At 39.4% G+C, this 144,179-nt stretch overlaps 1 protein-coding gene, 1 long non-coding RNA gene, 1 other non-coding gene and 1 pseudogene across 5 annotated transcripts; 2 read left to right on the plus strand and 2 right to left on the minus strand.

Moving 5' to 3' along the window:
* Positions 1-5,694: 5,694 nt before the first annotated feature.
* Positions 5,695-99,626, minus strand: KATNAL1 (katanin catalytic subunit A1 like 1). Of its 2 annotated transcripts, none has more exons than XM_025364164.1 (11): positions 99,038-99,626; positions 74,525-74,700; positions 71,351-71,511; positions 55,141-55,309; positions 41,766-41,893; positions 41,269-41,374; positions 31,755-31,913; positions 30,910-31,036; positions 27,893-28,027; positions 7,982-8,108; positions 5,695-6,426 (listed from the first exon to the last, which is right to left on the minus strand). In XM_025364164.1, the coding sequence occupies exons 2-11, from the start codon at positions 74,684-74,686 to the stop codon at positions 6,228-6,230; spliced, it is 1,473 nt and encodes a 490-aa protein (XP_025219949.1). In that variant the 5' UTR covers positions 74,687-74,700; positions 99,038-99,626; the 3' UTR covers positions 5,695-6,227. The 2 variants fall into 2 exon arrangements, with proteins under 2 accessions (XP_025219949.1, XP_025219950.1); XM_025364165.1 differs by lacking the exon at positions 99,038-99,626 and adding an exon at positions 98,647-98,810.
* LOC112611242 lies at positions 73,011-73,113 on the plus strand. Its single transcript, XR_003116608.1, has one exon. It is a non-coding gene; the product is annotated as a U6 spliceosomal RNA (small nuclear RNA).
* LOC112610721 lies at positions 87,351-88,271 on the plus strand (annotated as a pseudogene). The gene has a single exon (XR_003116471.1). The product of XR_003116471.1 is annotated as a peroxiredoxin-2 pseudogene (transcript).
* An 8,104-nt stretch (positions 99,627-107,730) lies between the features above and the next one.
* Positions 107,731-111,294, minus strand: LOC112611101. Its single transcript, XR_003116547.1, has 2 exons — positions 111,141-111,294; positions 107,731-108,006 (listed from the first exon to the last, which is right to left on the minus strand). It is a non-coding gene; the product is annotated as an uncharacterized LOC112611101 (long non-coding RNA).
* Positions 111,295-144,179: the final 32,885 nt, after the last annotated feature.

Raw genomic sequence — 144,179 nt, forward strand, 5'->3', positions numbered from 1 at the left:
GAAAATTCACCATATGGAACATCCACTTTGCAATGGTGCTACACAAGTAAGACAAGTGTATTGATTATGCCAGTTGGAATTAATTGAAAAAACACACATCTTACCTGCATCGACCTTGAAATTATTGGCATAAGCATAGCCAATACAAAATGTCAGGTTTACAATACATGATTTTATGAGAACAAAAATCTGGGGAAAGCCATTCCTTACTAGTGAGGGGTTTGTTGTTCCCACCGGTGGCAAGAAGTGCGTCCGTGACTATAGATCAAAATGAACCACAAAGAAAGTGACGACAACCAACACTCTATAAGTTTATTACCAAATATAACCTAAGCACAAACACAACTAAGCTAATGAGATTGGCAAAGTAGCAGCACAAAATGTAAGGAAAAACACATTTAATAAATACAACTTGGAAACGTCTTTTTCTTTAAATTAGGTTCAGATACTGGGAGACAAACACTGAAGCAAAAGTCTTAACAATGCACTTACAAGCCATCATAACGTGCAGTGATCCTGCTGGACACTGTCCACTCACAACCATGCTAACGGGGGGCCACTCCCTGCTGCCGTACCATCATATGAATATACATTTGTCAGTGAAAATGTCACAAAAATGTGACATTTGTCCAGGTTTGTGTGTTTTCATAAAGTTACTCAGGTTTTCAGAGAATGAGCATAGGAACATGTAGGATCCACAATTTTTAAGGTCATCACATTAGTTTGTATTTATGAAACTATAAGAAAACAGATGTGTGTCATGTTTGACACTGCTGCTTTGAATGCAATACTTCCAAATAATGAAGCTGACCACAACAAAGAAGGGAAAAGTAATTCAGACGTTTCACAGAGGCCTTATTTGGAATATAAACGCTTTGCTAGGGAAAGAAAGACGAAATATTTTAAACAATTTCAAGATTAAAGAGGAAAGTTAATGGGAGGAGGGCAACAGCAGGAGGGAAGGACGTGCTTAAAAGAAACAAATCTGCATAGATGATGAACTGAATTTAATTCAATTCATTCCTGCCTAAAACTAAGCCTGGTTAACTGAGGTAGACTCTGGGAATTACACGTGCAAAGATCAGGTTTTCCAAAGGGCAATATTTTGTCATTTCAGATATGGTAAAGTAAAAGTGCATTTTATAGTTTCAAATAATCAAATGGGAGTCCTTTTATAGGAGGGAAACTTCTCTATACTAATTCCCTATTTTTTTGTGCCAAATTTTCAAATATACAAAAACCTACACACTGCTGGTAATAAAGCAATATCCAGGGTTTTTTCATTTATTTTCTCAGGAAACGAGAAAAGTAAAATAAATTTTATGACATTACCTAAACATCTTTCCTGTTTTTATTAATAAGTCACTGGGAATTCAGAAATAACATTAAAGCTAAAAAGTTGTCTGCAGCCAAAAAAACCCAATAAAAATTCAAAGATCTATTTGTTAATGAGGTGAATGTTTAAAAATATACCTACTATCCTAAGAATTTGATTATTAAAATACACAATTTCCACATTAAGAAACAAATATTAAAAGCAAATGTCAAAAAAATTAAATAAGTACGAAAAGCCAAGTTTAAAAGTATAAATAAGTAAACTTACAATAATCACAACAGAGTTTTTAGCTTTCTGTAAAAATAGTTAGTGGAGATGAGACTAAAACATTTGAAGCTTAAATATTTTTATCCCCCTAACATGTCCCCCAACTATAATTTCTTTTTTCTATTGTGACATATTCTTAGGTTCACATAAATATTATGTGCATCACAAATTAAGCGGTTTCTTAAAAATATACAATCAAAACAGTTAAAGAAAAAAAAGATACATAGAAGAGAATAGTTAGGACTTTTCCCTCATACGAGTTAAGGTGGCCTTTTCTTGGAAAAGGCCAGCATTCACCCTTAACATTTTATGCCTGTCATACAGAATATACCCTAAAGTGATTTATCATTAATAAGATAAAACTTATCTTAAGAGTGGGAATCCACTATTAGGCAGAGAAAGACTCAATAACCTAGGCAATATTGAAGGAACCAAAGTCCACTCACACAACATGAAATACTTGCCTAGGTCCTTCATTTTATCTCATGTTAGGGTGGGGAGAAAGTGAATCATAGCTACCTCAGCTGGTTACTGTTTTATGATTCTCATCACAGATTTAGTAGTGTATATAAAAACTTATTCCTAAGGAGGAATTCAAATGAACTCAGGCTATCAAAAACTTAGAGTACTAACAATTTTATGTTCAACAGAGTCAGGCTACATAAAGCAAAGTCAAATAATGACAATCATACTGTAAATTTGGGTTGTACACACACATTTTCCCCTGGTGTATGTGTATGACCATAGATTCACCAGGTATTGGTTTGCTTACTTTCTGAGCAATTCGTGCTCTAAGCCTACGTTTTGAGAGTGAAATATGACTTCCCAAAAACTGTGATCTCAGAAGCTGAAATTAAGCCCCAAGCTATAGAGCTAGACCACCACGTTTTCCCCTTCCAAAATGGCTCGGTATTGTGGGAGGTAGTGGTCAGATCCGAAAGTGTGTAGATACAGTCTGTGATGCCACCATCTATTGTCTACTTGGATCACTAGAAGGTTGCAGCTTCCATTAAAGAGGTGTTTGATATATTTCACTAATATTAATTTCCTTTAAAAAAAGAAATTATGGGGCAAAAGGTTTAAACATGTTATGCTTATAATAGGCAGCTTGGGAAATGGTAAAAATTGTTCATTAAAATAGATCCATAATAGTTACACACTATTCAAACAAATGGATATCAGTTCTAATTTCAAAACAGATTTGAAGTGCTAAAAGGAGGGGGAAAAAACTTTTATATATTATTTTTCCAAAGTGCAAACAGATTACTATGCCTCTCCATCAGTGATCTTGTTTCAGTAGCAGAAGCCAGAAGCTATATAGAGCCGTTAGAGAAACTGCCAAGTTGGAACTGTACTCTCTAGTCCAGCTTTGTCTTGGTCCACAGAGCTTCCACCCACTGTGTCTTGGACCAACCAATACACATCTACAGAATGTAGGGACTATCTGATCAGATATCTGCAAAGCAGACTTAGCTTAGTCCTACAGTCATTGTGCTGCAGAACTCAAAATACTCATGTTTTCAGAGGAATTAAAGGAGCCAAATATTTTTCCTTTGATAATGCATCTGCTACCGCAACACAGAATAACAAAACAAAACAAAGCAAAACAATTCAATCTCATTCTGGGTAAGGCAACACACTGTCTTCTGCAATAAAGACAGTCTGTGTGTGTGTGTGTGTGTGTGTGTGATGTACATTAAAAGGGCTGGGCAGAGTGGCTCACACCTGTAATCCAAGCACTCATTCTGGGTAAGGCAATGCACTGTCTTCTGCAATAAAGACTCTGTGTGTGTGTGTGTGAGTGTGTGTGTGTGTGTGTGTCTCATGCCTATAAGGCAACACACTGTCTTCTGCAATAAAGACTCTGTATGTGTGTGTGTGTATGTATGTCTGTCTCACGCCCGTAATCCTAAAACTCATTCTGGGTAAGGCAACACACTGTCTTCTGAAATAAAGACTGTGTGTGTGTGTGTGTGTGTGTGTGTGTGTGTGTGTTGTACATTAAAAGTTGGGGCCAGGAGCAGTGGCTCACGCCTGTAATCCCAGCACTTTGGGAGGCCGATGTGGGTGGATCACCTGAGGTCAGGAGTGCGAGACTAGCCTGGCCAACATGGTGAAACTCTGTCTCTACTAAAAGTACAAAAAAATTAGCCAGGCGTGGTGGCACCTGTAATCCCAGCTACTCAGGAGGCCGAGGCAGGAGAATGGATTGAACCTGGGAGGCAGAGGTTGCAGTGAGCCAAGATCACGTCACTGCACTCCAGCCTGGGGGACAGAGCAAGACTCCGTCTCAAAATAAAATAAAATAAAAATAAAATAAAAAAATAAAATAGAATAAAATAATTAAAATAAAATAAAATAAAAGTTAAATAGAACACCTGAGGGATGTCTTTAAGATCCTTTAAGGGATTTGAGGCATACAAAGCATTTACCATCCACTGATAGGGCAAAATGAGAAACAAGGGAAACACAAAGCACAGCTGACTCACTTAACATGGTAAAGATAAGCTCCTAGGAAGTCTGAGTTGCCAAATACTGAATAACTGGTATTAAAAGAAACACAATTACTATGTCATTATCCATGAATTCAGAAAAATAATTAAATGCACACCAAGATAATTAATACGAAACCCAGAAAAGGTCTCACTAATCAACTATTGTTAGGCTGGTGCAAAAGTAATTGCGGTTTTTGCCATTGAAAGTAATGGAAAAACCACAATTACTTTTGCACCAGCCCAATACAAACAAGTTTTAATAATCACAAGACTAATGTTTTAGTGATGGCTCCTACAACTTCAGGGGAAAAAAAGTACATTTCTGAATGGCAATCATTTGCAAAATAATCTCAATGAAACTACTTATTTCTTTATTTTAAAAGTTAATAAAAGGAAACTTCTCTCAGTTTTTAGGAAGAATTCAATTACAATAAAATCATGATGTCTTATGATCTGGCATCTTATAATCTGTGTCTCAGAAAGAAGGGCAATTTACAGCATCAGATGAATACTGGAGTTTAGAGTCAGACTTAAGATATCTGAAAAGAACATAAGGCATTTATAGTTTTTAGCAGGGAAAAATAATCAATCTCTTTTTTTAAAAAAAAAACCTTCTTAGTATCTTGATTAAGTGTCCAAAAAGCTGTATTATTTTTAGTTTTAAACCAGTAGGTGCTATTCAAAACTGATAATTCAGGATGTTATCAAATACAAAGTTTTAAAAGCTTGACCATTAAAGCATAAATTGCCTAATAAGACACATGTAATCATAAAAACTAATGCCAGGATCATTTACTTGTGATTGGATATATGCCATTCACTTTTTCTGGCTTCTTTCTAAGGTGTAATTCCTGCTGTATTGAGTGAGCATGTCAGATTTCTATCCTTATCTTACTGTGTGTAAAAGTTCTCAACCTAGACAAGGACAAATTTTAGAATTTTCAAATGAACATCATTCATTATGTACAATGCTGTTTTGTTAAACTAGCTGTCTGGAATACTATAAAGATTTCATTTGTTTTGTGTTAGCTACAGAGAATGGACTTGTTTAGAACGCGAAAGTATTTATCTCAAATACTAAAATCAAATTCAACAAAAATCAAACAATGTTGGAGCTGAGAAAAATAATGGCTATACATCTGTTTGAACGTATTGAAAGAAAAGTGAAAACACAGCCAGGCATGCTGGTGCGCACCTATAATCCCAGCAACTTGGGAGGCTGAGACAGGAGAATTGCTTGAATCTAGGAGGCGGAGGTTGCAGTGAGCCAAGATCATGCCACTGCACTACACAGCCCGGGTGACAGAGTGAGACTCCTTCACACACACAAGAAAAGTGAAAACAAACTTGGAAGTCTAGAATGAAGAATTACATCTAATGCAATATTCTTCCCACCTTTCCATATTAAGTATAAGAAGCACCAGCAAAAAAATACTAAAGACAGAGAAATGACCTGGCAAAATGATTCAAATACTATAGAGCGTGAGAATATTCCTCAATAAAGCTCAAGACGTTATTAAGTAGCTAGTAGAATAAATGGCAGCGGGAGGGGAAGTAAAAATTCTAACCATATGACAGACTCCTAACAGTAAGTCATAAATTCTAAAGGTTTAATCAGTAAATTATTTCCTCCAAAATATACTGTCATTCTTCTCTTAACAATAAATACAGAGTGTGACACAAATCCAATTTTGATGTTAAAAGTCAACCTGTATAGATAGGTCCCTCATGTTGACAGAGCAAAGAAGTGGAAAAAAACAAAAACACAAACAAAGAAAAACAACTGCAAATGAGAAATAGGGGTATTTCTAAATCTTCTGTAAACAAGTTTCTAAAATAGCACACTGCTCCCTCTCTTCAGCCTCCCTGATAGACTGGTTTGGGTGTGCAATATTAATGCAGGAATACGTGGAATACCAGTACAAAGCCAGGGAAGGGAGACTAGCAAACTCTCGCCCTGAATTATTTCTCAACTACATTTAGTATTCTTCACAGTTTTAGATGTTTTTTTTTCCTTTAAGCGAAAATCACTCCACTGAAAAAAATTCCAAATCTGTTTTTTAAAAATTGCAGGAATTTCTTCATATTTTATAAACAAAAATACCAGAAATTAAAGAGTTGACAGAAATTCAAGCAGATCCAAATTCAACCATCCATTTTTCATACTTCTCCAAGTCTGCAGCAGAGACAGACTTAGCAATTTTCTTTAGGGCCAATTCAAAGTCTCCTTTGGTAACAGGCATCTGAAGTTCCTCTTTAGAAAGTGCACGGATCTCTTCTGGACCTAAGCCATTGATACGCCGTCTCATTGCCATTAAAGAGGCATCCCTAAAAATACACCACAATCAGTCAACAGTAATTTTTGCACATGTTTTAAACACTTTCAATTGTAACAAAGTTATGAAAAAACAATCAAAAGATTATATGTTTTCTATGAGGCTTCTTAGAATTTTCCACTTAAGAAACATCCTGGGGGTTCGGCAGAAGTTAAAACAGGATGCAAATAACCAGAAACATGAAATGTACAGTTAATGAACCCTAAAAGTCTAAGTTGAGCTCAAACAGTACTGAATTATATTTTCCCACTTGCTCCTCAAAGACAGCCAAGAAGTTTAAGAAACCAAAGTCGAATTTTGAAATACTGAATTGTACACTTGGAAATGTTAAGATAATTCAAATCACAGACCAGTTTGTCTACAGCCTAAATAGAGGAATAAAGCCACAAATCACTCTCTCTGAAACATGAATATCCACATACAGTGGACATGGAATTCCCTACATGGAGTATTTGCAGGCAACTAAAGGCATAAACTCTGGCTTCTCTTGATCCCATGTGCAGCTCTTTTTGACCAACTATAAATAAATATGAAGGTATGGAAGAAAAGGATAATTCATAAACACAAAAAAGCTATTAGGAAGGCCAAGCCAACAAAAATGTCAAGTTCTTAAATATTTCACTATAGTAGCAGTAGAAACTATTGTGACCTTATTGTATGCCACTAAACTTGGATGCACATGGGAAAAATGCGAGCAGAAAAGGTGAGAAAAACAGATGCTACGGCTTTAAAGAAAGGCTACTAAAGTCAATTTAAGTACAGTTAGAAAAATAAGGAAAAAAATAACTGCACAGAGTGACAGGAGGTGTCTAAAAATTATGATGTCGCTAAACTGAAAAAATTTTAAATGTGTATCTTCCCCAGCTTACACTGATCATTTTTGCTTATCGGCATGTGTTTAAATAATGCCAACCAAAACTAAATAATATTACTTTATGTTGATGTAGAAAGGCTCCAACACAAAGCTAAACTAATCTTAGGTTGTCAAAGTCGTTATCATCAAGTTAGACACAACAGTTTTTGTTTTTTTTTTGCGACGGAGTCTCGCTGTCTCCCAGGCTGGAGTGCAGTGGCACCATCGCAGCTCACTACAAGCTCCGCCTCCCGGGTTCACGCCATTCTCCTGCCTCAGCCTCCCGAGTAGCTGGGACTACAGGCGCCCGCCACCACGCCCAGCTAATATCTTGTATTTTTAGTAGAGACGGGATTTCACTGTGTTAGCCAGGATAGTCTCGACCTCCTGACCTCGTGATCTGCCTGCCTCAGTCTCCCAAAGTTCTGGGCTTACAGGCGCGAGCCACCAACACAACAATTTCTTAAAAATCCAAAGATCAAAAACATCAGTGACCAATGCTATATAATTTTCAACTCACAATGAAGAATAAAGTTATATGGAAAAAAAAAAAGGACAAATGGGAAACTATTTCAAAGAAACGGGTAGCTGCTTTCATGTCTAACTACACTGGGTTAACTACACTGACTTTAAGACTAGTCCTCCTGCCAAGTCTATAACTAATGTCTAACATCACAGATCATTAAAAAAATACCTGCAAACATTAGTGATGTCAGCACCAGAATAGCCCTCAATCTTCTCGGCTATATCTTCCAGTTGAATATCAGGATCTAATTCGACCTCACGAAGGTTGATCTTCAGAAGCTCGGCTCTTCCTTTTGCTGTTACAAGATTTTGGTGGTGTTGTTAGATGTTTTACTTTACAAATAATTTTGCTGAGAAATGACATATTAACATTCAGGGGGAAAAATGAGGCCAATGCAAAGAAGAGTCAATAACTGTGTGTCCATTAGTATTATTACCAATTCACTGTATGACTCATGGAATCATTTAAATTCCTATGTGCCTCTGTAGCAGTAACTAAAAATTGAAAAAAACAAAAAACAAAAATCAAAAACAAAAACAAAAACCACCTGGGTTTTCTTTATAGACTGTGAAGATATCTACTATGAGAACAAAGAATCTGAGATCCTTCATGAAAAATATAAATATCAGTTTTCAGGCACCGGAAACGCTTCTCAAAAAAAAAAAAAAAAACTTAGCCTGGTGTTAGAAAATTAGACTGCATCAAGTGTAACTCCTATGAATTACTTCGTTCACCTGTTAGTATGACATGGATCTCCAGAACTCTTATCAGTAGTTTAAAGAACATTTCCTAAAAATCAGTAATTGGCACAAAAAGCTCATTAATGTATTTTTTACTTGGAGAGCCAGCCCACAGACATGTGCTGTTCCAGTATGATTTAAATGTGAACTGAATAAGTTCAAACATACTCAGAATTTTTAAAATAACCAATCACGCTTGCCATTTCAGTAGTGCTTTTAGTGGCAAATCTGCTTAGCACAGCACACTAAGATAATGCATTACTAGTTTATCTGGCACTCTACTATTTCCTGAGATACAAAATGAAATTTAATTCTCTTCTACTTTTATTTTGAAAAATGCTAAATCTACAGAAAAAGAAAATCAATGAATACCCATTTGCCTTTCACTGAGATTCACCAATTGCTAACATTTTGCCATTATCACTCTAGCTGCCTCCTCAACTCTCCTCCCTCAACTTCTTGAATTGAGCGCTAGCTGTAGGCATCACAACACTTCACCTTAAATTCCCCAACATGTATCTCCTAAGAAAAAAGGTAGACATAACATTTCTCACCCTTATCAGGAGATTTAATACTGGAACATTAGTGTCTAATACACAATTCAAAGCAAAGTCTCCCCATTTGTCCCAAGCCTTTATAACTTTTACAAACCATAACACATTGCATTCAGTTACCATGTCTCATTCATCTTCTTTCATCTAAAACAGTTTCCCAGTGTTTACTTTTTGGTTCATTTTGTTTTGTCTTTCATGAAATTGACAATTCTCCCCCAAATGATCTTATACAGCCAACACATTCCAATAAAGATCCTCCTAAAAGGTCTCTCTGTAGAAACTAATGGGCAGATACCAACATGTCCACAGAAATGGAAAGAACCAAGAACAGCCAAGATGCTCTGGAAGAGCAACAGCAAAGTGGAAAGAATTGCTCTATCAGATTTCAAGACTTACTACAAAGGTATAGGACTCAAAGCAGAGTGACGCTCTTGTGGAAAGAGACAGATAGATCAACAGTACAGAACGGGGTGCCCAGCAGCAGACCGAAGCAGAACTATAGACACTTAATTTATGACAAAGCGGTTCAGGCCGCGAGGGGAAGGAGTGTCTTTTCAATTAATGATGCAAGAACAGCTGACTATCCACAGCGGAAAAAAATGAAATCGGGTCCTATATCACACTGTACCCAAAAATCAGTGCCAGATATATTACATCTAAACGCAAAGTTGTAAGTATTTTATAAGATAACATAGAAGAATATCTGAATGACCTCAGGGAAGCATTCTCAAGACATATTTCAAAAAATCAACTAGGAAAAGACTGATAAACTGACCACATTAAAATGAGGAACTTCTATTCATCAAAAAGATCCTGTCAACACAGTGAAAACAGATGTTACAGAGTTTGAGAAGATATCTGTAACATACATAAGCAACCAAAGACTTGTATCAAGAATATCTCAGGAATTCCTAAAAATCAGCAAGAAAAAGACTACCCAAGAGCCAGAGTGCCTGGCTACGCACAGTGGGCAGACCCCAGTGCTTGCGTGTTCACGTACCCCTCACCGCTCTGTGCCTGGCTTGCCCCTGGCCGGCGTGGGATCAGGGCCGGTAGCTCTAGCCAAGCACAGCCTGCCAGGGCAAGTGGGCGGAACGCTGGGCTCAAGCAAAACTCCAGCAAAGGCGCCACCAAGGATCCTGCAACACAAGCACTTTGGAAGACACACCGAATTCATCTAATACTGCAGCCGTGCAGCACTACATGGCAATTCACTCCTAGGACGGAATGCTCCATTCTGGCATGCTTACCACCATACATGTATGAAAATGTTCACAACAGTACTGCTCATAATAGCCTAAAGCAAGAAATAACTAAAATGTCCACCAAATAATATGATGGATACATTTTGATATAATCATATAATAGATGGTATGGGTCAAACCATGTCCCTCAAAATTTTTAGGCAACTCCTAACCCCCAGTACTTCAGAATGTGACTGTATTTAGAGACAGGAGAGGTAATTAAGGTAAAATGAGGTCATATGGGTGGGCTCTAACCCAACATGACTGGTGTCCTTACAAGAAGAAGCTATTAGGATACAAACACCCCTAAGAGGAAGACCACATGAAGACTACGGGACAAGACGGCCACCTACAGACCAAGGAGAGAGACCCCAGAGTGCAACCACCCTGCCTACAGCTTCGTCTTATGCTTCTAGCTTCCAGTACTGTGAGAAAATTAACTTCTGTTGTTTAAGCCACCCAATCTTTGGCATTTGTTACGGCAGCCCTAGCAAACGAATATGATAGAATACCAATCACACAGCAACAAAAATGAATGAGGTGGCATCTATATGTGGTAACATGAATGAATCTTAAAATACATTGAACAAAAGAGGCAAGATACAAATGAACACAATCAGTGTGATTTCATTTATGTAAAGTTTAAAAGGAGGTAAAACTTTGTTTGGGGATATACTGTTAGGTGATAAAATTATACGGAAAAGCAAGACATTCTCTCCATAAAAGGAAATCACTGTAAGGGAAAGGTGGTGACCTCCAGCAGAGGGCAGGAAGGAGCCATGCTGGGACGGAGCATGCTGGGAGCTCCTGAGTTCCAGCGAGGCTCCACTTCTGGAGTGGGTAACAGGGCTGTCTGCTTTACCAGCTACCTGATACACTAAACATTTTAGGAACTGTTTCTGTATTATGTTTCACACACCACAAACACACAGTAAGACCAAGCAAAGCAGTGCCAAAAGCAGCAAGCAGGTGTGATTTGGGATTACCAGAAAACAGAAAGGGCGGGACTGGAAAACCTCTACCTCCACAATTCCCTAATCCCAGGAGCCCCTGTCCTTGATCCCAGCCAACAGGCTCACAGGGAGTACACCTGCTCAACATGTGGTTCAGAGCCAAAGAAGTCCTCCAGTCAGGCTGGTGGCAAGAGGGGTAGGGACAGAAAGGGGTGAGGGGAGGAAGCTCCTGTGTCTACTACTACAGAAGGCTGATGTGCGCCTGATGTCCAGGTAAGAACTGATGTTAACATGTGAGCATCTTTACACAATGTTCCACATAGAGCCAGCGAATGCCAATGAACAAATACCCCTTTTCATTCTTACAGGCCCAATATTCGAATACCACTGCATATATAAATCAAACATTTCACTGTGCCTGTCCTAAGATCCTTAACACCAAGTTTAATATATTCTCCCACTGAAACAAAGTTCCAGACAGCCAACTTAAAATGAACATACATAAACCTGTTCATAAATGAGGACCTGGTGGTATTGAAGCTTAGCAGGAAGCATGCTCCATTTCTCTAGTAACTACGATTGGCGGGGGGGACAAGTAACTGAAAACTGGTTATGTCAGTAATATTTTAGAATATTCTTAAGATTTACCGGCTCTATAAAACTGAATTGATATTCAATAAGCTTATGAAAAGATTTAACAAGGGATTAATGTGTTGTTAATCATACTGTAACGAACTGCCGATCCTGTATCACAAAGTTAATACACATTCTAAATCTAAATAAATGTTGTTAGAAGTATCATACACTCCTTATACAACTTTTCTTGAATACACCAGGCAGTCCAGTGTAGGAGATAACAACTACATTCTGGGCCTGCCTGTCTGGGCTCTGGACTCACATGCCCGCTCTCACTTAGCCTCTGGGTCCTCAGTTTCCTAAGTAAATAAGAACAGAATCTACCTTACAAAGCTGTCATGAGGGTTAGGTGAGTTGATACATGCAAAGCCTGGCCGGTAAGTACTCAATAAATGTTCACAGCCCCCACCACCAGTCAATCAACAAATAGGACTCTGGGGAGACAGAAGTGTCCTTTTCCTGAGGGACATCTGGGAAATCACCAACCCAGATGAAACACCTGGGGACACGAGACAGGCCAGGGCGAGCAGACTGCATGATGTCCACATGCTGTAACGTCAGCTTTGAAAAATCAGTAAAATTTAAAGAGAAGGGAAGAGAGAACCTGGGAAATGGGAGTACCACAGATAACGACGCAGAAGTAGGAAGAAGGATGCGTGCAGCAGAATGGCGGAAACATAGAAAAATACAATACAATACTGAAAGATGCAAACAGACACAGATAGGATACATAAGATGTGACCTTGCAGTAAAAGGAACATATTAAAAAAAAAAAAAAAAAAAAAAAAGGACTCTGACCCTGATGTAATAGGAAGTCAGAGTCACTCCTAGTTGAAAGGACTATTAATGCCTTGGTGTTCAGGTCAGCCTAAAAGCAAAAAGAACTAAATGAAGGAAAGTTGAGAAAGGAGTACGTTGGGCTTACCAGGTAGTTGCTGCCATAATTTAGATGCTTAAAATGAAAAGAGCCTTAAGGTAAGGACATTAGAACTCACTTGTGTCTATTATTTTGCCTTCCGTTGACTACAGCAGATCGTATTTACCAAGACAGCAGTAACAGTTCTCTCTCATCCCACACCCATTTCTACGATGGGACCCTGCCACTCCCCAAACCAGAGGCAGTCTAATTTCCCTCCCCTCGAATCGGTGTGGGCCTGAGAATGCCACTCCCCAAACCAGAGGCAGTCTAATTTCCCTCCCCTCGAATCGGTGTGGGCCTGAGAATGTCACAAGTATGAGCAGAAGGGACATTACATAACCTCCAAGGCTAATTCATAAAATTCGATGACATTTCCACCTGATCCAGTGGAACAATCACCTCTAGAGCCCTGAGCTACCATCTGTGAGATCCAAGTATCTCAAGGCCACAGGGAACATGGAGGTGCTCCAGAAAAACAGTCCCAGCAGAGATCGAGGCATGTGAATGAAGACATTCCAGAGGATCCCAGGTCCCAGCTGTGGAGTCGCCCCCAACCATGACCAAGCATCATGAACAGACACCAACCATCCCAACTGTGCCCCATCCGATGTGAGAATAATACGATTATTTTGTCTCTTTAAATTCTGAAGTGGTTTGTTAAACCACAAGAATAAGTGATATATTGGCTTTTCTTGCCACCAATTTCTAATTCTTAAAGAAATATGGATATTTCTTTATGGAAATTATATAAAGAGGCATTACATCTAATTACATCAGATGGTTTTGATTTCATCTATCCTGATTCTTATAATCCTTGCCTTTTTCAAATAAAAATTCTTATTCACAGTTGGTTTTATTCATAAATTGTCCAATTTTTAAAATTTTAATACATTTTACTTTTATTTTCACTAATTTTACCCTGAATTTCCAAAATCATTCTTTTCAGATCTCTCCTCTTCTTAAATTTTATTTATTGTTCAATCTCTTCCAGGCCTTTTTATCCTATCAGGTGGCTCCAGCCAACACCTATCTATCTATTCATTTTCAAGCACCCATGGCTTCAATTCTACTTTTCTCTATGAAAATTCAGTTAAAATGCAACTTCCTCCATGAAGTCTCCCCTAAGTACACCAGTCAGAATTTAGGATTCCTCCATCTCCGTTCCAAAAGTACTGTGCAGAGCTCTCGGCTCATGCATTCCACTGTTTTACTGCAGTTAGGGTAAGTACATGTCTGGTTTCCAAGGCAGTTCTCTAACAACAAGGAATGCACATTATTTATATACCCACATTTCCTAACAAATGTCTTTCAGATAGCAAAGAGCTAAATGAACACTTGTTGATGAATTAATACAGATGAGAGAAAGAGTGGAGTTCTAATTATTGGTTTAGGAGCCCCTTGGGGAAAACGCATTCCCAGGTTTCATGATCATAAGGTACGCACTTTCAGAGCCACAATAAACAAAGAGAAGCACCCCAAAGTCATTAACTGTCACAAACTTCATACAGAAAAACAAGGTTAGAAGGAAGCCTCTCAGCCGTATTTATTTTCTTCTTGTATAATTCCAAAGGAAACTGAGTTCCTGCCTTTATACCAATACAAAGTACGTCTCTCCCCTAATACCTAAGCTTTCCTTAGCAGTTCAGAAACTTGCTGTCATCAACTATTTTCTAATTATATTTTTTCTCCCTATATTATAGTAAAGAATTAAAGTTCAAAAAACAAAAGTTTAAATAATGTGACAGTTCAAGCAGCAAAAATTTTATTCCCTCCACTGGTATCAATTTTTATTTATAATCACTGTAATATGGTAGTAAAACTAAACTTTCAAATACATTAGATATCATACACGTATTTTGTTTAGAAAACAAAACATGGGCTGGGCACAGTGGCTCATGCTTGTAATCCCAACACTCTGGGAGGTGGAGGCAGGTGGATCACTTGAGGTCAGGAGTTGGAGACCAGCCTGGCCAACACTGTGAAATCCTGTCTCTACTAAAAATACCAAAGTTAGCCGGGCGTGGCGGCGTGCACCTGTAATCCTGGGAGGCTGAGGCAGGAGAATTGCTTGAATGTGGGAGGTGGAGACTGCAGTGAGCCAAAATTAGGTCACCGCACCCCAACCTGGGCAACAGAGTGAGACTCCATCTCAAATAAACAAACGAAAACATGGATGAAGAGAAAAAGAATGGGAAGAAATTTTTAAAATCACAAATAAACAAAACACTCGAATTTCAACTTGTATATGACTGATGTATTAGAAAGCCAGGTATTAAGGAGTTAATTCTCAGAGGTGCAATATTCCAGCATGGCTTATAGGTTCTAAATCTAATCGCTTCTGCTGTTGCCTTAAATAAGCTTATTATTTTACGAGCTTAATCAGTAAATTAAGTTTTTTTGATTTTGTTTTGTTTTGTTTTGTTTTGAGATGGAGTCTCGCTCTGTCACCTAGGCTGGAGTGCTGTGGCACGATCTCAGCTCACTGCAACCTCCACCTCCAGGGTTCAAGTGACTCTCCTGCCTCAGCCTCCTGAGTAGCTGGAATTACAGGCACTTGCTACCACATCTGGCTAACTTTTTGATGTTTAGTAGAGACAGGGTTTTATCATATCGGTCAGGCTGGTCTTGAACTCCTGACCTCAGGTGATCCGCCCACCTTGGCCTCCCAGAGTGCAGAGATTACAGGCGTGAGTGACTACATCCAGCCAAATTAAGTACTATTTTAAGAAAAAGAAAAGTTTTCTCTTTAAGTAATGACATTATTAAATTATTAGAATACAGAGTAACAGCCAGAAAAGATAATATAAGATGGAATCTGTGAGCTAAAAATCTATCAAGTAATTACATTGTATAGCCTTGGGGTCTAGTCAAAAAAGTGACCAAGGAATATGTTACAAAAATTTTCAAAATTCATAGGTGAGGTTTCCACTTTTAGCCATGATGAAATAACTGTTACCAAACTTGCCCTTCTATGGTAAACAACTATAAAATGAGACAGAATATAAAGAAAACTGTTTGCATGTATTGGCCAACAGGCAGTAAAGAACTGAATACTGATTTTTCTTAGTTCTGCCAGTAATCTGAATGCCTGCCAGAACACCATTTAAAGGAAAATACATAATCTGTAATCCCTACAATGTAGCACATACAATAAAATTATTGGATATGTGAAAAAGCAGAAAAATATGGCCCACACTCAAGAGAATTAAAAAGTAGCTAATAGAAACAAATGAATCAAACGCTAAAATTAGCTGACAAAAACTATAAAGTGGTAGATTATCCCATTTCTGAATAAAAAATTTTACTAAAACTTAGAGACTTTACATAACTATTATCCTCAAAGTTTCTGTGTGTCAAGAATTTAAGAGTGGTGTAGCTAGAAAGTTCTAGCTTGGGGTCTGTGATGCTTAAATTTATATGTCAACTTGGCTGGGCAATGGTGCCCAAAGAGTGGATGAAAAATTATTCTGGGACTGGCACAGTGGCTCATGTTTGTAATCCCAGCACTTTGAGAGGTGGAGGTGGGTGGATCACTTGAGGTCAGCAGTTCAAGACCAGCCTGACCAACATGGTGAAACCTTGTCTCTATTAAAAGTACAAAATTAGCCAGGTGTGGTGGAACACACCTGTAATCCCAGCTACTTGGGAGCCTGAGGCAGGAGAATCCCTTGAACCCAGGAGGCAGAGGTTGCAGTGAGGTGAGATTGCACCATTGCTCTCCAGTCCAGGCAACTGGAGTGAAACTCCATCTCAGAAGAAAAAAGAAAAAGAAAAATTATTCTGAATGTGTCTGTGAACATGTTTTTCAATGAGATTAACATTTAAATTAGTGGACTTGGAGTAAAGCAGACTGCCCTTCCTAACGTGGGTGGGCCTCATCTAACCAACAGAAGGTCTGAATAAAACACAACGCTGAACGGCGACCCGCCCCCACCCCGGAAGAGGAAATTCAGCAAATGGCCTTCAGATTTCAACTCCAACACTGCTCTCCCTGGGTCTCCAGCCTGATAGCCTTTGGACCTGAACTGCAGTATCAGCTCTTCCTGGGTCTCTAAGCTGCCAGCTTGGGGCACACATTTTGGACTTACCAGCCCCCATAATCGTGTGAGTCAACTGCCTAAAATAAACCTCTCTATATATGCACGTCCTGTTGGTTCTGTCTCTCTGTAGGACCCTGACTAACACAAGGTCTCTCAGGAAGTCACAGTCAATACATGGACCAGAACTATAGTCATCCAAAGGTAGCTCTCACATGGCTGGCACGATGGTGCTGATTGCTGGTGGAAAACTTCAGTTCTTCCCCATTTGGGCTTCTCCACATGGTTCCAGGCATGACAGGTGGCCTCCTCAAGAGCAAATGATCCCATGTGATCCAAGTGAGGGAGAGTCAGGCAGAAACTATCCTTTTCATGATCTAGCCTCAGAAATCATTTAGCATCACTTCTGCCATATCCTATTTCTTAGATGAAAATCACTAAGTCTAATCCACATTCAGATGGAGGGGAACTAAGCTCCACTTTTTGAAGGGAAGAATGCCAAAGAATTTTTAAAAAGAGACAAAAATAAGCAAATGAGGAATCCCAGCAAAGTAATAAAAACTATAAAAAGTAACCAAATGGAGGCCAGGTGAGGTGGCTCATGCCTGTAATCCCAGCACTTTGGGAGGCCAAGGCAGGCGGATCACCTGAGGTCAGGAGTTCAAGACCAGCCTGACAAACATGGAGAAACCCTGTCCCTACTAAAAATACAAAAAATAGCTGAGCATGGTGGCACATGCCGGTAATCCCAGCTACTCAGGAGGCTGAGGCAGAAGAATCGCTTGAACCCGGGAGGCTGAGGTTGCAGTGAGCCAAGATGGCGCCACTGCACTCCAGCCTGACTGACAAGAGCAAAACTCCATCTCACACACACACACAAAAAAAGTAAACAAATGGAAATGCTAGATTTGGAAAATACAGTATCTAAATTAAAAAATTCACTAGACAGGTTTAAAAGCGGACTAGGGATGACAAAAGCAGGTCAGTAAACATGAAGATCGATTTAGAAATTATCCAACCTTAAAAATATAAAGAAAACATTTTGGGAAAAAGCATTTAACAGAGTTTTAATGACCTGTGAGACAGTATCAAGAAGTCCAACATACATGCAAGACAAAAGGAACACATCACAGTCAACCCGCTGAAACACAAAGATAAATAGAATATCTTTAAAAAAAAAAAAAAAACCACAGAAGACAATCACTCAAGAAATTGCCAACTTATTTTCTACAGTAGACATATACCATACCACATACCCCCGTCATTTCACGTATGGGTATTTATCGAAGACAAAAAGTCTATGTCTACATAGACTTGAACATGAATATTCATAGCAACTTTATTCACAATAGCCCCAAATTAGAAACAATGCAAATATTCATCAATAAGAGAATGGATAAACAATCTGTGGTATGTCCATGTAAATGGAACAAACACTACTCACCAATAAAAACAACAAACATGGATGAAATTCAAAATCACCATGCTGAGTGAAAGAAGCTAGTCACAAAATGATACCTACTGTAGGATTCTATTAATACGAACTTCAAAATACTTTATATGGACAAAAATTAGACCAGTGGTTTCCTGAGGGGGAGGTGTAGAAGGAAGAGGGAAGGATGGATTACAAGAGGCACAAGGAATCTTTTGAGGATAAAAGATTGATTGTGGTATGGTTTCACAGCTGTTTAACTGTCAAACTCATTAAATTTTAAATGAATAAAATTTATTGTATATAAATTATTCCTCAATAAAGTTGATTTAAAAAAAAAAAAGTGGCCAGAGGGAGAAAGACACAACACACACAAGGGAACAATGATATGAATAGCAGCTGACTTGTATTAAAAAAACAATGGAGGCCAAAAGTGACATCAGCAAGGTAGTAGAATAGGATGCCTCAGACTTCCTATAGCAGCTCCCCCATAGAAATGATAACTTAACAATATAGTTCAAAAAGCCTTTATAAGAACTTCAGACACCAGTTAGGAATTCACAGCCCCACAGGCAAGCTCAAAGCCTAGGACTGCACTGAAATGAGTAAGAAAAGCCATTTCTTTTCTTTCTTTCTTTTTTGCTTTCTTTGAGATGGAGTTTCACTCTTGGTGCCCAGGCTGGAGTACAATGGTGCCATCTCGGCTCACTGCAACCTCCACCTCCTGGGTTCAAGTGATTCTCCTGCCTCAGCCTCCCGAGTAGCTGGGATTACGGGCATGTGCCACCACACCCGGCTAATTTTGTATTTTTAGTAGAGACGGGGTTTCTCCATGTTGCTCAGGCTGGTCTCAAACTCCCAACCTCAGGTGATCCGCCTGCCTCGGCCTCCTAAAGTGCTAGGATTACAGGCGTGAGCCACCGCGCCCGGCCAAGAAAAGCCATTTCATGTTAACTGAGTCAACTCCTTCCTCAAGCTAGCACAGCTCTATGCAATCAAGAGGAAATGTTTACCTCACAACTTCTCCCTCAGGAGAAAAAGAGAAAAGTGGAATGTACATCCAGCATTCCAGCTTTTCAGTGGACTGCCCAAGGGACTGGTTTCTGCCTTGCCACACTTGCAGCAGGCACAAAGAGAGAACTCAGCAAGTTGTTGCTGCGCTAGCAACTTATAATACAGTAGACAAAAGCCAACACAGCTCCATATGGTTGGGAGAAAGCAACCAGCTTGTAGCTCCTTACTTGGGAGGGAAAGAGAAGAGTGGAATGTATGTCTAATGTTTCAGTTTTTCAGAGGACTTCCCAAGGGACTGATTTCTATTTCACCTGACTTGAAGGACTGATGGAACTGGGAGACCTTGGAGACCCAGGGGCCACAAAGAACAAAAGAGAGTTAAGAGATTTGTTGCGTTCCAGAGAAGCTACAATACCAAAGATAGATAACAGAAGAAGCAAGAGAGACTACAAGCTCCTGAAAAAGAAATCAGAAAACCTCTCTAATTGGGAAATTACATGCACAAGCCCAGAGAGGCAATAGCCCCACAAAAGGTTTGAGAGATCCTCGGAATCTCCAGCCAGGATGATTGGTGAAGGTCTTCCTCTGTACAAAGTGAGTTCATAAAGATTGAAAGGGCTGGCTGTTCTTTCAAATGCACAAATCACAACAAAAAAAACCAAGGCACATGTTACAGAGAAACATGTACCAATAAAGGGAAAAAATTAATTTCTAGGAATCAATCCTAAAAAAAAAAGATTTAAGAATTATCTGACAAAAAATTCAATATAATCATCTTAAAGAACCTCAGCACTATACACGATAACCCAGAAAAACAACTATATGTAATCAACAGAACAATGCATGAGCAAAATAAGAATTTAACAGACAGAAGCTATATAAAGAACCAAAACAATATTAAGGAGCTAAAATATACAGTAACTGAACTGAAACATTCACTAAAGAGGATCAACAGCAGTCTAGATCAAGCAGATTACTTAGTGAACCCAAAGACAGGTCATTTGAAATAATCAAGTCAGAAACAAAAAAAGAAAAAGAATGAAGAAAAGTGAAGAAAGCCTATGGGACTTAGATACCATAAAATAGATCAATATACATACTATGGAAGCTCCAGAAGGAGTTGAGTGAGAAACAAAGAGCTTATTTGAAGAAATAATAGCCACAAACTTCCTAAATGCGAAGACATTGCAGGTTTGGTTGCAGACCACCACAATAAAGTGAGTCACACGAATTTCTTGGTTTCCCAACGCATAGAAAAGCTATATTTACACTATACTGTAGTCTATTAAGTGTACAATAGCATTACATCTACAAAGTGGATATCTTAATGTAAAAATACTTTATTGCTAAAAAAAAAAAATGCTAACAACCATCTCCGCCTTCAGCAAGTTGTAATATTTTGGCCCGTGGATGGTCTTGCCTCAATGTCGATGTATGTTGATGAATCAGGGTGGTGGCTGCTGAAGGTTGGGGTGGCAGTATCCACTTCTTAAATAAGAAAACAGTCAACTCTGCTGTATCAGTTGTCTCTTCCCTGCATGGAAGATTTCTCTGTAGCATGCAATGCTGCCTGACAGCATTTTACCCGTAACAGCACTTATTTTGAAATTGGAGTTGATTCTCTTCAAATCTGCTGCTGTTTTATCAACTAAGTTTATAAAATATTCTAAATTATTTGTTGTTATTTCAACAATGTTCACAGCATCTTCACAGGAGATTCTACCTCAAGAAATATTTTCTTTGCTCATCTGTAAGAAGCAACCCCTTGTCTGTTCAAGTTTTATCATGAGATTGCAGCAATCCAGTCCCAACTACAAGTACCACTTCTAGTGCTAGTTATCTTGCTTTTCCATTACATCTGTGATGACGTCCTCCACCCAAAGTCTTGAACCCCTCAAGGTCATTCATGAGGGTTGGAATTAACTTCTTCCAAACTCCTGTTAAGACTGATGTTCTGACATCCTCGCATGAATCAAAAATGTTCTTAATGGCATCTAGAATGATGATTCTTTTCTAGAAGGTTTTCAATTTACTTTGCCCAGATTTATCAGACAAATCACCATCTATGGCAACCATAACTTTACAAAATGTATTCCTTAAAAGTAGGACTTGAAAGTCAAAATGACTCCTTGATCCATGGGCTGCAGAATGAATGTTGTGTAAGCAGGCATGAAAACAACATGAATTTCCTTATATATCTCCATCAAAGAGATATATCCCAGGTGCATTGTCAGTAAGCAGTAGCATTTCAAAAGGAATCTTAGCTAGTTCTTCTGGATAACTTGCTACAGCTTCTGTGTCAGTACTTGCTGCTTTACCTTGAACTTTTATGTTATGGAGATGGCTTCTTTCTTTAAACCTCATGAAACAACCTCTGAGATTCCAACTTTTTTTTTTTTCTTGCAGCTTCCTCACCTCTCTCAACCTTTATAGAATTGGAGTTGGGGCTTGCTCTGGATTAGGCTGTGGCTTAAGGAAATGTTGTGGCTGGTTTGATCTTCTATTCAGATCACTCTATCCGTATCAGCAATAAGGCTGTTTCACTTTCTTATCATTCATGTGTTTACTGGAGTAACACTTTTAATTTCCTTCAAGAACTCTTCCTTTTCATTCATAACTTGGCTGTTTGGCATAAGAGGTCTAGCTTTGGTGTATCTCAGCTTTCATCATGCTTTCCTCACTAAGCTTATTCGTGTCTAGCTTCTGATTTCATATAATGTCTTCCTTTACATGGAAAGGAAGACGTAATTCTTCCTTGAGTTGCATCTTCCTTTTCACTTGAACACTTAGAGACCACTGTAGAGTTCTTAACTGGCTTAATTCCAGTATTGTTGTGTCTGAGGGTATGGGGAGGCCTGAGGAAAGGTAGAGTCATAAAACACACATTTATCAATTAAGTTTGCCATCTTATGTGGGCATAGTTTGTGGTACCCCAAAACAATTACAACACTAACATCAAAGATCACTGATCACAGATCACTGTAACAGATAAATAATAATGAAAAGTCTGAAATATTGTGAGAATTTTCAAAATGTGACAGAGACACAAAGTGAGCACATGCTGTTGAAAAAATGGCCCTCACAGACCTGCTTAATTCACGGTTGTCACAAACCTTCCATTTGTGAAAAACACAGTATCTGCAAAGTGCAATAAAGAGGAGCATAATAAAACAAGGTATGCCCGTATAAGAAAAGAAATGAACAAATTCATGAGGCTTAAAAGGACTCCAAGTAGGATGACCTAAGGAAGACCATAGAAACACATAATCAAATTGTCAAAATTCAAAGACAGAATCATGAAAGCAACAAAAGAAAAGTTATTTGTCATTTATAAGGGAGCACTCATAAAATATCAACATATTTCTTAGCAGAAACATCACAAGTCAGAAAGGAGTGACATTATATATTCAAAGTACTAAAAGAAAAAGTCTGCCAACCAGGAATACTATTTTGGCAAAACTGCTCTTCAAAAATGAAGGTGAAATAAATGAAGGAGACCTTTCTAGATCAACAAAAACTTAGGGAGTTTATCACGAATAGACCTGCCTTGCAAAAATTGCTGAATGGAGTCCTTCAAATTGAAACAAAAGGATACTAGACTGCAACACAAAAGCAAATGAAAATATAAAGTTCTCTAATAAAGGTAAATATAAGATAGGTACAGAATCCTGTAGTACTATAACGGTGGTGGTATATAAATCACTTTTGATTTAGGCATACAATTTAAAAGATAAAAGCACACACAACTATATAAAATTATGCATACTGTAATTGCTAGAGCAACTACTAAAATAAATATAGTCAGGTACAGCTAAAAATCCACTAATGGCATTAAAATGATTAGTAAAAACAGTCAATTAGCCCAAAAGAAATTAGCAAGGGGAGTACAGAGAAACAAACAGTACAACAGCAAGAGGGCAGACTTAAACACAGTTATATCACTAATTACATTAAATTCAAATGGAATAAATACTTCTATTAAAAAGCAGAGACAGCCAGGCGCAGTGGCTCACACCCATAATCTCAGCACTTTGGGAGGCCAAGGTGGGCAAATCACCTGACCTCAGGAATTCAAGACCAGCCTGGACAACATGGCAAAACCCTGTCTCTACTACAAATACAAAAAAATTAGCTAGGTATGGTGGCACATGCCTGTAGTCCCAGCTACTTGGGAGGCTGAGGCAGGAGAATCGCTTGAACCTGGGAGGCAGAGGTTGCAGTGAGCTGAGATCGCACCACTGCACTCCCGCCTGGGCAACGGAGTGAGGCTCCAACTCAAACAAACAAACAAAGAGAGACAGACTGGACAAACAGCAAGGCTCAACTATATGCTGTCTACAAAACTTCACTGTAAATATAAAGACAGGTTTGGGTAAAAATTAAAGATGAAAAGCATATTAGCACACCAACAATAGGAAAAGAAAGACAGTCAGGCTAAATTAATAGCAGTCAACGCAGATACCAAGTCAAAGTGTATTCTCAGAGATAGAGAGGCATTTCATAGTGGTAATAGGACCAAGAAGATATAACAATGATAATTTATTTACTTAACAACAGAACATCAAAACACATGAAGCAAAACATAACACAGAAACTGAAAGAACTAAAAGAACTAAAGGGAGAAATGAACAAGTTCCCAGTCACAGATGAAGATTTCCATAAGCCACTCTCAGTAATTGATAGAAAACTAGATTAAAAAGTCAGCAAGGATCTTATTATTGGAATAACACTATCACACCAACTTCATCTAGCTGACATTTATAGAATGTTATAACAAGCTCAGAATAAACAATCTATTCAATTGCATCTGGAGCATTCACCAAGATAGACTACAGGCTGAAGGGCAAATCTCAAGCAGCTCAAAAATTGACATCATTCAGAGTATGTTCCTGACTGCAATGGAATTAAATTAAAAATCAACAAAAAGATATCTAGAAAATACCCCAGTTATTTGGCTCCCAAACCAATTTAAATGCTAAATAACTCAAGGACCAAAGAAAGGGGGGAAAAAAGGAAAATTGGAAAATAGTTCTAACTTAATAGAAAAAAAAGATAGAGCAAAATTTGTGAGATAAAAGCAAAGCAGTACTTAATGAGAAATTTATAGCTTTAAAATGTACACATTAAAAAAAGAAAAAAAGGCCAGGTGCAGTGGCTCACATGTGCAATCCCAGTGCTATCGGGAGGATTGCTTGAGGCCAGGAGTTTGAGACCAGCCTGGGAAACACAGCAAGCCTCTGTCTCTACAAAAAATAAAAATAAAAAAAATGAGCCAGGCACAGTGGCATGTGTTTGCAGTCCCTACTCAAGAGGCTGAGGTGGGAGGATCTGTTGATCCCAAAAGTTTGAGGCTGCAGTGAGCTACGATCATGCCACTGCACTCCTGGGTAACAGAGCAAGATTCTGTCTCTTAAAAAAAAAAGTGGGAGAGGGCTATCCCTAAAATCAATAATCTTAGTTTCTAACTTCAGAAAGAAAAAATTATACTCAAAGTATAAAGCAAAAAAAATTGTTTTAAAGAGAGAAGAAATCACTGAAATAGAAAACAGAAAATTAACAAAGCAAAAATTTGGTTCTTTGAAAAGATTAACAATATTGATAAATCTCAACCAAAAATTATGAAGAACAATAGAGACAAACTACTAATATTAGGAATGAAAAATGAGCCATCACTACAGATCCTATGGCCAAAAAAAGGAAAATAAGGTGTGTAGATTTGTATTATGCCAACTTAAGTGAAGCTGGAATTTCATTTCCCAGAATTCTCTTTATTGCATAGTTCTGGGTTATTGTGGACCACATGAGTTACGTCTGAGACGTGAAAGGCAAAAATGAATCATCTCAGAAAGCTGGCACATACTGTCACTTATTTCTTGGGTCTCCGTTCTCCTTGTTAGTGTGGGGCAGCACTTGCACCTTCAGCTCTTTGTAGTTTCTGCCACATTTCTTCCTTCAGCTTTTTTTTTTTGAGATGGAGTCTCGCTCTGTCACCCAGGCTGGAGTGCAGTGGCACGATCTCAGCTCACTGCAAGGTCTGCCTCCCGGGTTCATGCCATTCTTCTGCCTCAGCCTCCCGAGTACCTGGGACTACAGGCGCCCACTAACACGCCTGGCTAATTTTTTATATTTTTAGTAGAGATGGGGTTTCACTGTGTTAGCCAAGATGGTCTTGATCTCCTGACCTCGTGATCCGCCCACCTCGGCTTCCCATAGTGCTGGAATTACAGCATGAGCCACCGCATCCGGCCCCTTCAGCTTTCTTGACTCTTGAGCCAGGTATACATTTAGCTAGCTTCTTCTGTCAGAAAGCCCATTCATCAAGGTTAGGAGTCTCAGCAGAAAAAAAAGAGTTCAACACAGATTTCAATGTATCCTCATGGATTCTACCTCCACAGATAGAGTTTGTCCTTACTTCTACCACTTCACATTCATCATCTCTTCCTAAGTGCCCTCCTTATTGACTTCAAGTTCCAGAACCAGACATGAAATCCACCATCTCTCATAACTATTTAATCAGCTTCCACATTCACATTAGGTCAAATCCAAAACAATCTGACAACTTATAAAAAATAGACAAATTCTTTGAAAGACACAAGTTACTAAAGCTTGCTCAAGAAAATAACAAGTAACTTAGGTAACCATGTGTGTGGATTTAAAAAACGATGGAACAGAATAGTATTCAGAAGCAGACCCACACATACACAACAAAATAATTTTCAATGAAGGTGGCGAAGTAATTCAATGAAAAAATAAAACTTTCAGTAAGTGATGCTACAACTGTATATATGAAAAAAATTACTCATCTGCACACACACACACGCACACACACACATTCATTCAAGAGGAATCACAGACATAAATACAGTTTCCAAAAGAAAACAGGAGAAAAACTTTGCAGCTTTGGGATAGGTAAGATTTCTTAAGACACTAAAAGTACTATTCATTTAAAAAAACTGTCAACAGGACTTCATCAAAATGTAAAATGTCTACTTATTAAGAGATACCATAAAGAAAATCAAAAGCAAACCACAAACTGGAAGAAAATATTCACAATGCACAGATCTAATAACATAAAAAGCATTAATAAAGCAACAAATAATCCAATTAAAAACTGGGAAAAAGAAATGACACTACACAAAAAGTATACCATGACCATGAAAAGCACATAAAAAGGTACTCTACGTAAGTCATCAGAGAAATACCAATTAAAATCATGAGATAGCATTTCATACTTACTAGAATGACTGAAATTAAAATACTGACAACACCACATGTCGGCAAGGATACGGAAGTATTTGAATTACCATTTATTGATGATGGAATACAAAATGGTACAACCATTCTGAAAAATAATTTGGGTATTTCCTATAAAAGCTAAACATATGCCTACCCTATGACCCATCCTTTCTTTTCTTATATTATCCAAAAGAATTGAAAACATTCATCCATAAAAAATATATGTACAAGAAAGTTTACAGCTTTATTCATAATAGCCAAAAAACTAGAAATAACTTAAATACCAATCAAAAGGAGAATAAAGAAATTGTGGTATAATCAAACCAGGAATAAACTGCTGATACATGTGATCACATGGATGAACCTCAAGTGAAAGGAGCCAGACACAGTGAGTACATGCTGTTACGATTCCATTTATATGAAGTTTAACAAGAGAAAGAACTAATCTATGGTGATAAAAATCACGTACAGTGAATGCCTATTGGAGGGTTAGCTGGTAGGAGCTCACAGGAACTTTATAGGATGATAGAAATGCCTACATCTTGATTAGGGTATTGATTAAACAGGAGTACTGATTCGTACTCTTTCAAATTATATACTTAAGTACATTTCATTCTATGCACATTTTACCTCAAAATAAAAAGAAAAAATTCATGTACGGAAATTTCAGCATTCATTAACAGGATGAAATTATATTTTCCAGGCCAGGCGTGGCAGTTCACACCTGTAATCCCAGCACTTTGTGAGGCCGAGACAGGAAATCACTTGAGGCCAGGAGTTCGAGACTAGCCTAGAAAACATGGCAAAACCCTGTCTCTACTAAAAACACAAAAATTAGCTGGGTGTGGTGGCACACACCTGTAATCCCAGCTATTCGGAAGGCTAAGGCACAAGAATCACTTGAACTTAGGAGGTGGAGGTTGCAGTGACCTCAGATCACGCCACTGCACTCCAGCTTGGGCAACAGAGTAAGACTCTGTCTCACAAATAAAAAAATAAAAATACACACACACACACACACTCACTCCAAAACAGCATGTTTTGAAAAAGATTTTTAAAAACCTTCAAGTTTAAAAGTGAAAACTTAAAAGTGCTACCATATTTATTAACATGAATATTGTTCCAAATTTAAGAATTTCTCTGAAACGTAAGAAATTTCAATAGAGTACTGTGGCCCGTGTTCACATCTACTACAAATTAGTTTTGTGATGTTATTCTGCTTCTTTAAGCAGAATGGCAATGGAATAAAGATTCAGCTACATGGGAAAGGTAACAGAAAGTAACAGAAAGCTCAAAAGAGAGAAGGCATCATACCTGTTGGGAGAGGTATATAGATCCTTTTTTCTAACCTTCTTCGCAAAGCTTCATCAATGTCCCACGGGAAATTAGTAGCAGCCAATACCATAACCATTTTGGAAGGATCATCATTTTCTAAAGCTCCTCCAACTCCTATACACAGGAAGGGAGGAAAAGATAGTGTTTTTCTTACAACCCTTTACTGTTTCATTCAGTTAACATTTCTGTTAGCCAAAGTGAATCAATGATGAAGAAGACAGTGTAGTCCTAACCTCTGTGTGGTGGCAAAACCAGACTCATCAACAGATAACTACAAAACAAAGAAGTAGAAGAATTCACATAACCTAGTGTGGGATTTTTCTTTTTTTGTTTTTTTCTTGTGTAACCCAGTGCAGGATTTTAATCCAATAAAAATATCCATTTTTCTGTAAGAAAATGAATGTATATTTCCTCTGAAAAGAAAAGGCACGGGAGATTAGGCTCTGTTTTATTCCTCTTATTTCTTTGAAATCATAAAGTTCCGCAAATATTTTACTTTAGTTTTTAGTCTATTTTCTCAAGAAGTGGAAACAGAGGGTTCACATTTACTTAATATTCTAGCATGCAATTATAATTTTGAAAGACAGGTTATATTTCCATGATGTTGTCCTTTAAACTTTTAAGTGACTTGTAAAAAACAAACAAGACATTTAAGAATGAACCCAGTAATCACAGATAAAAATAACCAAACGAACTACATGTACGTACACAGTGTCTCCTTTTTAGAATAAAAAATTTCAGGTCACACAATAGAAACTCTAAAAAATATGTAGTGAAAAATAAAAAATAAAAAACCCGTAAATTTTACTGATAAGACTTTCTAGTCTGGCATAATAAAGTACTAGTGGATTTAAAGCAACCTAGCTCAATATAGTTATTTTTTAAAAAAACAAGGTCTGGTTCCATTGTTCAGGCTGGAGTGCTCTGGCATGATGTTGGCTCACTGAAACTTACAACATTTTCTTATTACTAAACTCCAATCATTATGACAAAGAATCAAGCTGTCCAACTAATAATCAACAATAATCACAAATATCCCTCAATGAAATTCAGCTGACTAAATTTGTATTCAGTAATTTCCTTTTCCAATTTTAAACACCTAATGTTTTCCCCTATTATCCCACCTCAAAAATAAAACATACTCATTCCTTTCTCTCATATTTTAGCAAAAGTTAAAATGGTAAACTCATTGAGGGAAGGGTCTCATAGTACATTGTAAGTATTCAGTAAGTATCCATAGTTGATGAATAACCATGACTGTTTTGAAACAATACAACTTGGATATTACTGGTGTTTTGTTGTTGTTGTTATGAGACAGGTTCTTGCTCTGTTGCCCAGGCTGGAGTGCTATGGCACAATTACAGCTCACTGTGGCCTCCAACTCCTGCGGCTCAAGCTATCCTCCCACCTTAGCCTCCTGAGTAGCTGGGACTACAGGCACGTGCCACCACACCCAGCTACTTTTTAAAGTTGTTGCTTCAAGTCTTGCTATGTTAACCAGGCTGGTTTTGAACTCCTAACCTCAAGTGATCCTCCCACCTCAGCCTCCCAAAGTGCTGGGACTATACGCATGAGCCACTGCACTCAGTCCCTCACCCTGGATATTTTTAAACATATTTTATCTGTTCTAATGTTTTGCTTGAACAGCCTCTTGTCTACCACACAACTAACTACCAGAGTAACTTATCTCTAAACGGCAGCTCTGAGCCCATAACCCTCTTCCTTCTAAGGCTCCTCAGGGCCCTTTTTCTCTGTCTGGATAACTCCTACCAATGCTTCAAAGTTCAACTCGGCTATCTCTTTCCATGACTCCCCCTTAGTCTTGGTAGTGCCTCTCCTGTGTTTCCACTGCACCCAGACTTTACTTCTACCCCAGAATGTACCAAAATGTATTATACTCATCTGATCAGTTGCCTGCTTCTCATCCAGATCAGTGGTTCTCACACTGTTTGATCTCAGGACCCTTTTATACTCTTAAAAATTACTGAGGCTGCATGCAGTGGCTCATGTCTATAATCCTAGCACTTAGAGAGGCTGAGTCCAGAGGATCACCTCAGCTCAAGAGTACAACTACAGCCTGGGAAACACGACGAGACCCTGTCTTTACAAAAAAATAAAACTTAACCAGATGTGGTGGCATGCGCCTGTGGTCCCAGCTACTTAGGAGGCTGAGGCAGGAGGATTGCTTGAGCCCAGGAGGTCAAGGCTGCAGCAAGCTGTGTTCACACCACTGTACTCCAGCCTGGGCAACAGAGCAAGACTCTGAACCTTAAAAAAAAAAAAATTATTAAGAACCCCAAACAGCTTTTCTGTGTGTAGAGTGTATCTATCTATATCTTTAAAACTTAAAATAGATGGTACATGGGTAAATTATAAGAAAAAAAAGAAAAAACCTAAAATTGAAATTTGAAAATATTAGTTCACTTAAAAATGATAAATTCATTACTTATTTACATATTTTAATGAAAAGTATGTTTTCCAAAATATTTTTAAAAAGTAGAGGGGCTTTTTTTTTTTTTTTTACATTTTTGCATATCTCTTTAATGTCTAACTAGAGAAAAGCTGGATTCTCATATCTGCTTCTGCTTTCTACCTTTTATGATACCCTACATCTTACAGCCTCTAGAAAACTCTACTGTACATTGTGAGAGAATGAGAGTGAAAAAGAAAAGGCAAACGATGACTTGATATTCCTATGAAAATAGTTTTGACCTTGCAGATTCTTTAAAGGGTCTCAAGGATCCCTAGGACTCTAGATCACGCCTCTAGAACCTTTGCTCCAAATAGTAAGCTCCTTGAAGGCCATAGTAGCCTTTTTCTTTGTAACCTCAGAACCTGAAATGGTGCAATGCTTTCTGGGTGCATGAACAAATGAACAAATGGGTGAATGAACAAATAATTAAACTTAGGTTGCCTTCTAATCCATCCATTGATTATGAGTTTACACAAAATATTGAAAAATAAGAGTTTCGAAACAATAATGAAATATCAATTACCATCCATCTGAATGAGCAGTTCAGACTTGACCCTGCGACTTGCCTCATGTTCATCAGAGGTTCCTCTTCGACTGCAGATAGAATCTATCTCATCAATGAAGATCGTGGTAGGGGCATAAAATCTAGCCTTTATGAAAATATTTTAAAGAAATCATTCAATAATCTCATAAAACAATCGGAGTACTTAAAAAAATCTTTTAAAGCAATGGCAAAAGAGAGCAGAAACTTCTCACTGTTTTAATGCCATCACCTGGTTATGGCAAAGGCTAAATCAATCATTCCCATAAGAAAAAAGAAATTTCTAAAAATAAAGGTTATATGGCTGGTGAAGTTGGGTGATAGATACATAGGGGTTCATTGTACTATGCTTTCTACATTCATGTCTGAAAATTTCCATAATGAAAAATTTTTCAAAAATAAGTCAGTCTCAATCCTCACATATACATTTTTAAGTTACTGCAAATCCCATATGAAAAAGGAATAAACTTTAATGACAGGTCAGGCTCTGATTTTTTAAATACATATTAAAATATTCTTCTCTTCCATCAGCTCGCTAGAGATGCAGAAATACCAGTCAACCCACACACACAACCAAAGTCTCTTCCTCCACCCTCAGTGGACAGGATGCCAAAAGGCCTTGCTGTACCTTAAAGAAAAAGATACACTGAAGATACACCAACTACCCCACAAAACTCATCATCCCATTTCTCGTCAGTGTGTCAAGAACTATTAAAACAGAACTACACTGCCCTTTTCAAAAAAGATTCCAGGTGGACAGAACTGATTTATGGGAGCATCATAGGCCTACACACACTACTTTAAAATCTGAATTTATCGTCACTCACCATCTCAAACAACAGACGAACTAACTTCTCAGATTCACCTCTATATTTAGATGTCAGCGTAGAAGAGGAAACGTTGAAGAACGTTGTACCACATTCAGTGGCAACAGCTTTAGCTAGCATAGTTTTACCAGTGCCTGGGGGTCCAACCATCAGTACACCCTGACATTTCAAAAGATGAATTAAATGATTTATCAGATTAAAAAAGTTTTATAAATTATCATCAGCTATTAATGTACATTAAGATTTTTCCATCAAAAGATAAACTCAAAATTGTCACAGTAAAATCATGATGCATTTAGCAAGAGTATCATTTTATAGCTAGAAAAAAATGAAGAAATTTCACAAAATGTCTCAAGTCAGAGGTAGTCAGAGATAATCTAACAAAAAGCCTAGACAACAAACAGTTTTCTCATATATTTAGATAGAATCTCAGTATCCTGAACCTGGCATATGATATATACATGTAATACTGAGCACTGCTTAAAAGCAACTGTTCTGTTTACACATATTAAAAATAAGACATTTTCTATCACATGTGGCAGAATTACACATTCCTTACCCTCTATAAGGGACAGAACCTATCTTCCACAGTGCATTTATAATATACAGCTTTCAGTAAAAAATAAAGACCCATTTATGAGTTAATAAGGTAACAGTAAAAAATCCAGTGGTGATTCAAACATAATCAAATTAGCAAGATTTGTATCATTTTAAAGTGTTAGACAGTTTATGTAAAACAGTGATAGTGATGAAAGAGCCAGTAAACGCAGAATAAAAACCAAACTTTAGTTACTTCTTAGTTTTGAAAACAAACATAAAAGTATTCTATAAAAACAAATCAGTGAGGAATAAAAATTATTCAAGGAAACCAATCCTCTAGTCTTAAAAAACTAATGGGTTCTTTAATTATTTTCTTCCAGTACTTTAGAGTTTAAACACATAGCTCACACTAAATTTTTGTGCATAATATTTGGTGATTCCTTAAGAAGAATTCTGATCCAATTGCTACTTTGGTTTGACAAGCTTCTGGGGATTTAAGCTTTGAAAACTATGTGTATGTCAAAGTTCCATAAACTCCAAGTTCAGAAACTGTCCAAATGCTTTTCTAGTTATAGAATTTTGATACACAGATCAACCAGGAATCACTAAGATTTGAAACATTAGTTTTAAAAAAATATTTTGTTTTGTTAGGGAGCCCTCAACTTTGCATGAGGTTGAGATTTTAAAAACCATGAAAACGACCAATTGGTGCTATAGGCATAGCCAGAGCAAAGTTCTTATTTCTGCGATGCCTTTTTCCATTCTCTCTGAGAGGGCCATCCTGTAATGCCATTAATGTGGCCACCTCCTATAGGAGTTCATTTCTAACATTAGCATCTGTTCATAGCTACTGTATGATATTTATAAACTTCACCTTCTCATGACATTACTCCTTTAATTAATTTCTCTCTTTCCTGTATCTCTTTGTCTACTGGCTCTTTCCCCTCGGTATATAAATACACTTTAATCTGTCACGTTACAAAAAGCCCTTAAGGAAAGAACAGTCTCCTCAATAAATGTTGCTGGAAAAACTGGATAACCATATACAGAAGAATGACACTAGATGTCGATCTCTCACCATATACAAAAATCAAAATGGATTAAAGGCCATATACGAAAATCAAATCAAAATAGGTTAAAAACCTGAAACTATGAAACTGCTAGAAGAAAACACTGGGGAAATGCTACAGGACATCAGTCCAGGCAGATTTTTTGTGTAAGACCTCAAAAGCACAGACAACCAAAGCAAAAACAGATAAACAGATTATATAAAACTAAAAAGCTTCTGCACAGCAAAGGAAACAACAAAGAGACACTCCCACAATGGGAGAAAATATTTGCAAAATATCCATCTGACAAGGGATTAGTAACCAGAACACATAAGCAGCTCAAGCAACTCAACAGCAAAAAGACAAATAATCCAATTTTAAAATGGGCAAAAGGTCTGAATAGACATTTCTCAAAAGACATACAAACGTCCAATAGATATAAAATGCTCAACATCACTAATCATTAGAGAAATTCAAGTCAAAACCAAAATGAGATCATCTCACTCCAATTAAAATGGCTTTCATCAAAAAGATAGCTAATAATAGATGATGGTGAGGATATGGAAAAAGGGGAATGCTCCTATACTGTTGGTGGAAGCCACCGTGGAAAACTGTGTGGAAGTTCCTCAAAAAACTAAAAGTAGATCTACCATATGATCCAGCAATTCTACTACTGGGTATATATCCAAAAAAAGAAAAAAAAAAAAAAAAGGGGGAATCAATATATCAAAGAGTTATTTGCACTCCTGTCTTTATCACAGCACTGTTCACAACAGCCAAAACATGAAATCAACCTAAGTGCCCAACAATGGATGAATGGAGAAAGAAAATGTGGTGTATATATAATGGAATACTATACAGCCATAAAAAAGAATAAAATCTTGTCATTTATAGCAACATGGATGGAGGTGGAAGTCACTACGTTAAGTGAAATACACCAAGCACAAAAAGACACATATCACATGTTTTCATTCATTTGTGGGAGCTAAAAAAGGATCTCATAAAGACACAATAGACTGATGGTTACCAGAGGCTGGGAAGGGTAGGGGTCAAGGGAGAATTAAGAGAGGCTGATTAATGAGTACAACTTGATAGATCAGTAGTGTGACCATAGTTTACAATAGTCTATTGTATATTTCAAAATAACTAGAAGAGAATAATTTAATAATTTGAATGTTCTTAGCATGAAGACAAATGTTAAAGGTAGTAGATATCCCATTTACACTGATTGGATCTTTACAAATTATGCAAATATATTATCACATGAACCCCAAAAGTATGTACATTTATTATGTATCAATTCAAAAACACAAATGTTTAAAAAAGATACATAAAATTGACACCAAAAAAAAAAAAAAAATCCTTCACTTGACTCTACAAATCCTCTAGCTACTATCAACCTCTCCTTCCTCTCACAGCCGACCTTCAATGGTTTATGCTATTTCTTCTTCATAAGCTACAACATGACTTTAGTCTTCACCAATTCACTAAAAATACTTCATTTACTAACCTAATGACCACTCTTCAGTCGGGCCTCCCTGACTTCTCTTTGACGCTGCTTTGATTAATACATGGTATTAATCCCCCTCTTCTTGAAACCCTGACACTGCCCTTTTCCTGACACTTCTGCTCTCTGGCTATGTTCACCGCCTCAGATCTCCTCTTTCCTCTGCCCTTTACATTCCCAAAGCAATTCTAAACCTTTCCCTTTAAAAACTCCTGAACAAACTCATCCATACCCATATCATCAACCAACCTTTCTATGTCACAATTTTACTGAATTTTATCTGAAGCTCCCGGCCTCTATTTCGAATTAGCTGCTGAGTATTTACAGAAACACATTTTGTTTCTATTTAAACCTGCTCCTTTCTCTATTTCCAATATCAGTTCCCTGCACCCTGTATAATGAAGAATTTAGCTGGCCTTTGTCCCTGGTCCCTGGAAAATAGCCTCTAAAACCGTGGAAATACCCTACCGACAGGATTATTTTTGTTATCACAATAGGCCCTGAAATTTTATGCTAATCAGGTGACTCATGGTGGGCCCCTATATAGTTAACACCAACAAGACAACTCAGGATGGGGGGTGACCATGCCAGGAAAACCAACCATGTGATTACAGAGCTGGGGCTTTGAGCCATGTGATACCAACTCAACCTCTGGGGAGAGGAAGAGAACAAGAGATTAAGAACCATGGGCAATGATTCAATTGATCACGTGAGCGTCCCTAATTGGCAATACTCTATGTATTTCTCTTAGTCCATTTGTGTTGCTACAAAGAAATACCTGAGGCTGGGTAATTTTAAAGAAAAAAAGGTTTATTTGGCTCACAGTTCTGCAGGCTGTAAAGGAAGCATGGTGCCTGCACCCGTTCAGCTTCTAGTGATGGCCTCATGCTGCTTCCACTTATAGAGAAAGGTGAAAGGGAGCCAGCAGCATGCAGAAGTCACATGGCAAGAGCAGAAGCAAGAGAGAGGGGCAACAGCCGCTTCTCATGAGAATGAACAGAGTGAGGACATACTCATTATCATGAGGTCGGCACCAAGCCATTCATGAGGGATCTGCCCCCATGGCCCAAACTCCTCCCATTAGGCACCACCTCCCAACACTACCACATCAAGAATCAAATTTCAACATGAGATTTGGTGGGACAAATAACCAAACCATATCCAAACTACAGCAGTACTATCACACGTCCATGTGATGCTATAATCTCCATATTGTCACACTTCCAGGAGAGTAAAGCATCCTGACTCCAGGAAGAGAGGGCGAAAGAAGCGTCACCTTGCGCATCCTTCTAGACCTCGCCCTGTAAGTTTCTCCTTTTGGCTGGTTCCAATTTATATCCTTTGGCTATAATAACAATATCATTGTAAGTACAGCTGCTCCCTGAACGACTCAGGGATTGGGGCACAAATCCCCTACACAGTCAAAAATCTGCATATAATTTTTGATTCCCAAAAAAAATAACAATGAATAGCCTATTGTTGACTTGAAGTCTTGCTGATAACAAAAACTGTAAACACATATTTTGTATATGTATTGTATATTGCATTCTTACAATAAACATAGAAAAAAGAAAACATTATTGAGAAAATTATGATAAAAATATATTTATTATTCATTAAATGGAAGTGTGTCACCTTAAAGGTCTTCAGCTTGGATAGGCTAAGGAGGAGGAGGAAAAGGAGGGGTTGGCCTTGTTGTCTCTGGGGCGGCTGAGGCAGAAGAAAAGCCATGTGTAAGGGGATCCGCGATATTCATGCCTATGTTGTCCTGGGCTCGACTGTAAGGCCTCCCTAAGTTCTGTGAGTTGTTCTAGAGAATTATCAAACCTGAGAGGGTAGTGGGAACCCCTGAATTTGTAGCCAGCTGGTTGTAAGAGTGACCCAGGGACCCCCAGGCTTGCAGCTAGTGTCTGAAGTGAGGGCAGTCTTGCGGAAAACTGGGCTCTCAACCTGTGAAGTTTGGCCCAACTCTAGGTAGGTCATGTCAGAAGTCATTCAATTCAAGCCTGGAATCTGGGAGTCAAACAACTTGTCTCTCCCACATCCCTGTAAACAGTCACTTATACCTTCTAAACATCTCTCACAAATCCATTGATTCTTCACTAACCAAAAAGCCCATGCCTTTCTACAGGTATCTGTCCTCATTGTTTGGCTAGATTATTTCACCAGCCTCCTGATGAGATTACTTTTTCATGTCCATCTATGTCCATCCCCAACCTATCCTCCATACTGCTACAGAAAAGATATCTTCCTACACTTGCAAATACCCTTCTACTAAAAACTCTTCAGTGGCTCACTGACATCTTTAGCATGGCATGCAGGGCTCTTTGTGAGAAGTAGGTCACACCAACCACTCCAGCAGTGTCTTTTGTTACTATGTCCCATATAAACATTCTATCCTTCCAGCCACACTGAACTACAGAAGATTCCTCACATACTATGTTCTCTTACACTTTTCATGTGTTTGTACATGATATCCACTCTGCCTTAGAGCCTTTCTTCATCACATCTACCTGTTTAACTTCTATTCATCTTTCAAGTCTCAGCTCAGAGTCACCTGCTCTGGGAGGCCATCCCTGATATTATTCTCCACAGCAGACTAAGTCCCTCTTCCTCTCTCCTGCCATAGCAGTGAGTTCATTACTCTTTCAGACACTAGTCACACTGTCCTCAACAAATACTGCACTTAACACATGGCCTCCGTTAAACACATGCTTATTCACCCAAAGACCATGAGCTTCTTGGGGGCTATTATTATTCACTCATTTTGGTATCCTCCGCACTTAGCCTATCACGTGACACAAGGTAAATACTCAATAAATATGTATTTACCCAGTGTAAATGTATCCAATGCTTACTAAGTACTAGGCCCTGAGGAAAAAAAATTGAGTCTATCAGGAATCACACATAAATCCTCAAGAGACTTTTAATCTATTAGAAAATATAGATAGATAAATTATGACACAGTCTGAGAAGTGCTAAGATAGGCTGGATGATAAATGGATAGATGGCTAGAGTCTCAATGTAAGAGTGATTCAAGCATATGTTTATACTTCAGCCACTGAAAATACAGTAGTCTATTTCTTGGGCATCTCCTTATTTTCTAAGTAAAATTTTAAATGTTGCCTTTATAAAAATCATATAATCTGATCTTAAAACTTATAAAGAAGGACCTCGCTATTACTCTGTTACAGAAAAGTTCATCCCAGAGATACGTATTTTTGAAAAGGCACTTAATATCTCCGTCTTTAACTTCTCTCACAAGCTTCAGCCCTGTATTTCTTTTTTTTTTTTTTGAGACGGAGTCTCGCTCTGTCCCCCAGGCTGGAGTGCAGTGGCGCGATCTCGGCTCACCGCAAGCTCCACCTCCTGGGTTCACACCATTCTCCTGCCTCAGCCTCCCGAGTAGCTGGGACTACAGGCGCCCGCCACCACATCCGGCTAATTTTTTATTTTTAGTAGAGACGGGGTTTCACCGTGTTAGCCAGGATGGTCTCGATCTCCTGACCTCGTGATCCGCCCGCCTCAGCCTCCGAAAGTGCTGGAATTACAGGCGTGAGCCACCGCGCCCGGCCAGCCCTGTATTTCTAACTTGGTGCATTTCCATGTTAATATACCAAAATTTAAAACTCAAAAATAATTCCGTATCTTTTTCCCCAGAAGCACCCCCTGCTCCTACTGAACTTTCAACATCAAGAACAATAAACCAGCGTCTTTCTCCTTCCTGAGCTCCACATTTATGTTATCATCACTATTCTGCCACAGGCAAAACCCAATTATCTTTACCCCTGCCTTCTTCTTGACATATATATTACATCCAAAAGGTTACCAACTTCCTTCAGTAAATATCACTAGCATCTGTCCTTCCATTCCTAATTCATAATCACCATCCTAATTCAGGCTCTTTGAATTTTAAGCCTAAACTACTGCCAATCACTTCTGAACATGCTCTTTGCCTCCCATCTTTCTGTGTTCATTGCAACCAGACTGTTTTTTCCAACTCACCAGTTTAATTATGCTACCAACCTGCTCAAAGATGTCTCCCAAACATCTATAGAAAAAGAATAGAACTCCTGGGAAATACAGTCTGGCCTCAATCTACCTTCCCATTGGAATCTTCCACTAATTTATGTTTTCAACATTTACATAATTCTACGGCCTCATTAACTCATTTTAACCTCACTATATCCTACGAGATAACTATTATTATTCCCATTTCATAGATAAGGAAAGTGAGGCATGGAGAAGTTCCATAACTTGCTCAAGATCACAGAATAAGTGGAAATGGTTAGAATTCGTATGCACCCGGTCTGGATCCAGGATCTGTGCCCCTTACCAATATTCTATGCTGCCTTCCTTACAAAACGTCAACGCATCTATTCCCAAACACACTTACACTTTCTCACTATATTCCACTGCTCACATCATTCATCCCCCTCAAGTTCCTACATCTCCAAAATGTCTCCTCCAACACAGTGAAATCCTCACAACCCTACAAATTGCAGCTTGAATCCCACGTCCTCAAGCATAAAGCCTTCTCTAATCATGTCATGTTTCTGCGTTGCTGAGCTTTCCAAGCACATGTGGACTGTACCACCCATTAGGCTCTGCTAGTGCCTAACACTGAAAGCTATCTGTAACTGCCCAACTCTCTATTTAGGATGTCTCACAGTTCAGGGACTATGTCTTGAGAAACAAGGAACCTTACATATAACAGGGCTAAGGAAATGCCTGAAGGATAAAGGAATGGTATCACACAATGCAGAAGTGTGCTATGGAGGGAAAGGCACATATAAACATAAGAAGCTGAGACACATTGAATTTTAAATTTTCTAAAGGTCTATTATGGTTGTCACAACCTATTTGGACTTCAATTTTCTAGTCTGTCAAATAATGGGGATTTAAGATGATCTCAAAGACTCATTCCAGTTCTGAAATTCTGGAATTTACGTTTTGAGACAAATTTTATAAACCTGAAAAATTTCTGAGGTCTCCTTATTTTCATGTATTCTTTAAAATACATTTATCAGGCTTGAAACAGTGGCTCATGCTTGTAATCTCAGGACTTTGGGAGGTCAAGGTGGGCGGATCACTTGAGGCCAGGAGTTCAAGACCAGCCTGGCCAACATGGCAAAATCCAGCCTCTACCAAAAATACAAAATTCAGCTGGGCGTGGTGGCACGCACCTGTAATTGCAGCCACTCCGGAGGCTGAGGCACAAGAATCACTTGAACTCAGGAGGCAGAGGTTGCAGTGAGCCAAGATCATACCACTGCACACCAGCCTGGGCAACAGAGTAAGACTCAGTCTCAAAAAATAAATAAAATAAATTTATTGTCCCATTTTAGTAAATAATCCATTCTCACAAATCCCTAAAAAATTCAAACATGATTTTTAAAAAATTAATAATAGTTCTAGTCAAGAATTTTATTCTACTGTTGCAGAAAAAAAATTATTTGGTCAGGAAAAAGATTCTTTAGAAATATATCTTATTTTCTTAAGCCAGTTTGCCAATAAATACTACAAAAGCACAGCAAGGACAAAATAAATTCATAAAGTCAGATATTCTGTAATGACATAAGAAGTGGTTTTTTTTGTTTGTTTGTTTGTTTTTTTGAGACGGAGCCTGGCTCTGTTGCCAGGCTGCAGTGCAGTTGCACGATCTTGGCTCACTGCAACCTCTGATTCACGGCTTCAAACAATTCTCCTGCCTTAGCCTCCCAAGTAGCTGGGATTACAGGCACGCACCACCATGCCCAGATAATTTTTGTATTTTCAGTACAGATGAGATTTCACCATGTTGGGCAGGATGGTCTCGATCTCCTGACCTCGTGATCCACCCTCCTCAGCCTCCCAAAGTGCTGGGATTACAGGGGTGAGCCATGGTACCCGGTCAAGAAGTCGTTTTTTAAAACACAGCTAAAGACCTCTCTTTAGAAAAAACATTTGTGAAAACTCAAAATATAGCAAATGTAGTCTATAAAACAGTCAACAATGAGCTTCAAGTCAGTGACAAGTAAAACAAAATAACCATCAATGAGAAATATTCCAACTTTTGAAAAATAACTGTTTGATCATACCTTTCTTCTATAAGACTATGCATTATTTCTGCTTAATCTGCTTAACTTTTTATTTACAGAACCATATATCTAGAAAATTCTTAAAACTAATCTCTAGCTCAGCATCCCTGAGGGAAGTGACCTAAAGACTATATAGTTTCAACACTCCAAGCCCATCTCTCCTACTATGCAGATGTAACACATCACAATACAAATTCAAATCCAGGTGTTTTGGGTGTATATAAACTTCTCCCAACCTTTTCAAAATGGGTTAAATACATCAAAAACTACAGCAATGCTGCCTTTCATTCTGATGCAAGCAGCGTTCTTATACCAAAACCAACTTAATAAATTCTCACCTTCCATGGCCTTCTAATCCCTTTGAAAAAGTCAGGCATCCACATTGGAAGAACAACAGCTTCCCTTAGCAACTTCTTAGCTTCTTCCAGATCTGCTATGTCATCCCTTTGAAAGAAAGCAAAGTTTCATAATGTTTATTCAGGGATCTTTGATTTATGGTCAAACCTAATTCTTCTAATTTTTTTTTACTTATGAAATTGTTCTCATATTAAGAACATTATTCTAATTCTTATTGCATAAAAACATCAGTGAAAACATTAGTTATTAATGAGGACATGTCACTGAATTAACAACTTTTGTCAGTTATATATCAACTTCAAATTAACATGTAAAATGTCCTGGTTACATTCGACAGAACTCTCCCGTCAATTCTATACTTTCACATTACAGAGGTGGTCATAATCAGATTAATGAATAACAAGAGAAAACTCACACCAAGCCAACCTATAACTTGTGTTCTCCTCTACTTTAATTCAATAATTTCAAAGACTCTAACCAATGAATGCTAGGATTCCTGGATACAATGTCTCTTTCAAGGGCTTCCACCAGATCCTTATCATAACCAGCACCATCAAATTTTGGCATTTCACCATCACTTGCACCATCTTGCATATTCTTCCTTCCCTGGGGATAAGTATAAAAAAAAGTACTAGTCAGTAACTGGATAATTCAGTTAACATCATTACGCTTTGAAAACATTATAATGCCATCACTTTCTAAATTTTATTATTTTAAGGTAGTATTTTCTGATTACTCAAATGCCATTCTCCTCTATTTAATTCATCAGAAATACATGAACTGGTAAACTTTATTAAAAACTTCAAATCTACATTCTTGCAGGGACAGTTGCAGGTAAGACTAAACATCCTTGCTAGATCCCAAAAGACTGGGAAAGCCTACCTTTGAACTAGTAGATGCAGAAGATTTCCACCACTACTAGAAAACATTTTGAATATTAATGTAGAAGGATCTTTTTAAATGGTATTAAGACCATTAAAGCAATATGCTTTCCCCAAATTCTTCATTTAATAATATAGTTGTTTTAAAAGGAACTATATGCTATGCTTTCTATGGGGTTCTGCCAAGATTTACACAGCTTTGAAAAGCTTTAAATGAAATGTACTTATTTGCCAGAGACAGTCCAACTATGGAAATACTTCAGCAAGCATAGCCAAGTGCCTCCCCAGAGCTTTAGCCCCAGTTACTGCCTACAGTAAAAATGAAACAAGAAAATGGCCAAAATGAGTCAATCTCCTAAACTTCAACCTCAAAAGAGACAAAAGAACAAGACAAACTTCTCTAATCTCACTTCTGAAACAGTCAAAAAAGGCTCAATCATAAGTGCTGTGAGGAAACTAAATGGCTCCTTTGGATAGATGCTCTGGTTCCTTTAAGCCACTAGGTAAGTGACCAAACGGTATTCTGGTACTTCACCCAAAAAAAACACAAATTATTTCTGGGCAGTATGGCAGTAGTATTACATTTATTAGCAAATTTTCAGGAAGATTCTTGCATTCCAGATGACAGATATCAATATTGACACTATTAAAAGGAGTAAATTTTTGGCACCTACACAACAAATACATCAACATACTTAAGCTTAGGCTAGTCACATTTTATAGTACGGACAGGCCAAGGCTACCAAGTCATATGCAAACAACAAATCACTAGGAACATTCTGTAATCATTTTAAAACTATTCTAGAAATGTATCAACAAAGAATACAACAGAAACTGACATATCTGGAGCTTGAGCCTTCATATGGCATTGTAATTTATATTTACATAGTTAAAATTTCATTTTAATATGAATGTCCAAGTGGCCGGAAAGAACTTAATAAATACTACATCAGGAGAAAGAAAAAGCTGCATGCCTATCTGAAAGTAATAGCAGTATCACAGGATTTTTTGCGCATCTTTTACGTGCAACACATGTTATTGTGCATCAGGTTTTAGAGCAGTGAATGAAAATACATTATCTGCCCCCATCAAGCATCTAGTTCAGAGGGGGAAACAAACAACAAGTAAATAAAGCAAAAACACACATAAACTGTGAAGTGCTGTGAAAAAACCTGAGCAGCCAGGATAGATAAAAGGTATTGCACAGAAGAAAGAGGTTGAAGATATGGGCAGAGGTGAGTTTGGATTTCTTCTGGCTCCTATAGAGGATGGGGTAGAGGAGGAGAATCTAAGAAGTAAAAGCCTCTCACTACGCAGAACGAGAAGTGTGTGTATAGGCCAGTTAAATGACCTGCCCGAGAACCCAAGGTTTCTCAGTGGTACACATGAGACTTGAATACAGATCGAGTACCACAAACAAGATTCTGGAAATGTTTTCAAATCAAAATGGTGAGGTTATAAAAAACAGACTTAGGAAAACTAAGATAAATTTGGTCATACCAGGAAATCAGTAAAATGAGTGATGGTTATTCTTCATAGCAAATACTTAAATTAGAATATAGACATCAAATATAAACAGCTAGATTAAACGCAATACCTAAAGGAAACTATTAAAGGCAATAAAGCTAACCTCTCCCAAGATATTATTAAGTGTACATAAATAATACTAAGTGCAATGTCACTGAAATGATCTTACAATTCTTTCCTTAGATTTTCATATGAGTTGACTAACGTCAACATTAGCAAGAATTTGATTTTTAGCATGAAGGGTGATATACTTTTTTTCTCATGAAAGCAAAATATTTCACTTCTTTTTACTAATATCAAAATTTCCCATATCGAGAAAGCTTTGTTACTCATCTTTTATCAGTGTTGGATAATCTTCTATTTGAGGAAAACTAGGCTCAAAGTGACTAACAATTAATGATATAGTCTGCCCTAAAATGCAAATTTTTTTACATTTTACTATGCAACCTCTCACACTGGCAGATTAAGTGAAACATGATCAGTTACTAGCTCTGGGTCTTGCATTTTAAGAGAAATGCTGATAAATTACACTCAGGGAAGGATAATCAAGATGATAAAGGTTTCAAAACCCATGTCATATGGAGGAAGATGAAGGACACTAGAGACATTTAAGCTGAAGAAGTAAATTCTAATGGGGCAATACAACCAACAGGCCTACTAAGTATTATGCCCCCCCCAAAAAAAAAAAACAAAAAAAAAAACAAAGCAAGGGCCAGTAACAAAAGATATAGATTTCAGATCAGCAAAAGAAAGAATTTTCTAACAATGGATTCTGTCCAACAGACGAATCAACTCATTAGGTAGTAAGCTACTACGCATTGGAAATTACTGGCCAATCAGTAATAAAAATCACTGGGTCATAGTCACAGGGATGTCTAAGCTGAATTATAGCTGATCTTTTTCCTGTAAAGCCACTGCCTCTCACTTGCCTAATTTATTCATCTGTTGCCCGATTTCAATGGCTCAAAGAAAGTACAAAGTTTTTTGGAAATCTCATTATTTTTCTGTCTTTCTTTTTTTTATTATTATTACACTTTAAGTTCTAGGATACATGTGCGGAACATGCAGGTTTGTTACATAGGTATACACGTGCCATGGTGGTTTGCTGCACCCATCAACCCATCATCTATATTAGGTATTTCTCCTCATACTATCCTTCCCCTCATCCCCCAGCCCCCAACAGGTCCCAGTGTGTGATGTTCCCCTCCCTGTGTCCACGTGTTCTCATTGTTCAACTCCCACTTATGAGTGAGAATATGCGGTCTTTGGTTTTTTGTTCCTGTGTTAGTTTGCTGAGAATGATGGTTTCCAGTTTCATCCATGTCCCTGCAAAGGACACGAACTCATCCTTTTTTATGGCTGCACAGTATTCCGTGGTATATGTGACACATTTTCTTTATCCAGTCTACCACTGATGGGCATTTGGGTTGGTTCCAAGTCTTTGCTATTGTGAACAGTGCTGTAATAAACACATGTGTGCATGTGTCTTTATAGAATGATTTATAATCCCTTGAGTATATACCCAGTGATGGGATTGCTGGGTGAAATGGTATTTCTGGTTCTAGATCCTTGAGGAATCGCCACACTGTCTTCCACAATGGTTGAACTAATTTATACTCCCACCAACAGTGTAAAAGCGTTCCTATTTCTCCATATCCTTTCCAGCAAACCCTTCAAAAAACCAATGAATCAAGGAGCTGGTTTTTTGAAAAGACTAACAAAAGAGATTGCTAGCCAGATTAATAAAGAAAAGACAGAAGAATCAAATAGACATAATAAAAAATGATAAAAGGGATATCACCACTGATTCCACAGAAATACAAACTACCATCAGAGAATACTATAAACACCTCTTTGCAAATAAACTAGAAAATCTAGAAGAAATGGATAAATTCCTGGACATATACACCCTCCCAAGACTAAACCAAGAAGAAGTCAAATCCCTGAATGGACCAATAATAAGTTCTGAAATCGAGGCAGTAATTAATAGGCTACCAATCAAAAAAAAAAAAAAAAAAGCCAAGGACCAGATGGATTCACAGCCAAATTCTATCAGAGGTACAAAGAGGGGCTTGGTATAATTCCTTCTGAAACCATTCCAAACAATTTTTAAAAAGGGACTCCTCCCTAGCTCATTTTATGAAGCCAGCATCATCCTGATACCAAAATCTGGCAGAGACACAACAAAAAGAGAAAATTTCAGGCCAATATCCCTGATGAACATCAACGCAAAAATTCTCAATAAAGTACTGGCAAACCGAATCCAGCAGTACATCAAAAAGCTTATCCATGACGATCAAGGTGGCTTCATCCCTGGGATGCAACGCTAGTTCAACATACTCAAATCAATAAATGTAATCCATCACATAAACAGAATCAATGACAAAAACCACATGATGATCTCAATACATGCAGAAGGCCTTCGATAAAATTCAACATCCCTTCATGCTAAAAACTCCCAATAAATCAGGTATCGATGGAACATATCTCAAAACAATAAGAGCTATTCATGACAAACCCACAGCCAATATCACACTGAATGGGCAAAAACTGGAAGCATTCCCTTTGAATACTGGCACAAGACAACACAGTATTGGAAGTATTAGAAGTTCTGGCCAGGGCAATCAGGAAAGAGAAAGAAATAAACGGGATTCAAATAGGAAGAGAGGAAGTCAAATTGTCTCTGTTGGCAAATGACACGATTGTATACTTAGAAAACCCTATTGTCTCAGCCCAAAATCTCCTTCAGCTGATAAGCAACTTCAGCAAAGTCTCAGGATACAAAATCAATGTGCAAAAATCACAAGCATTCCTATACACCAATAATAAGAGAGCCAAATCATGAGTGAACTCCCATTCACAACTGCTACAAAGAGAATAAAATACTTAGGAATACAACTTACAAGGGATGTGAAGGACCTCTTCAAGGAGAACTACAAACCACTGCTCAAGGATATAACAGAGGACACAAACTAATGGAAAAAACATTCCATGCTCATGGATAGAAGAATCAATATCATGAAAATGGCAATACTGCCCAACGTAATTTATAGATTCAATGCTATCCTCATCAAGCTACCATTGACTTTCTTCACAGAATTAGGAAAAAAAAAAAAAAAAAAAAAACTTTAAATTTCATATGGAACCAAAAAGAGCCCATATAGCCAAGACGATCCTAAGCAAAAAGAACAAATCTGGAGGCATGACACTACCTGGCTTCAAACTATACTACAAGGCTACAGTAACCAAAACAGCATGGTACTGGTACCAAAACAGATATATAGACCAATGGAACAGAACAGAGGCCTCAGAAATAATGCCACACATCTACAACCATCTGATCTTTGACAAACCTGACAAAAACAAGAAATGGGGAAAGGATTCCCTATTTAATAAATGGTGTTGGGAAAACTGGCTAGCCATATGCAGAAAACTGAAACTGGACCCCTTCCTTACACCTTATACAAAAATTAAGATGGATTAAAAACTTAAACGTAACACCTAAAACCATAAAAACCCTAGAAGAAAACCTAGGCAATAGTATTCAGGACATAGGCATGGGTAAAGACTTCATGACTAAAACACCAAAAGCAATGGCAACAAAAGCCAAAATTGATAAATGGGATCTAATTAGACTAAACAGCTTCTGCACAGCAAAATAAACTATCATCAGAGTGAACAGGCAACCTACAGAATAGGAAAAAATTTTTGCAATCTACCCATCTGACAAAGGGCTAATAATATCCACAATCCAGAAGGAACTTAAACAAATTTACAAGAAAAAAAAACAAATAACCCCATCAAAAAACGGGCAAAGGATATGAACAGACACTTCTCAAAAGAAGATATTTATGCAGCCAACAAAGAAAAAAGCTATCATCACTGGTCATTAGAGAAATGCAAATGAAAACCATGAGATACCATCTCACACCAATTAGAATGGCAATTATTTCTTTTTTTAAAAAAAAGTGATTTTGTATTCTATTTCGTAGCTGTGTTAGTCCCCCACTTGCATGTTACAATTGATAACTAAAACCCATATATTGCCTACTCAATGTGCCAGGTACTGTTCTAAGCACTGGATATATATTAACTCTCTTATTAATCCTAAAAGTCCTATGAGGTAGGTACTTTCATTATTTCCATCTCATAGATGAGAAAACCAAGGCACAGAGAGCGTAAGTAAATTGCCCAAGGACACGCAGCTAGATCCTAGGGAATACAGCTCCAGAATCAGTGCTTTCAACCACTTTGTACTCTAGCATACTGCTGCACACCCCTGGGCTACTCTTACCCCAGCGTGAGAAGCAACACAGGAAAAGTTAGACAAGACTTTTTTAACTTTTCTAATAAACTCTAAGACTTTATTATTTTACAAAGTAAGATAAGTTAATAAATGCAAACAGTGCTTACTAATTTCAGTATCATGCCCTGCATTTGAGTGTTAATACATTTAAATTGAAATTATGAATCCATAGCATTCTGCACACCTATCAATATACATGTTATTTCAACAATATTTGCCAGTACTATGTGCCAAGCACTATTCTAGGCACTGGGGATATCGCAGTGAACCAAACAGAAACCCCTGCCCTCTTGAGGCATATATTATTCAACTTAGGAGGCACAATATATTAATAAGTAAAATATATAGTAAAACAGAGACAGAATAGCAAGTTCAAATGTGTCACAGTCAGCATATACTTCACAAGTCTGAAGAACAACACAGAAATCAACAGAAAGAAATGAGATGAGGGGAGAAAGAAGATGAGGTCAAAGAAGAAATGGATGCCAGACTCTGCAGAGCCATGGAGGCCATTATGAGGACTTGGCATTGAATCTAAGATAGGAAGCCACTGAAAGTTATGAGCAGAAGAAAGACACAATCTGACCTATTAATTTAAGAGGAACTCTCCGGCTCCTTTGATGCCAACAAGCCAGGGACGGTGTGTTCTCTCATGTTTTATTTTACACTTTCTGTAGTATATAGAATGGTTAAAATGAGTGGTAGAGTCTGAGAGAGGATAAGAAAAAACACATACAGCTACTAAGGTCCCACATTTAATCTTACTGTATAAGAAATACCAAATACCACATTAAGTAAGAGCTCACGCACTCCTATTAAGATAGCCTTGAAAGTGGAAAACTTAAGATAGCTCAGTAAGGATATACAAATTCTAAAATCAAGAAGCTAAAGCATTCTCACTTGGCAAGGCTGAAATACAGTAAGACTGTTCAGTCTAAGAAAAATATGTGTATTAGTCTTCTGAATAAGAGGTTAAAATATTTGAACGCAACTCTTCCTATGACCTAAGACCTCATCCCCGTCAAAGACTAAGCTGACATTTGCACAGGAAAAGAAAATCAACAGTGGGTGAGTAAAAAACCAGAATAGCACAAATTTCCACAAATGGGTTTAGAATTCTAAATCACAAGTTTGGTCAAATAGTTACTTGGATATTAAAACTACTTTACTATAATCTAGCACAACAAGGTAAAAAAATAAATAAAAACAAAACCCAGCACTATAAATTAGCTACCACCAGAGACAAAAATGTGTGGAGCAACTTAATATTCAAAGGACAGAATAAGATATTTCTTAAAAACAAGTCATAATGATACAAATAGCCAATGAACATATGAAAAGGCTTTCAACCTCATAAATTATCAGGTAAATACACAACACATGGTAAATATCCTGGGAAAATCACAATGAGATATGATTATGCCTAAAAAAGATGGACAACATCAAGTGTTGCCAAGGATGTGGAGTAACTGAAACTTCCCCTCTGTAGGTAAGAGGGAAAACTTGTATAACCACTTTGGAAACTGGTGTTATTCACTAGTTTAACTTATGCATATCCTATGATCCAGCAGTTCCACTCCTAGGTATAGGCTCACTAGAAATGCACGCATATATATGTCAAAGGATAAGCAGAAAACCATCCAAAGCAGCATTACTCACAACAGTCTCAAGCTAAAAGCAACCCAAATATCCATTAATAAGAAACAGATTTTAACTGTGATATACTACTATATGACAATGAAAATAAACTACAAATATATACAACACCAGGAAATATTCTCACAAATACATGTTGAACAAAGAAAGCTGGACACAAAAGAATACTCACTGTACATAAAGTTCCAAAATAGGCGTAATTAATTTATGGCATTAGAAATCAGAATAATGGTTACCTTTGGGAAAGAGGTAAGTGGCAAAGATTGGGAGGGATCATGAACATGGCTTCTGGGGTGCCAAATGTTCAATTTCTTGACCCCAGAGCTGATGGTTACATTGAATTACAAGGCTTACATGCAGTGAGATGCTGACGCTGTTTCTTACTAGTTTTTAAGTGTCAGCTACTAAATTTTCAGAAATTTTGTGAGCCAGTTGTGACATACAGCCACTAATAAATATTAAATTACACAAACTTTGAATAAGTTATATTTTTAAAAAAGGAAATAAATACTCAAAATTCCTCACATCCTAATTATTTTACTATTACCTATTCTCTTGAGGTTCCATAGCTTATTGTATCTCTATGGTGGAAACACCATACAATGGTAGGCTGCTACCCAAACTCATCTCAAATATGAGTTCAGTGACATGATGTTGAAATCCATCACACAGGTGGTAATTACATCACAGAATTAGCAAATGCTATAAATCAGGGCTTGATTTATTGTTTTCTTGACCGCCTAGATTTAGAAAAGTAATGGGGAAAATGTTAATAATGCAGACTAAACTTAAAAGCATGTCATTTTTGCTGTTACACTGTAAATAGCACAAAAAATCTGATTATTCTTCCAGTATTTGAAAACTGCTGAAGTCATTGATCAATGAGTGAAGCTCTAGCGTGTTTGTTTCACTATCATCTTATTCTTTAATGTGTATACACACATACACCTTTTTTTCATAAAAGTAGTTATTAATATACACCACTGGCTAGATTATCATTATTCATCAAAAAAGTACCATTAAAATTTGTGCACTTTTCTTCAATAAAAATATTTTTATGAAGTCACTGTTCATTTATATAATCAATCAATAGCTCTCAAAAGAATACGTCAATCTAGTTTCGAACATCTCTCCATATCAGATATCCCTAGACTTACTCATGAGAAGGAAAGCCTTCTCATGATAAATGGCCATTTGTTATGTATAATTCAATGAAATACAGTCCTTTAACAACGTTAAAATGAATTCAGAGAATATAATTTACCGTCCTTTAATCTGAATTCTATTTAAAAGCATATATAGCTTCAATCATGAGATAATGGAAGTACTGCTCATTTCACTGAGTTAATTAACCATAAAACTATAATCTTAAAAATACTTGAGAATCAGAGTTTTATAAATTAAGGTTATAAAACAAAAATATTTCTTCTACTACCTGATATTTTACTTTTAGATTATCCTTCTTAAATAAAAAAATCCTTTCGCTACTTCTATGTATATTTCTATTTGACTCTAAGTTTAAACAGCAAGATAATAAAAAATCTGATTTTCCCAGGTGCTATGGTCTAAATGTTTATGTCCTTCCAAAATTCATGTTGGTATCTAAGCCCAAATGTGATGGTATTAGGAGATGGGGTTTTCGGAAGGTGGTTAGGTCAATGAGGTTTCTGCCCTCATGAACAGAATTAGCACCCTAACAAAAGATTCCCAAGGGAGCCTGTTGGCCCTGGGAGCACCCTGTAAGGACACATAAGAAGGTGCCATCTAGAAGGAACAGACCCTCAGCAGATACCACATCTGCTAGTGGCTTGTTCTTAGACTTCTCAGCCTCCAAAACTGTGAGAAATAAATTTCTGTTCCTTCTCAATTACCCAGTCTAAGCTATTTTGCTATAGCAGGAAGAAGAGACCAGATACATTGAAATAAAACTGAAAAAAATATAGCTTAAAAGTTAATTCATTCAGGCCAGGAGCTACATTTCATTAACATTTGTATTTCTAGCACCTAGAATTATTACTGACACAAAATGTGCACTTAATAAGGATGTGTTCAACAAACAGAGTACTAGTTAGACTTATGGCTGACCCTGCAGACCTCAGGGGGGAAAATGATAAAGCCTCAACAACAGATCACTATGCAAAATGATTGTTACTTACTAAAAAACAGCATTTTAAGCTGGGACCTAACCTGAAGCCTGTCAGTAATTTTAAAAAAGAAAGAGAAAAAAGACATAATCACTTTCAGGAAATAAACTGGTACTCTTATAAGAAGATAGTAAGCACTTTCAAATAAGAGGCTGTGCATAATGATTAAAAAACTCAGGTATTACAATTAGACAAGGTTCAAATCCTAGTTCACCATCTGCAGTTAAGACTTCAGTGTCTCAATTTCTTTACACATAAAACAGGAAAAATAATGCTGAGCTCACAGGATTATGCAGGGATCAAATAAACCAATAAATGTAAAAACCTTCAAAGAGGGCTTTTTTTGTAGAAAGCTTCAAAAAGGATAAGTGTGCTCAAGGAAGACTAACATTTGCTACTACTGCCATTATTAGTTGTTCCATCATACAGTTCCCAACACCAAATTAAAAAGCCAAAAATATACCAGGGACCTTAAGCAAGATACCTCTAACTTCTCTTATCCTCACTTTTCTTACATCTATAAAGTTAAGTACATAGTTAGAGTGCTGCAGCAGCTTTCAAAATTCTGACCCAGACATAAAGTAATAAATGCATTCTGGATCATGAGCTGGTGTACATAAACGTATATGAATAAATTTGTATATATTTTATAAATAAATTTTTATCAAAATAATACTGTACTTATTGGCAATAAACTCTGAATTTTCTGTTCTTTTCTAGTTCAATTTTAAAGCTGGTAGCAACACACAAAACTGATCTTAAGAAAAACAAATACAATAAACACTGAGGACTCCCATACCACTGAGGGTACTTCCAAACAACACTAATTTTCCTTCTTTTTTCTGAGACCGAGTTTCGCTCTGTTGCCCAGGCTGGAGTGCAGTGGCAGGATCTCAGCCCAGTGCAACCTCTGCCTCCCAGGTTCAAGCGATTCTCGTATCTCAGCCTCCCAAGTAGCTGGGATTACAGGTATGCACCACCACGCCCAGCTAATTTTTGTGTTTTTAGTAGAGACAGGGTTACACTATGTTGCCCAGGCTGGTCTTGAACTCCTGGGCTCAAGCGATTCACCTGCCTCAGCCTCCCAAAGTGCTGGGATTACAGGCGTGAGCCACTGCCACTGGCCCCAACACTCATTTTCAAATCAGCTTTTAGCAGAAGTAGATAGCTATTAGTTTCACCTAAGCTGCTTCAAATCCTATCGCAGGCTTCAGTGAGTTTTAGGAACTTCAGTATCCTAATGAATATTTGCGTGGTTACGAAAATTGTAACTGCATCAAATGTAACTTTCAAAGGCTAATGAAGTTTGCATGAGTTTGTTTTGAAAAATTATAGTCCCCTCTGTTTCCACAGTGACTCAGAAAATATCTCTTATCTCCAAACAACTGCAGAGTTCTTTTCTTTTCTTACATAAAAGGGTTACTTTCCAGTGACATTCGGAGTACTTACATGTCAATGAAAGAATAAGATTTAGAAAATCATTTGATAACATTATAAATGAAAGACAATTTATAATTTCCAGAAAAAAAAAAATGTATTTGACATTCAAAAAATGCTGCTTATTTTGTTCTTTGCTTAAGAGTCACATTTAAAAACCAACATTTAATTGTTCTGGATCTCTTTTGTTAAATCCAATCCAACTTTTCATCTAGCTCGGTAAGTGGGGATACTACATAACATGAAAAATCTGAAGGTTAAACAGGAAAAAGAAGCGTGACTTCACAAATTCCATTCTTCTAGTCTTCATCTCTTACTGTGAGATCTTAGCAAGTTTTAGCCCTCTGTACCACACCTTCTTCATCAGTAAAGTGGGGACAGTAAGACACCTACTTCACAGGATTGTTTCATAAATTACTTTTTAATCACTCTGAACAGTGCCTAGCAAAGCAGCATCCAGTAAACCATGACCATGGTTCCTCTCTTCTGTAAATTCAAAACTGGAAGTTCCTTATCCTGTTCTAAAGGTTTATCTAAAAGCTGCTGGCAAACGGGGTTGGATTTCAGCCCCTACTGTATTCTCCATAATGCAAACCAATGCATTTTTATGCAATGCATAAAAATGAAGAAAAGAAACAAAAACAACATTTAAGATACAGCGTTTCAAGTACCCATTTATATGGCTTTTGATAATGGGGAGAACAAATTCAAAGTTAATGTATTTATTACTACCCTTTGCTAATCCCAAAAAGGATCTGAAATAGAATCACTTGCTATTTTCATGGCATAAAAGCTCCCACAAATTACAAACATTAAAAAAATCTAATTCCATTTTCAGTGTCCTATTGAGGCAGGGAGGTAGAATATGTCTTTGAATTATCTCAGAAATACTCAGAAAACACCAATTTTATTCTATCATGGTCTATGTATTATGGATATAAGACCTAGGAAGTTGGTCTAGAGTCCTTATCTACAGATCAAAATTACATGTAATAAAAATATTCAAATACAGTTTTGATGGATAACCACTTTTTATTAGATATGTCTTTATTATACATATCATGGTCTGAATGTGATGACAGATCCTGACTCTCTAACTAGTAAAAAAACTTCTTTGTGGCAATTCAATTACATTATCATTCATTTATGACATCACAGTAGAAATGGGAAATACTATCACTTAAAATTTTTTTCTCTTTTTACTGAAATTAAGGCCTAAGAGACACATCAGATCATCCTGGCTATCTCCTTCCTCTGTAAGATGATCTTCAACCCACTGTCCTAAGTCCTCTGTAAGATTATCTTCAACCCACTGTCCTAAGTCCATTTTAAGGGAAGTACACAATTTCCACCCAGTACCATGTTTATTCACCAATCAATTTCCTAAATAACTAAATGTGCACAATGAACCCTAAGCAAGGGGAATTTTCTCAAGGCAAAAAAAAAAAAAAAAAAAATCTTGTTCTACGATAATCTACAGATACATCAAAGATACTTGTTTTTGGCAGTAGTAAATCATATCCCTCATCTTATTCTGTGAACATATATATCTACTTTCTTGTCTTTCCCCATAACTGGTTTCACTTATTGCTCATTTCTATTCAGAATACTTATTAAAATATTTTTCAAAAAAGTTTTAAAGCTGTATTTTTTCTTACAAGGGATCCATTGCACTAAATATTTTTATACTTGTATGTGTATATATATATTTACTATGCCTCTGAGGTCATTTGCATTGCAGCGTGGCCTTCAAAACACAAAGACTACTTAGGCTTTGAATGAGACTTGTTTCTAACTTTTCCCCGTCAAAACCAGAGGATCCTGAAAAGCCAACACAAATCGTAACATCCACCAAAAGTCCTGGGCTTCAAGCGAGTGAATTACAGAAAGACAGCGTCTTGCCTTGTCATCTCTCCCTCTTGCTCTACAGTCCTTGTCCCTACTTGTAGAAGGCTTTTCACTCTTTGATATAGGATGTGCTCGGCCTACGGGTCCCCGGGCTCCTACTCCTGCCATTTCTTTCCTCAGAGGTCTTACTTCTCGATTAGGACGCCTGATCTGAGGTGGAGCTCTGACAAAAAAAAAAAAAAAATTAAAATTAAAATTAATCAAAGGCAAAAGTATCTCAATACTACCTTAGTCAATAAAATTGTTAAATCAAAAAGTCCGAAATCTAATTTTTTCACCTTTGGCCAATTCACGGCCACAACTATAGGCTGGTTTTCCCAAATTCTTTTTTCTAAAATATACTGGCTGATACAATTATTAAATACACAAATGACACACAGCAGCAATTATTCTGTCAAAAGTTAACTATTAATCACCAATAGAGGGCAACACAGACTATCCCCATCTAACAATCTTAACAACGTAATGGAAAGGCAGTAATTTTATTCATTACTGTCCTAAACCAAGAATAAGTAACTTTTTTTAGAAAAAAGCATTAAAAGCTGTAAGGATAGGAATTCTAAATAAGTCTATTTGTACATTTTAATAATTTCTGTTTGACGACCAAGATGATTTTCTCTGCTTCTATAATGGAAAATGAAACATTTCACTCATCAAATTACAAATGGCAGAGCTAACAATGAAATCTTTAAGTAATTTATGTCTAAAAATATTCATGTTTTGAGAATGTCTAAAAATTACAGAATCATTCAAATTATACAGTCCTCCAAATGTGATTAAAAATTTTAATACATATATGCATTCAAAATAGCATATTTTGTTTCATCACCGTGGAACTTCTCTCCTGCAAACAGTGAAGTTTTGAGGCTTCTCAGCACAGTTTTTGTCTCTTTTTGGTTCTTGGGAAAGGGACTCTATCACTTCGTGTCTCATCTTAGTTCTCTCTTGAAATGTCTCTACCTCTGTATTCCTACCTTTTCTCTCTCTACAGCTATGTATGTATCTATAGCCCTCCAGATCCCATATGTGTATTCCATTTTTAACCACATGCCATATCTATTATTATCCCCTTTCCAGCCTCACACTTACAATTCACCTAACTCATCATGGAGTTCCGTTCCTCTTATCAGAAAAGGTGACACATATGCATAATTCAAAGATAGGAAAATGGATAAAAAGCCATGACGGTTGCAAACGAAAGGCCAAAACGGTAAGAAAAAGAAAAAAAAGAAAAAAAATGTGTTAACATGTTGCAAATCTGACATAGCATATTTAGATGCTGGAATTAGAGTACATCATGAAATTGCTATAAGGCTGGTGAAAACCGTGTCTGTCTATGAGGTTACCATACACTGACATCTTAATCCTTAGGGTTCAGTCCAGTTAAACAAGTATTTACTAAGGCACCCATTAGGAGGTATATGGCCTCTACCACTCTGACCCTAGGAGGAGACAAAGACAAGGAACCTTGTGAAAGAAATCCACAGGAAAGGAACTACAGAATAGTGCATGGTAACGGCTATGAGGCATTTTGAAATTTAAAGTATTATTACATTATTGTCTTTAGGACATTGGCAGTCTTTTAAGCATTCTGCCTATAAAATAAAAATGTGGTGAGTCTGGTAAATAAAAAACTGTAATTGTTAAATTGCTCTATTTCTAGTATTTCGATGTGACCACTGTGTTTTTTTGTTTGTTTTTGATGAAGGGGTAGAAAGTACTAGAGTACAACTTTACTTTTATTTGTATATACTTGTGTACACATAAATGTCTTTCCTGAATCAGATTTATGGGTATGGCCAAAGACAGTAAAATGAGACCAACAATCTTTTCCACACAGGATTTGCATCAAGTCTGCTCTTCTGTGAGCGGCTTCACCTGCTGTTTAAACAGTCTGTTTTCTTTGTGGTCCTGCTTTTCAGACTCAACAGCTAGCCAGAGCCTCCGCTCACCAACAGCAAGCCCGTCCCTCCCAGCTGGATGGCAGCTGCTCGGGCGGCTGGGCCCGCTCTGCAGGACCTCATTGCTCAGGGTGCACCGCAGCAGGCCTCAGACAACACTCCTTCTGCCTCCTCAGCGTGTGCTTTCCCCACCTCAGCTTGCAATTCAACGACCGCCTAGGAGTCCTGCTGTAGTCCATTCTCCACACACATCCTGCTCAGTAAAGCTGTACTGTGGAAGAATTGGTTCAAAACTCTTACACCGGCTGCATTCTGGGTGTTCGCCATTACTGACCTTGTCCTGCCACTCAATATTCTGATGGGCTCCTAAATGGTCTGAGTGAAACTGCTCAAGAAGCCAGATGTGTTGTCTGTGGCAGGGCCCCTGTCCACAGGAAGTGTGCCTCTGCTTTGTAAGTCTTCAGTTCCATCTCACTGCAATGGGATATTACATTTGTAACAGACTCTGTGGACTTCCCAAAGGACATCCTTGATTCTGTTCTGTACTTCTTTGTCCACTAGCGCATCACTGCACAATGTCATGCTTCAATTTAAGGACTCAGTGACAGCTTCCAGGCTGTGTAAACAATAAAGGTCTCAAGGCTTCTTTTACTAGTCTCTCTTTAAAAAGAGACTTTGGTAGGATTACATAGTGTCCTTGACCGCTGCACTAATGGTCAAACAGACTGACACTGTACTAGCTTATAGCACTTCATATTTACAGAATAACAGGTGAAACACAAAAGTATCTATACTGGGCTCAATTCTCCTATTTGAGATTTCCCTATAGGAATAAGAAAGATGCCTTATTCTATCACATGCAAATAAGCCTCATCTCCTTTGAAATCCAGTACTTCCTCCTTCTAAGCTACATTAAGTATCAATATTATATGTACATGTTCTTATTGGTACTGCTTTATATAGTCCAGATACAAGTCCTCTGTCACATACATGCTTTGCAAATATCTTCTCCCAGTGTATGATTTGCTTTTTTCTTTATTTTTGCATTTTATTTTCAACTTTTATTTTAGATTCAGGGACACATGTACAGGTGCAAGTCTGTTACAAAGGCATTTTACTTCTCTTAATGGTATCTTTCTTGATAAAGAGAAGGTCATAATTCTAGGAGTCCAATTTATCAATATTTTATATTTAATGTTTTAGTGGCCAGTTTAATAAATCTTTGCCTACCCCGAGATCATGATGATATCCCTCCCATGTTTCCTTCTAGAAGTTTTACTTTATTACTTTTAATATTTTAGGTATTGATTATTTTATATTAATTTTTGTATGATGTGAGGTGGGGAAGGAAAGTATCTTGATTTTTTTTCACCCAAATGGATAATCAATTACCCCAGAAGCATTTACTGATGCGACCCACCTTTTTCTACTAAATTTCAGTGGTGTCTTCACAAACCAAGTGACTCTTCAGAATTTAATCATTAAGGATAGCTTCTGGTTCTAAAAAGGACTTTAGAAGTTTTAAATTATTTGCTATCAGATTATAAACAAATATTATAAGTAGGAACCTTTAAAATATTATTAATTCTTTCAACAAATAGCTAAATCTTACTGAATGTAAGGTACTATGCTATACAATGTAAAAGGCTGTATTAAGGGTTGGACGCAGTGGCTCACACTTGTAATCCCAGCACTCTGGGAGGCCGAGACAGGCAGATCACTTCAACTCAGGAGTTCCAGACCAGTCAGGCCAACATGGCGAAACCCTTTCTCTACTAAAAATACAAAAATCAGTTGTACATGGTGGTGGGCAACTGTAATCCCAGCTACTCGGGAGGCTAAAGTAGGAGGATCACTTGAACCTGAGAGGCGAAGGTTGCAGTGAGTTGAGATCGTGCCACTGCATTCCAGCCTGGACCACAGAGCAAGGCTCCATCTCAAAGAAAAAAAAAAGTATGCCCTCATTATCTAAGCAAATCAATTACATTCAGAAATATATGGAGCACCACACACAATGGTATGATACAAGTTGATATGAGTTGTTTTTTATCAAGGGTGCTTTTTGTGCAGAGAATACTCTTCAGAGGCTTACTTTGATTTTTAAAATATTCAATTTATTAAATTTAAAAATGCAAAAAGTCAGTTTTTCCTTAAAGCTTTCAGATTCAGCTACAATTTTTTTCTATGTATGAGTCTAGCAGATTTTAGAAGTCACTTTTAAGAGATTTTTTTTTTTTTCCCTAAATCAGTCTCTCGGCCAGGAGTGGTGGCTCACACCTGTAATCCCAGCACTTTGGGAGGCTGAGGCAGGCGGATCACCTGAGGTCAGGAGTTCGAGACCAGCCTGCCCAACATGGTGAAACCCTGTCTCCGCTAAAAATACAAAAAATTAGCCAGGCATGGTGGTAAGCGCCTGTAATCCCAGCTACTTGGGAAGCTGGGGCAGGAAAATCACTTGAATCCAGGAGGTGGAGGTTACCGTGAGCTGAGATCATACCACTGCACTCCAGCCTGGGCAACATGAGCGAAACTCTATCTCAAAAAAAAAAAAGTCTCACTTACTCTGCTGCCCAGGCTGGAGTCCTGTGGCACAATCTCAGCTCACTGCAACCTCTGCCTCCCAGGTTCAAGTGATTCTCCTGCCTCAGCTGGGATTATAGGCATGTGCCACCATGCCCAGTTACTTTTTGTATTTTTGTGGAGACTGGGTTTCACCATGTGGGCCAGGTTGGTCTTGAACTCCTGTCCTCAAGTGATCTGCCCACCTCGGCCTCCCAAAGTGCTGGGATCACAGGGGTGAGCCACTGCACCTGGCCCACTTTTAAGAGAGTTTAAAATAATGCTTGGTCCCATTTACAAACCTCGCTAGTAAAATGCCACCAGAATTTTGTAACCAACATTTATAAATTTAATATATTTTCTTCTTAGTTCTTGTCTTAGTAAAGCATAATTTACATATAATTACCTTTATAAACTTATAATAAATCAAGTTTACAAATAAAATATTAAATTTCTCCTAAGAGTTCCAATAAAGTACTTAACATACATTTTCATGTACGAAAAAAATCACGAGTCTAAATTATTCCATAATACATTTAAAGTGGAATTGCATACATGTCACCCTCATTAGCCTATTTTCTTAAATATTCCAAGTACATAAAAAATAAATATGCAAATATATACATATCCTTAAACAGAAAAACATTATTACCATAGTTTTCATCCTCTTAGACATATCTAGTTTTAATTTTAAATTTTCCTGGAGTTAAAAGCTCTGCTTAACTACTACAGAAAACACTTATCCAACTTAACCAAGGTAATAGTAAACCAGAAATTTCAGATGGTTTAAGATCTGGAGCTACAGACATACTTCTCACACCAAAAATTATACAATCCCATTTAATAGGCTGGGAGTTGGATTCCTAGCATTTTGATGTTACCCACAACAGTTATTCAAGCTGGGATACTGAGTGGATTCTTGTCAGTGTTTCTGATGAGCCATACTAAAATCTTATTTAAAGTTGCTAAGCCATTCATTCAATCATTTCAAGAGTGAGGCAAGGGGTGTGAAAACTACTAAACCTTTCACTAATGATGGAATTCCATCACTCCCAGGCAAGTTAATCACTGCTTGTATTTTGGTTTTCTTTGGCTCTACAGATAAGTCATTGCCTTTACCATTAAATTCTAAAAATCTTTGAACTTGAAAAACCTAAGATATTTAATTTATTTTTTGCCTAATTCTAAAGACTTTAAAACTTGACAAACAATGGTATTTTTTCATATTATCAGGACTATACAACTTCTACTCTACAGATAATAAAATAGTATCAGGTGAAGTTTAAAAAAATTCTCACAGGTCTTTGTCCAGTTTATTGTCAACTTCTGAGATTATTCTACTGATTTATAAAACCAAGTGGATATTAAAAGCATGTGACATACTACCAGCATTCACTAAGCCTATAATTTAGCTGAATGTACATACATATTTTACAATTATACTAGACATCACTTTCTGTTCACATAAACCCTATAACTAAAACCTTGCTGAAGAAGACTTCTCAACTCAAATATAAACAAGTCACAAAAAAAACCCAACAAGCTGTAAGATAAGCCCCTCGAGAACTGATAATAGAACTACAAAAATAATATGTAGTGACGACAAAAATAAATAAGCTGAAAACCTTCCCACAATAAAACATGTAGGAATTCTAGGTAAAATGTAACCAATATCCTTTTATATACATAGCTGACCTTACCATAAGGTAAGTGAAATACCTAATAGCCAAGAAAGAGAGAGAGAGAAACAGAAGCACATGAGCTGAAGACATGGCAGTCCGTCAGTGTTTTGGGCCTCAGATATCTGAGGGCTTGAGATTTATTGACCACAAGTGAGATCTGAGACAGGGTTATAGCCCCACACTAGTCAAAGTTGAACTGAGACTACCACATAAAGCCAGGATCCTCAAAGGACAGCCACTTTGGTAAAAAGGTAGAATTTTAAAGACAGAAGAAATGAGTACATTTTTCTACTTGGGTCTATGTTCTACATTTGTGAAGTGAAACAAAAGTACCCCCTAGATATAGCAGCAAAGGACCCATCCTCATGTGATTTGTGACTCAATTTTACACTACCTTAAGCAGAGAAAGTGGGCCTAAAGGTGGGCCTAGGCAGGTAACATCCCTAAGGCACCAGGCTGAAGCAGACCCAGACGTCTCAGGAGTGACACCTTCTTCCAAACAAGCCACATATTGAAATGACTTGTTAAACCCTTGCTGAAGAAAAGTTCTCAACTTTACCGCACACGAGGCTCACCAGAAGTAACATAAAGCAAGATGACTCTCAACAACTTTGATAAGGGAACTGCCAGCTATAGGCTACAAAATAAGTATGTTTAATATGATTAGAAGCATTTAAAAATTTGAGCAAAAGATGCACAAATCTTAAGTATAAATAAAAATAAATCTACACTTAAATAATTCACAGTGACACTGTTTAATACAAAGACGAAAAAAAAAAAACCTTAAAACCAACGAGAAAAAAAGTTACCTATAAACAAACAACACACAGACTGGTAATACACACCAGGAGACAAAAAACTATTACTAATGTCACCTTCAAAGCACAGAGACTAACTACCAAACTAGTATTTTATATTAAAACATCATGAAAGAGTGATAGGAAAATACAGATATTTTGAGAAAAGAACTATTAGTTTACCACTAATAGAGACCTTGGCTGTAAAAACTACTAAATATTCTTCAGCAAAGATGAAACTGAATCTAGAAATAGTGAAATGCAAGAAATGGTAAACAAAACCATTGGCAAACGCATGAATAAACCTAAATAAGTATTTTATTTACTCATTCTTTCAACAAATATTTATGGAATACTTACACTGTGGCAGGCAACATTCTTGGTGCGGAGGGTAAAGCAGCAAACCAATAAAAGGCCCTGACCTTACAAAGCTTACAATCTAGCAGGGACGGTAACACACACATAATATAATACAATATATAATATAATAATATCAGATGACAATGAGTACTATAAAGAAAAATAAAGCTGAGTAAGGGAACAAGAGTGGTGACAGTGAAGGGTAAATATTTAAAACAGGGTGGTCAGGGTAGGACTCTCTATGTGCCATTTGAACAAATGAGGTGAGGGCATTTGCCATGTGAACATCAAGTGGGGTGGAACTAAGGGATAGGCAATGAAAATGGCAACCACATCTTGAGCTCTTCCTCTGTGTCCGGATGTTCTTCACACTTTACATGCGTTAAATCATTTAATTCTCATAATAACCCTACGAAGTAATTTTCATGTTGATCCCCAACTTACAGAGGAAGAAAATGAGGGACAGGTTGAATGATTTGTCCTCGGAGAAGCCATGTGGTAGGGCTAGGAGAAGAACCTGCTCTTGCACTGCTATAAAGAAATACCTGAGACTGGGTAATTTACAAAGAAAAGAGGTGTAAACTGGTTCGCAGTTCAGTAGGCTGTACAGGAAGCTGGCATCTGCTCACCTTCTGGAGGGGCCTCAGGAAACTTATAATCATGGCAGAAAGTGAAAGGGGAGCAGACACATCACATGGCCAGAGTGGGGGGTGGGGGGAGGTGGAAGGGGCAGTGCTACACACTTTTTAACAACCAGATCTCTTGAGAGCTCTATCATGAGAACAGCACCAAAGGGGCAAATCCGCCCCCATGATGTAACCACCTTCCACCAGGCCCCTTCACCAACATTAGGGATTACAATTCAACATGAGATGTGGGCAGGGACATAGATCCAAACTGTATCTAGCCTGGTGAATGGTCAAGTTCTGTGCAAAGGAAACATGAGCTCCTGGAGGGTAAGGACCTTCTTTCTACTGCTCTTTGGCTCCATAGGGCTCACAAAGCTAAGGACTAGGGAGCAACAAGTGGAAGAGATAAGAGAAAGAGGCTGCAGTCAGAATAAAAGAGGAAAAAAACAGAATTGTGTAATGTCACAGAAGCCTTAGGAGGGAAAAGAGAGTTCCAAAGAAGATGGTCAACATGATATCAAGTATTATGAAAGTAAAACAATGTAAGTCCAGAGAACAGACATTTTCATTATTAAGTGAGGAAGTTATTTGGTATTTTCAAGAATTCAGTCCCAATACTGCAATGACTGAAGAGCAGCAGGATTTCTTATAATTAAGAAAAAAGGGGCTGGGCGTGGTGGCTCAGGTCTTTAATCCCAGCACTTTGGGAGGCCGAGGCAGGCAGATCACGAGGTCAGGAGTTCAAGATCAGCCTGACCAACACGGTGAAACCCTGTCTCTACTAAAACTCCAAAAATTAGCCAGGCATGGTGGCTCAAGTCTCTAATTCCAGCTACTCAGGAGGCTGAGGCAGGAGAATCGCTTGAACCCAGGAGGCGGAGGTTGCAATGAGCTGATATCTCGCCACTGCACTCCAGCCTGAGCGACAGAGCAAGACTTGGTCTCAAAAAAAAGAAAAAGAAAAAGAAAAAAGGGGCACTGAAGGGCAACAGATGTATACTACACATTAAACAGCAGTTTGCAAGGAGGAGGGGAAAATGACAGTCACCAACATGCAGCAAGGCAAAGATCTTTTCAACAAAAATGTAAAAGTAATTGTTATGGCTCCATTCTGACTTACCACTATCTTGCTCCCACTACTTAATCTTTAATGAATTATAATTTCTATCTTTCAGTTGCCTTTTCTGTAACATTAAAAAAAGACAGAAATGCCAAGTTTTTAAGCACTTATTGTATTACATACCTAGAACTGGAGAATGGAAATTTAAGAGTGACCACTGAGTTCTAAAAAATAATACAAATGCTCCCTAGAGAAAACTTACATAAAAGGAACAAAAAAAAATAAAATAACCAAATGGAATGTCCTCCCACCCTTGGAACACATTAGATCAGAATTTAGACCCTGAAAAACACACTCTGTTCTCAATCTCAGATAGTCTTGCTTGCATTTTTCTCCTTGCTGAAATGATTGCACAAGCGCTCACATCTCTATCTGCCCACCTCTCTACAACCACACCCTTACATGCCCCTGCCTCCCTGCTGTGACTCTGAGCCAGCTGCCCATGCACTCCCTGTACATGTGCATTAGATCTCATCTCCTCCTGTCACCTAACGGCACTGCTCCAGTAGTTGTCCATCTAGCCCACGCATCATCAACTTTCTACCGCAGCGTTCCCACCAGCATACAAACCTCCTGTTATTCCTTTCTCTCTAAAACAACAAACCTCAACGACTTGCCTTCCCCAACTGGCACTCACTTTCCTGGCTCCCTTTTTCAGCAAGACTCATTGAGGGAACTGTGCATACTTATCGTCTTCGGCTCCTCGCTCTGCATTCTTTGAACCCATTCCATCATTCTCTACCATTTCACCAAAACTGTGCATCAAGGCCACCAGTGATCTCCTGCTGCTACATCAATGCCAGTTCTCAATCCTTATCCTATCTGACCTACACGCATTTGATAGCGTAACTTAGAATCTTTAAGCCTCAGTGTCTTCTTCTGAAAAACAGGGATGATAATAATAGTACCTATTTTAAGGATGGTTACGAAGATTTAAAAAGTAACCATGTAAAAGCACAATACCTGGTTCACAGTTAAGAACTCACTAAATGTCAGTTATTAGTGTGCTTAATCAGCCCTGCTACCCACGTTCCACTCAGTCTAAAAATAAGAGTCCATCCCATACCTCAGAAACAGAATTTCAGAAGATAATAAGACTCCAGAATTGTAAGAAAATGAGTATAATCTCAATCTGCCAATAGTATTAGGCAAATAACCTATTCCATCATACAAAGTATGACCTTAAAATTTCTTTGTCATTAGTTGCTGATGATTCTGAAATAACTACACGAATCCCAATCTCGCTCAAAGTCTGGTTCTCATTTCTAACTCCTATTCAACAGCTTGATGTAGATATTATCTGCTCCAATTTTTCTCTCATTCTCTGTATCTCATTAATCACCAAATCTAGTCCATTCTAACTCTGTAATGGCTTTCACACCCATCTACAAAATCATAAGCCTGAGAGAGCAGGGAACATGTCTGTTTCGGCATCCCACCATATGTGGGACAGCACCAGGCACAGTACTAGGCATACTAGAGGCCAGCATCCTACAAAGCAATCTCACTTCAATATACGTTTTACAGAAGGGAAAATGAGGTATAGAGAAAGGAACTTGCAGGATCACTCAATTAGTAGTGGAACTGATAGAAAAACTTGCACCCCAACCTTCTAACCCCAGGAAAATAACTGAGCCAGAGCCTGGGTGAAATACCTGTATGCAGGAATGATAGTTTATTCTCTATCAGTACTTGACTTTGACCTTAACTGATCTTTTTCAATGCAAATTGGGATATAAAACACCGTCAGTTACTTAATCTCTCTGAGTACCCAAAGAAACATAAGACAACAACTTTAATACCAAGTCAATAAAAATTTCCTCTTTGCTGATTTTCTACTGAATAGCACTAATTTGATCCAAAAAAAAAAAAATCAATCTTCCTATCTATATGTTTACAGAAACACAGTATACCATTCCCCTTGGTTCTTGAGAAGGCCTATTAAAGTTTTAGTGCGTCTATATAGAAGAAATAAAATGATTAATTTCAGGCTTGTGTATCCTATTCTTACTGCTCTCTCTCCCAAAAGATGCAACTTTGAAAGACCTACCACTTGGAATAAATTGGTACTATATAGCTATTATAAAGAACAGTATGGAGAGTCTTCAAAAAATTAAATAGAACTAACTTATGATCCAGCAATCCCACTTCTGAGCATACAGCCAAAGAAAATGAAATCAGTGTGTCAGATCTCTGCACTCTCATGTTCATTTCAGCATTACTGGTAATAGCTAAGATATGGAAACAAACTAAAAATACATTGACAGATGAATGGATAAAGAAAATGTGTGCATATATGTTGGGGGCAGGGTGTGTGTACACATACACACACACATACGGACACACACACACACACACACAAAGAAAGAAAAATATTATTCGACCTTAAGAGAGGGAAATCCTCCCATTTCCTTGTGGCAGGTGAAATAGGCCAGATGCAGAAAGACAAATACGACATGATCTGACTGTGTTAGTCTGTTTTTTTGTTTTTGTTTTTGTTTTGCATTGTTTTAAAGAAATACTTGAGGATGGGTAATTTATAAATAGAGGTGTACTTGACTCATGGTTCTGCAGGCTGTACAAGCATGACACCAACATCTGCTTGGCTTATGGTGAGGCCTCAGGAAGCTTACAATCATGGCAGAAGGCAAAGGGGGAAGCCAGCATATCACAAGGCGAAAGAGTGAGCAAGAAGGGTTGCAGGGGGCAGTGCTACACTCTTGTAAACAATCAGATCTCATGTGAACTGAGCAAGAACTCACTCATTACCAAGGAAATGGTACTAAGCCGTTCATGAGGAATCTGTCCCCATGATCCTGTACCTCCCACCAGGCCCCATCTCCAACCATGGAGGTCACGTTTCAACAAGGGATTTGAATGGGACAAGCATCCAAACCATATTACTCACTTATATGTGGAATATAAAAAGAGTCAAACTCCTAGAAAGAGTGGTTATTACCAGGGGCTAGGGGAGAAGAAAATGAGGTGATATTGGTCAAAGAGTACAAAGTTTCAGTCATGCACGGTAAGTTCTGGATATCTTATGTACAGCAAGGTGACTACAGTTAACAATACTGTATACTTGAATCTGCTAAGACGGTAGATCTTAAGTGTTCTCACCATAAAATGAAAACGAAAAACAAAATAAATGTGAGGTAACTGATATGCTAATTAGCTTATTGTGATAAGTACTTCAAAACACATATATATATCAAATAATCAACCTGTATACCTTAAATATGTACAATTTTTAATTGTTATTTATACCTCAATAAAGTTGGGGGGAAAAGGACCTACCATACTTATTTTTTAAGCTAAATGAAGAATAGTTTATTGAATATATACCATGTTGAATACTGCTGCAATATAGAAACTACTACTTTCATGGTTTCAGGTATCACTGGAAGAAACCAATTCATTAAAGAAAATGTAGTTAATAAGCCTACATGTAAACTATTATAAAATCATTTCATTAATACAAGAAATATTTTAACTTAGGACACTAAGAATGAGCTAGAGACTTCATCTCTTTGGAGTTTAATTCTAAAATTGCCACTACCTACCATCATGATCCTACTTTTGTAGCTCAGTTTACTCATATTTAAGGCAATGAATCAAAATTTTAAAATATTATTTTGATTTATCCAAGCAACTGTTGGTGATTTAAACCTTAATTATGATTAAATTCAGCAGACTCATGACACAGAAATAGAACTTCAAACAATGTGGCAACACCACTGATGGAAAATCACAATACACAGATTACCTTGGTATGCAGCAACAGGGATGGAGAAGTGTCTGTTAAATGTCAATGAAGTGAAAAGAACAGAACCATAAACAGGGCTACCAAATTAGTGGCTAATGCCAATCACGCCAGAAGCATCTCTGAAATGCTTTGTATAAAACAAGGTAAATTACAAGATGATAGATGGCAAAAAAAAAAAAAAGAAAGAAAAAACAAAACAAGTAAATATCATATTTTCCTATTGACTTAAATTGGAATTTCAGTGTGGTGCTCGCTTGGAAAGTTCTTTTTAGTTACCCTTGAAATATCAAAATTTCATTAAGCATTTTCGGTTTGTTTATTCTTCCACCACTACTAGTAAGAATGTTAACAAGTAGATAATACCAGGATATACAGATGTGTATCAAAATATACTCAGAATATACCCACTGAGTATATATGAAAAGTAATATAGCAGAGTGCATACAAATAAGACTCCTGAAGATGAAGAGACTTGGGTTCAAATCCTGGCTCTGCTACTTCCTTGTTCAGATGACTTTGGAAAAATTACAAACTATAAGCTTCAGTTTCCTCAACTGTAAATGGGGTTCATAATAATAAATTAGTGATGATAATATGGATACACAGTAACAGTACCTAAACTTCATGGGATCACTTGGGTTTTAAATAAAATAATGTATATAACATATACAGTAAGTGACTAATAATTATTAGCTATCATCCTTCCTCTGGAAATAATCACCAACTGCTTAAGACTTGGACATTTAAAAAGTCATACCCTCTCTGTCAGAGTTCTTGAAATGTTTCAGGAAACTAAAGAATTAAGTAGAATCTGCAGGGAGAAAATAAAAGGACTTGTTTTATGAATGAGGCTATCACTTTTAATTGTTATTCTTGCTATTTCTCTGAAAGAATTTGTAGTCCTTTATTTCAGAGATGACCATTAACTTTAATTACTTATTACACGCCAGTTGCTGTCTTAATTTTTATTTCAATTCCATGAAGTAGAGATCTTCATTTTATAGATAGTGAGACTAACGTTTAGGGAGGGTAAATAGCTTGCTCAAAGTCATAAAGCAAGTAGGTTTCAGAAGCAGAATCCACAATCTCATCAACTGAAGTCAAATGTCTTTCCATTAAACCAAGAATATCCAATGACTATCTACCATTCACTATCACTAAGTGAAAATCTTATTATATTTGTTTTACATGACCTGCAGAAGAAACAAAGTTTGTAAAACAAGAAAAATATCATACAACTCTAATCCTCCATAACCTTTAAATCTAAATTTGCAATCTGAATATTTATTTTATCAGCCCTTGCATACATTCTGTGCCACAAACCAGCATAAGATTTAGTTCATTAACGTTCACCTTACATTGTTAATTGATGAAGGACCCACTGTTTTTACTTACATAAAAATTTTATTCATAAAGTTTTAAACTATTAATCCCATGCTATTACTCAATGTCTTATATTTCCTTCTCTAGTAGAACCTTGTGGAGTTGTAAGGTGTTTTCTTATTGTTGTTGATGATATACATGGGAATGAAAATCTATTTTTTCCCCAGACAATATACAATCTGCAATTTGCTTTTATTTAGGGTTTCTGATCCACAGAGGAAAAAAAACAAAAAAACAAAAAACCCACATACAATGGCTATGCACAGAGAAAACTTTTTAAAAAAATTTAGTACAAAGAAAGGAGAATCAGAGAAATACATTCTGGTCCATTCATCTTTCACTTTCATTTAGAAAAAGGATTTAAAAACAAGCACAAAAATAAGTCAGATTTGTGTTACGAACAGTTAAGAAAGGACAAAGAAAAGAAAATAACTGGACTAGTGTCATTCTAGTGATACGTTTTGAGATCAGTATTCATCAACGGGAAACTGTCATTCACAACTTTTTATTCAGTTTGAGCCATCAATATTAGTTATTATCTGCAGACACTGCTGCTTGAAATGAATCATGGTACTCGAGCAATTCAGAGCATATATTCCTATATTTAAAGTTATTGCCAGCTTTTAGCTTTAAACTAGAAGTATATTTCAGAATTAATGACTTTCAGTAAAAAAACAAGGTACTTCATTATACATACATACAGGAAAATTTCAAGTTATAGTAGGTTAAAATGTCATTCGTTCAGTATTTTGGAACTTCCATGGTAACAATGATATGACTCTTAAAACACTGCCTTTCGAGGGATATGGGTTACCTTAGTATAGAACACCTGAAGGTGGTTACATCAGAGGAAAACTACATTGTTGCAAAGCTTAAAAAGAATCTTCATCTACTGCTTTCACAATGAAAATCACAAAATTATCTGTAATTCAGTGGAAAAAATCCAAAGGAATAAATTAACCATTTTTCATAGCTCTTAAAATGTTTTTAGAAAATTTCAACAGATTATTATAGAGACTGGCCAAAGGAAAACATATTTTCTATGGTGCAATACTCTGGCCACAATACCACCTCACAATAAAGCAGACAGAAAGCCAGAAAGACCTCAACTCACATCCTGATCTAGCATGATTAGGGTCTCTCAGGTTTCAGTTTCCTCACTTGTGAAACGAATGGAGTTAACTCATTCAATGTTGGTTGAATGTCTACTACGTGCCAAACCCTGCGTTAGCAATGAAAGTTTATTATTTAATTTTTGTTTTAAATAAAACCATGGTCCTTGTCCTTGCAAATCTTGTGAAGTGACAAATAAATGCAACATGATAACCACTACGAACAAACTGCTATGTCTGGGCAAATCAAAAGAGGCTGCAGAATTGCATGAATATGAGTTGTTTAGAGATGGGGATTATGGGTAATCCTTGCAGAAAGAAGAGACTACACAGACAAGATGAAAAAAAAGGGCAAAAACAGAGAGAGGTTTAATGTAAATGATGCACAGGCTGGGTATTAGAGAAAACTGGTGGGAGACGCCACACTGAGGAATCTGACTTTAAGCACTAAGCCACTTAAACATTATCAGTAAGGTTCCTTCTACACTAAAACTCTGGAAATTGACTGTAGGCCCAACCAGGAACATTCAATTTCTCCACCACTTCATCTGAAGTTGTTAGAATCTTTTCAAGCAAAAAAGCAAAACTACCCAAGTTTTGATGCTGCCATTATGAAACCTAAAAGACCTCTCTTAACTGATACATTTTAGGACTAGCAATAGGCATCTATTGTTATTAGCGAAATAAAGCATTTCTAAAAGCAAGATATGTAACAAGACATTTACTTCTGTACTTTATCAAATACATAACTGTAAACCTATAAATGTGAATATTAAAAACAGATACTGAATTTACATGTCCCCAAAAATGATTTTTCATACTTTGTTCAAAGCATGCTTCACTGTGAACATCAATTAACTAGAAGAACCTAAAGAGAATATAAAGTTCTATTTACCTGTGTTCTGCAGGAACAGGGGGTGGCCAAACAGCAGGATCTCTAAATGGTTCATCTTGACAAGACACAGGGAAATCTGGAGGCCTGTCGATTTTAAAACTTTCTAAAGTGCTGACAATACTTTTCACTTGTTCATATTCTTCCAATAATTCCTGCCGAACCTTAAAAAAAAAAGGCTTTATGCTAGAAGCTGTTTAAAGACTTCATAAATTTTAAATAATAAATTGCTATAGAGTGCATGTTTTCTTAATGTCAAAGTATGAAAAATGAATCATTAAAACATTCATAAACACAAAGAACTATTTCAAGTAATACTGAGAAAAGGGCAGAAATTAGTTTGAAAAAACCATAATTCTATACCTTTTAATAAGTAGTTATCTCTCTTTCATAATGGAATTCCATTTCTACCAAAGAACGTGAAGATCATTAATACAATTTAAAACAATCAACTAAGTAGGTAACAAGTTAAACATTCCAAGAAATGTAAAATATTGTGCTAAATACTTTTAATATATTTGTAAATAGATTCCAAAAAACGGTAAGCCAAAATTTTCAACACAATTCCTATTCCCAATATCACTAAATATAAAACGCCTGTCATGAGTGTCTGAAAGCTAGAAGTGGTATTATACTATGAATTACAAACTTCTAGTTTTTATTTAAATTCTCCTTCAACTGAAATCTGAATTATTTTTGCCTTATTTAAATTATTTTGAGTTCTAAGTTTATTTTTATTTCAAAGACAAGGTTTTTCCTGTATTTAAAAAATTTAACTGAACACATACTATGAGGAAATTCTTGTGTTTTCAAACTTTGAGCACAAACTCATTTTCAAAAGTAAACAGATAAAGATTAAAAATTACATTCAAGACCAGCCTAGGGAAACAAAAAAATTAGCCCAGGCATGACAGCGCGAGTCTACGGTCCTAGCTACCAGGAGGCTGAGGCAGAAGGATCATTTGAGCCCAAGAGTCTGAGGCTGCAATCACACTACTGCACTCCAGTCTGGGCAACAGAGCAAGACTCCATGTCAAAAAAAAAAAAAAAAAAGAAAAGAAAATTACAATTATAAATCATTTTAACAATTGTTTTTTCTTTAACCAGAAGGCAAGTCATACTGTAAAGCAGAGTATAAAAAATTTTCCCTCATCTTTATATTGAATAATATATTAAAAGGAACATATGAAGGAGTTACAGATCCAAAGAAAAAGCTAGGTAAAATTCAACTGCTAATACATGCAATTACACAATATGCTACACTGGAAGAAATGTAATTTCAGAACCCAGTGGAAAGAAACATAGTAGAAATGGTCACTATTTAACATACACAATTCAGAACATGTCAAAAATACTTCCATGATAGATTAATAAAATACCCTGCCTGTAGCTAACAGGAAGGATAGAAGAAAACAACTAAAAATTTGAGCCTGAGTTGGAGCAAGTATATTGTTCTCAATCAATATAATTTGGTAACATTTAAGTTGGAAAATAAGTCAAATTTACCCTCAAAACTTAGGAAAACATCAATTTCTGACTAATGGAAAAACTAGAAGAAACACTTGAAAGGCATTAGTACATAAAATGGAAACTTCAAAGAAATACTTGACTTAGTACTTGTTATTTTTAAAAGATTTTAAATTTTAACACCAAGTGGGGAGTGGTCTGCATTGGCAGCACATATACTAACACTGGAATGACACAGACAAGACCAGTATGTCCCCCGCACGGGATGCACACGAACTCCTGAAGTGGTCCGTATTTTTTCACTTAACGTTTTCTAAAAAGGATGTTATGTTGTTTCAGTATAACAGGTGAAAACACAAGCTTAAATAATAAACCCTTACAAAACAAAAGCCAATTTTGTTTAAACATCACTGAAGATGCTTTTATTTATTTCCTTAAAGATCTATTGCTTATAAGTACGATTTGTTAAAAAAAAAAAAAAAAAATCGTTTTTAAAAGTTACAATTAATTTGAAATTGGAGCAGCAAAGCAAGAACTATGCTAAAAGATACTGATTAAAACATTAAATTTAAAAAACAGTAAGTGGGTAAATTAAAATTCAAGTTTTTATTAACTGTCTTATTAATCAAATTATATAGTCAAAAGACAACAAATACAGTAATGTTTTTTATTAGATTACTGACTCATTTGTATTTTTAAGGAGTCTTTCAAAAGAGTTTTGCAAAATGGGTCAAAACAACATGTAAATATGAAAGGGAAAAGGGCGAGTATGAATACTTTATTTCGGGTCCAGCACAGTGGCTCACATATGTAATACCTGTGCTTTGAGGGGCCAAGGCAGGAGGATCACTTGAGGCCAGGGGTTTGAGTCCACCCTGGGCAACATAGCAATACTCAGTCCTTACAAAAAATCTAAAAATTAGCTGGACATGTGGTGTGAACCTGTCCCCCTAGCTACTTGGGAAGCTGAGGTGGGAGGATCGCTTGAGCCCAGCAGTTTGAGGCTGCAGTGAGCTGTGATGGCACCACTGCACTCCAGCCTGGGTGACAGAGCAAAACCCTTTTAAAAAAAAAAAAAAAAAAGAAAGAAAGAAAGAATGGGCCGGGTGCGGTGACTCACGCCTGTAATCCCAGCACTTTGGGAGGCTGAGGTGAGTGGATCACTAGGTCAGGAATTCAAGACCAGCCTGGCCAACATGGTGAAACTCCATTTCTACTAAAAGTACAAAAATTAACTGGGCATGGTGGTGCATGCCTGCAGTCCCAGCAACTTGGGAGGCTGAGGCAGGAGAACTGCTTAAACCTGGGAGGCAGAGGTTGCAGTGAGCCAAGATCGTGCCACTGCACTCCAGCCTGGGCAACAGAACAAGACTCTGTCTCAAAAAAAAAAAAAGAATGAATGAATGAAATACTTTATTTCGAAAGTTTGTAGTCACACAATTAGGTAACTGATCATGAAAACAGAAAAAAGTAAAAGTAGATTCAATTGGAATTAAATATCTTCAAAACATACCTCATGAAATATATGATCAAAAAACAAAACATTAACTAGGTAAGATACTAAAATATACAAGAGCATATTTTAAACATAGTTCAGTATTCAGATAAATAGGAACTATTTCCATCTCAAACTCATTTTCCGACTCTAATCTCTCAAGTAAAATAGGGTACTGCTGTCCCAACACATCTAATACTTTAATATCATCTTACCTGTTGCCATTTGCCTTTGATAGCTGGATCTCTGACTGACTGGCAATGTCTCTGAATTTGCTGTATCACCCCCTGGTAATAAACCATTGATGAATCGTAATTTCCAAGAAGGGCATATTCTCTTCCTTTCTTTGCATTATCACAAATCTCAGCCAAATTCATCTTCTTTCAGAGACCTAAACATAAAATATAATGACTTTTAAAAGTTTTCAGCACTGACTTTAAAACATTTATTGTTCTTTAAAATATGTTTAAAACTACTTTTTTTTGAGTTAGAGTCTCACTTTGTTGCCCAGACTGGAGTGCAGCGGCGTGATCTTGACTCACTGAAACCTCCACCTCCCAGGCTCAAGCGATTCCTGAGCAGCTACGACTACAGGGGTGCACCACCATGCCCAGCTAATTTTTGTATTTTTAGTAGAGATGGGTTTCACCATGTTGGCCAGGCTGGTCTCAAACTCCTGACCTCAGGTGATCCACCCACCTCGGTCTCCCAAAGTGCTGGGGTTACAGGCGTGAGCCACTGTGCCCAGCCTAGAACTACTTTGAAAGTCAAAACAGTTACCATTCTTTTAGGTTATCTGTACGCATCTTATAATACTAAACAAAGTTTTCAAATTTGGAAGTATAAAGGAGATTACAAAAGAACACCCATGGAAATAATAGGGAGAGAGGTTACACAGCTCTGAACTACTGATTTACTTACAGATACATAAAATTGGACACTAGTTTTCCTTATTCCTTTATAATTACCATAGGCTGCAATAATAGATGAACTTGTTTTATTCAATTTATTCTTGACAACATAAAAAATATGATTATCACATAAATATATGAATATATTTTCTACTGAAGTCAGTTGAAACTATAAGAACTAGTTCTCACTAAAACTTCTTGGCCCCAAGAATAAAAAGTTATACTTAAAGAATAGATTTTAAAGACAGTCTATAGTTGTCCGTGTACCATTTATACTCATGTAATTGGCTCAAATTTAAATCTAAGCAAACACCTATAAATTAAACTCTTTGAACCCCAATTTGTAATCTTCTAAGACCCCATGATTCTCTATAGCTCTTTGGCCATGCAAATAACTATCATTATTTTCCTTTCTATAAGATGTTAGTCAGAATACCCTCTAAATTTCTGGCTTCCACTAAAGCTCTCCAGTTCAGTAATTCTGGCTTTTCTTCCAGGCTTTCCAAAAGTCTCCTAGAATCATCCAAGGCTTATATGCAAAGATACTTTCCTCCCAAGACTAAAAAGAATAGAAGTCCAGAGATACAGGAGAATGATATCCTGAGAAAGAGTCAAAATTGCCTTCTGATTTCCAGGAACAGTAAACCAATGAATACACATAAAGAAGAAAATCGAAATACTACTCTTTGACTTATTCAGGGAATTAAACTTTGGCTTGGGGAGCCTGACTCTTCCACTCTGACTCTCAATCTCTTATCTGTTCTTCAGGAATTCAAAAATTCTTCCTGAAAATTAACCATCACTAGTTCTAGGCATTTCAACTGACTCCAAAACATTTTTGAAAACAAATGTTTGTGTTTGGCATGTTATTTTCCCCTTATAGGTTCCATGAAGGCAGAGTTACATTACTTGAGAATCACACTGCAGCAAATAGTACACTACTAATATGGTTTGGCTCTGTCCTCACCTAAATCTCACTTAAATTGTAATAATCCCCACGTGTTGAGGGCGGGACCAGGTGGTGGTAAATGGATCAAGGGGGCAGTTTCCTCCATGCTGTTCTTGTGATAATGAGTAAGTCTCATGAGAGATCTGATGGTTTTTTGTTTTCTGTTTTTTTTTTTAGATGGAGTCTCACTCTGTCACCCAGGCTGGAGTGCAGCGGCGCTATCTTGGCTCACTGCAAGCTCTGCCTCCTGGGTTCATGCCATTCTCCTGCCTCAGCCTCCCAAGTAGCTGGGACTACAGGCACCCACCACCATGCCCGGCTAATTTTTTTTGTATTTTTAGTAGAGACGGGGTTTCACCGTGTTAGCCAGGATGGTCTCGATCTCCTCACCTTGTGATCCGCCCTCCTCAGCTTCCCAAAGTGCTGGGATTACAGGCGTGAGCCACCGCGCCCGGCCGAGATCTGATGGTTTTATAAGCGTCTGGTATTCCCCCTGCTGGCATGCATTCTCTCTCCTGCCCCCTGTGAAGAGGTGCCTTCCACCATGATTGTAAGTTTTCTGAGGCTTCCCCAGCCATGCAAAACTGTGAGTCAATTAAACCTCTTTTCTTTACAAATTACCCAGTCTGAGGTTTTTCTTCATAGCAGTGTGCGAAAGGACTAATACAGTAGACTAGTACCAGGAGTGGGGTGCTGCTACAAGGATACCTGAAAATGTGGAAGTGACTTTGGAACTGGGCAACAGGCAGAGGTTGGAACAGTCTGGAGGGCTCAGAACACAGAAAAATGTGGGAAAGTTCGGAACTTCCTAGAGACTTGTTGAATGGTTTTGACCAAAATGGTGATAGTGATATGGACAATGAAGTTCAAGCTGAAGTGGTTGCAGATGAAGATGAACTTGTTGGGAACTGGGATAAATGGGACCCTTGCTATGCTTTGGCAAAGAGACTGGCAGCATTTTGTTCCTGCCCTAGAGATTTGTGGAACTTTGAACTTGAGAGAGGTGATTTATGGTATCTGGCGGAAGAAATTTCTAAGCAGCAAAGTGTTCAAGAGGTGATTTGGGAGGGGGGGAGTTGCTCTTAAAAGCATTCAGTTTTACCCATTCACAAAGATTAGGTCTGGAATTGGAATTTATGTTTAAAAGGGAAGCAGTGAATAGAGGTTTAGAAAATGCGTAGCCTGACAATGCAATAGAAAAGAAAAACCCATTTCTGCCAGCTGCAGAAATTCGAGTAAGTAACAAGGAATCAAAAGCTAATCACCAAGACAAGGGGGAAAATGCCTCCAGGGCACATCAGAGATGTTGGCAGCCCCTCCCATCACAAGCCCAGAGGCCTAGGAGGGAAAAATGGGTTTCCTAGGCTGGGTCTAGGGCCCCCCTGTTGTGTGCAGCTGTGGGACTTGGTGCTCTGCACCCAGCCACTCCAGCCATGGCTAAAAGGGGCCAAGGTACAACTCAGGCCATGGCTTCAGTGGGTACAAGCCCCAAGTTCTGGCAGCTTCCACATGGTGTTGGGCCTGTGGGTGCACAGAAGATGAGAACTGAGGTTTGGGAACCTCCCTCTAGATTTCAGAGGATGTATGGAAATGCCTGAATGTCCAGGCAGAAGTCTGCTGCAGGGGCAGGGCCCTCATGGAGAACCTCTGCTAGGGAAGTGCGGAAGGGAAATGTGTGGCTGGAGCTCCCACTGAGTCCCCACTAGGGCACTGCCTAGTGGAGTTGTAAGAAGAGGGCCACCACCCTCCAGATCCCAGAATGGTAGATCCACTAACAGCTTGCACTATGCATCTGGAAAAGCCACAGACACTCGAGGCCAGCTGTGAAAGCAGCCAGGAGGTGGGGATGTACCCTGCAAAGCCACAGGGGTGGAGCTGCTCGAGGCCATGGGAACCTACCTCTGACATCAGTGTGACCTGGATGTCAGATATGGAGTCAAAGGAGGTAATTTTGGAAGTTTAAGGTTTAATGACTGCCCTACTGGATTTCAGAATTGCATGGGGCCTATATCCCTTTGTTTTAGCCAATTTCTCCCATTTGGAACAAGTGTATTTACCCAACGCTTGTACTCCCAATATATCTAAAAAGTAACTAACCTGTTTTTGATACAGGCTCATAGGTGGGAGAAACTTGCCTTGTCTCAAATGAGACTTTGGACTTGGACTTTTGAGTCTGGAATGAGTTAAGACTTTGGGGGACGGTACGAAAGGCATGATTGTGCTTTGAAATGTGAGGACATAAGATTTGGGAAGGGTCGCAGGCAGAATGATATGGTTTGGCTCTGTGTCCCCAACCAAATCTCACTTTGAACTGTAATAATCACATGTCAAGGGTAGGAGCAGGTGGAGGGATTGGATCACGGGGGCAGTTCCCCCCATGCTGTTCTCATGATAATGTGAGTCTCATGAGATCTGATGGGTTTATAAGAATCCGGCATTTCCCCTGCTGGCATTCATTCTCTCTCCTGCAGCCCTGTGAAGACGTGCTTTCTGCCATGATTTTAAGTTACCTGAGGCCTCCCCAACCATGTAGAACTGTGAGTCACTTAAACCTCTTTCTTTATAAATTACCCAGTCTCAGGTATTTCTTCATAGCAGCATGAGAATGGACTAATACAACTACTTTTAATTTCAATGTCCAGTGGATCTATCCACAGAATACAGGACAACCATGGAAAGTCTCATCTTCAAATTTAGAATATTAACACAAAACCATATAGTCTTACTATAATGAGTAATATGTAATTAACAAATCCAGTAGAAACAAAGATGCTCTACAAATTATTTCTCTTTAAAGTCATTGTGAAACAAAAGTGTTAATCCTGCTCACAAGTACAGACACAAACTTATGAAAGATAAAAATATCCTGATACAAAGGAGGGGTTGGCAAACTTTTCCTGTAAAAGACCTGACAAGCAAATACTTTAGGTTTTGAGAGCTAACAAACAAAATGAAGGATATTATATAACTACTTATATAATGAGACAAAAAATTCCATAATTCTTATCGATGCAATTCAAAATATTATAGAAACAATAACAGAGTACAACTTTCTGTAAGACAGGTTGACTAAGGAGAAGACTGAAACTCTTTCTGGGGACAATATTTCACTTAGTTGGGATTCAAAGTTAGTGTTCCCTATCATAAGAATCAATCACAAATGTTCACACATTCTAATGTTTACCTTGAATACAATAAATTTCATGTTTGAAAATGTCTTTTTTCAAAAGTACTAATTAGGTGCTACTTTATACTGATAGTAAATTACTAGTATATGATTTCAATTCAGCATAATCATTGTTTGGAAGGCATTTAAAGGATTTACTCTTCTCTTAGTATTTACCTTTTAGCATGTCATTATTTGCAGATTAATCATTCCAATTAAAGGTTAAATAAAAAGTGCCTCAACTGCACAGTTAAATGGAAATTTCCTTGGCACTTACATCAAGTTCTAAAACATGCTGCTGAAGCTGTAGTTTGAACTCAGAAAACACACCTATTGCAAACTGGGTAGGAATGGAGACCTTTGTTTTAACTTATAACAGCATGGAAAGCTATATAAAATGACTTGATATTACTTGTGATTCAAAGAATAGTGGTTGCCATTGAAATAACTTTACTGCAGTATTAGTTTTGATACAAGAACTGTTTTGTCTTGTAATTTTAGGTTGAATTCATTAAGAAATACTATTGAGTCTGCATCACAAACTGATTTCTAAAACCATTCAGCATTCAATATTCAGATTGACAGCAGTTTATCACATTCAGAAAAATTTCAATCTCACTTCTAAATTCAAAAGTTTGCAATAAAAACCTTACAACTAATAAGCCATCAAACTGCTGTACAGCAGGGCAAGTGAAAATATTCAGCTTCTATTTCTGACAAAAATTCCTAGAACTGACAATGGCTAGGTCCACAAGAGCAAATGTTGACACTACTGGTTCAATATTACATGATAGATTCAAATATTCTCTGCAAAATACCTGCTATGAAATAAAATAAGTAACCATAGACTCTAAACATCTTACACTTTCACAGCTTTATAAATTTGTCCACCTGAATTTTTTCTACTCTACACAAATTTTTACCACCATCAGTTATAATGCATCTTAGCAGACTACACTTCACTCAGGTTGCAAGCCATTAGTGTTTTCTTAACTTTTTGAAATATCTTTAGCTATTCTACACACACTATTCATTAAGATTATTTAATAACTTCAAACTCAGCCTTGACTTTTCAAATAAACAACTGAGCAGTATTGGTAACATCTGTCAACTCATCAAAAGCCAAGGAAATCCACTCAAAATCATTTGCCTTGTTTTTTAATTGATTATTGATGTCCTCAATTCTTTGAGTAATTCTTCTTGCCAAAAGACTAACAGTCTAAGTTTACCTTCTCCGGATACAATTCTGCGCCTGTTGTAACCAAACACAATTTAGTCACTTCACTACTGAGAAATGACTTCCTTGCCTGCCTAACAAATGAGCCACTTGAAAGTTTACTCTGGGTGCAGCCTGATTTTTATTTTCTAATTTTGTGAAGAAATTCTACTGGAATAAGATATTCCTTTTTATGTTTTCTCATTTTTCTGACCATTAATTTCCTGTGAGTTGGGAATATTGTGATGAATGCAGAGTCTGATAATATCAGTGTATACTGTATTTAACACAACTATAGTGTCACTGCATAATAAAATGCCTTGTCATAATTCAATAATCTATGCTTCAGCGTGCTTTAAGAGTAAAACATTCCAAGTCTATTTTTTTCATCTTTTCTTGTTTTGACATGATGTGTATGCACTGATAATAAAGTAAAATGTCACAGCACAGTGATATACATGGCACTTAAAACAGTGATTACAGATCAGAAACAGCAGTGCAAAAGCAATGAGAATGCCACATGGTTTCTGTCACAACCCCTCAACTTTGCCATTCCAGCACAAAAGCAGCCAGACACAATTTGTAAACAACTACATACGGTTGTGTTCCAATAAAACCTTATATGTGGACAATGAAATCTGAATTTCATTTAATTTCCACATGTCACAAAACAGTATTCTTCTTTTGATTTTTCTTCAACCTTATAAAAATGCAAAAATCATTCCTGATTCATGAGCCATTCAAGAACAAGTGGCAAGCTGGATTTGGCCCCTGGACTGCAGTTTGCTGACTCTTGCTTTCAGCTTCTATCTTAAGAATCTAGCAGGGGAAGCAAATTAAACCAAAAGAAGCAGAAGGAAAAAATGTAATCAAGTTAAGGGAAGAAATCAATGAGATAGAAAACAGAAAAACAAGAGAAAATTTCAATGTAGCCAAAAGCAGGTTCTTCACAAAGATCAATAAAATGAATAAACCTCTAGTAAGATTGACCAGGAAAGGGAGAAAAGAAAACACACATTACCAAAACAAAAAATGAAGGCAGTCTATCACTACAAACCTTGGAGCTACTGAAAGACAAAAGAGGGTTTAATGAAATGGACAAATTCTATGATGGTCACATAGCAAAGCTTGCCCAAGAAGAGATAGAGTACTTAATCTGAAAAGTCCTATATCAATTAATGAAATTGAATACAGAAGAGGCAGAAATATTTCCAATTTTTTTTTCTTTTTTGCCAGAGTTCTTTTGGCTATTCAACTCATATTTTAAAGCCAGTGTTAGCCTTACACCAAAAATCAGACAAAGATCTTATCAGAAAATTACATATCAGTATCCCTCACAAACATAGATACAAAAAAATCTTCAAATTTTAGCTAATCAAATCCAGCAATATGTAAAATGGATAATGTATTATGACCCAGTGAGGTTTATCCTAAGAATTCAAGATGGTTCATTTTAAAACCAATCAATTTTAAGAGAATAAAAATGAAACATTATAAATCATCTCAATAGATACAGAAAATATATTTGACAGAATTCAACATAATTCATAAGAACACTTAGCAAACTAAAAATAAAAGACAATTTCCTCAACCGAGTAATGGACATCTATGAAATACGTACAGCAAGCATATGTATTGTGAAAGACTAAATGCTCCCCAAGATCAAGAACAAGACAAGGATATTTGCTCTCACCCCTTCTATTCCACATTAGAACTGAGGTTCTAACCAGTGCAATAAGGTAATGCAAAAATAAAACGCATGCAGATTGGAAAAGAAGTAAAGCTGCTTTTATTTACAGAAAACATGACTGTCAGTGGAGAAAATCCTAGGGACTCTGCAAATAGCTCTAGAACTATTAAATGAGCTGTGTAAGGTTGCAGCACACAAGGTCAGTATTCAAAAATCAATCTGATTTCCACATACGAGAAATAACCAGAAACTAAAAACAGTAAAATTATCCAAAAATATTAAATATTCTGGGATAAATTTAACAAAATATGTGCAAGACTTGTAACCTGAGAACTATTAAAACCTAAGAGAATTAAACATGACCTAAATTAATAGATGTGTGTGTATTTGTTTATGAATAAAAACACTCAATATGGGTAAGATGTCAAATTATCTTGAAAGTAACCCATAGAGTCAATGGAATCCCAATCAAAATCCCAGCAGCCTTTTTTGGAAAAATTGACAAGTTGATTCTAAAACTTAAATGGAAATGAAAGAACACAAAATAGACAAAAGTTTTGAAAAACAGTAAAGTAGGAGGACTTACTAACACAGATGTATTCAGGTGGAGTACTTCTAAGGGGCTGAGGGGAAATATGCCTGTTGGGGGTCGATGTCAACTACAAGATTTTAAAATTTACTATAAAGTTACAGTAATCATGGCCGGGTGCGGTAGTTCATGCCTGTAATCCCAGCACTTTGGGAGGCCGAGGTGGGTGGATCACCTGAGGTTGAGAGTTTGAGACCAGCCTGACCAACATGAAGAAACCTCGTCCCTACTAAAAATACAAAATTAGCCGGGCGCAGTGGGGCATGCCTGTAATCCCAGTTACTCGGGAGGCTGAGGCAGGAGAATCGCTTTGACCTGGGAGGCAGAGGTTGGGGTGAGCCGAGATCCCGCCACTGCATTCCAGCCTAGGCAACAAGAGCTAAATTCCATCTCAAAAAAAAATTAATAATAAAGTTATGGTAATCAAGACAGTGTGGAACTGACATTAAGACAGACACAAAAATCAGTGAAAGAAACTAGAGAGTCAAGAAACAGATTCATACATACAAAGCCAACTAATTTTCAACCAAAGTGCCCAAAAAAATTCAACGAGGGAAGGACAATTTTTTCCAGCAAAAAGGTCCTGAAAGAAATTGGCTATCTATATGCGAAACAAAAACTGAATCTCAACCCTTCTTTCACATCACGTACAAAAATGAATTATGGATTAATGGATGACTGACCTAAATGTAAGAGTTAAAACTATTACTGACTCAAATGGATGACTGACCTAAATGTAAGAGTTAAAACTATAAAGCTTCCAGAAGACAACCTAACCCAACGTACTTTTTTTTCCACCAGTTCCCCAAGCCCCAGTTCCCATGGGGCAATTTGAAAAGGGCCATGTAACATCTGCAAAGGAAGTAGTCTGAATTACAGGAGAGGAGGCCTAAGCTTAGAGAACCTGCATCTATGAAGTTTTATGCTTCTCTATCCCTGTTCCAAAGGGAGATACTGTATCTTCCAAGGCTATAAGCAAACCTGACCTTTGCTCTGGAGAAAGACACTCTCTCTTTCTACCCTCCAAGGCTGTTCAACTTGGTACCTCCCTTCATCCTAGGGAGCCCTTCGGCCTCTTCTATGTTGTCCTTTTGTCATGTATCACATGTCTTTGTCTTTCTTGGTTCACTCTCTTTTTTTTTTTTTTTTTTTTTGAGACTGAGTCTCGCTCTGTCGCCCAGGGTTCACTCTCTTACCTTTATGGAGCACATTTTCTACAGAAGGGAGATAAAATTTTTGCAACTGTGCATGTCTGTAAATACCTTTATTCTACCCTCACACTTCCATGAGAATTTGCCTGGCTACTGAAGCTTAGCTCGGAAATAATTTTCCTTGAGGATTTTTACGGCATCTCCCTAATACCTTTTAGATTTCAATACTAGGTTAAGAAGACTGACGTCATTTAAATTCCTAACCTGTTATACATCACTTGTTTTTCCCCTTTTCTGGAAACTTGTAGGATCTTCTCTTTGACATGAGTTTTCTAACATCTTTGATGATGTGCTTTGAAATGGGTCTATTTGGGGTTCTTTCAATGTAGAAATTAATATCTTTCCATTTTAGGAAATATTCTGAATTATTTCATCGAAAATTTCTTTCCATTTTTTTTTTTTCTGTTATGAAATGCCTTTTATCCAGGAATTAGACTTCCTAGGCTGGTCCTCTAATTTTCTCAGTTTTTCTCTCCTTTTTTCCATCTCTCTGTCCTTTTGCTCTACTTTCTTGGAGATTTTCTCAACCTCATATTATAATCCTTCTTTAGAACTTCTTCCGTTTTTGCTGAGGTATATAAAGTGCACAAGTCTTAAGTGTGCAGCTCAATGACCTTTTACACTGTGCACATACACTGCGTACACCCAGGCAACACCCGCTTCAAACTACAGAACACTTCCAACTCCCCAGAAGGATCCTTCATCCCTCCCAGTCCGTACTTTAATCACTATTCTGATACCACAGACGCGTTTTGCCTGCTTTTTAAAAATCAGCTTTGAGGTATAATTTTCATACAATTAAATCCACTAATTTTAAGTGTACAAGTTGATGAGTTTTGAAAACTTTATAAACTACATAACCACCACGACAAAGGTAAAGAACGTTTCTATCCCCCCAGAAAACTCCCTTTTGCCACTTTGCATTCGACCTCCGACTCTCACCATGTCCTCTCCTGTTTCCTTCTCCCTACACAGGCCTACCTCACTTTACCGCGCCTCATTCTGCTGCACTTCGCGACACTATTTTACAATTTGAAGATTCGTGGCAACCGTGCATCCAGCAAGTCTACCGGTGCCACTCTCTGACAGCATGTGTTCCCTTTTGTCTCTATGTCACATTTTGGTAATTCTCACAATATTCCAAACTTCTCCATTTTTATTCTATCTGTTAATACACAATGTTACCATGGTAATTGTATTGGGGCACCAGAAACCATGCCCTATAGAAGGTGAATATCATTGATAAATACTGTGTTCTGACTGTTCTGCCAATAGGCTGTTGTCCTGTCTCTCTTCTCCTCGGGCCTCCCTTTTCCTGGAGACACAATACTGAAATTAGGCCAGTGAAGAATCCTACAATAGCCTCTAAGTGTTCAAGTGAAAGGGAATAGTTGCATGTCTCTCACTTGAAACCAAGAGTTAAAATGACTAAGCTTAGCGAGCAAGGCATGTTGAAAGCTAAGACAGGCCGAAATGTAGATCTCTTGTGCCGAAGAGCCAAGTTGTAAACGCAAAGAAAAAGTTCTTGAAAGAAATTAAAAGTGCTATTCCAGTGAACATATGAATGATGAGAAAGCAAAACAGCCTTATTGCTGATATGGAGAAAGTGTGAGTGGTCTGGACAGAAGATCAAACCAGCCACAATATTCCCTTAAGCCAAAGCCTAATCCAGAACAAGACCCTAATTGTCTTCAATTCTATGAAGGCTGAAAGAGGTGAGGATGCTGCAGAAGTATGAAGCAAGCAGAGATTGGTTTATGAGGTTTAAGGAAAGAAGACTTTTCCACAACACAAAAGTGCAAGGTGAACCAGCAAATGCTAATGCAGAAGCTGCAGCAAGTTGTCTAGAACTAGCTAAGATCATTGATGAAGGTGGCTACACTAAACAACAGATTTTCAATGCAGACAAAACAGCCTTCTATTGGAAAAAGATTTCATCTACGACTTTCCTAGCTAGAGAGGAGGAGTGAACGCCTGGGTTCAAAGCCTTAAAGGACAGGCTGGCTCTCTCGTTAGGGGCTGATTTAGCTGACGACTTGAAGTTGAAGCCAATGCTCATTTACTAGTATGAAGATCCTAGGGCCCTTAAGAATTATGCTAAATCTACTCTGCCTGTGCTCTGTAAATGGCATAGCAAAGTCTAGATGACAGCACATCTGTTTACAGTATGGCTTATTGAGTATTTTAAGCCCAACTTTGAGAGTTATGGCTCAGAAAAAAAGATTCTTTTAAAAATACTGCTGCTCACTGACAATGCACCTGGTCACCAAAGAGCTCTGATGGAGATGTACAGAGATATGAATGCTGTTTTCATGCTTGCTTATCCATTCCACAGCCCATGGATAAAGGAGTTATTTCAACTTTCAAATCTTATTATTTAAGAAATACATTTTGTAAGGCTATAGGCGCCATAGATAGTGAACTCCTTTGATGAAACTGGGCAAAGTAAACTGAACACTTTCTGGAACAGAGTCATCCTTCTAGATGCCAAGAAGAACATTTGTGATTCATGGGAGGATGTCAAAACATTAACACTAACAGGAGCGTTACAGAAATTGATTCCAATCCTCATGGATGACTCTCCGAGTTTCAAGACTTTAGTGGAGGAAGTCACTGCAGATGTGGTAGAAATAGCAAGAGAACTAGAATTAGAAGTGGAGCTTGTAGATGTGACTGAATTGCTGCAATCTCATGATAAACCATAAACGGGGTAGGGCACAGTGACTCACACCTGTAATCTCAACATTTTGGGAGGCAAAAGCAAGGGGATTGCTTAAGACCAGGAGTTCAAGACCAGCCTGGGCAACACAGCAAGACCCCACCTCTACAAAAAATTTAAAAAAAATTGAACGGATGAGGAGTTGTTTCTCATGTATGAGCAAAGAAAGCGGTTTGTTGAGCTGGAATCTACTCCTGGTGAAGATGCTCGTGAACACTGTTGAAATAACAATGAAGGATTCAGATTACTACATTATCTTAGTTGATAAAGCAGCAGCAGGATTTGGAGAGGATTGACTCCAATTGTGAAAGAACTGCTACTGTGGGTAAAATGCTATCAAACAGTGTAATTGCATGCTATGGAGAAATTTTTCACGAAAGGAAGAGTCAATACATCCACCAAACTCTGTTGTTGTCTTATTTGAAGAATTGCCCTGGGCCAGGCACATTGGGTCATGCCAGTAATCCCAACGCTCTGGGAGGCAGAGGCAGGAGTATCACTTGAGGCTACATGTTCAAGACCAGCCTGGGCAACATAGCAAGATGCCAATTCTACAAAAAAAAAAAATTAAAAATTAAAAATTAGTCACATGGGCAGAGAACGCGGGTCCACGTGTGTGATCATCCGTGCATCTAGCCTTTGCCCACACAGCTTTCAGTCATGGCCTCCGGTAATGCGCACGTGGAAAAGCCCGCCCCTGACTTCAAGGCCACAGCCATGGTGGATGGCGCCTTCAAAGAGGTGAAGCTGTCAGACTACAAAGAGAAGTACGTGGTCCTCTTTTTCTACCCTCTGGACTTCACTTTTGTGTGCCCCACAGAGATCATCGCATTCAGCAACCACACCGAGGACTTCCGCAAGCTGGGCTGCGAAGTGCTGGGCGTCTTGGTGGACTCTCAGTTCACCCACCTGGCTTGGATCAACACCCCCCAGAAGGAGGTAGGCTTGGGCCCCCTGAACATCCCCTGCGTGCTGATGCGACAAGACACTTGTCTGAGGATTACGGCGTGCTGAAAACAGATGAGGGCATTGCCTACAGGGGCCTCTTTTACACTGATGGAAGGATGTCCTTCGCCAGATCACCGTTAATGATTTGCCTGTGGGACGCTCATTGGATGAGGCTCTGCAGCTGGTCCGGGCCATCCAGTACACAGATGAACACAGAGAAGTTTGTCCTGCTGGCTGGAAGCTTGGCAGTGACAAGATTAAGCCCAACATGGATGACAGCAAGGAATACTTCTCCAAACACAATTAGGCTGGCCAATGGGTAGTGAGCTTGTGCCCCTACCTAGGTGCCTGTGCTGGGTACCCACCTGTGCCCCCACCTAGGTGCCCTGTGCTGACCCAGGCAAGGCCAGACCTGCCCCTCCAAACGCCACAGTGTGGGACCCTGGAGGGCCAGGCCAAGGCCTTCTCATGCTTCCACCTGGGAGCTGAATAGTGACGCCCTCCCCAAAGCCTGCCCAGCCACACACAGGCCTAAAGGTGACCAATGAAGTATTAGGGAAGGGAAAAAAAAATTAGTCACGTGTGGTCCTAGCTACTCAAGAGGCTGGGGCGGGAAGATCGCTTGAGTCCGAGAGTTTGAGGCTGCAGTAAGTTATGATGGCACCACTACACTCCAGCCCTCCAGCCTGGGTGACAGAGTGAGGCCCTGTCTCTAAAAAAAAAAAAGAAAAGGAGGAGGAAGAAGGAAGGAGGAGGAGAAGGAGAAAAAGAAAGAAGAGGAAGGAGGAGGAGGAAGGAAGAAGGACGAGGAGGAAGAGAGGAAGAGGAGAGAAGAACAAGGAGGAAGAAGAAATTGCCACAGCCACCCCAACCTTCAGCAACCACTACCCTGATCTGTCAGCAGCCATCAAAAGACCCCCCACCAGTAAAAACATTAAGACTTGCTGAGGCTCAGATAACTGTTAGCGTTTTTAGCATTTTTTAGCAATACAGTCTTTTTTAACAACAGATGCTGGCAAGGCTGCAGCAAAAAGGGAATACTTATACACTGTTGGTATGGAAAGCAGTTTAGAGATTTCTCAAAGAACTTAAAACAGAACTACCATTTGACCCAGCAGTCCCATTACTGGGTATATACCCAAAAGAAAACCAATCATTCTACCATAAAGACACATGCACTCATATGTTCACTGCAGCACTATTCACAATAGCAAAGCCATGGAATCAATCTTGGTATCCATCAACAGTGGACTGGATAAAGAAAACATGGTACATATATACCATGGAATACTACATGGTCTTAAAAAAGAATAAAATCACGTCCTTTACAGCAACATGGATGTAGCTGGAGGCCATTATCCTTAGCAAATTAATGCAGGAAGAGAAAACCAAATACTACATATTCTTATATACAAGTGGGAGCTAAACATTGGGTACTCCTAGATATAAAGATGGCAACAACAGACACTGGAAACTAATAGAGGTGGGAGGGAGGCAGGCAAGGGTTGGAAAACTATCTTTTGGCTACTACACTCACCGTCTGGGTGATGGGATCATTTATATCCCAAACCTCAGCATCATGCAATATAGCCATGTAACAAATCTGCAGACGTACCCCCTAAATCTAAAATAAAAGTTAAAAAATGTTTAAGTCTTTTTAAATTGAGGCATGTACATTTTTTAGATGTAATGCTATTGCACACTTAATAAACTATAGTATAGTGTAAACGTAACTTTTGTATGTGTTGGGAAACCAGAAAGTTTGTGTGACTAGCTTTATCGCAATATTTGCTTTACAAAAATGGTCTGGAACAAAGCCCACAGCATCTCCGAAGTATGCCTGTAGTTTTGTCAGTTCTAGAATGCAAAATAAATAAACACATACAGTATGTACTCTGATTTCCTTCATTAGAATAATGCTTTTGAGATTCAACTATGCCCTTATATGTATCAGTAATTACTTTTTATTGCTGAGTAGTATCCCATTATATAGATATACTAAAATTTGTTTATTCACTCACCAGTTCTCCATAGGGCACTTCACAGAAACAAATCACAAAAGTACAGGACATATCATTTACCCAGGGTTTATTTCCACTGAGTTTACATCTAAAATTACAAGATACAAAGAAAACAATCCACTATGAGGGAGAATACAACATAGAGCAAAATTAAGGCCTTTATCTCAAGTCCTTGAAATCCATTAGACAGCTACTATAAAATAAGTACATTTAAAGACATAGGGACAAGAAATTTTAAAATAAATAAGCTTATTTGAAAAATAATCAAAAAGAACTTCTGGCATTAAAATATATAGTCACTGAAATTAAAAAAAAAAAACTCAGCGGACTGAGGAAGCAAGAGCTTAGACACAGATGAAAGGAGAATCAATAAACCAGAAGACAGAGCTGTAGGAACTGACCAGAATGCTGTATATACAGAGAGAATAAGTAATAAGATTAAGAAATGCAGCAGAGTAGAAAGAGAAGATCCATCATATGTCTCTTACGAATTCCAGAAGGAGAAAAAAGAAAGGCAAAATTCAAAAATATAGTGGCTGAGAATTTTCCAAAACTAGCAGAAGACAACAATTTTCAGTTTAAAAGCAAATCAAAGTTCACACCTACAGATAAGGCAGTAAGACTGAAGAACATTTATAATGGAAGGAAATGACAAATCATATACAAAGGAAAGAAATTATATTGATAGGTAACTTTTCAAGAGGAACATTGGGAGCCTGGAGACAGTGAAATAATATCTTCCAAGGGGTAGGGGGTTGACAACCTAGAATTGCATACCAAACCAAGTTTATGTTTGATAAAGGCCACATAAAAATTTCAGACAGAAAAACCTGGGTATGAATCCAGGCACCATAAATTTTTAGTTGTGACCTCAGACAAATCATGTAATTTCAATAGGCCTCAGTTCTGTCTACAAAATAGGAAAAATAGTATTTATTGTAAGGTTACTTTAAAAATTAAATGTGATCATATGTTAACATCACTCCTCACATACAACACTGAATCAATGTAAGGAGTATTTTTACTCTACACTCAACATCAATACAGATAATTGAAGCAGTTCATTTTTCCTCTGAAAAAAGAAATCAACTGATTCAATTTTCGTTATAAATTTCTAGAAGCTATACTATAATTACTTTTAGTCACAATCTTGAAATACAGTTTTTTAAAAAATCTCCTTTACTATAAATTAGAAGAATTTCTAGGACTTTTTAAAATGTCAGGTTAAATCTAAAGACAAAATATTTTAGCAATGTCTAATATTTGACAATATGTCTCTTATTTTGAGTTTATTATGTATTCAAAAATAAATTAAGCATCTTCTTACAGTATTTACTGCTGAACTGATGCAGCAATGCTGCCCTATACAGAATGCTCCAGGTAATATCTTCAAGGAGAGTTCTAGGGTCAGACTGAGAAGAGCTCAGTCCAAGTTCATGCTCAGACCAAGAAGGAATACTGCTTTATCTGGTCCCAGATAATTATTTTTGTAACTGTTTCATGACTCAGATCTAAACATAACACATCAAGTCAACTCCTCAGCTACATCTCCAACCTTTCTGTTCTCTCCTTTAAATCTGCCATCACCCACAACACACACATGAACTTTCTCTCCCAACATACTTTAATTTTTTATCTCATGCCAAGACTAAGACACGTAATTGAAAAAATGAAAAGCTAGCTTGTATCCAGAACCCAACCCCACCAGGGACGTCACTCATAATTCCTATTACAAATGGAATCATATTTATCATTCTTTTGTCTCCACAGTAATGGTTTTTAAAGAGGAAACAAACATTTTTTAAACTAATTTTATGTGAATGATGTCAATCTAATTCAGTTATACTTACAATACATACGAGACTAAGAAAATTATTTCTGCTTTAAACTATTTTCATTCTGACACTTCCATATTTTTCTCATATTGTTCCTTTTCCTCCTAAAAGTTATAAATTCCTGAAACTAGATGCCTATTTCAGAAACACCTAAGTAACCTGGACTATAGCAATGTGAACTAAATAACACTACAACAGTGGTAAGCAAAACAACAAAACAAGTTTTATTTTCAATATTTTGTACCACAATGAATTTTATCAATATGTCTAGGCTTTACATGTTTAATGAAAAAAAAAAAAAAATGCTTCTCCAAATCACCAAAGTTCAGTTTATGTCATACAATGGCTGCTATAAATAAAAGCAATTAAGGAAACACATAACCACGATTTCTCAAATTAATGCATCTTGAAGTGCGTTTCAAGGGTAATAAATGAAGCTACCATGTGAGTACTAATCAACAAAATAGTTAATTTTGAAAACCACAATACTTCCCATCTCTTTATATTGGGTAACCGTCTCAAGGACTACAGTTTGCCATGAATAATAGAGAAAACAACTTAATCACAAACCCAGACGTTACAGAAGAATGTATGTAGTAATGAAGCCTTTTCATTTATTTTTTACACATACAGAAATCACTCTCAAATATTTAGAAACAAAAAAAAACTTCATAAACACAAAAGAATCTAATATATTAATATCGGATTCTAAGAGCTTAAATGTTTCTCAGAAGTGTAACCATTACAGTAATTTCTACTCATGTTCCAAATTCTACTGGCAACTTTAAAATATTACAAAGGGGCCGGGCGCGGTGGCTCAAGCCTATAATCCCAGCACTTTGGGAGGCCGAGACGGGCGGATCACGAGGTCAGGAGATCGAGACCATCCTGGCTAACCCGGTGAAACCCCGTCTCTACTAAAAACTACAAAAAACTAGCCGGGCGAGGTGGCGGGCGCCTGTAGTCCCAGCTACTCGGGAGGCTGAGGCAGGAGAATGGCGTGAACCCGGGAGGTGGAGCTTGCAGTGAGCTGAGATCCGGCCACTGCACTCCAGCCCGGGCGACAGAGCGAGACTCCGTCTCAAAAAAAAAAATAAATAAATAAAAAATAAAATAAAATAAAATAAAATATTACAAAGGACAGAAAATGTGGATGATCTGTTACTGTGTCTCAAGATGACAGCTTAAACTAAACCTGGCCAGCTGTGGTGGTTCACTCCTGTAATCCCAGCACTTTGGGAGGCAGAGACCAGCAGATCTCCTGAGGTCGGGAGTTCAAGACCGGTCTGGCCAACATGGCGAAATCCTGTCTTCACTAAAAAAAGTACAAAAATTAGCCAGGCGTGGTGACAAGCGTCTGTGGTCTCAGCTTCTCAGGAGGCTGAGGTGGGAGAAGCTTGAACCCAGGAGGCGGAAGTGAGCGAAGATAGCACCACTGCACTTCAACCCAGGCAACAAGAGTAAGGCTCTGTCTCAAAAAAAAAAAAAAAAAACCACTATAAATTTTATCTTAAGTGCGTAAATACCCTTTTTAGCACCAAAAGTAATAGTAGCGACGTTTATTGAATGCTAACTCCCCACCAAGTAATACGATAGAAATGTTTTTCTGGGCATTATCTAATCTAATCCTTATAACACTACAAAACAATAATAGTTACCCATGATTTAACAGAGCAGGTGACTGAGGCTTTAAAGAATTTAAACAATTTGCCCATAGAGCCTGGATTTGAACCCAGATGTGTCTAACTCAGAGCCTGTCCTCCTAGCTCATTACAGTTTACTGCCTCAAATTCCTTTAAAGTTACGCAACTAATCTAAAAATAAATATAAAAGGCTTATTAACAGAAATAAAGATATTTTGTTGCCGTTGCCTATTTAAATACTACTTGTTTTTTAATTTCATAGTGCTTTGAACAACATAAAACCTTTCAAAGGCATCTGCTTCATATTACTTTATTTTATGAAGTATGTATGTATGTATGTATTTACTTATTTATTTTTGAGACAAGGTCTCGCTCTGTCACCCAGGCTGGAGGGCAATGGTTCAATCTTGGCTCACTGCAACCTCGAACTTCCAACCTCCTAGTCTCAACCAATCCTCCCACCTCAGCCTCCTGAGTAGCTGGGACCATGGGTGTGCGCAGCCATGCCTGGCTAATTTTCGTATTTTTTGCAGGGATGAGGTCTTGCCATGTTGCTCAGGCAACTTGTCTCAAACTCCTGGACTCAAGCATTCTGCCCCTTTCAGTCTCCCAAAGCGCTGGGATAACAAGCAAGAGCCACCACACCCAGACTCAAGTAGTCTTTGAACAAGTAATTTTATTATCATATTTACTTACTCATCCATTCATTATCCAATCTAAATTAATTAGTAAGCACCTACCACATTAAGCAAACAACCTATGTATACATAAGAAACAATGTAAGGCCACGTGGAGTTTACTAACATAAAATGCTTGACTTCAAATATCTAACAATGCAGAGAAAATACTAGTATAAAAATACCAGGAATTATGTGTTAAATGCCAGTCATCCATATTCTCACATAAGTAGGTAAGAAAAAAAGAAAAAAAAGTCACTACTGATTCTCTCTCTCATTCATTTCTCTTCCTACTGCCAAAATCACCAGGAAAAATGGAAAGAGAAAAACATCAGAAAGAAAAGAATACTAACATATAAAGACACTCATAGAGACATAGGAATAAACGAGAATAAAGGAACAAGTTATTGAAATACAGCAAATGAAGTTATATCGTTTGTCCCTCAAACACATAAAAGCTAAGAAAATAATAAAATACATTGTTTTTTGGAGACGATTTCCTTAAAAAACACAAGAGTGTACCAAAACTACTCTGAGCACTGATTAAAATGTAACATCCTTTGAGAGAGGGGCCAGATCTTAGGTATCGTGTATCATTTGGTGCACTGTTCGACATAAAGACACGCAATAATGTTTCTTGAACTGAAATGCAAGACACATGTGTTTGATAAATGTCCATAAAATCACCATTCTAAAGAGTTCTATAATACCCTGGGAAGTAAATACAACTGGGGGTCAGCAACTAAGCATTAACTTCTTTACAAAATGCAAAACAATACTCAGACATGATTAAAAACTATAAAAAATGTTTACTAAAAACAGCTTCATAGCAAAATATTAAAAAGAATAATATTTCAAACCAAAGCTCACTTTTTAATAGGCTGCTTAATAGGAGCTTTTACAATTACTAATGGACAGAACAAAGTTACAAAAGGACTTAAAAGGTCATTTACTCCTTTGCCCTCCGTTCAATTAGGACCACAATCAAACCATACCCCAGCAAGAGAAACATATCTAAAGACATCCAGTGAAGATTAGACCACCTTTAAAAACTATTTCATTTTTTTTTTAAACTACTCTCATAATCTATGCCTTGAGTTTATCTGGCAAATGCCGATATCTCACTTTTATCAGGTATTTTAGGGCACAATTTCCCTGGGAAATAAGTATAAGTATAGTTATCACTGAAGAGTAAAACATTTAAAATAATGTTGAGCCAGGTGTGGGCACATGCCTGAAATCGCAGCCATTGGGGAGGCTGAGACAGGAAGGCTGCTTGAGCCCAGGAGTTGAAGGCTGCCGTGAGCTATGACTGCACCATTGCACTCCAGCCTAGGTGACAGAGTCAGACTCTGTCTCTAAAAAAAAATAAAATGAAATGAAATACTCTTGAGCACATTAAAATATAAGCATATTTTCATTTACAGATGTTAACTATCAGTGAAATCACACATCAGTCCAGACATGAAATACTGTCAGAATTGAAGAATTTTAGAGCCATTGGGCTCTCAAATTATCTAGTGGAACTTCCTGTTTCTTTGAAGATGAAAACAAGGCAAAAACACATTAGTATTAATGCCCTATACAATAACATTTTATAACATTAAAGGACGTTTTATTTAAAAAAAAAACATGGTTAGTCCTCAGACTCAAATCATCACTTTGTAATATAACTACTACCTGATCCACCTGCTTAATATGGTCAAGTAAAGTCACGGAACAGGGCCTTTCTATCAGACAGAATTGGCAGTCCTGCCACACTGTTAGTAAGGAAGTGGGAGAAGGAGAACTGCTGTGAGTTGTTGAGCACTTCAGGGTTTACCTCCACTAAACTGTTTCAACTTCCCAAAATCAAATAAAATAGCATTAACACCTCATATGAAATAAGGGTACAGATTTGGAGACCTGCCTATGATCATACAGAAAATAAGTTGTAGAAACAAAATCAGACAACTTACTTGCTCTCCTTATTGTCCCCTCCTTTGTTATGCTCTCTCCCAGTCCTTCTTCCTCTCTGTCTCCTAACCAGGGCCTCATTTGTAGGCTCCTCCGGCAAACACATACACACAACTCTGTTTGTTTGGTTTTGTTTGTTTTTTTTTTCTGACCCGGAATCTTGCTCTGTCGCCAGGCTGGAGTGCAGTGGTACGATCTGGGCTCACTGTAACTTCTGCCTCCTGGGTTCAAGCGATTCTCCTGCCTCAGCCTCCTGAGTAGCTGGGACTACAGGCGAGCGCCACCACACTCGGCTAATTTTTGTATTTTCAGTAGAAATGGGGTTTCACCATGTTGGCCAGGATGGTCTCAATCTCTTGATCTCCTGATCTGCCTGCCTCAGCCTTCCAATGTGCTGGGATTACAGGCGCAAGCCACTGCGCCCGGCCTACACACATCTCTTAAGTGAGAGTTCCACATCCAAACCTCTTCCTTTTTCTTTTCTACTCATTACTCCAATGTGAGCTGGTCTATTCTCCCCTGTAGCTTTAACTACTTATCTGCATGCAAACTTCTAACTCCAGCCTGCTCTCTCTGAACTCCAGACTCAAATGCATCTCCACCTGAATATCCCACAGGAACCTCAAACAAATGCTTACAACTGAACTAATATCTCTTTCACCCTAACAAAAAACCAGCTCCTCCTCATCTCAATCAGGGGGTTCACTATTACCTCAGTCGTGCTAGCCAGAAAATGAGGACTCAATCAGCTGAGAGCTCCAAATCTCTCTAACTCCCAACATCCAAACTCTATCAAGTCATACCAATTTTATCTCTTAAATATTCCCTGAATCCATGTCTTTCTGTAACTCCAACGGCTTAGTTCAGACTCTCTTTATTTCTCTACTGGACTTTGTTTTTTCCTATTATACAACTGGCTTCTCTACTGCCTGTAATCTTTCCCCTCCCAGGTCCATTCTCTACACTGGAGCTGGAATTATCTTTCTAAAATACAAACTTAACGACACCATCACTCTAGCTAAAATTCTTCAATGGCTGCCCCATGTCAAGAAAAATTCTAAACTCTGAATACGGTGCCGAGTACTTTAAGATCTGGCCTCACTCACTAATGGTGAGCATTCTGGGATCTCGTCATTCAGAACTACCTAGCATTCCCCAAATACAAAATACTCATTCTTCAATCTATCCTTTGTTCGTGTTGTGCCATCCATTTGTCCTAGAATGACTTTCCTCTTCATCACTCCAGTGAAAGCTTATTCAACTATTTTAACACAAGTTAAAAGTCAAATCATACTGAAGGCCTCCCCTGACTTCCGTAGACAGAGTCAGGATCTTTCTACTAATTGACAGAGAAAATGGTCAGTGCTTGAGATCATGACCAGACCCACCTGGGCTGAAATCCCAGGTTTACACTTGACCAACTATGATTTTGTGCAGGGCCTCTAAAGCCTGTTTCCTCATCTCTAAACATCAGTAACTACTTCACCAGCTGTTTTGAGGATTTACTGAGGAGCTGCATGCAAAATACTCCGCACAGCACCTGACATATTCAATAAATGTTACTGTTAGGTGATTATTTCCTCTGGGCTCCTATAGCAACTTGCACATATCTCTGCCACGCTATTGGGATGACATGACTGCCCATGCAGGATACAGACTATCTTTTTTCATCTTTTTATTCTCACCACCTGGCATAATGCCTGGCACATAGGTTCTTAACAAATTTTGAATGAATAAATACTTCAAACCTTATATTCGATCACATAACGCCTCAATTTTGTTTTCTACCTGTCTTACTAAACCTACTTTCCATCTCCTCCTCGTACAAAATTGCTACCTCAAGTAAAATTTACACAGGTCAACTTCATTTTAATTAAGAGAAAGTTTTATAGGATTTGTGGTCTTTTTGTTTGTTTTTAAACACACACACACACAAACTCACAATAATATCAACAATTCTCCAACTTACTCCATAAAGCAGCACATTTCCAGGATGGTTATCTACCTATTGAAAAATTTTAAAGGGTCGTCAAGGAAGGTTTTCTAAATCTGTGTCAGCTTCCTTTACCACCAAGTCTTGAGTCAACTCTAAGGACTCAAGTGTACTCCTGAACATAAAAAATATATAAATAATTAATTAAATAATTAAAACATGGTATTTTTCCTTCCGAAAACATGCTGAGAAATTCTGAATAACACTGGACTAATCAAAGAAAATAATTATTGCTTCCTACTGCTAAAAAAAGTATGTTTTTAAAAGTTACTTGTAATTTAAAACTGAACTAATCAAAGTATGTGTAGGCAGTGTTCAGGCTGGCAAGGGGGGGGTGGGGTGGAGCACCCATTTCACAACCTTGAACCTCAAGAAATAAAATGCAAAAAGGCTAAAAGTTAAAAATGCCAGATCCCACCATATAATAGCAATGACATCTTTTTATCTAATTCCACACTTAACCTTTAAACATTACGGCCCTTTGAGTAATTACCAATTGATGGGTTTAATATGCAAATACCTCTGAGCTACTTTAAAACAAACATGACTAACCCAGAAATAAACGTATCCAGGAAAGGAGAAAAGCCTGTGAAAACACGGTTTCTCGGGTCTCACATCCAATGTATGACATACATACGGTTCTGCACCGAGAGGCAGCAACCTGCGAGGGTCAGAGGCGCCGAAGACCCGAGGCCCTGCAGCTTGGGCGGCTGCTCATCCCTGAGACTGTGCAGGGCGGTGGCCCAGTCGGGGTGGGGCTGAGCGCTGTAGCTGGGGCGGTCCCAGCGACTGGGCTAGAAGCCCGAGGCTCACCTCCACTTCCCTTTCCCAACGCACAGAGCCCAGGTCCGCGACCACCCAACAGCCCTCTCAAGACAAAGAGAGATTTTTTTTTCTGTCCCGGTCCGCTCAAAGTTTATCAGTCTTTCCCGGCGGTCGGGGCCGCCGGGCTTTGTAGTTCGGCAGTCCGAGCTACCCCGCCAAGGCCGCGAGCCCGAGGAGTCACTGAACTACAATCCCCATGATGCACAGCGAGCCTGGCGCTCCCGCGCCCCTCCCAGTCCCCGCACGGGAGCCAGCGCCCGAGGAACCCCGCAGCCCACCGCCCTGGCGTTTCCGGCGGTGGGAGGCCGGGAGGGGCTATCGGCTAAAGCCCCGCACTACCTGCAGTATCGCTTGAGCCCCTGTCCCTCGGATTCATTACCTAGAAGGCGCAGGTCCGGGCACAGCCGGCGATGCGGTCCAGATGGGTTGGGGGTGGGGCGCAGGCCGCCGCCGCCGCCGCCGCCGAGTCCGTTAGTTCGCGACGTGCGTGAAGAGGCGGCGGCTGCGTAGGGTTGCCATGGCAGCCCCGGCCGCGCGGTGGGTGCAGCGCGGGAGGGAGCGCGGAGGCTGTGAGTCCGCTCTGGGGCGGAGCTTGGGACTCCAGCCCAGGTTGCCGGGGGAGGGAGGTGCAGCGGCGCGGGGTGGGAGAGCAGGGAGACGGTGACATTGAGGAGGACGTGTGGCCGACTGAGCTCTGGTCGTGCTTGATGAGCCCGCCTCCACCGCGTCCATCCCCCGTGGCGGGGCACCTTCGAGCCTGCTGTTTTCAGAGGGGATGCCAGTGGCGTCGAAGGAGGGGGCACCGGGGCGTCGCAGCGCCCTTCCCCCGCCGCCTGTCCAGGCTTCCACCGCTGGGTCTGCCCCCATGGGATGTGTGGATCCTACGCCACCTCAGTATTTTTCTGCAGTCAAACCGAACTGAAGTCTTTCGCACCCGCTTTCTCCATTCTCTGGGGAGTGGGATGGAAAGGAATCCTTCGATAAGATGGAATGCATATGGCCTTTAGGATTATTCAGGAGGTTTTAGAACTTGCAAATGGCATTGCTTTCGACTGAATTTGGATTTATGCTGTTTCTTGGGCAATCGTTTGTGGACTCTAGGATAAACAGGTTAAGAGCGTGGGCTTCTAAAACGAATTCTTAGTTCACGTCCTGCCCCTATACTTGGTAGCTGATGACCAGGGGCGCGTTTCTCACCTCTTAACGCTTTGATCTGCAAAAATGGAGATATCCATCTTGCAACTCTTGTAAGAAATACATGCATTAATACTGATGAAGCTCTATAAAACAAAGCTTAGCATTTAACAATAGCTATTAAATATTAATTATTTAATCAATAGTGATAAAAGAATAGTGGTTGGCCGTCGGGAAGGAGTTTGAGAGAATTTTTTGTAGTGATGAAAAAATTCTATAGCTAAGGGTTTCGGTTACAGAAGTATATGCATTTGTCAGAACTCTTGGATTGGAACATTTAAGATTTGTACATTTCACTGCATGTAAATTTACCTCAAAACAGAACATAAAAATGTGTTGTTATTATTATTAGAGCTATAGACTGTAATAGAAACCACAGAGATATTCTAAGCCCAATCTCTAGATTTTATGGATGAGAAAACTGAAGTCCAGAGATTTAATAGAAAAAAAAGAGGAAGGGGAGTGAATTCGTGACCTTGTCGTTTTCTGGTAATGAATATCTCCTGAAAAATTATGGTTGACAATAACAAAGCACTATGCCTGTAATCCAGCTGAGTCATCGTACCACAGAGATTTTCTTGAACTTGACTGAGTCCCTTATCCACCTTTTGTTGTTCCCCACGGACAATGTCCTCTCAAGGATTGCACCGTCACTTCTGGCTCTCAGTTCTTGCTTTTTCTGAACACTTACACTTCTCCACATATCACCTCTTAAAACTCTTTTCTCTCTACTCCTGCTGACACATAATGTCGAAATCAGCGCCTTTTCTTTGGTTGTTTCTATAGCCAACTCTTTGGAAGGTTTGGAGCAGATGAGTGGTTTTAAATTAAGGATGTAAAAAACCTAAAATTAGAAATTCCTGCTCTTAAAAGTCCTTCAATTCCTCCCGTGATATTTTTATCCACCTACCACCTACCCCCATTTTTTCATCATTACCTGTAACCTCCCACTATCGTACTGTCTCTCTGGTCCCATCTGTCCCCTCCTCTCTTCTCTCTTTATACAACACTTTTATTTTTATCTCCTAATCTGTGCCGTTATAGCTACCTACCATTCCTAAACTGTTTACCAAAGTATTTTCCTATACAAAGTAACTTCCCAAGAGAAACTCTGGAGCCAGCTATTAAAATAATTTTTTTTACATATGTATCCTTATGCTCTATTTGATTCAGTCCACAGTGTCACTGCTCAATAAATATTAAGCAGCTTAGGTACATGACCTGTTGATACGGTTTGGCTGTATCCCCACCCACCTCTCATTTTGTATCGTAATAATTCCCACCTGTCAAGGGCAGGGCCAGGTGGAGATAATTGAATTATGGGGGCGGTTTCACCCCTACCATTCTCGTGGTAGTGAATAAGTCTCGTGAGATCGGATGGCTTTATAAATGGGAGTTCTCCTACACAAGCTCTTTTGCCTGCCACCGTGTAGGAAGTCTCTTTGCTCTTCCTTCATCTTCCTTCATGATTGTGAGGCCTCCCCAGCCATGTGAAAGTGAGTCCATTAAACCTCTTTCCTTCATAAATTACCCTGTCTTGTGTATGTCTTTATGAGCAGCATGAAAACGGACTAATACACCTGTGCTTCTTACCTTCACAGTGGGTTCACTTATGAAACCCATTTTCTTACATCCATAATGGTGGTTTACTCTATTTAGTATAAATGAGGAAGCTGTGTGGTAATAGCTGGAATCTGCTGTCGAAGAAAAGAAACCAAAGTAACCATAGCTTGTACAGAAGAAATGACAGCACTTAAGAGATGAAGTCCAGAATAAAGTCTGGGTATTAAGCCAGAGGACATCCTTATAGGAACTTGAACCTGTCACCTGCAGCAGTTTGGTCACAACTCTGCATATGTAATGAGCATGTAAATAAATTCTCCTTTACTCCTGGAGAAGATGTTACGGATCTGCTATACCAGATGAACACATGTTTGTAGTAGGGATAATAGGTTCACCAGATCCATCTATCCCTGATCTGGTTTCCCTTGTGACCAGTCGCTTGTCTTTCTTTGCAAGGCAGCGGGCCAGAGTTGTAGTGCAGCCTACAGCCATGATGAAGTCTCCAAAGGCAAGGTCCCAGTGCATAACGCTCCTCGTTTTGTGAAGCCAGAATCCCAGAAAATCAGCTCAGCAGGACAGGCCACTTCCGAATGGATGACAGCAGCACAAACAAAAGTTGCTTTGCAGTGAGTTGGAGGTGGGCAGTCGCGGGAGGGAAGACCACAAGCCACCGAAGCACAGCCTTAAAATGCCTCACATGGCTGTGGACAGGTAGGAAGGAATAAGGACCAATGGTAAACCATAGTTCATTGTTTTCACCAGATACTTTGGACCTGTTCAAGTCATAGTTAAACACCCTATGCAAAAGCAAAAGATGGAGCTGAAAGTGGTAGCACATTAATCCACACAGGCAGTGTGGTCGAGAGCCACCACCCTCATTTCCAGCGCATCTGGTTTACAGTTGAGGTCTTTCCTCAGTTCTTGGAGTTCTTGGCCTCTCTAGCATTTGACTTTGCTGACCACCCTCCTTGGTAGTCCTTGACCTTGGATCTCTCCAGAGCTTTCCAACCAGACTTCACTGTGTTATTCACCAGCTCTTTTACCTGCTCCTTAAATGTGAGGATAGTTGCCAAGGTTCAGTGACTGCACCTTCTCCATTTGCAAGCTTCCGCCTCGGCCATGGTTGACGCTCCAATTTCTCTTGCTAGTTCTGATCCACAAGTTCCAGCCCTGCACAAGCAGGACTACTCTTCCTTAACTTGATCTGTTACTTCTGTTCTCTTCTCCTGAGATGCCAGCCCCTTACCCCCTAAGGTCTACGTATTCTGAAAACAAACCTTCACATGAAGCCTTTCCAGATCATTCCTGCTCAGTAGTCATATCACCCTGCTCTGTGCTCAGAATATTTCCTGTCAATCTCACTCCCTGGACAGCTGACCATACTGCTGAGTGGCTGCTCATCTATTGTTTACTCATTGGGTTTTTGTCTTTTCTCACTATATTTCAAGCTCCTCCAACGTGCATTTCTGGGTATTCTCAAAAACACCTTCATAATACCCTACATATAATAAGGGCACAATAAATGTTTTTGATTGGTAGTTCTTTTAACTTTTCCCCTTAGCAAAACCTTCTTTATCTGGTAGCTGTCCCTCTTCTACTACTATATAGGACATTTACAGCCTCTTGATATAAATTTCCCTGAAGCCTATAGAACTGTGGGTCCCCATACATGTTCAGTGGAGGAGAGTACCTTGGGAGGTAATTCCTTAAGTTGCTGTTGCTGTGGAAGGAATTCAGTATGTAAGTAGCACTGAATTGCAACGCTCAGGCCCTCTTACCCATGAAGATCTAGAACAGAGTTTTCCTCACTGTGGGTCACAGCCTATTAGTAGGTCATGAAGTCAGTGTGATGAGTCTCTTCCAGCTTTGTGATATTTAAAATGTGATAAGGCAAGGTAGTGTAGGGTAAAGTAGAATGCAGTAGAAAATGAAATCCAGAGGGGATGTGCATGGTTAGGGTCAAGTATTGTATGACAGTTACTGAGCTGTCATCTTTCAGCTTCAAACCTACCCTCTGTCCTCTGGTTTTTGGAGGTGGGGCTGGAATTGTGCAAACCACATTTCTCCTTTGTCATCTGCGTGGAGAGGTGGGGGCAGCACAGCAGGACCAGAGGAAGAGCACAAGGCTGGAGGAGAGGGAAGCAACTTGCTCCTTCCTGATGGCCTGCTATGCTTGGCAGCATCACTCCTGCCACAGACTTTCAGCCTGGTAGAGCTTCTACTTGTCTCCAGCTTCTTATTGTATCTCAACCAGCCTCATCGCATGTCTTCTTCCTGCACCCCAGAGCATTACCCGCAGCAGCAGCCAGCCAGTGTCCTCCTTCAGGAGCCTGTGCCCCAGCTTCAATGGGCCTTTCCTGCAAACCCCAACCTCCTCTCCTCCCTTTGATCTCCAGCCCTGTAGGCAGGAGCGGCTTCTTGCAGTTATAACCTGTGTGTTACACCAGTGTTCCTTTTTCAATTTTTCAGTTCTTGAACATCTGTCTAATCAATTCCCTGTGCTAAATTCTTGCTCTTAAAATACCTACTTAAGTTTCTTTTTTCCTGACTGGACCCTGACTAATATGGATTGTTAAGTAAGATGTACTTCCTGCCATAAGTGTCCATCAAAAGGGTTTAAGAAACACTGCTTTGGAGGATTGGGAGTTCTTAAATAGCCAGATGACCTGAGATGCAGCTAAGGGGCCAGTCCTAACATGCAGAGGTACTCTGGATTTCAGGTCCATGAAAAGCAAAGATCCTGTTCCACTACAGCAGTTGTCAGTGTCGGACCCCAGGCCCAGCCTGGCCTGTAGGGATCACTAGCGGTGAGCCTGCAGTCGTCCATCAGAGTTTGGCCTGAACCCATATGGAATCTGACCTCTCTCAAACATGCAGAAACTCAGCTTCTTTACTTGCTACAGTTTTACCGTTATTAGCAAGTGAGAGGAAGCAGAAAGTGAATGATGAAGAAAGCCAGGAACTAGTACCAGAGACCTCATACCGTGAAATGGAACTTGATTGAGTGGAAGAGAAGGATTTAAAAGGTAGATTTTCAAGGTATGAATTTTCTCTCTCTTGCTGCCTTTTCTCGCATGTAATCCGAAGAGATAGTAGACAAGAGGAGGAAATTAAGAACCTTATACTAATACCTAATACCTATGTTTCTGCCTTATCCAGTCAAAATGAGGTTTTTGCTCTATTTTATTCATGAGCTTACTATACTTATGCCTCAGTCTCCCATTAGAAGTAAGACTCACTTAATCACATATTCCTAATATAAAGAACTGCTCCACATTTCAGGAACTCAAAATATTTCTTACGTATGCCAAGATAAACACAAAACCTCTTGGCAGCAATTTATGAGGATTCTCCTTGCTTATGATTTTGCATTTCTTTATGCTAATTCAGAAATACGAACAGAAAACCCAGGACTTGTGGCTGTTAAGTGGATTTGTAACACTTGGAGTGTTGTGGGCACATAACTCAATGAATGAATATATAGTCATCTGTGATAGCTGGAGGAATCGTATTTTCATTGAGCACTGCAGTAAGTCATTGCAGATACTGTACTAGATACTAATACATTAGCAACACTTTTTTCACCTAACTGTTTTAGGACTTTGCGTTTGGCAGAAGAATACATAACTCAAAGTGAATTACTCAGGCAAATGTTGGCAAGAGTTACTTCATTTGTGCCATGCAAAGAATCTTCTAGTGAATTGAAAAGCATGTCACCTTCTGATTTACCCACTGAAGCATGTTACAATGTAGCTGGCATGTCACAGAGAAAGAGCAGCTTGTGATCAGGTTTTCTATTCATAGAAGACAGTGTTGTGCCAGGCAACCCCAACCACAGAACATTTCAAGTATGAATGAAAAAGGAGCAGTACAGCTGGGATCCCGTTTCCCCTTCTAAGGAGATGCAAACGCTCTCCAGGGCCCGTCCCATGTCTGAAATCCTTTCTTTTCCTATTTTTCTTAAGTCTGTTCTACTTCCACTATAGAGAATTGAGAGTGATGAGTTTTGGAGGAAAATTCCATTTCCTTTCTTCCCTCCTGTTTCTCATGCATTTTAGGTCATCTTTGTGATTTATGTGCATAAATGATACAAAATCATAAACGTTGGCTTACATGAATCGTTCCTAAATGGTTAACGATTCAAGCAAACTGTTCATCATCTTATTCTCCCTGATATTCTCTCCTTATGTTCGCTGGCCTGCCTCACTCCTTTCTCAAGTCTCACCTCAATTTTCACATTTCCAAAAAATCCTCACTGACAAGAAAGGATTCTAACAGCACTTACTCAACCTCATCTCGATCCCTTTTTCCCAAATTACTGGCTACCTGTTCTTACTGTCTGAAAGTGAAGTTAAGATGAAATAAAGTAAGTATGGCAATTACATAAGATTGGGAAGAAACATATGTTTCTTCCTTCTTGATCTGTTCTAGGATTTACACCTTCATGACAGAAAAGCATTTTAGTTTTTTTAAATTTAAAACACAAAAAAAATTATAGAGTTGCATAACAAAAAAGAAACCCTGGTACTCACCACATCCTGGTTTTGATGTTATTTTTGGATTCATGTTCTTTTACTATTATTACATATCTGTGTATTATAGGCATTACATAATGCCATTTTGCATATTTTCAAGCTTTCTATAAATGTCGTTATACTATGCTTTCTTGAGGTTGCCTTTTTAAATTCAACAATGTATTTCTGAGATTTATACATGTTAATAGATTTAGTTCACTCATTTTAATTGCTGTAACCGTGTAATACCATTCATCTATTTCCTATGGATGACTAGTTTATCCTTCACTAATACTAAAGGTTGTACAATAAACATTCTTGAGTATTTCCATATATGTATGTGTGCAAGGTTTTGGAGAGTTTATCCAAGAAGTAGAATGATAGACAGCAAAGGCGGTTCATCTTCAGTTTTCCTGGATTTCACCAATGTTCCCTAAAGTGACTGTATTCGTGTACTCTCAGAACAGCAATGTAAGAGAATTCCCACCTCATCCCATCCTGGAATTATCTGACATTTCTATTTTTGCTGGTCTGATGAGTGTGAATGTTTGAAAGTGGATTTGGGTTTGATGTAGGTGTCACTATATGAGGGTTGTCAAGTCAGGAATGTGAGGCTGAAGCTAAGGAAGTAGAGGAAGTCAAATATAAATTAGGCAGCATATTAGTTCTCTATTGCTGCATAACAAATTACCACAAACGTGCTCAAAACAACGCATACTTATTTCACAGTTTCTGTGGGTCGGGAATCCAGCCACAGTTTAGTGGGTTCTCTGCTCCAGGGTGTCTCATGAGGCTGCATTCAAGGTGTCATCCAGGGCTGGGATCTCTTCTGAAGACTTGACGTGGGAAGGATCTGCTTCCAGGCTCTCGTGGTGGTTGCCAGAATTCAGCTCCTTGCAGGTGGTCGGACTGAGGGCCTCGGTTACTGTCCTGTGCTCTCATGTTCTCTGTCCTATTTCATTTACATTTAATTCTTGAACTACTAGTAGGTGTAGCAAACACAGCCTGCAGGATGCAGTGCAGAGTACATGGTGACCTAGCCTGCTCGCTCTTCCTCATTTTCTACCTCCTCATGCTCCCAGACCTCTGTGCCTGCACATGTCCTCCTTCTGCCTATACCTACCTTCCCCTACTGTACTTGTCACCTTCCCAGCTCCTCTTTGCCCCTCAGGAATCAGCTCAGGCATTGCCTCTGGAACCCATTCCCTGACCCTGGTCTTCTCTCCGTGTTCCCCGTAGAACCCTGTGCCGCCACCATCACAGCACTGACTCTGAATTGAATCATCTGTTCACTTCTCTGTTTTCCCATGAGACAAGTTCCTTGAGAATGGGGAGTAGGTCTCCACAGTTTCATATCCCCAGCCCTAGCATAGTGCCTGACATAAAGTCAAAACCTAATAGATGTTTCTTATATGAACGATTGAATGAATGTCATAGAGATTAAAGATAGAGAAAGAAGTTCCTGACAACATTTACTGAAAATCTATTATACATAGAGCACTGTGCTGGAGAAAATTATGAAAAAAATAGTGGAACTTGACAGAGCTAAATGAAAAAAAATAGGTATAAAATGACCTGTACTTATAAATGAGGATTCTTTATATCTACAACTAAGTACCATCAGATGTCTCACTGACAGTGGATTGAATGATGAAAGTGAGATTTAAAGAACCCATTTCTTTCATCTCTTTTTCGTAACTGATTCCCTATTTTCATGTCTTAGGAGAGAAACCTCAGACATTGCTCTCCTAGCCCAGGTCTGTTCTCAAACAGAGAGGCCCAGTGTTGAGCAGAAGAAAAGGGCCGTTCAAGTGGTTTTTAATCAAGTATCCCACATGACTAATTCAGGTCCTCCAAAATAGTCCCAGGGAGCCAAAAACGAGGTAATATGACATGCTGTGGATTTGAAGGGTGGTTAAGCACACACACGACCAGTGCTTCAGATGCCGCTATGAGGCAGAAAATTCAGGAAGGCAGTAGAGGAGGGGAGTGTGAACCCAGAATGTGCTCAGTGTCTCTCCTTCAGGCGCTTTTTTGACCCTCGGAAGTCTGGTCTGCTCAGGTCAATTCTGCAACCCTGGATGTTGAATTAAAGAATAAACAAACTAGGTCACAAACAAATGCAGACTATATTAAAAAGAATATGATGCGTCCTCCTTGTTTTGGGCTTAACTTAAAATCTTAAGAGCAGGATAATAGCATTATAAATAACCTTACCTCTCTCAAACTGTTGCCTTCTCCTGCTAGTTATAATAATAGCAACAGCTTATATTTGTACCTATTTTTTGTAGTCTGTGACATGGTTTATCTTTTTTCAGCTTATTTGAGGTCAGAGCAGCCCTGTGAAGTAGGTACAAGTATTATAACCATTTTGTAGGTGAGGAAACAGGTTCACAGAGGTTATACAACTGTGGGTCACACAGCAACTGAGTAGAACTGTTTAGGATTCTAAGGTATAAGAGTACAAATTTGTTGCAAGAGAATAGCAACAAAAAAAACTTGGCCTCTAACCCCAAGGCTGCCAGCTATTAAGGTGTATGATCTTGGACATGTCATTTACCTTTTTTTTTTCTTTTTTTTTTTTTGAAAAAAAAGAAAAAAAAGACAGAGTCTCACTCTGTCACCCAGTTTGGAGTGCAGTGGTACAATCATAGCTCACTGCAGCCTTGAACTCCTGGGCTGAAGCGATCCTCCAGCCTTAGCCTCTTGAATAGCTGGGACTACATAGGTATGTGCCAACCACACCTGGCTAATTTTTTTAATTTACTGTAGAGAGAGGGGTCTTGCTGTGTTGCCCAGACTGGTCTTCAACTCCTAGGCTGAGGGGATCCTCCCAAAGTGCTGGGATTACAGGCATGAGCCACCACATTTGGCCCCATTCAACCTTCTGACCTTCATTTCCTCACTTATAAAAAATGTACATTATCAGCCGGGTGTGGTGACTCACGCCTGTAATCCCAGTACTTTGGGAGGCCGAGGAGGGCGGATCACGAGGTCAGGAGATTGAGACCAGCCTGGCCAACATAGTGAAACCCCGTCTCTACTAAAAATACAAAAAAAAAAAAAATTAGCTGGGCGTGGTGGCTCATGCCTGTAGTCCCAGCTACTTGGGAGGCTGAGGCAGGAGAATCGCTTGAACCCAGGAGGCGGAGGTTGCAGTGAGCTGAGATCAGGCCACTGCATTCCAGCCTGGTGACAGGGCAAGACTCCGTCTCAAGAAAAAGAAAAAAAAACAAAAAGTACATAATCATTCCTTGCCTCTCTGCCTCACAGGGTGCCTATGAGGACAAAACAGGTGGTCTGTGTGAAAGTGCCTCATAACTGAGCTGCTAATCCATAGATGTCTGGTATTAGCAATGTTTTCTAATAAAATAATAACAGTAATATTTGTTATAACCTCTTTACTTTGACAGTGCCTTTCACTGCAGCCATTCAGTAATTTTGCAGCTTGTTATCACCTGTATAACACCCCTGTTGCTCCCATGTCTAAAGGTGCACAAGCAGCCAGCCAGTGAGGGAAGGGGAAGCTCTTTCTTCTCAGCATGTCTTTAGAGCGGTGATTCTCTAAATTGTAGCACACTGGAATCCCCCTCACACATGCAGGTGTCTAGGTCCCACCCTGACCAATTAAAATTGAATCTGGTGGGGAGGAACTGGGCACCAGTATTTTTTTTAAAGTTTTCCAAGTGATTCTAATATGCAGCCAAGGTTGGGAACCACTGCTATTTGAGACTATTTGTACATCTTAGTGGCTGCTGAAAGTGATCACAGTTTTAAAAGAACACAGCTTATGGTTCTGGAAAAATCCATCTGCTAGTTCCAGAAATGAAGTACGTAAGTCAAATAGGTCTGAGGTCACTTGGGAAAGAAATCCAAGAGAGCTCAAACCACAAAGATTCTAAATGCCACCATCACGTAGGTAGCTGGCCCTTTTCCTGAACTGCCACTGTTGACAGATAAAATGGTGCGCACAGCGAGAGAATCTGAGCCTCCCAGCCCCATCACTGTTCCTCCACTAAGCTCCCCTTGAAAACATTCCACAGGACTTCTTATTCACAGTGGTTAGAAAATGGAATACCTCCTATTTTAAAAGAAAAAAATCTCAGAGGATAAGCACATAGCCGACGAGTGGCTGATTCTTTAATTTTCCCCATGGATAATAAGGAAACAATCATACATTATTTAATAATGTATTTTTCCATTGAATTCTGATGTGTTTACAAATTATACATGTTTTGTATGATGTTTCACTTTAGGGTTCACCCAAATAAGCATACATTTATTTTATAAATATAAATATATTATCTATTAAAATAGTTTCTAGTGAAAACATAGGTTTAGCTGTTTGACTCAAATTTCTTAAGCCATTGTCGGAAGAAAATTTCCACTAGAGTATACTAGACTGTGTGTCTTCGCGGAAGTAACGCTTCCTCATCTGTTTACCTCCGAACTCCCTTCTCCAGCTAGAAATGAAGACACAAGATAATAAAAGGATTTGACTTTTCAGTGTCCCCTTTCGAACTGGGCACCACCCAGAAGGAACATTCCCTTAACTACTCCCTTTAGAAATTATCTCAAGGTGAATTGCATGTCTCATTTGATCACTTCTTTTACAAGACTGGAAACAATTTGAATGGAGTAAACTCCTGTTACCAGACCTGGAGGCTTAAATAATGAAGAGGTTTATCTCTCATCTGAGAAGAGTTTATAGTCCACAGCAATAGCCTGGAGACAAATACTCACACCTCTGGGATCCCACAAAGGTGGTAATTAGGCAGCATTTTATTGTGATGCAGGGAGTGTGCAAAAGACAGAGCCCGGACTACTCTTAGGAACAAAATTGGCTTCCAAAATTGGCTTCCTGGAGAGCCCACAGAAGAAATCTGGCAACCTAAAAATATTTAAAGAGCTTACGACCCCCAAGGGAGAATTTCCAACTATTAAAGTAGTAAAGATTAAACATTTGCTGGGCTTGAAAAGGAGATTTTTAATGGAAAAACTCAGCAAAATACAGTTTAGATAGAGCATCTTAAAAAATAATAATAAGATTGGACCTATCATATACAGAGCAATCAAATTGGAGGCTTTATATTTTCTTTATAATGACATCAGAAAAAGGATCTAGAAATAGATCCTACAGATAACGAGCTGTTCTTTCTTCTGCGTTTGTTAGAATATAACACCTTTGTTACGCAGAGGACATGTTCTTACCATCTTGCAGGCATAAATCTTGACATGGTCGTCACAACCTTTTCCTCTGGCCTCTAATTACGATTCTGCTATGTATTTCTCAACACAGCCTACATTTCGTGTGTTTCTCGTATGAATGAGTTGCAGTGTGTGCTGTGGTTAAGCTGGTGGGCACCATGCCCAGCTCCCTCAAGTCTGGCTTTCTGACCTTGCCAGTGACTTCACCTCTTTGTGCCTTAGTTTCTGTGGCTGTAGAATGGGGATGATAATAGCACCAGTCTCTGTATGTTGTCAGGAGGATTAAGGCAGTTACTACACAGCATAGCACTGAGGAAAGTACACAGCACACAGTAAAAACACAATAAATATTGGTCATTATTATCACTGCTCTGCATTTCCTTAGTGCCTATAAAAATAGCATATTTTTAAAATAAAAAACAAGATACATGGTCTAACAAAAGATGGTTTTCAGATTCATGGATTTATGTGGAAAGTCTCAATAAGACATTTAGTTATACATTAAGGTATCTTTTTTATTACTATAATTACTTATAATCCTAAAATCCAAGAAGTATTCCACAGCATGGTCCCTGACCTCAAGCAGTTCATATTCCACTTGAGAGACAGAACATATGCCCATGAACTATTAAACACAAATCCAAAGCAGTTCATGATTATGTACAAAATGAGTAGTTCAGATTGTAAAAACTACAAACATAGGGAGAGGGAATTCTGAGGGAGTGAAGTCTCCATTGTGTGCATGAAGTTGATAGAGAACTACATTTGGACCATGAAAGGTAAGGAAAATGAAGGGATTTTCCAGCAGGCAGGAAGACATGAAGGTAAGAGCAAGTCAACAGAGCCATTCATCTACCACAGGTGATTTGCCTCTGAAATTAGGTGAGATCGGTGGATGACACAGGTTGAGGGCTTCCAATGCCAGAGGGAAGATTCTGACTTCACCCTGAGAGTCTCTGAAGTTTTGTTAGTTGGAAAGTGACATAAACCCAGATGCGTGCAAGATAGGTTTATATGGGGAGAGACAGGAAGCAAGGAGACACGCTGATGGTTTTTAACAATAATCTAGGTATAACTCAGACACAGCCTACCAGGGTGGGGACATTGGGAGTACAAAGGAAGTGACAGACAGCTGTGAAAGCATGACAAATACTCATCCCCTTCATTCCATTCTCACAGCCCAAATCCTCCCAGAGCAGCATTGCTATCTGAGCACACCAAGCCAAGTTCAGGAGCGCCAGATGCCAGATGCACCTCCAAGGTTTTCCAGCGTCCTTGTGGACAGTCTTATCCTGATTCCCATTTACTCCCGCTTGTCTTTCTATCATGTGTACCCAATAGATTCCAAAAATAGAAAATCATATGTTTCTCTCCTTCTAAAAGCATGTAGTACTTTCCAGTTGTGTGGGCTTTCTAAAAACATTTTTATTCATATTGATGAATAATTTTAAATTAATAAGTCATTAGTAATTTTGTAGTTTTAAAAGTTAGACTGGTGTACACTTTAATTGGGTGCAGCTTATTGTACCTATATCAGTCCTCAAAAAAGTTCATGAGAAAAACAATAGGTTTAATGATTGAGGATACAGACAGGTGGCAATTATTTGAAAGTCAAGTTAAAGAAGCTCAATTAGCCAGTTACCTTCGTCCCCAGGCATTAACTACTATGGTCTGGAAGTTCATTTGTTATATGCATGATAACATATACTGTGACACGGGATCGTTTCTTATGCAAGATTAACAAAATGTAATACGCAGAACAACCAAGTTCTATTTCTGTGAGGACGGGGACTTGAAACTACATATAACTGCTTTTACTTGGCACCTCATTGGAGTAGCCTTGGATGGTAGCTCAAAGTGATGATTAGTCTAGATAACCCCTTAAAATGCCTTTCAACTCAGCAAGTAACATATGGATTAGTGTTCTCTAATCCATATGTTTAGAGTTTAATAATGGAGATAGCAGCATGTAGAGAAATGTGATTTAAAGAGTGGTCTCCGGATTGGCAGCATGGGTGTCACCTGGGAGCCTGTGTTAGACATTCTTGAGCTCCACCTGCCTCCTCCCAAATCAGTGGGGATGGGGCTAGGAATCTAGCAATTGTGTTTTATATCAGCAATGGGGAAGCTCTGTGTGTGCACGCCTGTGTGTGAGCCGTAGTCCACACGGGGTGGGAAGCAGAAACATAATGAAGAGTCACATGGCTAAAAATAAGATAGATTTAGTTGATTTTTATAGTAATAGATATGGAATAGTCCTCTAATTATTTTTAGATTTTAGACTTACTATTTCCAGTCGAAAATCAACAACAGTTAAATATATACCATAAGTACTGTCTTACAGTAATTCCTGGGAAAGGAAGAAAGAAGATAAAGAGAAGGTAGTGAAAAAGAGTAGGAAGAATTAATTTAATTGACATATTGATCTAAGCACTCAGAAACAAATATGTTACTCTATGATTAATACTGCTATCATTTGGGGGAGTGAGAGTACCCTTTAAATTAAAAATGGTTCCAACAGACTTACCTACTTTTTTTTTCTCTCTCTGTTTAAGACGGAGTCTCAAAGACGGAGACACCCAGGCTGGAATGCAGTGGTGCAATCTCAGCTCACTGCAACCTCCGTCTCCCAGGTTCAAGCAATTCTCCCTGCCTCAGCCTCCCAAGTAGCTGGGATTACAGGCGCTTGCCACCATGCCCTGTTAATTTTTGTAGAGATGGGGTTTCGCCGTGTTGGCCAGGCTGGTCTTGAACTCCTGACTTCAGGTGATCCTCCCACCTTGGCCTCTCAAAGTGCTGGGATTACAGGTGTGAGCCATGGCGCCCAGCCCTTATCTACATTTTTGTAAGCACACATATTTCTGAAATGCGTTTGTTCCTGGAATCTAATCCCAGCGGTTAGTCTAACCTCCCACACATTGCAGGAACCCCTGGTCATTGTCTCTGGAAGGAGTCACACAGCCTCTGCTTCGGCGTCTGTCCTGTATGCTGCCTTACAAACCTTACAGCCACCCTCATGCTTTGCATCTGTCAATGTGGACTCTCCTTCCTTGGGTGCCTTGCTCTGCATGGTTCAGTGCCTTCAAATGTGCTCTTCTACGTGAAATTTCCTGCCACTACTTATCTACCAGGAAAACCCTACCCGACCACCAAGCCTCAGCTCAAATGCTATATCCTATGGAGCCTCCTCCAGGCAGATTTAATGGCTTCTTCTCCTGGACCTCCCATAGACACACAACTTTGTACACACATCCATTATAACCACTGTCTTCTCTCATTGCATATGCTTATTATGCTCAAATTCATCTCCCCACTAGACTAAGTCCCTTGAGGCCAGGAATGATGTCTTACCTTTGCATTCTCAGCAGCTAGTCTATTGTCCAGTAATAAAGTATTACTTAATGAATACATCGAATGAATGAATGTATGAATAAATGATACCCAAACAAAGTTCCACAGGAGCCTAGAAATGGGAGCTATAACCAGTGACTGGCCACACTGAAGAAGCAACATTTGACTTCGTATTGAAGAATAAGTTTGATTTTGCTTGGCAGAAAAAAAAAAGGGAGAGGACTATAAGCGGAAGAATAACAAGAACAAAGGCATAGGAGTAGGCAAATCCGTGGTCTTCTCAGAGAGCACCTCATGTTACAGGTCCAGTGGAAGACAGACATGAAAGAGGATGTTTGGGCCAGAGTAATGTATGTGCTAAGGAGCCGTGGGCCTTATTCTGGACATAATAAAGAACCACGAAAAAATTTTGAATAGGGAAGAGACATGACCAGATACATGAGTTGATTGGAGATTGGTTAGAAGGAAATTGCTGTGATCTGGGCAATTGAAGTAAGTGAAAGCCTGATAGAGTTGCAGCCACAGTAGGAGGAGGAAAACCAAGTAAATTTGAGAAGCATTTTGGAAATAGGATCAAGCTGACTTGGCAACCAGTTGAATGTGGGAAGTGAGGAACCAGTGAAGCTGAAGCTTGGCCAAGCTTTCTGACCTGGCAACTGAGTGAACGCTCAGACAACACCACCTACACGTGTATCGTCTTCACAAGCAGATTGCAAGCTCTGAGAGAGCAAGGCCCTTGCTCTTGGTGTATCCTCTCCATCTCTTGCAGCTCCTAACACTGACCGTGCATTCAGAGGTTCCTAGTAAACGTTTGTTGAAAGAACTGATGATGTCAAATATGTCAAAAAGGAAAATGTAATACAATGTCTTTTTTCAGAGACATTTTTAGATTCTCAGCATGTTTTTCCACCACAAATGAATTCACAACTGTGTCAACTATATCACTCAACTTGTACACCCACAAAAGTGACCCATTGTTGCACAAACTGAAATGTCCTTTAAGATTGTGTGTGCTGGGGGAGGACAGCTCAACGGTTGGTATTTTTACTTTTTTTTTTTTGGAGAGAGGGCTATGATATTTTTGGTCCTCTGAAAATGGATCCAAAACAATAAAACAAGCTTAATGTTTTCCTCTAGTGGAAGCAAAGAAAGCAAACCTACTACAGGTAAATTGAAATCTTCAAACAGACCAGTAACACATTGCTGAGACATTCTTGAGATAATGGCTTTAGTTAGACTGGGGCCACAAATCTTTACATTTCTCCATTCTTCTGGTGGGGACTAATGAGATTTTATGGTGGGCAAGCTGTTTATCCCTTGGGTGACGTTGGCATTGGCGAGCACTTCTACATCTTTATCAATCAAGGGTTTTCTGCACTGCAACTTTTTTCCCCCCGTAATGATTGCCCCAGCCTGGATCACAATAGTTACAACATGTGAGAACCTCATTCCTTTTCATCAGCACTCCACCCATCCCCTTCTGTTATCTAGATCTAATCATGTATGTCCTACTGTCACATTACTCCATAACAAGGGGCAGGAAGAAGAAATGAATAAAAGGAAAAGAAGAAAAAGTTTAGATGGTACCTGCAAGTTGATGCAAGGCCGACAGCTCCATGTCTAGAATATTATATTTGCCCAATAGGACAATAGGTCGGCTGGCAAGCTGTTACCTACAATACTGTATCTGCTGAACAGGCGGAAAGAGCTCACTTCCTCTGCAGTGGTTTAGGAATAGGAGGAGGTGACCACCACTCCAGTTTGGGAACAAGGATTTGGTTCCCCCTTGTAGCTTTCATATTGCCTGAATTCACCTGCAATGTCTGTTTTTCATATACACATAAACATACAAACTCACATATTTAACCATTGCCATCATAAACTCTCAGGATGATGTATCCATTCTACCTTTGTAACCTGGAAAATGTCGCCAGATCTCAGACCAAGGAGATACTGGGGAAATGGCTCTGCAAAAATCCAGGAACGGGTTTTGGTTCTGGTTCTCCCATTGAATATATCCATAACACCTGGACAGAATGCTTAGGGCAGCTGCTTGACAACTCTTGAAGAAGTAAACAATAGCAGGTAGATTGTGGAAGAAAACCAGATTCAAAAGTATCGCCAATTGACTGTGGATTTACCATGTTTACCCTGTATTCCCTGGACAGGAGTCAAGGCAGCGTGAAACCCGGAAGTCAGCATCAGCGTGACGGAGAGTTCCAGCATAAACCTTCTAGTCCAGGCTCACGGTGAGAGAAGAGTCTTCTGGCAGTGGCAGCCACAGCATGGAAGGCCCGCAGCACAGAATTTGTTGTCAAAGCGAGACCTTCCTCTTCGGTCAAAGGAACCATGGCCCCAAGAGCATGCTTTTCTTTTCTCTGGGCTCCCACCACTTGGTCCTGGACAGGGGCAGAGTCACAAGAAGTGCACAGAAGAGCAGGGTGATAAGGCTCCAGCCTTCTGGATGGATAACCAAAAAGGTGAATCCTGGGAAACTAGAAAGTGCAAGGGAGATGGCAGAGAGAAAGGAGCTTGGGAAAACAAACCTAGACAGTTATTTGCTGGCTTTTGGGCACACCCTTGACCTATGCATGCTTGGATTTGATCACAAACATCATTAACAGAGACTTTGAGAACTGAATTAACAGCTATGTCACTATCTAGGTCCCATCCTGACTGTGAAATAACAGGCACCCAGGAGAACTGTGAAGAGGACACAGTGACTTTGAAAATAGAACTGACATTGCAACCACAACCACAGAAAGCTGATCAGAACTTGCAGTCTAAACCAATTGTGTCAGTTGCCTGCTAAAAAAATAAATGAACAAACCTGTACAGGATTTAAACAAGACCTAGTGTCTCATAATATATTTAAAATGTTCATGATATGCTCCAAAACTACTCTGCACATGAACCAGGAAAATCTCAACTCACGAGAGAAAAGACAATCAATGGATGTCAATATGAAGAAAACACAAATGTGACAGTTATTTGACAAGAAATTAAAGCACCTATTATAAAAATGTTCTAAGAAGTAAGAACCAACACTCTATAAAGCTTTAGCAAAGAGAATAAAGATTGATTTAAAAAAAAAAAAAAAAACCCAGAACTTCAGGGTCCTGTGAAACAATTCCCCAAAAGCCTAATATTTGTGTCATCAGAGCCCCAAAAGGACAGGAAAAAGTGTGGTACATAAAAATACTCAAAAAATAAAGACTGGAAACTTCCCAAGTGTGGCAAAAAGCACAAACCTATAGAAATTCAGTGAACTCCATACAGGACAAACCCAGAGGAACCTATGCCCAAACACATTCTAATCAAACTGCTAAGAACTAAAAACAGCCCCCCAAAATTATTAAAACAGTCAGAGAAAACCAACACACTATTTATAGAGAAACAATTAAATGACTATGGAATTCTCATCTAAAACAATTGGAGGCAAGATGGTAAAATGCTGAAAGAAAAAAAATTTTCACCCTAGAATTCTATATTCTAAGAAAATATCCTTCGGGGATGAAGGTGGAATAAGAACATTATAAGATAAATGAAAAATAAGAGAATTTTTGGCAGCAGTCATGCTGTAGAAGAATTACTAAAGAAAGAGCTACAGTTACCTCGTGTGAAAGAAGCTAGACTCAAAAGGTTATGTACTGTAATGATTTGATTTATATAGCAGTTTCAAAAAGATAAAACTATGGCAACAGAGAGTAGATCAGTGGTTGCGAGGGGTCAGGGGTGGGATGAGGGTGTGATTAAAATGGGATAGCATGAAGAAACTTTAGAGTGATGAAGCTGTTCTGCAACCTGATTCTCTACACTCATTAAAAGGCGTAGAATTCTACACACACCCAAGGTCAATCTTGCTGCATGTTAATTTTTTTTAGGCCAATGAACAAGAGATGTTGCTGCTAAGAACCTTCTAGTCTAAATAATACTTCACCACCTTCCTTGGACACCTGCTTGTGAAGGTCATTGACAAGGCCAATGTCCGGTTGTTTCTACTGCCCTTGAGTGCGCAGCTCACAGCTGAACGTACGCTCCCCACCTGCCCCACTGCCAGTTCAAGCTCAGAAAATATCACTGGTTTGAGCTGAACAATGAATGAGAAGGCAAGAGGCATTTTCTACAAAATCTGTAAAGCTCACCTGCCTTCGCCCCTCCTGAGAAACAAGATAAGAAAAAAAATAATTGAACTTAGGAGGATCGGGACTTATGTATCTAGGTGTCACCTCGTCATTGAGCACCCACTTCTGAGTTTCCTTCCTAGCTGCTGCACCCCAAAATGTGCAGCAAAGCCCCAGCAGGCCCTGGAGCCCCTACCTGCTGCAGTCCCCTACCACTCCACTGATGTGTAAAGTATTTCTCTTGTAGCAGATACCCTTTTGGTCAAAGTAATAATTCTCTTTTTGTATCAGGTGGTTGGTATTATTTTTGCCCTTGGCAGACCCATAAGAGGAAAAGGGAATCGCACGTTTGCAGGAGAAGGGATAAAATAAAAAATAAGAGCTTAGGCATTGCTCTAATACTGCGGTTCTGCATTGTTTAAAAACTGTGTGTGTGTGTCCAGGCGCGGTGGCTCACTCCTGTAATCCCAGCACTTTGGGAGGCCAAGGTAGGCAGATCACGAGGTCAGGGGATCCAGACCATCCTGGCCAACACGGTGAAACCCCGTCTCTACTCAAAATATACAAAAACTTAGCCGGGCGAGGTGGCGGGCGCCTGTAGTCCCAGCCGCTCGGGAGGCTGAGGCAGGAGAATGGCGTGAACCCGGGAGGCGGAGCTTGCAGTGAGCCGAGATCGCGCCACTGCACTCCAGCCTGGGCGACAGAGCGAGACTCAGTCTCAAAAAAATTAAAAAACTGTATTTGTGTGACTGTTTCCCCCTTAAGGCAGGCATTATGCCTTACTCAGTTTTGTGTCTCCAGGGAGCTGCACAGTGATAGACACGTGGAGGCACCCATAGAGACGCAGGTGGTAAATGAGTGAATGCATGCACCCATGGCTGAATAAATGACCCATGTGACTGATACAATTCTGCAAATACAGCAGATGCCCAAGTGGGTCTCTTGCCTCTGACAGCAGGCAAAGGTGGTGGCAATCCAGTGGCCTAGAGAGGGCAGGGCGCCAATGGAGGGCTCCAGTCTGGTAACAGGAAGGCAGGAGAATTGGGCCACAGCAGGCACCTCATCCCACTGCCCCCCTGCCCCATGGATTGGCACAAGCAGTCCATCTCTAGGATGAGCAGAAGGAAGGAAATCACAACAGAAAACATAGTCCTGGTGAGATGCTCTCAGGTCAATATTCGAACCAAAATATCACTCCTCTAAAGTGTTTCCTGTTCCATGAGATGCTCCTTCACATAGTGTCCCCTCCTCAAACACGTTTAACAAACACTCTAGGCTGTGTCTCCTTCTTAAAGATGCACATATATATTTGCTTGTTAAATCCTCTGGAAAGCCCCAGAGTAAAGAAATGTTTAATTTTTTAATATATAGTTGAGGTAGAATGAACATATGCACAGATCTTGTGTTCAGCTCAGTAATATTTGAGAGTTTAATGCTCAATTTACTACTACTCAAAATAAGATGTAGAACATTTCCACCACCCCAGAAAGTTTCTCCATGCCCAATTCCAGCCAATCCACTGTCCCCACTCAGAGACAACCACTGTCTTACTGCTCATCAACGTCATCTGCCTTTGCTCATTCTTGAACTATGCCACATGTATTTTTGTGTGACTTGCTGCTTTTGCTCATGTGAGATGGTTTAGTTGCGTCAATGCTGTCGTGTATATTAGTAATTCATGTTTTTATTGTTGAGTTGTATTGCATTGTGTGTGTAAACAAATTATGACAGATTATATACATCTATATTGTAATATATAGAGAGATTCCATATATACATATCTCATAATTTGTTTATCCATTTTCCTGTTGGTAGACATTTGGGTGGTTTCCAAGTTTTGACTATAATGAATAAGGCTGGTATGAACATTCTTATGTAAGTCTTTTTGTAGACATATGTTTTCATTTTTCTTGGGTAAATATGTAGAAGTGAAATTGCTGGGCCATCGGGTATATATGTTCAATGTTATAAAAACTGCCAAACAGCTCTCCAAAGTGATTGCACCTGTTTAACTTTTTAAACTTGGTATTTCCTTTATTCATTTGACCACAGGGCCCCACAGATCTGTAAAATGAGCAGGTTGGACTAGACAGCTTTTAAGATTCTTTCCAGCTTTATGCAGTGAGAGAGGCCAAGGCATTCAGGGGTCGAGTGGATCAAGGGCAGGATTTGTCTTCTTTCATAAATCTTATAGGCCAGAGCAGATGACACGAAACCCAGAATAACCAAATGTTGGGAGTAGGAAGATAGAAAACATTGCTGAGTCCAGGGAGTGGAAAAGAGGTCCTAACTAGCAGGTAGTCACCTGGACAGAGGCATGAAAGAGGAAATATTTAAGCCAGAGGGAATCTGAGATACCAGAGATAGAAACAGTTAAAGCAGAAACCACGGTATATAGAAGACTCCGGCAGTGTTTGAGAAGTTTCTTTGGTCCAGGGGCATCAATAATGATAAGACATTCAGAAAAGTCTTCAAGATGACTGTTTTCAAAAACGGGGGTGTTGTAAAGAGGATTTGGGCACAACTGAAAATAATGTATGGTAAAATTGTTTTCATTTTCAATTTATTAGGAATTTTAAGTTTTAAATGACATATTACTGTTGGGATATAATTCTCTGTGAATCTCTTGCATTTCTGTATATGTTTTTGTTTTTGTTTTTGTTTTTATTTTGAGGGAGGGTCTTGCTCTATTGCTCAGGCTGGAGTGTAGTGGTAAGATCTCGGCTCACTGAAACTTCCACCTCCCTGGTTCAAGCCATCCTCCCACCTCAGCCTCCTGAGTAGCTGGGATTACAGGCGTGCACCACCATGCCCTGCTAAATTTTGTATTTTTTTGTTTGTTTTAGTAGAGATGGGGTTTCACCATGTTGCCCAGGCTGGTCTTGAACTCATGGGCTCAAGTGATCCACCTGCCTCAGCCTCCCAAAGTGCTGAGATTACAGGTGTGAGCCACCACACCGGGCTGCATTTCTGTATATCTTGAGTAGAAACACTGTCCTTTGCTCTGGACTATCTTTTGCAGGATGTTTCTGTAGTGAACAGACTTGAAAATAGAGATCATGTGTACCTTGGGAGCAAAGGGTAGGTTTGCCTACCTCCTTGGAAGATAGAGATAATATGTAATCCTGAAATCAAGGGCATGCATGCTTACTGCCCTTTGTTCAGGACCCCTAAGCTCAGAATTCCTGTCCTAAAACGCAACCCATTGCATTTTCATGTATAATCTGACCCTCTTCAATCACTCTTTTGAGACGTGGGGAGCCAGTATAAATTCTTTAAAGCATGCTGACAGTTTATCTACTGCTATGGCTGTGGATAATAAACTATCTCCCTGACTCAGCAGTCTAATGTCTTTTCCCACGATCCATGAGACTAACTTGGAATAGCTAACTGGTTAGCTTGCAAGTAGGGTAAAATCTCAACCCCTTCAAAGTTCTTGACAATTACATATGAATTCTCGAATAAAAGCAAAAGTTCTTCCTTCACACAATTCCAAAGTCTAACTTGTCAACAAAAGGAATTCTGAAATCAGTAGGTTTCTTTTTTAAAACAGGGGTTCAAGAAACTCAAGATTGCTCAACATGTTGTTCCTTTTTAAACCTAGAAGCTTTGGAGCAAGTATTTTCCTGTACTTTTTCAAAGTTATTGTGCTGGTCCCAAAGAGATACTCCCTTCATTCCAGGAACCAACACCATAAAACATCTCAGATCCTCAGAGAATCAAACTCAGTTTCAGCTGCTGAGATCACTGGTACGGCCCAAGGGCATGAGCCTTCTGTGCTTCTTCAATTTCAAAGGTTGGCTGGCTCACGGCCCCAGCCCGCCCCCATGGAAACCCTGAGCAAGGCACATCTCCTGCGTGGTTTCTGAAAGGCAGAAGATAAATGTCTATCCACAGTGATAGAAGAGGCCTTCAGCACATCTCTGGCCAGAAAGCAGAGGGTCGATGGCAGGGCGCCCACACATTCGACTTGCCAGTAACAGTCCGGGGTCTTGTTGTTCTGCTTTTGTACAGAAAATCAGACAGTCATGGAAGTCAAAGAATGCAGATGACACTGTAGTTCCAACCCCACAGCCCATGTGTCGCCTCCTCTTTTGTTTCATTCACTTCATGGGTGTGATCTTTTGAAAATGATCCAAAGTCACATGAAGGCTTCCCAGCCACTCCTAGCTTCACATAATTGTATCCTCCTCTCAAATCCTGACCTTCCCTTAACCCCTTTCTCTGCAGTGCCAGCATCTCACCAGTCTCTGAAAAGCAGTCCCCTTTCTATTCTGAATCAATGATCCTCTTCCTCATCAGAACTGATTCTTACCTTCAAACGTTAAATCAGATGATTTCTTGAGATTCCTTCCAGATATAGTATCTATCAGTCAATGTCCCCCACTCACTTATTCACTCTCCTTAGAATATACACATATTCAGAAAAAAAAAAGGACATTGACCCTATCTATCTTCCCTCCTCTTCAAATACAGGTTCCTGAAGTGTCCAGTTTACAAGTCAATTCACTGCTGGATAATTTAATATGTGGCTTCTTTATATGCCACAGAGGCAGTGTGCTTAATAAGGTCCCTAAAGACCTCATTTCCAATCCAATGAGCATCTCCCCTCTCTCCTCCTCATTCTCTCTTATCCTAAGGGTATGTGTGTGTGTGTGTGTGTGTGTGTGTGTGCATTGCACACGGTATTGTCTGAATTGTGTCACCCCCAAAAATTCCTGTTGCATTCCTAATCCCCAATGTGACTGTATTTGGAGATAGGGCCTTTAAAGAAGTAACTAAGTTTAAATGAGAGCATAAGGGTGGGGCCCTAATCCCACAGGGCTGGTGTCCTTAGGAGAAGAAGGGACACCAGAGAGCTGTCTTTCTCTGCACACGTGTGCACACACACAGAGAAAAGACCATGTGAGGACAAGGCGAGAAGGTACTGTCAGGCAAGCCAGGAAGAGAGGCCTCAAAAGAAACAAAATTTACTGGCACCTTGATATTGGACTTCTAGCCTACATTACGGTGAGAAAATAAATTTCTGTTGTTTTAAGCCACCTGGTCAGTGGTATTTTTTATGACAGCCGGAGCTGACTAATGCAGCATGCATGCCCTTTATTGGTTCTTAACCTTTTTATGCCTAGTAAACTATTAAAAGGTAGTATGCCTAGCAGACTGCATACAATATGCATTCTATTCTGCGTAGTATAGTCTACATAGTATGCAAAGCACACATAACATATTAGATAATTATAGAATGACAGGGCTAGAAGGAAAGGTCACTGTTAACAGCAGAGTGCTGGCTGTTAGCTGCAGAGAAAAGGAACAGAGAGCAAATGCGTAAGTTGTCTTATTTATATTTCAAATAAGCTCTTCTTTCAGCTAACATGCTTATACCTTGTTTACTCACCATTAGTAGCCGTTGATAAATATAACCATTTTAAATTTACCTGCACAATTACATTTCGCAAAAAGGTCAACCTTAGTCAGTATTTTCATACAGTACCACCTGGTATGGAGGAGGAAAGTGTGACTTAAGCTAATATTTAATGCAAAAAGAGGGATGATTCATTAATGGCTCTTATTTCATGTTTCAGACATTAATTGGAGATTTTTGCTTAAGAACCAACCATTTGGAAGCAGTTGGGAAAATTTGAACATGGGTTCAGTCTTAAATAATATTAAAGAATTATGAATTTTGTTAGGTATGATAGTGATATTGCGGTTGTGGAAGAAAATGGAGAAACAACTACTTAGGGGAAAAGAAGAAAGAAAAAGGAAGAGGAGAAAAAAGGTGTAAATACAGCAAAATGTTGAGAACTTCAATGGGGGAAGGGCACATGAGGTTCATTATATGATGTGTGTCTGCTTTTGTGTAAGTCTGAAAATCTTCAACATCAAGTGCTTTTAGCCAGGTACAGTGGCGCAAACCTGTGGTCCCAGCTACTTGGGAGGCTGAGGCGGGTGGATGACTTGAGCCTGGGAGTTTGAGACCAGCCTGACAACATAGTGAGATCCCAACTGTATCAGAAAAGAAAAAAAAAAAAAAAAACAGCAAACATTCATTGAATGTCTGAAGCAGGAGTCAATCAGTTGCCTGCCATCAAGGGTAGATGGAAAGTTTGTGAGACCTCAAGCTTTTACCATTGGGGAGCCCCCCTTGAGAAAAAATGATGAATGCACAATTCTCTTGGGAGGGGCCTGTGCTGGCGACGGGCTCACACACTTGCATTTCGTCAGCTCCATGGTAAATCCACCTGTCAGCCATGGGTATGGCTTGCTTAGCCCAGTGATTCTTCCTTTTTTCAGCTTTTTTTTTTCTTCCTATTATGAACATTTCAAACATAACCAAAAGAGCATTTAAGACAATGATCTTTTATGCGTCTGTTGTCCAACTTCCACAACCATGAGGCTAGCTAGTCTTAATTCATCTGTAATGAATTAATCAGTCATTCGCCTCCATACATACTGTGGTATTTTAAAGAAATCCCTAATATCATTTTATCTCTAAAATATTTCAATATGCATCCTTAAAAGATAAGGATTCTTTCAAAAACATACTACGGTATCATTGTCACACCTAAAAAACATAATTCCTTAATCAGGCCAGTGTTTAAAATATACATTAAATTATCCAGGAGTGAATTGACTTGTACACTGGACACTTCAGGAACTTGTATTTGAAGAGGAGGGAAGATAGATAAGGTCAATGTCCGTTTTTAAAATTTCTTTAATTGCCTCAAATATTTTTCTACAGTTTGTTCAGATCAGGAACCAAATAAAATATATATCACAACTGGTTGATAGCTCTCTTAAATGCCTTTTAATCTATAGGCTTGTCTTCCACATTTGTTAGATTCCTTGCAATGTATTTGTTGAGGAAACTGGGCCATTTTGTCCCATAGGGTTTCCCACAGTCTGGTTCTTGCTAATTGCATTCCTGTGGTATCATTTAACATGTTCCTCTCGCTTATGTCCTGTAAATTGGTGGTTATATCTAGAAGCTTGATCGGATTCAGGTTTGATTTTTTGGCACAAATTCATCAAAGGTGTATACTTCTATGAAGGCACAAGATAAACGGTTGTGTTTTGTTTTGTTTTTTTCTCGGGTGAGTAGCCACTGCTGATCATTACTTTGACCCTTTATTTCCCAATGTTTATTTTTTTTATTTAGATGTGAGTTCCGTCAGGCAGGGGCAGGGATTGTGTGCACTGTAGGGTGCTGCCTCCTCTTCACCCCAGGCCCACTTCACATGCTCACCTGGCTGGCTCCCAAGGCACTGGACTGTCAGAGGATCAGGGGTGGGGACAGCATGGACAAAGGGGACAAGAAGCAAGACTTGTCCCAAATGAGTTCATAGCATGGTTAGAGACACAGGAAGTAAACACGCGGAAATAACAAAGAGATGTCATAAAGCCATGCAAATAACTTAGGTAGCGATCCCTCTGGGAGCGCAGAGGACAAGGGAGCAATCCACTTGGGTAGTCGGGGAAGGACTTTAGCCCAGACACTGACTTTCTCCAATGAAACACAATGTCGTGTCTGGAGGCCCAGTTGCCAGTTGGCGTCCACCCTGGGCTTCCTGTTGCAAAACATCCAATCCATTTCTCCTCCACTGTGCGTGTTGGACCAAAGGCTGCACAGCCAAGATTCTGACTCCCTCCTGGTTACATGCCCCCTTGTGGTATAACCACAAATTACAACAGATTTTCCAACCTTGAAGATGGGGACAGCCATCAAACATTATCAGTGGGGCGGAGGTGTGGAAAGAAAAGTATCTGTAGCGGGTCCATTCTGTGTCTGGCACAGAGCTGGGCACACCTGTGTGTATTAGCGCATTCTTACCTCCCAGAGCCCGGTAATCGGCCAACATGCGTGGCCGATGCTACTAGGCAGGGACCCAGTATCTGCATTCACCTTCTTCCTTTCTGACAAATCCCAATTTTGTTCACGGTGGCAAAGTGCCCCCTAATGCTTGCCTGCTCAGACTGATAGCTAAGATGCTGGCCAGTGGGTTCTAGCTGGAAGTTGGCTGGAGATTTCTGGGAACAGCTTTGCTTTCCTAGTATAGGAGCTTCCCCTTTTTCCTTTCCTGCCTGGAATGCAGAGTTCGGTGGGAGGTAGAGCAGCCATCATGTGGCTGCGAAGAGGCAAATGCGAAGACAAAAGCTTCACTTTAAGAAAACAGCAGGAAGAAAGAAGCAACCTGGGTCACAGATGTCCGCAGCCTACCTTTGGACTTCCTGAGAAGTGTGAGAAAAAGAGCCTTGCTTGGGTCCACCACTGTAGTCACCTTTCTATTATACATAAACAGAATTCATCTGATAGTTATCATCATGGTAGTTCGACTAATGTACTAAGATACGGATGTTCAGGTCGCTTAAGACACTCCCTCAACTGGCCGGGTGCGGTGGCTCACGTCTGTAATCCCGACATTTCAGGAGGCCAAGGCAGGTGGATCACTGAGGTCAGGAGTTTGAGACCAGCCTGGCCAACATGGTGAACCCCCGTCTCTACTAAAAATACAAAAAAGTAGCCAGGCACGGTGGCATGTACCTGTAGTCTCAGCTACGTAGGAGGCTGAGGCAGGAGAATAACTTGAGCCCAGGAAGCAGAGGCTGCAGTGCGTCAAGATCGCACCACTGCACTCCGGCCTGGGCAACAGAGTGAGACTCCATCTCAAAAAAAAAAAAAAATATATATATATATATATAGAACATTTGTATATATATAGAACATTTGTGTGTGTATATATATAGAACGTGTGTGTACGTATAAATATATATATACACACACACACACACACACATATATATATATAAACTGCCTCAAATTCACACCACCACAATAAGGCACAGCTGGGGCTCAACACCACTTCCCATCAGCTTCTTCACCACCACCCCTCCCCTGCCACCTGATGACAACATATATGCACCTTTTTCTGTTTCATGATACCCCTCACCTGGCAAGCCAGAAGGCTTTTTCTCAGGGTGGGACTGGGGTCATCACACTCTTCTGCCCACCAGAGCCCAGGCTGCTGGCAATGAAGACATCATTCCTTCCTTCCCAGGCCAGTCCTCTTGCACACAGAGCAGTGGCAGCTGCTGGAAATCCCTTCTCCCCTCCAATGCCTCCACTGCCTGCCCTTTCTACCACATTGCCCATGTTTGGTCATATCCAGAACATCCCTGTTAAAATAGATTCATCTTGCCCAGCAATTCCCCACAGGTGTTCCACAAAACCCTAGTCCCAAGGGAAGCGACTTTGTATCACTGGTTTTAACTAAGACTAAGGTGCACAAGCTTTCACATTTTAATGTCTCTGAAATTAGGATGTTTGTTACAACTGATGTATATTATCAGCAGCCATTTTCCCATGCTTTAACCTATCAGAAATCACGTCTCATAGACACTGGCCTCTTAGCTTATTAGAATGGTGCTTGAAAATAAAGGAGTTCCATGGTCAAATACATTTGGAAAATAATGGAACAAACTAAAATCAATAAACCTTTGCAATGCAGATCTTCTCAAAGCCTTTAACATGCTAAAGTGCCTCTCCAAGAGATTTGCTAAGATTATTTGGTCATGGAATTCTCCTTTTTGTAGAGTGCCTTATAGTACTAGTGTTATATGGAATGCAAATTAAGAAATTTTGCCATTATATTCTGCGATAATTGACCAGATTTGCCAACCAACTAGCTGTCTTCTGGAAGAAAGCTCCAAGAAAGTTGATCAGAAGACATAACGTGAGAAGCTGCCAAGTCTGAAGTGTAGCCCTTTAGTGGGAAGGTCAGAGGCCTCACGAGGCACCAGCACCTGCTGAGTCACTGGAAAACACAGCAGATACCTTCGGGGGAATAATGAAAAGTGGAACGTGCAATGTTGTTAAATTTCTCCCTCTTGACCCTTTTTATTGGCAGCCAAGCCTGCATGCCTTCATCCAGTCCAAAGAGACGAGAGTATGACCAGGGCCGTGTCTCCTTAATGCTTGGATACTATGTCTGACCCCCAGAACCTATGACAACATCATTGGTCTGCCAAATACAAACACCTCTTATATGACCCTGGTAATGCTGAAAGGGGAGATCATTCGTAAAGAATTTATAGTGCTGCTTAAACTCTCCAGGTGATTCCAATATTCTGACAAATTTCAGACCCATAGTTTTAGGCTCTGACCTGATGAAGCAGCACTTAAACTGTGACAGCTGGTGAAAGATACATTTCACTGTCTCGGTCATCCCAGCCTTAGGTGACAAAGGCCACAATGGTAGTGGTAGTGAAAATGCAGATGAGAGATAGAGATAAGAAATGTTTTAGGGATAGAATCTCTGAGGAGAGGTTCAGAATAACTCGGGTTTTGAGAAGTTTGACAGAATGACATACCATGAAAAAACAGGACGGTGAGGGGTGGAGGCCTGGGTTTTGAAGGGAAGATGGTTATTTGAATTTCTACCTTGTGCTCTAGCCTTTAGAAGGATGTCCTAGTAGAAATGTCCAGAAGGCAGTTGGAGATGTGGGCTGGATTTTAGAGGGCAGAGCTAAACATTTGGAAGTGATCCTGGTGATGTTTGAAGCCTTAGGAGCTTAAAGATTGTCTTCCCTGCAATGTGATACTGTTTGGAATCCCACACATGTATAACTGCTGGACTCAGCATGAAGGATGTGAAGTTCCAGTTCTGCCTCTGCCACTTACCGGTGTCTGACCTGAAACATGACACTCTGCCTTCTCAGCCTCAGTTTCCTTAACTGGAAAGCAGATGGAATCATGCCAACCTCGCTGGGCGTTTGTGAACATTAGTTGAGAAAATCCTTGTCCAGTGCCTGGCATAATGCCTGGTGCTGAAGATGGCCTCCAGCCTTGTCAAGTCTCTCTAATGTCCCTCGCCTCACCCCACGCAACTCCCAAGCAGGCCATGATAGAAGTCCACTTCTCTTCTGTGCCAAGAGTGACTCGAGCAACAACAAGCAATCGATTTGCACTCATCTCAATGGTATGTGTAGATCAAATCTTGGCAGACCAATTTAATTTTCTTTGATGATAGATAGGCCATGTAGATAAGGAATGAGCAAGAGATGTAATCTCTCTGTGTTGAAATCTGACCTTAGATTCCATCACAAATGACTTTTCATCAACTAGATAGAAGGAAATAAGAGAGACTCTCTTCTGTCTTAAGTGCAGGCACCAAGAGTTGAATAATATCACCCAAAAGGCAGCCTATCCATGACTCAGCCTCCACCTGGGGACATCCTGCATGACCTTACTCATGTCAGAGAGGAGCCCATACTGAACATCTCTCTTTTTACCCCAACAATGTCATAACCAAGAACCTCCTAATTAAGGTCAGATGACACCAAGTTGTGAGGCATTTGTCTAAGGTAGGAATAGAGCCAAAAATAGCATTAACTGACAGTTCATAAAGAGTGAGGGGCAATAGGAACAAGTTTAACATTAAAAAAAAAAAAAAAAAAAACTATGTAAACAAAAAGAAGAATATATGTTGGCTTGTTCACTAAACTAGTAACCAGTGTCACCCAGAGTTGTAGCCAGATAAGGAATGCTCAAGAATAACTGGGTGCCTGGGCACCCCTGATGAGTTTAACCCATATCAGAGAAGGCAACAAGAAGGCAGAGGAAAAGGGAAGGAGAGACAGAATGAGAAAGAGATCAGGGAAGGGAAGATAGGTAAGTGCAATGTTGCTGTTGTTGAATATGTTCAGAGTGGAAGATGCTAGTCCATTGGAATTCAAGTTCACTTATATGGGCAACAAATAATTTATTGAGCATGCAGTGTGTGCCAAGCACCATATCCAGTGCTAGGGATATAGCAGTGAGTGGAACATTCAGGATACTGCCCTCATGTGGTCTTCTTCCTCTACCCAACTTCCGAGTGTTGAGGAACCCATTACAAGTCCTTAGATGGCTTCTCGTTTCCATCTGCACCCACTGCTCATATGATCTCATCCACTACCACAGCTTTCCATACCATTCATCTGCGACGCCTTGCAGACTCAGCCTTCCATCCCATCTTCAAGTGGCCAGTTGTCTAGCTGTCCTCTCAATGAACCACAAAGGTGGTCCATCCAAAGCAGAATCTTGATTCTTCCCACCCCCTACCCAAACCTCTTCCTTCTCCCATCTCTCCCACCTCCACACATGGCACCAAGCACGGCCAAAACAGAGGAGTTGTCCTGGACTCCCACATCCCACGTTCTGTTGATTCTAATTTTCCAGAATTCGAATTGCATCCCACAGCCAAAAAACAGCATTTTCTTCTTAATTATTTTGCATTCTAAAGATTGCTGCAAACAGGACTAGAGCAGACACCCCCTTCGTCCTAAGCTGTACCCCCTTCCCACCCTCCAACTGTGACCTTGGCTGAACCAGCCCTACCACTATCAAGCCAACAAGAAGACTGCAGAAAGAGAGGGGTTTGGGGGGTTTATTGCCTTGGGAGTGAGGACTAAGCACTCATGAGGAACGTTACTGCCTCCCTCACTCTGGGGAAGGTAAAGAGAGGGATCCCAAAGTGATGAGACGCTCGAAAGCCAGGGTCAACAAACTTTTTCTGTGAAGGGCCAGATGGCAACTACTTTAGGATTTGCTGTCATACAGGGCCCGCCACAACTACTCAGTTCTGCCATTGTAGCGTGAAGGCAACCGCAGACAGTAGCGAATGAGACAGAAATAAATGAGCGCGGCTGTCTTCCAGTACGACTTTATTTATGGACACTTACATTTGAATTTCATGTGATTTTTCACATATCACGAAATAGTATTCTTCTCTTGATTTTTTTTCAACTACTTAAAATAGGTAAAAAACTATTCTTAGCTCACGGGTTAAACAAAAACAGGCAGCAGGCCAGTCCTCGCCACTGGCCATACTTTGCAAACTCTTTGTCCAGGAGAGCCACTCACAGACAGTGCAGGGGCTACCAGAAAGGGACAGTGACACCTCACTTCCCAGTAGACCCCTGATAAGCTGCAGAACTGCAGGCCCCTTCTGGAGTGGAGCTAAGGGCGATGAGAACATTGTGTGGGAGCCTCTCCTCTGGAGGCTGGGGACACGGGGAGCCTATGGCCAGGGCCTGCTGCTTAACTGGAAGCTTCTGAAGGCAGGATGACTCAGTGGAGCAGGCCCTGCTGCAAAAGGAACAGGACTCATTTGTACTCATAACTATCCCTGGAAAATATTATAAAGCGGTGTCTCCTAAACTTCAGCTCTCTCTGCAGTAAATTTAAACTGTTGCAACATTGTTGCGGGTGATTTACTGGGGTGGTAAGATTCTGCATGTTTTTTTTTTTTTTTTGGGAGGTTCCTTTTAAATTTCTACTACCGTTGGTATCATTTTTAAGGAGTTACTCAGATGACAGAGTGTTAAGCGCTGATAGTGGCTAACAAGGGAGGCTGCAGAAAGTCTATGCTGGGATATTTAAAACCATGATCAACTGCCATCTGTTTGGGGGGTTTTAAGGTGAGCCCAGCGTGCGTCAAGAGGCTAGGTGGGTCACCGCTCAAGTCTCCTCGATCTTCCTAATTCCAAGATACGAATGGAAACAGATGCACATTGGGGAGAGTAATGAAAAAGAGCAGTTCTGCTTTCCTTTTCTCCAACAACAGAAACAGTGAATATTAACTCCCCAAATCCCTGTGTAACACTAAGTACCCAGCCAAAGAAGTTTCCTTTGAAATTGCCTCTGTCTGCCTAAGAGGTCTACAAAGCCCGCATTTTAACGCTGAAATAACTCCAGTTACTTGAGCTGCCGTTGCTGCTAAAAGATGTTTGAAGAGGAGGAGGAAAAGCCATCTCGATATGACAAGGATTTGTCACTTGCTGCAAAGAAGGCATGGGATTTTTTTCCCTATAAAAGGGGTAGTCAGAGTTGGGAGCTTGTCCCTGTCTTCTTGGCCCGGATTCCCAGAGGAAACACAAATAGACATTTTCAGGTCACAGGTGTCTCTGCATCAAGTGGTTCCGGAGTGTCACTCAGTTTCTATAAGTCAGGCCATTTCTCTCCACCTTATGAGTCTCCTAGCACTGGACATTCTGGAAATCCAAATGAAATTGACAAATTTGGTTGATGTCATAGCAAATTCAATGCACCTTGCTGTCTTCAGGCTGATTTCAAATCACTGGATAGAAAAGAGTTAAAATCTAGCTTTTGTTTTTAAAAATTAGACTGTATAAACTGATTTTTTAAAAAAACACAGGAATAGATATTATGTAAGATTTTCTATTCCCCACACTCCCCTGCCACCACCCCCCACCAAATTTTTCTGGCCATCACCTTTTCATGACCAATTTTATTCCTGTAATGCAAGCAGAAGGTTTGCAGTTTTGTGATGCCTTTTAGTTTTTTAGTGCCACGTCATTATCAACCAAGATGTCCAGATAAATTACTTAACAGAGAGGCAGTGGAGATGCTGCTCACATGACCACCCAGCTGAGAAATTCTCTCTTCACTTACTGGCTTCTGTCCTGGACAGATTCATGTGGTTTACAGTTGCTCTTATTTCCATTTACCAGAAACAGATTTGCAAACGTTTTCTTTTAAGCTGGATTCCCTTCTCTCCATTGTAATCTCCATAATCATGAAAAGAGGAATATAGAAAATGAGCAGCATTGCTTTTTATCTCATCACCACTGAGCACCCACTGCATACTCGCCTCCAAGCAGGCGTCCCCTCACTAACATCAGCACAAGCAGGCATTATTCATCCATTTTCACAGCTATGTAAACTAAGCTGTAGAAAGTTCAATAACTTGCCCGGGCTCATACTTCTGGTATGAAGTGGAGCCTGGCTACCAGCCCAGCTCTGTCTGCCTCCAGCGCCGTTCTCTGCACCGTTCAGCAACGCCTGGCTACAGAACACACCCAGTGTGGCCAAGAATTTTCCATGACCGTCCCTGGAGCACATTAATTCACCTGCTGACGTGAACCTCTTTTGGAAGGTGAGCCTTTTCCAAAATCAATACTTTTCATTGTAGTTACGCAATTATGACCTAAAAGAAAAATTTCACCATGATACCGAAAGCCACTAGCTTCATGCAAACACCAAACGTGTGCTGTAACTGAGGAGGTGAGGGGCGAGTCCTTGTCACACATTTCCTGGGGGTCAGGTCAATCCACCTGTGAGCCCAAAATTATGCTGGCAGAAGGAAGAAGCGAGATGATTTTTAATTGTTATGAAGTGTGCTGGTAACTTAAATTATTCTACATTTCCATCTTTGTTTTGAAACCAGGTTGAAGCTCTGTCTGTCTCTCTCTCTGTCTCTCTGCTTTCCCTACAAATTGGACAATAGGTTTCTCCTCAAACAGTTTCTTCTTGGCTTCCATATGACATCAGGTCTTTCCTAAATAAAAGCAATCAATGCAGGAAAAAAAAAAAGAAAAAAATTTCAAAGATGGGATGCCACTGTCTTCACAACGATTGGCAGTTTTATATTTCCTTGCAGTCATGTTGATGTGGATTTAACTAGTACATATTTTTAAATGCTAAAAATTGTATTTCTTTTTATACTTCACATTATATTATAAACGTATGTGTTTCCATATAACCTTTATATGACTAATTACATTATATCATAAACATATTTGTATATTTCTATATAACCTTTACTAATTGAACAACTGTATAATATTCCTTCAAGATGATATACCCCAGTATCTTAAACTATTTCTTTTCTGTTAAGTGTTTGTAGTGTTTCCCTAATATAAGTAATGTTTTGTTCTCACCTAGGTCTTAGAAAAAAAAAAGTACTGTTAATAAACTTTGTTTGGTGTATATACCCTTTTCCCTTTCACTGGAATTTATATTTAAGCTAAATTGTCAGAAGTATAATTACAGGGCCAAGATATTTGAATATTTTATGTTTGATCTTTCTTGCATCCTGAACACATACATATTATTTTCAACATTCTTCCTGTCATCTTCGAAGCATAATCTGGGAGAAACAGTCAATTCATTTCTTCATTTCTCTTACCCTTGACTGGGCACTGGATTATAGTACAGCTTGCTTACCCTCAAAGCTGCTGCCAATTTCTTCCTTCCTTTCCTCCTCTCCTCTCCTTTCTTCCCTTCCCTTCCCTTCCTTTCCTTTCCCTTCCCTTCCCTTCCCTTCCCTTTTCTTTCTGACAGGGTCTTGCTCTGTTGCTCAGGCTGGAATACAGTGGTACAATCATAGCTCACTCCAGCCTCAACCTCCCAGGCTCAGCGGATCCTCCCACTTCAACCTCCTGAGTAGTTAGGACTACAGGCGCACAGCAACACACCCAGCTAACTTTTGTATTTTTTTTGTAGAGACAAGGATCCACTATGTTGACCAGGCTAGACTCAAACTTCTGGGCTCAAGTGCTCCTCCAGCCTCAGCCTTCCAAAGTGCTGGGATTACAGGTGTGAGCCATTGCACCTGGCCAGCTGCTGCCAATTTTTGAATATAAAGTAGACTTCTTGAAAATTCCCTGTTTCCCATATAAATAGAAGGCCAGAAAGATTTTTTAAAAATTATTACTCAGTGCTGGCAAGGATACAAGGAAATAGACACTAATAAATTTCAATGAGTATAGACTGGTACAACCTTTCTGGCAGGCAATTTGGTAATATGTGGGAATGCATTTAAAATGTATATGTGCTTTAGGCCGAGTGCAGTGGCTCACGCCTGTAATCCCAGCACTTTGGGAGGCCGAGGCAGGTGTATCACCTGAGGTTGGGAGTCAGAGATCAACCTGACCAATGTGGCAAAACCCCATCTCTACTAAAAATACAAAAATTAGCCAGGCATGATGGTGGGCGCCTGTAATCCCAGCTACTCAGGAGGCTGAGGCAGGAGAATTGCTTGAATCCGGGAGGCGGAGGTTGCTGGGCGGAGCTGAGAGCACATCATTGCCCTATAGCCTGGGTAACAGAGAGAGACTCCGTCTCAAAAAAATAAAACAAAACAAACAAAAAATAAATAAAATGTATATATGCTTTAGTCCAACCATTCTGTTTTAATAATTTATCATAACAAGGAAAGTCAAGGTAGGTACAAATATTTGCTACAAGCATATTCTTTTTAGCAATCCTTATAATAGCAAAAATGAAAACAAATTTCATCCAACAAAAGGGGACTGGCTTAAGAAATTATGACACATCTGTATAATGGATACCATGCAACCATTTAAAATTATAATTGCAGATGACATGATATATTAGTCACATAAACACAGGCTCATAATATATTTAATGAAAAAAGTGATACAATAGCACTTATTATATTATCTATTTGTGTAAAATATATATACCTAGATAGGAGAGCGATATGCCCCAATTGTTAACAGTATTTGGATCTGGATGGTGGAATCATTGGTGGTGAATGGTTTCACCTTTTTATTTTTTACACCACAGGTATTTTGTGTTTATAAGAAACAAAGCTTATTTTTTTCTCATTTATACCAGTTTCAAAAGCTTACAAGGGCACAAAAATGTTTCCTGCTGCCCCACCAACATGGAACAGGGACAAGAAGAACTGCTCTGCATCATCCTCTGGATTCTGTGTACGCTTCGTGATCCATGCCTCCGAATAACAAGGGTCGCAAGCGTGCAGCAATGAATGTAGGCAGAATCCTTTCTATGTCTAATTCAAAATGCCAGTACCCCCCGTCTAGCGAAGGAAGTGAGAATGCTCCAACCACTCTAATCAGGGACATGGACAGTTCTCCCAGCAGAAGTAATGAGGGCCTCCTCTTGAAAGAGTCAGGAAGATACTATCTTCCCTCTGAATCCACAGAATGAATCCACAGAAGCTCTAATAGCTTATTTTTCCTTTCATTAAAATCAAACAGGTGGCACAGTAAGTAAAGAGCTTATCAATCGCACATTGAACTAGAGGTAATGGGCACTGTACTCTCTGTATTAGGTTTTCTACTGCCATGTAACCAATTACCCCCAAACACAGTAGCTTTTGCCACGGCAAACATGTGTGATCCCTCAGCATCTGAGGAGCTGGAAACTAGCAAGGTGGTGCTGACTCAGGGGCTCTCACAAGGTTGCAGTCAAGTCAGGGCTGCAGTCACCCGAAGGCTTGACTGGGGCTGGAGGAGCCACTGCCAAGAGTGCTCACAGTGTTCATGGCTTCAGGCCCTCACTGGCTGTTGGCTAGAGTCCCCATGGCCTCTCCACAGACTGTCTGCGTGTCCTTTGGACATAACAGCTGGCTTGAGAATTAGTGATCTGATAGATGGGGGGAGAGATGGGGGGAGAGAGAGGGGGAGAGCCTGAGAGCTAATCTTAAAAATAAACTCTACTGGGTTCTGCTGTGTCCTATTGGTCACATAGATCAACCCTGCCACAATGTGGGAGGGGACTACACATGAACACCCGGAGGTGGGGACCATCACAGGCCATCTTGAAGGTCACTGACCACATTCCCCAATCAAAGGCCTGCCTCACGGACACAGCCCACTACCACTACCTCAGCCAGAGAACTGGGGACTCAGGAACCTAAAGCCATCTCAAAGAAACACAATTGAGAGACCATGATTGCAAATGAATCCACAAAAGCTCTAATAGCTAATTTTTCCTTTCATTAAAATAAAACAGGTGGCACAGTAAGTAAAGAGCTTATCAATTGCACTTAAACTAGAGGTAATGTATACTGTACAATTAATTTCCATTTCATTGTGCTTTGCTTACTAGAAACTTTCAGATTTCCTTGGCAGCAGTTTCAAGGAGATTCTGATAAACTTACTTCGCTTAGATGCAGATACTGGGCACACCAAGACTTTTTCTCTGTGTCTGATCCTATGTGCAGTGTTAGCGTGGCTGTCATAGATTTGCTCTCAGTCGTGCTCTGGCTATTGTCCTAAAGGCACAATTTTAGCCAAATGTAGTTTACTGCTTGGTTAAGGGGAAGTGATGTGGGGAGAAATCACAGTCCCTCAAGGCCTAACATCGAGGGATTTAAAGCCATAACAACTGCCCATGCCTACTTCATTCCAGAGCTCATCAGAGAACACCCAGCATAGGAACTGGGCTCTGCAGGCCCTCCCACCTCCCTTAGCTCCTGCGCTACCCAGCCCTTGCAGTACAAGCTGTACCTGTTGTCAACCTCCACTCACCACACCTACCCCAATCCCAGACCACATTAACCTCCATGGCCACAGCTTCCTCTTCACCTCTTTTTGCCCTTTCTAGCTTCCAGCTAACTAAAAAAATTATTACCAGCAAGGTCAACTGACAGTCTCCATATACTTGCCTCTAAATTTTGGAAGGCAATTGCCATAGTTTGGATATGATTTATTTGACCCCAGTAAATCTCATATTGAAATTTGATCCCCAATGTGGTGATGTTAGGAGGTGGGGCTTAATAGGAAGTATTTTGGGCCATGGAGGCAGACCCCTCATGAATGGCTTGATGCTGACTTCTTGGTAACAAGTGAGATCTCATTTTCTTAGTTCCCGGAGGGGCTGGTTGTTAAATAAAAAGCCCAGTACCTCTCCCCTCTCTCTTGCTCTCTCTCTCACCCCGTGATCTCTACATACCAGCTTCCTTTTGCCTCTTGCCATGAGTAGGAGCGGCTTGAAGCCCTCCCCAGAGGCAGATGCTGGTGCCATGCTTCTTGTACAGCCTGCAGAACTGTGAGCCAAATAAATCTCTTTTCCTCATAAATTACCCAGACTCACATATTTCTTTACAGCAACACAAATGGACTAAGACAGTAACCAAAGGTATCGGGTGAAGTGGAGTGGAAGAATTCATGTGACCTTTTATATTCTTCCAGTGACTTAGTAAGGTTGCTTAACCTCAGGGATGACAGAAGAGTATTCTCTAGACCTGTTAAGTAAATGAATGAAGAGTTGGGGAAGGATAAATGTAAGTCTACTAGCCCTGTTTGACGAAATAAAAAGTTGGCAGCTCTATGATATTCTCCCCACCCTCATCGCATCCAAAAAAGTCATAATAATCTGGCCTGTGAAATCACACAATTTGGGGACCCCCAGCTGAAGTCAGGAATGTAATCGTATTGTTCATATTGTTAGTTCCATGACTGCTGTCCTGCCTCTTGAGGTCAGAATATAAAGTAATGCCTGCCAACACTAAGATGTCCACATTGTTACTACATACTGTGCTGTATTTGCATTAGGAGGCTTCGACCAAGTAACAAGAGATGGAGAAGAATCTTATGGGTGCGATACAGAATGTATTTCGAAGTGGAAGAAGGGGTGCGGCATGGTGGTGCGCACCTGTTGTTCAGCTACTCAGGAGGCTGAAGTGGGAGGATCATGTGAGCCCAGGAGTTCAAGGCTGCAGTGGGCTATGATTGTGCTGCTGCATTCCAGCCTGGGTGACAGAGCAAGACCCCCAACTCAAAAAAAAAAAAAAAAAAAAAGTGGAAGAAGGGTTGTATTGTGGGGAAAGTTTAGCTGCTTAAAGATTTGACACAGACTGGGGTAAGTCCAAGGGACCCAGTGGCAAACTCCCCTATCCTGGTCAACTTGGTACAGGTGGCAGCTGGATAGTGTGGTATGTAAACCCTGTATTACTCAGGACACTCCCAGTAGCCTAGTGGCAAAAGCTGAACTCAGGCTAGTTTAGATAACAGGGTCAGGGATTGAAGTCAAGGATTTGAATGCCATCAGAATTCTTCTCCCCATCACCCTATCATTTTTTTTTTTTTTTTTTTTTGAGATACAGTCTCACTCTGTCCCCCAGGCTGGAGTGCAGTGGCACGATCTCAGCTCACTGCAGCCTCTGCCTCCTGGGTTCAAGTGATTTTCATGCCTCAGCCTCCTGAGTAGCTGGGATTACAGGCATGCGCCACCACACCTGGCTAATTTTTTTGTATTTTTGTAGAGACAGGGTTTCACCGTGTTGGCCAGGCTGTTCTCAAACTCCTGGCCTCAAGTGATCCGCCTGCCTCCGCCTCCAAAAGTGCTGAGATTACAGGCGTGAACCACCGCACCCAGCCTCCCCATCATAATCTCTGCTTTTCTCTTTGCATGTGGATTTCAATCTCTCCTCCTACACAGGGCTTTCCTCACAGAGCAGTAGACGTGGCAGTCCATCTCACTGGGGAAACAGTTGAATGGCTCTGTCACCAAGGAAGAAAGGGTTCTTCTGCTAGGTCCAGCTAGGAGAGCCCCGCCTTAGGACTCTGCTGGGTGCCAGGTCCATCCCTACACTAATTCCCATAGCCAAGAGGCCAGCTGTGTTACTAAAAGATGGAGCAGAAAGGCAAGACAATAGCCTCTACAAGCACATGGACCTAGAGCTGGACAGCCTTTGGTTCAAACCACTCACTAGCTGTGTCTTCGTGAAACTTATTTAGACCCTCTAAGCTTTACTTTTTTTATCTGAAAAACAGGGATAATACTAATACCAACCAGAAATTGTCATTTAAATGTGCCAATTTAAATCATTTAAATGTGCCAATATGTATAAAATACTCAATTTCATATCTTGCACATAATAAATGCTCAAAATGTCCATTGTCTACTTGGGCAATTATTAATGCTTTGTTATCTGCTCAACATGGAGACCAAACTATAGTCCCTGATCTTCTCCTTTGTACCCAAGTGGTGCAGCCTTCTGTTTTCAACACTCCCCTATTTCTACGGCCAGACTGGAGTTATGTTGGATAATGTATTAGGTTGGTACAAAAGTAATTGTGGTTTGTATAATTGCACGTATTTATTTGCTTATTTATTATTATTATTATTATTTTGAGATGGAGTCTCACTCTGTTACCCAGGCTGCAGTGCAGTACTGTGATCTCAGCTCACTGTAACCTCTACCTCCTGGGTTCAAGTGATTCTCATGCCTCAGTCTCCTGAGTAGCTGGGATTACAGGTGCCTGCCACCACACCCAGCTAATTTTTGTATTTTTCGTAGAGACAGGGTTTTGCCATGTTGGCCAGGCTGGTTTCGAACTCCTGACCTCAGGTGATCCACCCACTTCAGCCGCCCAAAGTGCTGGGATTACAGGCGTGAGCCACCATGCCTGGCCACGCAATTATTTTTAAACACTTTAATTGCAATGAAAACTAACTAGGTAGGTCTTTGGTATTAATTCCATAAGATGCTATCAAATCACCCGTGTAAGAAGGTGTGAGGGGGTCAACAAAGGTAAAAACCAGAATTATACAATTCAGGACTTCAAAGAATTCATTGATATTTCAGATAAAACTGTACCCTCCACGTAGCTATATAGAGGCAGAAAATATAACTTGGTGTTCAAGATCGTGTTGTCATGAAAAGATAGAACATTGGAACGTTGGATTTGCAGATAAACAAGTTGGTCTCAGCTAGTGTTGGTTTGCTTTAAGGCCTCTGCTTTATCCATCAGTAAAACAGAAATAATGATGTTCCCCCTCAATTCCCACATTGAGGTTCGGTAAGACTTAATGAGGCACTGTTGGTAAAATGCTTTGAGCTCATCTCATGAAGGGCTCTATGTAGGCACTTGGTCTTATTATACAGACACTTCATGGTCATATATGTTTAGAGTAAGATGTTGCTTGGAACCACTTCAGAGAATTGCTAAGAAACACAGATACATTAAATGGTATCTTCTTAAAAACTGAGCTTATCCAGGCACAGTGGGTCACACCTATAATCCTATCACTTTGGGAAGCTACGGTGGGTGGATTACCTGAGGTCAGGGGTTTGAGACCAGCCTGGCCAACATGGTGAAACCCCTTCTCTATTAAAAATACAAAAACTAGCCCAGTGTGGTGTCAGGAGACTTTAATCCCAGCTACTTGGGAGGCTGAGACAGGAGAATCATTTGAACCCAGGAGGTGGAGGTTGCAGTGAGCCAAGATCGTGCCCAGCCTGGGCAACAGAGTGAAACTCCATATCAAAAGAAATCCCAAAAAACACAAAAAGCTGAGATTAAATGGGAACTGAAAGGTTGGTTACTGTTACTACCTTGTTCTAGCGACTGTATTGCTAGCAGTTGTGTTGCTGGGACAAGGCAGTAACTGTATCAATCTCCTCCTGCCCGATTGTGTTGACACCACTTTTCCTTGACCACCTGTGGATACTGATGACCTCTCTTCACCTCATTTTATTTTAACCTTTTTATTTATCCCTCATGTCAAGCATCATCTCATTCCACTGAGGTGTCATCTTTTCTTCACCACAGTTTGAGAGCTACAATTAGACAATGTGAATTTCGGATGTATTACCAATGTGTTAACAATATGTGAGGAGAGGTAACAGTATGCTATAGAGAAATAAACTTAAAAACAATTGATTAATATACTAAAAAGATAAGAAAACCATTACAAAGGCATAAGCCCGGTGGTGCGTTAGCGCCAGCTGACACTGACTTTTGAGAACTGATCGTTAAATTGTCGAGAATTTTGCCAGCTGGTTGTGGCATATAGCTATTTAAAAAACTAAACTATATAGGCTTACAATTTATGTTAAAAATAAAGTTAATAAAGGCCAGGCGGGGTGGCTCACGCCTGTAATCCCAGCATTATGGGAGGCCAAGACAGGCGGATCACCTGAGGTCAGGAGTTTGAGACCAGCCTGGCCAACACAGTGAAATCCTGTCTCTACTAAAAATATAAAAATTAGCCAGGCATGGCAGCAGGTGCCTGTAATCTCAGCTACTCAGGAAGCTGAGGCACGAGGATCGCTTCAACTGGGAGGCAGAGGTTGCAGTGAGCCAAGATTGCACCACTGCATTCCAGCCTGGACGACAGAGAGAAACTCCATCTTAATAAATAAATAAATAAAGCTAATAAAATCTCAATACTTGTCACTTCATAATATTTTTATAATTACATACTCTCTTGAAGTTACTTTTCTCTATTGCTCATGTCTATTGTATGTGTATAGTGGAAATATTACACAGATGCTTCTTGACTTATGATAAGCCCATTTTAAGTTGAAAATATCATAAACCAGGCCAGGCACAGTGGCTTACACCTGTAATCCCAGCACCTTGAGAGGCTGAGGCGGGTGGATCACCTGAGGTCAGGAGTTCAAGACCAGCCTGACCACTATGGTGAAATCCCGTCTCTACTAAAAATACAAAAATTATCTGGGTATGGTGGCAGGTGCCTGTAGTCCCAGCTACTCAGGAGGCTGAGACAGAATTGCTTGAACTCAGGAGGCAGAGGTTGCATTTGAGCCAAGATTGTGCCACTGCACTCCAGCCTGAGTGACAGAGCAAGACTCCATCTCAAAAAAGAAAGAAAGAAAGAGAAAGAGAGAGAGAGAGAGAGAGAGAGAGAGAGAGAGAGAGAGATCATAAACCAGAAAGTCATTTAATATACCTAACCTACTGAACATCAGAGCTTAGCCTAACCTACCTTAAACGAGCTCAGAATACTTACATTACCCTACAGTTGGGCAAAGTCATCTAACATACAGCTTATTTTACAATAAAGTGTTGAATATCTCATGTGATTTCCTGAATACTGTACTGAAGTACTGTTTCTACTGAATGTGTATCACTTTCACACCATCGTAAAGTCAAAAAATCGTTAAGTGGAACCATTTTAAGCCAGAAACCATCTGGATAATGGTGTGCTACTTTGCTTTTCTTTCCAACTGCATGTTCAGGGATGTCCTTTTGGTGCCTTGAAATTAGCCACATTAGGAATATTTACACCATAGAAATTGGACTGCTACCACTCAGGGTTCCTCCCCTCCCCGCAAGAGCTGTTTTGTCAGGCACTTACCAGCACACCACTGCCTGGACCCATAAGTATAAAGAGAGAATAGGAACAGAGACAACAGCAGATAAAAATGTTAACAATGTTATGGAAATCAGAAAAAAAAAAAAAAAAAAAAAGCAGATGAATGAGAAGCAACTAATTTAGCAGAGAAGATAAAGCTGCAACCTAAGCTCAAAGGGAGGGAAATCTGTAAGAAGAAAATCAGCTACACCACAGAATCTTAGAAAAAGCAGAAATTGGTTCCCTCTGTGCAGAACATGGGCGCAGGTGTGCTGAAAACAAATGTGTTGAGAATGTGTACATGGAGCTATAAGACTCCACATTTATTTCCATCCCTATGTACACCTATGCACAGCTGCACTGTCACACCACTGTCCCTGCCCAGCCTCGGGAGGAAAGGTTGAATCTGAGAGGGACTGGCCTCAAGGACACCAGGCACAATCGAGACCCGGCATGTGACACACCATAGAAACGGAATTAGAAGACACTCTGTCCTTTATCGTCTTTGTTGTTTTGTCTTGCTGTCATCCAGGCTAAAGTCCAATGGCATGATCATGGCTCCCTACAGCCTCAAATTCCTGAGTAGCTGGGACCATGGGAACATGCGAACATGCCCAGTTAATTTTGTATTTTGTAGAGACAGGGTCTATGTTGCCCAGGCTGGTCTTGAACTCCTGGTCTCAAGCAGGCCTCCTGCCTCAGCCTCCCAAGTGGCTGGGACTCCTGAGTGAGCCACTGCACCCAGTTGCACTCTGGATTATAGGACACCACAGCCTCCTTACCCCTCTTAGATCCCAGAATGCTGGCAATAAGGGTTCTACCCCATGGGCAGAAGATTCAAGGATTCATCATTAGGGAAGCTGACCAGTCAGAGAAAAAAGACTTACAGAGAATGACCTAGTGGGT

Source organism: Theropithecus gelada, chromosome 17 (assembly GCF_003255815.1).
Source record: "Theropithecus gelada isolate Dixy chromosome 17, Tgel_1.0, whole genome shotgun sequence".
In the NCBI taxonomy this organism is placed as follows: domain Eukaryota; kingdom Metazoa; phylum Chordata; class Mammalia; order Primates; family Cercopithecidae; genus Theropithecus; species Theropithecus gelada.

Coding starts and splice junctions, on each gene's coding strand:
- KATNAL1 (XM_025364164.1), bottom strand. CDS start 74,686: ATGAATTTGGCTGAGATTTGTGATAATGCAAAGAAAGGAAGAGAATAT. Junction 31,037..31,754: donor TTCGTCTGTTGTTTGAGATG/GTGAGTGACGAT, acceptor ATTTTCATAAAG/GCTAGATTTTATGCCCCTAC. Junction 6,427..7,981: donor GACATCACTAATGTTTGCAG/GTATTTTTTTAA, acceptor GTGTATTTTTAG/GGATGCCTCTTTAATGGCAA.